Source organism: Clavelina lepadiformis, chromosome 1 (genome assembly GCF_947623445.1).
Source record: "Clavelina lepadiformis chromosome 1, kaClaLepa1.1, whole genome shotgun sequence".
In the NCBI taxonomy this organism is placed as follows: Eukaryota; Metazoa; Chordata; class Ascidiacea; order Aplousobranchia; family Clavelinidae; genus Clavelina; species Clavelina lepadiformis.
In genome coordinates, this window is record NC_135240.1 from 6,085,804 (window position 1) to 6,229,982 (window position 144,179).

A 144,179-nucleotide genomic window follows, 5' to 3' on the forward strand; every position below is an offset into this window, starting at 1 on the left:
TGTTTGCCCTATTGACCTTATTAATATTTCATAACATTAGGAGCGTTAGGAAAAATCATACAATGCTTGTTAACGTGGAGATCCTTCATTTTCATAAATTATTGATCGCTTTACAAGTGAATGAACAAAGCTAACGTAGCCAATTCCAACTATCACCCTGTCTATTAACTTGAATTATAAAAGCCCTGATGCGTTAACAACGCGTATAGCAAAATAACCGAGGTGCAAAACTATTGAAAAATTCAAAGATTTTCATGCTCACAGAATTCAGCTCTTCGCTCTGGTAATCTTCCAAGCCGTTGTTAGAGTAATTGCCAAAAGCAGATATGTCAGATAGGTTATAGACCGCTGGATCGGCAGTAGGTAGGTAGGTTGGTAGCTGATGCGGTATCTCGTCAAAACAGTTGTGGGATCCGGTACGATTGTTCCAGCCTTTGGAAGTTGCATTGCAGTGTAGAGCGATGTGCCCCAAATCAGCCGGATTTGCAACTACGAAAATGAATTTGCCCGAAATTACGTCGACATTGGCACACACACAAAAAAAAAACAAACAAAAAAGTTTATCTCACTTGCATTGGTGCTGGTTGCTACTGAGCACGGTATAAGTGTAGTCGAGTTGAACACAGAAGGCTTCCAGCAGTTGGCGAACGCCCACATTCTCGGGCAAGTCCCTGCAAAAATGTGACGTATGTACAATGTCTTTTTACAGAAAACTTTTCACATGGCCTTTGTTCCTAAAGCTTGGGTAAAAATAAAACAGCAGAAGATGCTTTAAAAATTCGAAGTTTTCGAGGCATGAATTTGTCTCAAAGTGAAGTGATTTCGAGGCCGGCCTTCGAGGTCTTCAATTTCAAGGTTTTGGACATAAATGAACAAGAACACCGATTGTGCACGTAACGAAGAGAATGTTTCTTTGCATTGAGTTCGCCCGATACAAAAGTTTCTTATTTTGCAGAAAGAAGTCTTCACAGTTTCTCATCAAAAATGAGAGAACTTTCCGATCGCACGACATTCCGCTGTAATGACGTAACATATCAAATGTACGACCTTCTCCATCATAAATTGCCTTTCTAAAAACGAAATACACGAGTTCCGCTCCAAGCCATATTTAAGTACTGTCCAAATACTGTACTGTCCATATTTAAGGTTTTGCCGATGGAGCAAACGTACTTCACCTCGTCCACCTATATATAAGATGTCAATGCTTTCCATCTCAAGATCAATGTTTCCAAGTGTTTGTGCACAATTGTTGGGGCAATATTCAACAGGATAAACTGTTTAAGCAATCGAATGAAATGCACCCGGAAATGTGTTTCAAAATCCAATTGATAACGATAACAATTCGATTATCGATTGTGACAAGAAGTGTAAAATACATAAAAAATAATAATTAACGAAACGAGATGGAATATGTAATTAAAATAAACACTGTTTCTTTTTTCTGCTTGACTTACAAGTGTCGGTAACGGTTTTTATCTACGCCTGCTGACTTGTTCAAACACTTGGGCCAGTTTTCATGTTGTAGCGTAAATAGCCATGACTGTTTTAAACTTGAATAAATATAATTCATATATTTACCCGCTTAAAACCATAGCTCCCGTTTGTCTCAAAAGTCAAGCATAAATTAAATTATCCGGTGTGTTTACACAAAACATTCCGTTACCATAATCCCCAGGAAACAAGAGCTAAAAATAAATAAGTTCAAATTCGAAATAAGAAATGGTTTCGTGCTGTCTCTCTTGCGGCCATTGTACAATGCACACTGTACAGTGTACATTATGACTACTACTGTACGCTTTTTACTTTACAAGTTGACCAGCCAGAAAAAGCGTCCAAATTTAAGTAAAAGTGCAAATATAGACAGTAGTGCATTACATGGCGTGTCTCGGCACAATTTCACTCGTAAACACCAAGATTCCGACGTTAAAAAGTGTTCGTGTTTAGGGGATTTGTTAAAAGGATTTCAAACAGAAGCAACGTTTAAACTGATTCCGACTGGCGCCGAACAAACCAGAACAAAGGAGAAGCTCGGACCGATGCCTATCAAGCCTTTGACTACGTTCGCGTGTTGTTTCGATGAGCTGGGAAGATACTACAGTCATTCAGCATCTGGCTTACTACTTGCACAATGATATGGAGTTGGTGAAGAAAATGTAAATCAAGGTCGGGTGACATCGACGTACGGTCTGCACCCGACCCATCCAAGCAAAAATTAAAGATTAATCCAACGATGTTGATTGCGTTGGCGGCCACTTCACCTACATTGGGACTGTTAGATGTGCACAGCTGTAACTTATCCATAACCTAAAAATGACATCGGTGCCGACCTTAACAGCGTTTTTATGTACATGACTAAAATCTGGATTACAGTTATGGCCGATTCCTGTAAAGAAAAAATTCAAAACCTGTAAATCAACCAGTAAATAGCTTAGTTCATAAAAAACATTTTTGGGTCGGACTAGAATCGCAGAAGAAAAAAATAAGTAATACGCAATGTGAGTGTAACCTCTATTTTGATACATTCTACACTTCCAGAATTATCGTAAAAAGTTACTGGACAACCGACGCCAATAAAGCAGTCGTAAAGCGCAGTGTAAGTGAAAAGGCGGAGTGATTCATCGCAAAACATAAAAAACGGAGACATAGGAAAATTACGTAACTGCCAATGTACTGTTGAAGTTAGTTTTCTAAGTTTGTTCCTGTCGTTTTATTCGTAGCAGCAAACAGGCGTAGTTTTTTACATTTAAAAAAAATTAAGATCAAGTGTTAATTGTTATATCGATTATGTCACGAGATAACGTTTTCAACTTCATCAAACTCAGAAAAAGGATTTGGGTAAGCCTTGTTTTATTTTATTTGAATTTCAAAACATTTACTTTTCAAAAGGGCCATAATTTATTGCACTGTTTATATAATAACCGCAGAGTGTAGACAGTTACTGGGAAACGTAAAACGGGAACATTGCTTTGAGAGCAAAGGGAAGTTATATCCGTCTTGAGCCAAACTTACCAGCAGTACTGGGTGTGGTGTACGGGTCGTGTTCTTGTAGACACGATATCGCTAGATCAACCACATTACACAGATAAGATTTCCATATTTCGCTGTCATGCTGCAAAACAAAAGCACAGTGTTAGGACAATCAATATGACAGCACGCAGAGCATTTTGAAGGGCCCTTCCAACTTTGTCTCAGTGTGAAACGGCAAACAAACGACATCACAGCACCGCTAATTACGTTATAAAGAACTTAGTGCTTGTGATGACCTCTTCAATTCTGATATGTACCGGCTTCTGGACACAAAATCATTATCGTCGAGTATTTGTGAAAAATTCGAAGTGAAAAATATTACCCTGCTTCAGCGAAACACTTAAAAGGGCAACGATGGATTTAGTGAACGAGTATTTCGTTTATTGGAGCGCTGGGATTCAATCGTTCGCTTCCAATCACATCAATTACAATTATACGGCCTTACTATCATTATAGCAATGACTAGAAAAACCACAGTATGAACCGAGGGACTGACTACTTTGTGGTAAAGGTGTTTTGTATTGCTTGCCGCGTAGTCTATAGCAAGCGGCTTACAATCAAACGTAATTTTACTTCATCGAGAAGTGTAAGGCAAGATGCCAATGGTGTACTATTACACTAACACTCCCTTTCGTTGGAATACAACACACTTTAGTACTTAAACGATAAATAACAATAGTGACGTAACAAAACGCGTATTTGTCTCCGAACACTTGTCTATTAAAACTTTATTCTCCATTAGAACAACAAAATTGGAACGCGGAGGCATATTCATAAACGGGAAATTGGCTTAAACAAGTGCAAAATACGCTTATATGTTTGGGCAAATATCCCCAGTTATAAATGTCACGTAACTCACCGGTGTTTCGCCTACTTCCAGTAATAACTTCAATAATCCTGCCATGATGGACAGTCAAAGGCGTAAAATCATAATATGCCTGTAAAAATATCGTTTTTAAAATTCTGAACAGAATTGCGAGTAAGTGGTCGTGTATTAGTTAGTGTTGATTTGAAATGCACATTCCAACCGCGATAACCCTCGAGCGTGAAGACAGCGTCGTCAATAAATTGCAGGATTTTGTAATAATTAATCGCGGAAACGTAACACCGAGAAGTTATGATGACACAATGATAAAGTTACAACAACAAAAAGATTCGTCAAAATACCTGATACGATCACGCCTTTTCAATCAGCCAATCACAATCAATTGTAGTTGGAATGTTCCTGGGATTTCAGGATTCAGCGATTGACCCTTTATGTTGACGTCACAAATTCTAGAAAAATGGCAAGTGCAGACACTGATGTCCAGCTAACTACTAACCTGTTAATATACAACCATCGGTCATTTTGATGAACAGGTGAAGGATAATTTCTGTAGGCGTTTGTAACCGTCGCCTCATAAAAATTTCAACGACGTTTGTACAAATAAAATTTCAAGAAGTGTGCGGCCTACACATCACAGTATCGTTTTTTGAGCCTAACTCCACTGATAGTTTCAACTAAATAACAACATGGCGCAATCACCTATTCGCTTGAATACGAGTTGAACATTGCTTCCGGTATTAGGCGGTCTTATCATACAGGGGTAGCAATGGATTGGTCTGAGTTGGCTTTTAACCAGCACTCTTAGAAGGGTAAGAATTTCACACAAAAATAACAGCATCTGATATTTCTGTATACCGAAACGTTTGCCAATCTATATGAAAAAGCAGATACTCCGTTTCCGCTTAAAAATGCACAGACAAAAACGTTTCTGTCGTAGGCCTACACCTACATGCATCAAACCTTAAATATCCGAAGACATTTTAATGCTAATGGCACTTTGCATGCTTAACTGGCTCTAAAAATGGTAACAATAGTTTAATAATTCTAAAGCTAAAATGTTTGTGAAGCAAAAAGTGCTTCTTGACATGCTGCGTGCTGACTTAAAAGATTTGACTGCGATAACCTATTCATGAGACAACAATAGGCGCATTGTTAATGTCCAGATACATCTTAACATAACAAGATCGTTATGTTTCTCATCCTCTCAAAATTACAAACGGCAGACTTATGGGCAATATATTCTCGCAAAAATACCGCAGTTCTATACATCTCTTTCACGATGGCAGCATACTTTCCGTACACAATAGCTATTGATGTCATAATTCTTCTGTTATCGAACAAACCATCTTTTGCTGACAATAAGTTTTCAAAACAGCAGAGTCTTGGTCATATAATAAAAAAAGCAAACGTGACTACACAATATCGGACAATAAGGTACCTGGGCAATTGACTTACGCACACGCAGTGCTTAATCCGAAAAGATAACAACTGATAGACGGATTAAGACAACAATCATACTGGACATGCCAGACTAGGGTCTCATGCTCCATAAATCGGAAGAAGAAGGCTGAGTAATAATAAGCAAACAATGGTCTTGTATCGGAATTCACGTGACTTGAGCCTTGTTTGTAGACGGGGAAAAGAACCAACAAACGGCGGAATCAGAATGGCTTTCAACCGGCGGAGCCTCTAATGTGCTTTCGTTCTCAACACTCAGATCTATGTTCGGATCTAATGGTTAACCAAATAAAAATAGGGGCATATTTAGAATCATAAATAAAATGTGACTTAACGAACATGAGCCTTACACTGGTCTATACCGTTTAATGTGAGCCAGTCAGTGATAAAATCCAAACCGCGCTTCTTGAAATCCAGTTAACATTAAAACGAGATCTATCTGCCAAGTATAAGTCATTTTACGAGTAATCTCTTTCTGGCTTGTCCGGGCGGAAGTAAAACTCAGGTTTCAAACAATGCGAACAACAGTGAATTTAGGACATCAAAATACCAGTTAAATTTCTTTACATCTTGCTAAATTCTCCTAAGATCTTGGCGTGCGGGCTAACAGTGCAATTAAAACGTAGACTGTAACACCAATTTTTCGACCATTTTTTGCTGTATGTGCAGAAACGAATCCGATAATTAGACACGAAATTCGTCACAACAAACCACATACGTACGACTAAGCCGTGCAATAGCGCTAGTAGTAGCACCTACATAACGGACAACCGCACGCGAATTGACAATTCCACAGAACCGTCATGAGGCAACAAAATGTTACGTTCGCTTACACGTGCAATATGCCGTGACAACAACTTGCCCATAGTGCAGGGCGATGTGTAAAAATAGAACTGACAGATTCATGACTAAAATAAAAGAAAGTCAGATTTGGGCAAAGCTTTTATGCTAAGCTCTGGCGTTTGCAAAAGGTATGAATCCTTGAAAGTATATGAAACGGCCTGACGCCAAAACATCTAAATCCCACTCAAGAGAATTAAAAGCCCCATTACCGTGGAGTAATAAATAACTTGTAACTCCACATCATCCTATACAGCTACATTTTCCTTTCTACCTTAAAAGCAGTCCTAATCTAGTTCGACTAAGATACATTGAATTAAAAGCGGGTACTAGAAAAACGCATTACGCAACCTTTATCGTACGTAGCTGTTTTTTGCCAGAGTCCATGATCTAAATATAGCCTTGTCGGCAATTGCACTCAAGATCTGTACTCAGCCGGTTAATTGTCCAAATGCTCTGTATAAAACATGCGCGCCTGTAAGCTTCGTGCAAACAATTCCACAAAATATCGTAGATCATCATTTTTCAGACCTGTATGACTTCATTCGGTTCATCGAGGTAAAAGAGAAAGCGTTTGATTGTTGACTGGCAAAAAATTCTTTTTCGTGCAACAACCACAACGGTTGGCAAAGTAATTTCGCCCCGCACAACTAATGTCGAAAAATAAACGACATGGCGATACGAATGCTACCGAGTTAGACCCATAATGCACCGGTATATAAATAGGTTCACACCCCTGTAACGCGGGACTCTCACGTAGAGAAAGATCATTAAAATGCCAGTGATAGAGGTTCGTTTGACAACAGGATCAAATAAGGGAAAATGATTGCACGGGTGATATCATTTGGCAAAGTTAAGGGAATAGTTCGCAAAGCCTTTGTAATCTTCTGATACTTTACCGGCTTATGGTTTGAAACCGAAGCTTTTGAAAACGGATTCTCTGTAATAGATTGCAAATTGCCGGGTTCGTTTGATGGTTTGCAAACAGAAAGCACGAAAGCTATACACTGTCCAATTTATGAAAACCAATATTTGAACAGGGATATTCCAAACTTGAGGTGGCAAAGAGTGCAACTAGCCTAATTATAGCACACAGCAGAGCTATTTTTTCTACATGAGAAAGAAAATCACTTCAATGCGAGCAAAGGTTAGCAAAACTCTGGTGAAAACTTGAAGTTTTAACGCCGATTAATTTGTAAGACCACCGTGGTCGTAACTCGATAGTTTGGTTCAACAAAATCCTCGCATCCTTTGAAATGAAAAATTGCGCGCATAAAATTGATCTGTGCATAGAAAACGAATTACCGTGTGGCTTTTTCCTTTCCAAAACGTTTTCAAAAGTCGAAAGTGAACTAAAGCAAGCAACATAAATGATGGAAGATTTATCACACCTGCGGTTTAGAAACACCTGTGGATATGTCATAGCAGATTACCCTAATTGCGTTTCGAACGTCCAATTTCTTCACATATGTCAATGATTAAGCCTTCAAAGGTGTGAATTCTAAGGCACCCAGCGCTTAGGCTCTGATCTGGATGCTTTCACAAATAGGATTAGGATGCTATAAACGGAAAGTGGACTTAATATGAGATATATAAAGCACATACTTTTATGTTAGCGGTGATAAATATAGTAACAAGTGTTTTCCACAACTTTGTGTTTGCGATTTCGTTTAATGATGAACTATTTTATACCAACCTGTGTCCCTGGGACCTTGTTTGAGTAAATAAAATTCTGTAAAAGCTGCCTTTGCTCCACACAAGGTCGTATCTCATTGACTGTGAATTTGCATATAAGATTGGCTCTAACGCAGCTACTTTGCTTAATTAAATGCGTTTTGTATATTCATTTAAAAATGGACAAAATTGCGCTAAATCTGTTCATCCGACTGTTGGTTGGTGGTCATTTGGTAAGACGTGACCGACAACTGTGACTGATAACGACAACTGCGGTTACAAATTCATATATTACACTTGAATTTGGATCCCTCAAAATCGTTTTATGTGGTATCTTTTCATCTTGAATTTCTACTTGTTTGAAAATATTTTTCAGTCTTTCACTTTGAAAATGCGTTTTGCATAAAGTCTGTCACACAGTGAAGGTGATCAGATTATAGCAACTGATATAGCTGCTATAGTTAGTTTGGCAAACATGGCAGTAGCAGAAATTAGTTTAGATTAATTATTCACCAGACGTTTACTGTACACTAAATAGATAATGGCTGCTGTGTTCAGGGCTTGTCAACTATAGGTGTACCGCCCCTCTTTAAGCTAACATAATTATGAGCAAACAATTTTGCAACACTTTCCGCCTGCACTATTATACAAACCAAAACATGAAAAAACATTAGTACACGAAACTTATATGCCGTAACGAAAAGCATAATTAATAGTAAGAAATGTAATCAGCCTATATATAGATTTATTTCAATCTTCTTTTCACGGGCCTGTCAGTAGCAGGCCATGTTTTTGCAAAGAGTATTGTTAGGCCTAAATGCATAGAAAAATGTGTTCTGTGTAGATCACCTATTCCTCCGTTTTTTTGGTTCTTGCAACCTTTTTTGCTCGTTACAGTGATTAAACAGTTCAAATTTCTAATCAAATATAACTCTGAGTTAGCGACCTTGTAGTACACGTGCGAGGCCAAACCATTTTTATTTCTATTATATGTATTACATGACGCGCTTTTTTGGGTTGTTGCCGTTGTTGTACTGAAACGTTTGCCATTTTAACGCGAATAACGAATGCTTGGACCAAGTTCGAATTACAACAATACAATGTTACAAATTTGTCAGGAACTGGCGAGTAAATACTTTTGAAAGAACTTACAATAACCGCATAAGGTAACTTTGTGTACTTTTGCTGTACCCAGCACTGTCGTTTGTGTATGCTTGTTGGACGGCGACCAAAATTTAGCAAGTAATGTCAAAACAAGCAGAGAGCAGACCACGAAAAGAGATCAGAAGCTTACCAGGGAACTCCACCTTGTATAATCGTGCTGGCTGCGCATTCCATAAATATCTTAGCCTAGTTTGCGCAGTAGAAAAGCTGTCTTCGTCTAATCTGTCTAATTTCGGGTTTGCTTTTCAAAGTTCGTTTTTAAATCGTAATAACCTCATAGGGTTGGATACCAGATTTTAGCAACAGCCTGAAAGGTGGTACGCCCAATGACCACTTTGTCTATAGATTATTATACAGTCAAATAGAGGCTATGCACGTATATACTGTGAAAGACAAGCTGTTTTACAAAAATTAAAACTCGACTCAAATGCTTTTCAGTTACCTCAAAACCCCTGTTTGAAAATTCAAAAATTGTCAACTCACTTCATAGGTCTATATAAATACTATAGTTTAAAAGCAACTGCAAATGAGCGCAAATTCAAAAACCGACCAATTTAAACGTTTTTCGGGAAGCGATCTTCTTATCGTCTCATCAGCTGCATTATACCACACGATGACAAGATAAATCTTTCAAAATCTCGCGAAGAACTTCGTCTGTTACTAAGCTTAACGCGTAAAGCGCTTTAAGTGTCTAAACATTTGCTCAAAGAACTTAAAGAAGCGCCGTAAACTAGAAAACTGCAAGTCAGTTAAGTGAACCATAGTGACATAACAATGCAACATTTACGATAACATTCAGTGCGCACCTGGCATAGACAGATGATCATATCAATGGCAAAGCTAATTTCCGAAATGTCTTTGGGGAATTAAGTACAAGTACGACCTTTTACGGGTACGAACCGACAAAAATCAAAGTTTACACAGGAAATTAATAAAATTATGATCATTCATTCGCTCAAAACTGTATGGTCATTGAGATGCACAAAACTGGTCCATACAGAAGGTTACGGCGTCTACAGCTTAGTTATTCTTGCTTTATACGGATTGTACAAAACAAGTGCCTGTAGTATAGCCTACGACCTGTAACCCGTAGGTCTAAATCGTGACACATAGGTCGTTGCCAGTTTTTCCTTCCAAGCTCAACCTTTTCCGGGTTTCACATCACCTGCAATTACAATTCTAATAATAGCACACCCAGCGCTGAAGACGACCGCAACGCCATTGTGCTGCAACATGATATTTAGTTAACGTTGACAATGAAATTTATTCCTTGATTCCATCCAAAATGTATCTTAGGTGTTCACCTAATTCATTTTATTCTCTTTTGTCATTGGTTGCATTGTTGTTTCTTTGGGATCCCGGCCGAATGTCTACCCTAGGGAACCGGGGAGAGTTAGCTTGCCCTTCACCGACATTGCGTAACATCACATTGTGGGGCATCACCCTGTAAAGACATTTGTAATCTCTAGGCGTTGATACGGCATCGAATAAACCACTAACCACTATAACGTATGGTCTTGGGCTAATTCTGTCGCTTACAAATTGTGAGCAATCGTCGCGTTTTATTTATATTAGTTATAAAGTTATAAACCTTGCCGTATAGTTGGAACCCCATTGCATTGATATAATGCTTGTACACTAGTATCGACTGAGACGTCTGTATACTAAATATTTTTTTCTGTTGTCTTGGTGACTCTAGTATTCGTTCTTCGTGTATGAGTCGTTGCTTCTAACACAATGCCGATATATTCTTCATTTTGAACTTATTGGCGTGTGTATTTCAGTCAAGAGCGCTAAATATGTTTTAATGTTTGAACCGTTTTAACAACACCTTGTTAGAATGATAAATGTTTCTTTGAACAGTAAATGTGTTGATGACATCTTACAACTTATTTAACGTCATTGATTACGTCACAATATAAGCTATTATGCCATTGGTTAAAGATTAACATTTTCTCCCTAAAACGTCAATTTTACCACAACGGTATCAAACAGTCAACAGTTATCATGCTACTGACGTCATTTCAAAACAAAGACCATTAGCAGTTAAACTTTTTACACGTCGTCGATTGGAAAAATCTCACCAAAGGAGAAAATACCTTAATACTTGCGCGTCAGTAGTAGGAAATAACGTCATGAAAGAAATAAACAGACAATTGAATTAAACCACAAATACCACATTGCAGGCTTTTGAATTAACCGTGATATGTGTTGATGGTGGACAGAACTCTTTTTATCAGTTGTAGCTTATTATCAGAAAACGGTCGCAGTGTACCCAGTTTCACGTGTGGAATATGAAACATGACTTCAAGGTTAAGCAACCCCCAAAAATATAGACTGGTAAGATGACTTTTGCTTGAAAAATTTTGATCCCGCGGAAAAGGAATCTTGCTATTGGGTCAGCATTGACCGTAATTTATTTAGGGAAATTTTATTGATTACGGTTGCAGCATGCGGCATTGATTTGGTTCGACGAGCAATTGGCGTAATTGCAATGCAATAAACGCACCTTGCAAACAGGGTAATTGACATCGATTGGAACGGATGCAAGAAGGCTGCTGCTCCTGATAAAAGGAAGACATCGCCAGTTTGGGACATTTCGAACGTTGAAGTTCAACCTTTGTAATTGATGCAACAAGATAAAAGTTATTTGGCTTCTCTGACATATGGACCTACTGCTGCTTGCTACTACAATGCCACTGCTTTCATGCTTTTGCTGTAATGAAATTACAGGTCGTGGTTTGTGTTCATGACATGGGTATTATATAACTCTATACCCTGCCCCTTGTGACGGCATTATTGAGTTGTTTATTTTGTTTTGCTAAAGATGAAAAGCACAACACAACACAAAATCTAGACTCAGACAAAGCGAAAAGGAACAAAAGCTCGCGTCCACTCCATAGTATGTATAATTCTAATGATGACCGTCATATGATGTTTTTAAAAATGCATTTTCAACCGACTCATTAAAATTGCTTGAGAGAGCCACCTGACGGAGAAATAAAACGGAGTAATAACCGCTTTTGATGTCCGAGAGCTATCGCACACTTTTCTTGATCGTAGCTTTAGTCGTAAAATTATGTTTCTGACACACAAAAAGTTTGTTCAAGCAACATATTCAACAAAGACTTTTCAACTTTGGTGTCTGCAGGACTTTTTTATCCCCAGAAAACCAAAGCCTGGTGAATATACAAAAGGAGTCACTTTGTAGAATTGTATGACAGGAGCGGACACAGCGAAGAGCATCAACCAAAAATTTTCTTTTCATCGTTGTACTGTAAGTAAAAAAATCAGGTAAGAAAAGTGAAGTTTCAATCAACAATTTCCAATTATTTTCAATTCAATTTTTCAGTTTTTGTTGTTTTCAAGCAATCGCTATTTTATGGAATCAGTATAAAAAAAAGACTTAAAAGTTTGTCATTCTGTTGTAGATTTTACAGCAGTGGTTCCCAAACTGGAAAAGAAAAGAAAAAAGGGCCATGGATAGAGAAAAGGGTTAAGATTTAAAAGTTTTTTAAAAAGTGATTCAAGCTCAGGAAAAAGTTAAGAAAAACTGTTTTGCCGTAGCCGAGACCAGTGACAAGCTCTAAAGCCGAAGACTCACCAGTGTGGGAATTGCGGTTCCATCTCCCGAAACACAGTCGAAACGAAAGCCAGGCTCATTTTCGTCACATTTGTACTCGGGAGGGCAAGGCTTGAGAGAACACATCCCATTATGTGTGATATTAGCTGCAAAAAGAGAGGTTTATGTTTTGGTACACTTTTTTTATCCAAAACATTCTTGTAATAAACAGCAGGGACCCCATCTCCAAAGCAAGAGACCTCCACGGTGTGGAGCCTATAGCGCGCGTTAAGGAACTTTTTTGTAAGTGATTTGCACACATATTGCTTTTGCTTGTTTCAAATGCGACATGGCATAAAATTGTGTGCCTTGTTAAGCGACCACATTGCTGCTGTCTTAGACTTTGAAGGTGACGTAAGCAGGCTCTTTATCAGTAAATTTTGCTTCAAGACAAATTTACGATTTAACAATAATATGCATTATTGTAACATTATAACAATAATAACATTATAGCTTTCACCTACCTTTGTTAATGCAAGTATCCACGCCCCTGATCATTCCCAGTTGATGACTTTCGGGACAATTGCAGAACACCTGCCCGCTGTTGCTCGCTTTGTCGCAAAACCGAGGGTCGTATGCGTCTTCCCACAACGGTTTTACTACAGATCGCAACAAATGTAATTCATAAAATTTTCCACATCACCTCCAATTGGCTTTAACTCACCATATCAATAGTTAAGTAATTTTGCTGATTAACGGCAAAGGTCAAAGGTTACAAAACTTAGCATCGGACGTCAGCATGAAATCATTATTCTACTTATAAATCCTAAAATACTTTAATTCTTGTGCTTCAACTCGCCGCAAAGCTGCCATCGTCTTACCACAAGCTGGCTCGTCGTTTTTATAGACCAACCACTCCCCAGCATCATTACATGTCTCGCTTTTTGGACCAATTCGTTTTTTAGACATTAACGAAATCAACGGCTTTTCGTCAGGAGCGAACACCGGATTATCTAAATTGAGCAGTTTCTTCAGAAGCTTGTCGAATCCACCTCTTGAAGGTGACGGCGCGGCCCAAGCGAGGTTTATCATCGTCAAAAACACGAGAAAGCAAATACATCCCGAGCAAACGAACTGATTTGTCATAATCATGATTCGATCTCGACACAGTCAGCAGCACAACAATGAAGTCGATTGAATTACAAAACTAACAACTGCAACAGTAGCAGCATATAGTAGAAACGTTTTCGGCATAAACAAAATAAAATAACACAAATTGCTGAAACCGGTCTGATATTCTGTATTCACCAGCCTTCGGCTTTGCCTTTCGGCTAATGATAATTCTTTATTATATTGCATATTACTTTTCTATCTCTATCAGCCTACAGTATATTACAAACCTTATATCTTACCGTAGTTTTATTTAATACTCAAAGTTAGTTACGTCATAGTAATGAGCAAGAACATGAGCGCTAGGGATAACACACAGGCAGAAAATTTGTGCGGTTAAATCAAAGTTTTAATCTCAATTATTTTTCTGCAAATCTGTAGCGTTATACCAGCACCGTTGTTGGTTTTAATAAAAAAAAAACTAGTTGACAGACATGTCTGATATGCTTACGTATACTCTATAGGTCTACCCTATTCGGTGGTGTAATTAGATGCGCCGATAATGACAACGCAAGACTTAAACTCTCACGCTTCTTGGTTATAGGAATGGTCCAATTGAGACAGTAGTTAACGGAAAACCCACTTAAAAAGGCGAACACTACCAGGAAAAAAGGTGGTACAATCCCCAAAAATTTCCTGTCATTATTTCAAAATCGATATCGGTCGGATTCGATCAAATAAATTTGATTCAGTTTATTTTAAACTTTTGATCCGATTAACTCCGTCGTTGTGCCAAAAGAAAGAAGTTTCTATCTCTTCTGAAAACTTATAAAAGTGAAAATAATTTGACAGAATATATCCAACGTCAGATAATTTTGACGTAAAGAAATATGACCGTTATAAAAACTGACATAATATTGAACGATGAGTCTACTCACAAAAAGATGGAATTCGATAATAATAATTAGATTACGTTCTTGTTGGTTATACGGCTGCAAAATAAGTTTTTTTTTTCAGATACCAGGATGCGTGTGCTGGCGTTTACTAGTGATAGATACATAAATAGTAATAAAAGTTGTCAAGATGAACATGGTCAGAAGATATGGTTTTAGCAAAATCAGTTCTACTTATAACGTGACGTAATTGCATAATTATTATGATTATAACTGCATAAACATGTGTAATGCATAATTTATAAATTTAGTGACGACAAATACTCTCGGATTGATAACAGCAATGACATTGTCTTTTAAATAAAAAAAATCTTCAGCCTTCATAGTTTATTCCGTGCGTTTTTCATGCCGGAGCGTTTGAGCCTTCTTTAATATTAACGTTAATCTCAATCAACTGACTTTCTATTCGACAAATTATTGATTAGCAACGACGATTTTAAAAGCACCAACGATTCAAGGAAGAACTACGATCTTCAGGATAAAAATGGTTCCATTTACGGCGTAAACGTCTGTGCCTACCTTGCTGACAGCGCTAACCTGCACTATAGAGCAGCAGGAAACTGATTTCGCGATGTGCTTCCGAACATTTATAACCGGTCTCTTGTTGACCGTTTGTTCTTTTTTCGTGCGAGCGCGGTTTGTGTTTTATGAAAAATGAATGTTTTGTCTGAATTTATAGACGTTTTGGACACGTCTATAAATACTGTATTATAATAATTGGAGCGAACTCGTTTGAACCGGTTTCATGAGTAAATTATCATCTAGAGCAGGTAACTGAGGTATCCGCCAGGCACACACCAACTGCGCCACGTTCGTGTTCACTGCCAGGGCGAACTAAACGCTATTTATGATGCAGTAATAGATGCCCTACGTGTTGGACTCCCAGCTGACGTCATTACAGATGTTTTCACTTATGACCTGCCAAGTAAAATTTATTACTAATTTCAACCGGTTGCGCAGAGCGCTTGACCGTCGGAAATTAACAGCCATCACAAATGAAACAACTGTCAAATATGATGTCCGTTGGGTTTTGGTTCTATTGTTTGCTCTGTGCTTCACATTTGGACTCACGTTGTAATACACTAATTTTTATATAAAATAATTGATAAGAAACTGCAAGGGCCTCTGTTCAGAAAGTAAAAAAGTTTTGCAGTGGCCCAACAAAAAAAAATTAAGAAACATTCGTTGTTTGTTTCTTCAGTTGGCTTCAAAATGCTACATTTGTATAATTGATGAACCGTGCCCTGTATATAATCAAACAGCAGCATGTATGGTTGTACTCTTGCAGGGTTTGAAAAATATGAGTGTTTATCGGACTTGGTTAAACGTACGAGGGGCCCTTTTCACTTCCCGAGTAGGCATATGCATTTGCGCATTCATGTAAAGGCCTGAATGGGAAGAAAGTCTGACGTAATAATACTCGTAACTACTGGATTCCGGCATGCTTGTAATTTTTTGAACTTTGTCCTCCAGCGCTATCGCAAAAACCGCAATAATCCTACGACACCAGAGATCGCAGAATAAGCAAAGAAAGATTCAAGAGCTTTCGGATAATTTCCTGTGTAGCGCCTCGCTTGTTGCTGCAATACAAGTATAATTGGAAGGAGGCTGGTTTGCTCGAAAACTTTGTGCGACATCTATTGGTAATTAGCTTTAATTGTTCAAAATCTGGAGGGGACTTGTATCCCCCTGAGACAAGGTCACTGGTATAATTGGCACGACGTTTGTTGCTAATAACTGTAACCACAAATGAGAAGTTATTTCCAAAGATTACTTGATAAACGCACGGCTGTTCAAGGCATGAACCATGTCTGCAACAAATATTTGGGATATTGAAGGATTTACTGGCAATTTTCACCGGGTTATTCCGCGGTTAAAATGAAGGCATGGACAAGTTCGCTTAACCCAAATCGTCCCAACACGACAAAGCGAGGTGCACGAAACCTTCTAGGCCGGATAAACTTGCCGTGAGATTTATTCACTTAAACCTTGAAAGTTTCTCGTTATCTGTCACCGGTGTAGAACAAAGTCGCATAAAAAGGTGCATTTGCCGCACATCATCGCGGCATAAATTTTACGCACAATGTTTATTGGTAAATAAGATAACGATGTTTCAAGAAATGGATTTCCACAATACAAAAATTATTATCAGCGTTGAACTGCTTGAAGAACCAGCGCACGAAACATTAAGACGCGATCTCCTGGAAATTTTTAAGTCTTAAGAGATTGGTTATTATTGACGCCATAGAGTATAGACAATGACGTAGCGTCATAATGACCGATATTGTGACGTTATAATCTTCTTGTGCCCCTTGGCGTAATGCTTGTTATGAGTAAGGAGCTAGGCCGACGAAGAAACGGGAATTTCGGGAAAAGCATTCTAAGCAACACTACAACATGGCATGCACTAGTGAAGAAAAAACAAGAGAATTCAATATTTCAATCAGGGCTTGATACAAGAAACTTCAGTTGATTTTCGGCTTGGTCCAATTATTTCACACCATCGCTGATTAGTCGTTGTCTGAAAAACAGCGAAAAATAAAAACTGTTGCGGAAGCAAAACATAAACAAAAATTCGCTCCGTTTTCACTGAACCACATTTCCCTGCTTTCTTAACAGCAAGCACAGAGCAAGGACCAGGTAAAATATACATCAAAGTTGAATTTATCTTGAAATCCGGGTCTCCTGTAACAGCCCCGTATTGCATTTTCAAGTAATGAATATTTCATGATTATTTTTTGGCTATTTGAAGCCGAAAACGCATCAAAGTTGGACATTAGACAGTGAAAAGGCATCCAATTTCTTAATCCGCGTATTTAGCAGAAACAAAACAACTCAAAGGTGGGTAGAATGGTAACATAATGACGTCATAAAGTAAACAGAGCCCCACAATTTCATCGGAAACCGACAAGAATGAGCTCTATACCTTCACAGTAAGCCCCATCAGCCAGCACGAGTTGTCTGATCCTCTGGTATAAAAGATCATGTTTCTCGCCCAACACCGCTCGAACTCGTCTCTCGCATTCCGCCATCTCCTCGTCTGCGTCCTCGTGGATCGCCTGCACAGATCGCGCGGTTTAATCGTGACGTCATAATGGTCATAGCAATGGTTTTCTAACACACTGTACACAAATTTTGCCGTGCCTATGACGTGATTGTGCAGGAAAACGGCGCGGTTCTTGAAATAAATATTCCGCTTGTTATGAAAAGCACATGCAGAAGGGAAAATGGAAGGAATTAAGAACTAAACCAACGATTCAAAGCGAGTAGCTATATCTGTTTTCTTTCAAACGATCACCTCTACGGCAGACAGATTCTTAAACTAAACCCCGTTAATCCACGAGGTTAAAAACATTAAACGCTGCAATTAATTCGTGCTGGAAGGTTACAAGGTTCCATTTAGAAGAGCGATCAAGTTAAAACCACACTCTAACACCTATGGGTATATCGCTTACGACCGCTAACACTGTATTTCTTTCTTTTTCGATCTTCTTAAGATCTTATGCTAATTTTCAACATCAACAAGAGGAACAAATTCAAAATCTACAATATTAATTGCAATTGCGCAATATTCTGCCTTTTCTGGCATCTCAATTCCAGTAACCTTTTATGAATGAAATTTTGAGCACATTCGTAAGTTCAGTTGCAATGCCGACCACTACAAATCAGCAAAACACACCTGCACGCAGCGATACGCTTCCAGAAACTTTTCGAGCCCCAAATCTCGTTCCAGTTGCTCGCGATTTCGTTCCAACCTGCAAAAGACGCTTCCCGTGTCGGAATCATCGCCGTTGTCGCTTCCGTCTTTATCGCAGTCGTCGGCGAATGAATCGCTATCTATGACACAACAATGGCAATTGTTTATACGTCATAATACCTTTGCGCTCAATTAAAAGCGGAATAAAAAATTAAAAACATTGAAATACGACCATTACCGAATAGAATGATACAACTGGCATATTCAGTTAAGTATGGAAATGATGCGAGAACCCAAAGCGTTTCGATGAAATTTTTTTGCTATTTCGCATTCTGCTGCTTTTCCCGGGGGCATATCGTCTATATGAAGTAACACCAACCAACCTGACTGCCACTCTTCGTTTATTACGTCAACACCTTCGTCACTATCGTCAACATCCTCCAGGAGCAAGGCTGCCTGATGTCCAGCGGAGTAGGGAGGCGACGCTGACCCTGGTGGAAGAAGGTTGGGTTAAAGAGGTGTTAAAAAAGCAAATGGACTTAAATGAGCTATGCACAGACGATCAGGTTTTCGACTTCGACTTCATATAAGAAGTTTTAAAAGACTGTGACTTTTAAAGACCGACTGCTAAATTTTTGCTGTAGCTGTAGAAGTATAAATTTTGAGAGACCGTTGGAGAACATGGAGAGACAGTTTCTTAAAAGTGCCAACAACAACAACAACAACAATTACTTCACGCGCGCATAAACCCGCTAAATAATTAGTACGTAGATAATAATCGACCCACCGACTACGAAACCTGATTACACCCGAGTATAAACATATTTATACAATCTAATTACCGTCGGGAGTATTCTGACAGTGTAATTATACCAATATGACATCACAATGCTTAATTATGTCGCAACAGCAGGCCCTATTAACCTCCATCGTCGTTGATGAGGAGCGCGTTTTCCAGATTCGCTCTCATGACGTCTAATTCCTCGTCGTCAGTGGCAACCGCATCATCGACCGTGCTCCCAAAATCAACTTCTTCATCTTCATCGAAGTTGGTGTCGTTCATGGATACAGCAACAAAGAGCTCCTGGGGATCGTTTTCAGCATCCTGCAGCTGCGAGGAGTGTTTTCTTTCCCGGAATCCAACCTCGTCTTCTTCTTCTTCCTCCTTGGATGCGGCTGATGTAAGATCAGGCAAGGAGCAAGTCCGAAGAAACTGGAGAAATCGCAAAAAAATTCTAACTTTTATGTTAACTCATTTATTTTACATTGACTGCTGCCATTAACCAGCAAATGCTCTTATTTCATTTGTTAATTTGCCAATAAATCCGTGGCCAGATTCGGCTCTTTTCAACAAAAAAATAACACGAAAAACATTGAATAAAAAATATTAAGCCGGGCAAATTTCACACGGATATGCTTAACTTGAACAAAGCCTATAGTTTGCACAGAAAATTGTAACGCAGCAGCTTACGCCGTCCAATAGTGATTTGCGCAAATACTTCATGGATAAAAAATTCTGTCGCCATGTGCAAAGCATACGGCCATTATCATCATCCTACTGATAACTAATACCAAAAAACTGACGTAAAACACAGAGCTGGGTGCGCTTGAAAGCGATGGTTTCCACGAAGGATTCTCAACACGTTAATCGTAAAGGCAATTGGAATAGATTGCGTATTATACAAAAAATTTTCATTATTTATCTATAAACAATTTCGTTTATATTTTACTTAATGGATAGCGGTTCAGATGTTTGTTAAAGCTTGTCATATTCAAAATCAGCGAATATGTTTTGCTGAAACAAACAATGCGTAAATAATCACATATATTTTGCATTTGTTCTCAAAGTTTCATTACTAGTCAGTCACTTTGGCCCGTCCATTTTAAAGTAGCTCAATAATAACCCAAAAAAGCTTCAACACCTCTGATATTGACTGACATTGATTTTCTAAAACCCCGTTGGTAAACAAGTAAATTAACACATTAGCTGTAAAGGCAATATTGCTTTGAATTTCAACTTGCAACTTCCTGCAGTTGAGCGACTTAAATCGAGTTGTTCCTCAATTTTCAACAAAAATCTCCTTATAATTGGAAGTTTAAAACTAGCGCTGTCCAAGATTAAATTGCACTTGACAAGAAATAAAGTTAAAAAATGACTGACTTTAGGGTTCGGCGAATCGAAGTGGCCCAAAGTTAACTTCATTAACATCTGATCGTTCGCTGTGCGGTAGAGGCTCTTGCTCAAGGGACTGGCACTCATTGGCGTGTCCTTCTGAAAACAACATAAACTTGTTATGATGACACCTGGTATGGCACAGTTGGTAAGATAAAATACATTTTTCGTTTTTGCAATCACGTAATTAATAATGCAATTAGCCACAATAAGGTCTAGTGCGTAGTGTAGTACTACGATTTTTTGAAACAAGTCGGACGGATAATTTTATTAATGGAATTAGAAAACGACCCACTGTCCAACGAGATGCGTATGTGGAACATCGTCGTGCGCCACCTAGCAGCAGCTAATTTTAAAGTTACTGCCCACCGGGGGTGGTATATCTCTCCAGTAGCTTTGACCAGGTATGCATTAAATTATTGTAAATGTAGCGTACTATGACCCACAGACTACCGCATGGATACTTTAGCATATAACATATATATATAACAAATAGCTTAGATCCAATGAACCGTAAGACGACACCTACCTGTTTGGGCAAAGGTGAGGTTGCAAGATTGTTGATTCTCGTCGCTCGATTTACTTTGCTAAAGAACGGACTTTCGGAGACCGGAGGCTGCAAAACATCACGTGATTGTGGGGACGTAGGAGATGATCTAAAGAAAAGGAAGACGCGGGATGATAGTCTTCTGATTTGAATGGATAGCATCTAGCCTGGAAGTGATATTTTAATCTGGAAATCTTGATTTTTTTCCAAACCTCTTTGAAGAATCTTTAGAATGAGATTTATGATCAGGCGACTCTGGATGAGGATCTGCTTCCTCTGAGGAAGACGGACTTTTCTTTGGTGAGTTTGGCAGCTGCGTGGGCCGGGGTGGTAAAGCCGGTTTCGTCGGAGATGGTTCTTGACTTGTCCACGCAGATGCTTGCTGGACTGGTTTATCGTCAAGAGAAGCAATGTTTTTGATTCCTTCTGTTAATTCCACCACTTCTATATCCTCCTCATCACTCTTCCCGGACTTTGGTGAACCTGTCTGGGATGCTGTGGTGTCTTCCATAGCTTTGGATTTTGGACTCTCCTTAGGTGAAGAACTTTTCTGAGATTTTGAGGATTCTTCAGGTGAAAGCTTATCAGTCTCTGCCTCATCCTGCATAGCTGGAACTTCCTCTTTCAAATCAAGCTTAGCTGGAGGATTTCTTTCTACAACATCAGCTTCCAAGGCATCATTGCTTTGCTTTTCAACTTCCAACGAATCCTTGACCTTAGCATCTGTGTTCTCACTCCCAACATCCACTGATTTGGTGACGATTTCCGGAGTTTCAATGTCTATGGACTTAATCACGTATGTGCCATTCTTCGGGACAGGTGTGAAATTGGCGGCAAGTTGCTTAGACGGAGCAGGGTTGTTGGGTTGAACGGCATCGACAGATTTTATCACAATAGTTGCGTTGTTGATGGAAGGTTTAGGCATGGGTAGCGGCCTGCCACCACCATACGCCTAGGATTAAAGACACGCAGTGAAATAATGGCAAGCGTTGTGCAGGTTTTATGTAAAATCTAGTCACACGTAAGTTTTAAGAAAGCTGAGAAATGTTCAGCAAGTTTACAGCTCGCAAACTTTCATAAAAAATACGAACTATCAGCTACATTACACTAATGGGCATATTATAAAATCAGCCTCAGTCAAACAATAATTGCGTCAAAGATCAAGTAGAATTCTTACATTATTTAAAGAATTTACAAATTATCAGACAAGTTATCGTTAAGCAATTTATCAAAAAGCACCACCTTTATCAAGGAGGAAACACTTTTGTGATCCTGTGCATTAGGCGGTTTATCTTCCTTTACACTTTGAAGATTTTGTTCATCCTTTTTCTTGTTGTTTGTGTCTGATTCTTTCACTGGCGAAGTTTCCAATCCGTCATCTTTAACAAAATTTTATTTGTATTTTCTTAAAAAAATGTAAATTAAAAACATTACACTTTTTAAGTATGTCGAAAGACTAATGTTCTTCTTTAACTTAAAATTACCATGTTTTATGAGTTTTTTTAAATACTAATTGGTATAGCAACTTCCGAACTTTTTGGCGAAGACAAGAATGAGTTCAATTTCAAATTACTACGCGTTAATCGATAGTTGTGAAAATTTTTAAACCAAAAATTTTAACAAAACTTGTTCAAAACACGATAAAAGTTTCTAAAACAATAACATGTCAACCCATTAACAAAGCCACAACTTTTATCCACTGTGTTTATTATATTACAAGGAATTAACATTTTTTGACTACTGGCAAAATGACATCATCATACCTTGAAGACAGCAACTGTGAGTTTACCAAAGTCTCAAGTCAACAAACTTCAAGTTAGCTTAAGATTTTTACATGCAATGTCAAAGCAGTTTACTGAAAACAGTCAAATTTCTTTGAGTTGTGCAAAATTTTCAGTTAATCGAACAACTCAAACTAAGGAGCGTCCACTATGCTCCTCACACAAGTATTGCTATCGCCTGATTAGTCTATATATATATGAAAACAAATACATAATATCTAACTTTGCTCTTTATCGCCATCTGAAGGCAGGGTCATGGTCGGAGCTTGTATGGTCATCTGGTTGAGACGCTGAACGAAGGTACCGCTAGGAACGTTCCATTGACGTTTGGGAAGTGCAGGTTTTTCATGGAGCGTTGGCGGTAAGACTGTTGCTAGAACGGTAAGAAATGTTTGTTGACAAATACTAATACTATCGAATAATACTACTACTGTACTGCTACTACTAATGTTAATACTGGTGAATAATATCAAAAAAAACCTTTAAACTCATTTAGTTGTAACCTTTTTTGGGATTGTAAGCATTTGCTGATAAAGATCAAAATAACTCATTAAAAGTTCACAGTTCTTTTACAAATTGGATATACATTTGTCGTTTAGACAAATTTGCAAAGGTTTCAGTAGCGTTTTTTATGTGACAGTGTGTAGTTATGCGCCTAAGAGAATATTGTTGGAGCAACCTTCCATCTGAGACGCCGTCTCCTGCAAGGGAAGACCAGCTATCTTCGCCCCAATATCACCACCGTCACCCCACTGCTTCCAAGCTGGCGGTTTGCTTGCCTGGATGATATGATATTACGACTTTTTGTAAATGAAACTTCTATGTCATGAAACCATGAACAACCGATGCAGTTTGACGCTTTACAAACGGAAACATGCTACAGCGCTTTACCTCTGTTTTCTCAGGCAACACAGGAAGAGGTCTTGCCCCAGGCTTTTCATCCCATGCTGGTTTAACTGCTGGTCTGATATCATGAAAACAAGCAAGAAGTAATTAGTATAATGGTGTTGGCGTGGCAATGCAGAAAAAGTGTCAATCATAATTTCAGAAATTGCAATATTTGGTGATTCAGCATTTAAATAGATGGGATAAGCTTTACATGGGCATTTGACATTACAATGACACGCAAGTCTGCGTAAGATATTTTAATATAGTTTAGCTGATTTCTATTTCTAAAAAATCACTTCTATAATTTCATATCAGGAAATTAATTTTACTTTTCTTTCCCGTCCTTCTGTTGGCTTGCAGCGTCGGCTTGTCTTGTTCTACTTTCTTCCACTTCCAACTTCCTGTCTTCTTCTTCGAAATCGATGCTGTATCGCTCATTTACTCTTTTTAGGATTTGTTTTCGAAGACTGGCGCCTTCGGGACGAGATGGACTCAACACCTGCCATGGAGTAAACATCGCTTTGGGTGAATTCTCAATGTTGAAACTTTTGAGTGTTATTGAGGTTCGAGGAATTTGTTGTTCACATCACAAGATATCCTCAATTGGACAGGATGGGATTTATTGTTTAAAGATAGTGCACATTGGTAAGTTGCTGACAAATTTATCACTACGTCTGTTTGTGCTGGCCGCCTTATCAGAAATAAATCTTAAGTTTTTTGCCTGTGCACCTCGTTAGTTGCCGAGACCTCATCTCCCTTGGCCTTCTCTTCATCTTTTGCCGCCTGCACAATGGGAGCACCAACAGCAAACAAAGCCTGTGTGATTCCGATCGGATTTGGGTTGTATTTGACCGGTCTCTCATCTGGTGGGATGATGCCCCGTGCACGTGCCTATACATTCACATGTTTTATCACATTGTTTACGAGGATAAGATTATCAGATGAATCAGATTATCGTCACCAGATTTTTTTATCACAATTGGTTAAAGAGAATTTGACGATTTTACCACAACATTATCGAGTTTTACTCAGTAAGTTTGCATTATCACTGATACAACATCAACATATCTTATCCAAAATTAAGATATTGCATCAAATATATTGGGAATTACAGTATGTCTGCTATCATAGATAAAGGTATTTTGGATTACATTAACCACGTTAATAGAAGGATCCTCTTTTTGGAAAATACAGTATTTTTATAATATTTTCGGTCAAAAAAATCTTCTTTTCACCAAGTTCTCGAGTTTCCTCTTTTCTTCCATCTCTTCCAAGTTCTTTCTCTCTTGTCTGGCATCCAAGATTTCTCTCCTCTTCATCATCTTCTCTTTCAACATCTTTGCTCGATCTTCCGCCTGCTGCTGCAGAGCCTCAATCTTCTTCTTCCGCTGCACAGCTTCAGACGTCAACTCATCGTCGGCCAAAGCAACCTGGTTGGTAAAATGACATCATTGTCATCTTATTTGTTCTGCTTTATACTAATTTGTCTATTACAAATGAACCGAAAATTTTTAATTCGTTTATTACAAACGAGTTAAAAACACCATGTTTGCATAATATTTGATTGACTAACTTCGACTTTTTTCAAAGAAATTATACACCAGAAGAGCAGTCTCTGCTATAAGCCAATCAAATAAAGAAGGAAGCGGGCTTTACAAAATAAGGTTTTAAGCGGGAATTGACTTAAGGATCAATTTCCATTAGCATAGGGTTAATCATCATTTAAAGTTTGATACTGAGGTTAGACCAACATCTAACAAAGTAAAAAGCTTGAAACAGATGACTCTTCGCTCTCAATATGAAGCAGCAACAGCAGTAACCAGAACAAACTGGACATGATGTTTGCTAAAGTCAGCTGTGAAGACAGTAAACATGACCAAAATACCAAGCGTTTCAAAAAGTCATGTTGTACCAAGTGCATAAGTTTGCAAAACAATGAGATCCAGCTTTATTTAGAATCAAAAATTAATAATTTGAAACTTAATACATCTAGAACCGTGAGCAGCTGCTGCATTTAACTTGGGCAGAAGCTGTAACAATTTATGCAACTCACTAGGGACGTGTCACGCGTGCGATTATTTGGATTCGTATGAAACCGAATATCATAAAGGTTGACTCAAACGAACCCCAAGTCTATTCATATCAGCACCAAATCATAAAATTTCATCAAAAAATTGTAAATGTATAAATTGTAACGTGACGTGATTGCTAAAAATTTAATCAAATGACGATTTGAAAAGCAAAATCCATAAATAAAATACCTTCAGTAAAAAATATTGACTCTGGTTTAACTCAGCTTAGCTAAGAAAGTACGTCATCATTTCTTACCAAAGGCAATAAATTTATAAGTAATATTGTATTCGGGTTCGCCATCGTTAGTATTTGTGTTTGCCCGAATCTTCCACACAGGCAATATTCAGTTAACTAATTTCGGTTTATATCGACCCGACCCAATAACACACACTGGTTGCAAATTTTCCAAGTTAATTCCACGGCAACACAATCTTTGCAGAATTGACATGGAACATTGACTCAGATATTAAGAAAATTCATGACACCGACCTTATATGCATTTTGATTGCCTTTGATTTTATTCTGAAGAGCTTTCCTATCGTTGTAGTTTTGTTGCCTGATCTGGTGCAGCCGGGAAAGATACTGCTTTTCATCGGGGTTACCAGCTGTATGGTGAAGTAGAACGTTGTGAAAAGAGAAATCTTGTTACGGTTTGCAAGACAAATAATGACTACTGACTACATATCACTTGATGCACTAATGTAGCTGTATAAGCACCTGTAATATTTAACTGACTTAGCACCAAACATAGCATCAGCAGTAACTAGTAAGCTAACATACAAAAATCCAGACTAACAGCTTGGTTCAAAAAGAAATTTTTCAAAAAGTGTTTAAATATGTTTGCAAAAATTAAAACTAAAACAACCTTTTGCTGATGCGGCAGAATAAGGCTGCAGCGCTGCGGCTACTCCAAGCTTGGGCTTCTTTGCAGCGTCGTTATTCTTTAACAAAAACATATGCATGTAAATAACTTTTAAATGTGACAACAGACGCTATGATTTATGCGTATGAAGATGGTACAAATAAAGCATTAATATAAAGTACGAATGGATTATAGAAAGTATGTGTGGGAATATATTACTGCACTGGTGTAAAATTACATTAACTGTGTCATAAAGCTTTTGTAACACTGCATGGAGACTGTATGAAATGACTGCTACGTCAGCTTTTCCACATACAATACAAAGTATACACGATTTTACAATTCATGACTAAATATATGGTAACAGCCAGAACTAGCACTTTCCAGACAACGAATGGTTATTTTAAGGCGTTAGTATAAATATTACCACAGGTATATGTACACAACAGGGGGAATTCCCCAGTTGTTGCCATAGCAAAAAAACAACACCTGTAAATACATTGCATCAAAAGACAGATCAGGCCTGCAAGTTTGAAAACATTTTTCAAGCGCGCCATAGGAATTAAATATAGCAAGGTCTGCATTATGTTTTGCATTCATGATAAGAAAGCTTAGACTTCTCTGTCAAGTGTTGCACAAACATTATCATAAAAATCATCAAGCACCCTGTATAATTCCAGGTTTCCCTTCTGTTTGTTCATTTGGGCTTCTTGCTTGCGTTGTAAGTATTCACTCACAATCTTGGCCTGGCCGGCAGCCTGCTCACCAACAAGTCTGTGATGTGAATAGTCGTGAAATGAGGAATAAACTCTGTGGTAACTCACACACATCAAAATTGCTCATATCAATGAACTAGGGTCAATGGGTCATTTATACGAGAATATTATAAGGGTTAAATATCGAATATTCTGCATTTTTCAATAATTCTTGCATGAACCTTGAAAAGTACCAGGAGGTAGATTATGACTGCAGCAGAGATATATCGAAAATATAAAAAATCCTTGAATTACAATATAATTAATATCATTAATAACACACAGAACCTATTAGCATGAGCAGCCAGGATGGCGTTTTGAGCCTTATTTCGTTCGTCCCAAGCGGCTTTTACTCTGTTCAGACCCGGTGCAGCAAATTCAGCAGCAGCTGGTCTGAAAATAAAGACAACACTTTGTGGAATCTTTATAGATAAAATCAGTTCCGAGAAAATAAACCTGAGAAAAATTTGATGAATTTTAGATACGAGTTGCAATGTTCACGATAATTAGCTGACAAAAAAGGTGATATTAGTTAGTAAAGTTCTGAATAAAGCTGATGTGACTTTGGCACTTCTAAGTAGGCTGTTGTGTCATTGTCAGGTAACTATGTACATTGTCATTAAACTATCATAAGCAAATAAAAAAATATTTACCCAAAAACAAAAGACATTTAGAAGCTTTACTAAAAGCCAAATTACAATTAGAAATAATTAACTAAAGACTTTGCACAAACACAACCACACACTTGTTCCCTTGCTCAAGATGGTTCAAGTATTCATGATATTTGTCGTAATCTCCCTTCTCTTTAGGAGCAGAGATTGGCCTTTCTCTACCAGCGTGTTGATGAAAGGATGGTTCCTTCTATAAAACATCGTTTGACGGTTGCAAGTTCGTGAGTGGCTACAATTTATACAGTTCATACATATAGTTCAAACTACAGCAGTGAACTACTAATTACTGAGAAACAAATCCTAAGGCTGCAAATAAGTTCAGGCATATTAGATTTATAAGCTGGCGTTGCGTTATAAAGAAATAGATCACAATAGAAATAGATCCCTTTAGAACAGGGGTGGGCAAACTTTTTGTACTGAGGGCCACATTTGAAAAAATGTTGCAGCCGGCGGGCCGCACATTCTCATTACAAAGTAGGAAAATTTACCCGGTGTGTAAATAAACGCATATTCATATTAAACACAATTTTTGTATTCCACACTCAGTTACGTTTAAATCTATGCAATCATCATCACAAAATTTAATGAGACTTGTGCAACTGTTCACAGTTTTACGGTTACGGTAGGCCTACGGTAGCCGCTACCGTAATTGTATTTTATGATCAAACAATTGAATCAAGCAATGCGTGAGAAGTGTATGTTGCAATACATGCGCGACTGACGTGTGTGTGTTTACGCACTGAAAGTGAAGAGAAAAACACACTCGTAAAGGGAATAATATTTTGTCAGGTAACCTGTTTAATTAAAACAATAAGTGATGAGTAGGAGTTTCTGCAAGTGCCGGCGAGCCGCATGCGGCCCGCGGGCCGTAGTTTGCCCACCCCTGCTTTAGAAGATGTAAGTGTTGATATAAAAGTTGAAAACCACTAAACTCTTCCTACACTGAGATAACTCCTGTCATCCTGTTTGGGATCCAAAAGGTCCGCAGATCTTTTTAAGTTCATCATCCTAGCCTCATCTCTAGCCCTCTTCATCTGTTCCTCCTTGACACGAAGGGCTCTGTCCCGCTGTCTCTTCTGGAGATCCTCCTGCATCAACGAGGAACAACAAATTCTAACGAAATGTTTGCTCAGTCACACGCAGGAGAAAAATAAAGATTAACGTGAAGATGAAAAGATGTACCAGTCTTTTCTTTTTTTCTTCGGCCAATTTCTCCTTCCTTTTCTTTTCTTCTTCAACTAACTGCTGTCTTTTCTACAATAGTTTCAACATCTTACACAAGCAATGTTTGCAAAAGAAAAATGTTGAATTGGTTTTTTAACAGTTACTGAGAACGCCATAAATTTTGCAAAAAAAAAACCTTTTCCAGAATATCATCCACTGCTCTTTGTGCATTCACTACTCGACCTGGGCGGGGAGCAGCGAGTTTGGGTTTTTTGACCGCCACAGAGGGCCCATAGGCCGCGGCAATCTGTTGATCACGACGATTGCGCACACCAACGGCAGATCCCTTCACTTCTATGTTCTGGAGTCGTTTTGCTGAAAAAAAGGATCAAAAACCTTTTTAAAAGGTTTAAAAAGATTTTAAACAAGCACGACTAATACGGTCAGTCCTGTGTTTGTCACAAAACTTTTACTTTTAAAAAATTGACATTTATTGATGACTACAAAACACTTTTAATAAGACCAGTTTGGTAAAACATAAATATTTTACCGGCTGGAGGTTGATATCTTGAAGGTTTTGCGCTGGACGGCCGTGGTCTACCTTTGTGTAAAACTGTGTGACTAAACTCATCCTCATACTGTTCAGGAGAGAGAAAACGCTCCGTTAGAGAAGAAAGGAACGGTTTTCGCAAGATGCTGTTGATGGAAGGACGCTCACGAGGATTCCGTCGAAACAACTGGGACACCAAACTGCGAAGATCGTACGAATAACGGCTTGGAACGGGCGGGTAAGATCCCCTGTAAATTCGCGTAGTTTAGACAAACCTCAATGTAGTGAGATGGTTGAGATGATTACGGTTTGCAACAAACAAATATACTTCAAATCAAGGCTTAAAAAACAAAGAAACAAACAATCAAAATAACAGCATCAATTTGAAAATACTAATAAAGGTAGGGAATATAATCACCTAATAATAAACTTACCTAATAATTTTAAGGACCAGGTTTTTCATATTCCCAGCTTCAAAAGCATGCTTTAAAGTCAAAGTCTCATACACAACGCAGCCAAGGGCCCAAACGTCACTTTTGTTATTGTATGGTTTGTTTTCGCAGATCTCAGGGCTTAGGTAATAAGGTGTTCCTAATTTGAAAAAAAACTTGTGGTACCAAACTGCTGGTAGGTGAGAAACACAACTTTACATCCAACTTATCGATTGTCGCTACCTATGCACGTTCTTGCCAATTCCATCGTGTTATTCAGGACTCTTGCAATTCCAAAATCGCCGAGCTTCAAGGACCCAGATTTTGTCAAAAAAATGTTCTGAAAATTAAATATGTATGAACTAAGACATCATTTCCTCAAAACATCATTGATAAAAGCAGTAAATAAACTTTAATAAGTCAAAAAAAATACCCATTTTTAATGAACTGAGTTCATTTGATAGCAAGAAAACTGAATTTCAAACTTACAGCCAGCAAGCTAAGAAACAAATTTAATAAAATTAAATATGTACAAGAGTGCACAAACTTCACACTCACTGATGTTTTAATATCTCTATGGAGGATCTTGCGATCGTGAACGTGCTTCAACGCAAGGCAAAGCTGAACAAACCAACTTAAGACCTGTTGCTCAGAAAAAAAGACTCCTTTCTGTTTGTTTATCAATGCATAAAGGTCCCCACCTTCACAATACTCCATGACAATGAAAAGGTGACCGTCCTCTGAAACAATTTATAAACAATATGAATACTTCAACAAAGTTACAATAACACTATTAACAATTGCATATCGGAATGCCGATTCAGTATGTAGAATAGGTTCATCTTTGAAACAGAAATAGCTATTTTGCCTAAATCATATTTTCAGTTCCTGTAAAAACAAGATGCTTTGCTGTAGAACACAAGATGGCAAGAATTGGAGCATGGAAAAGAAACTTAAATTCATTCCATCCTCTGGAATAGGAAAGAAATGTTTCTTCTAATCTAAACGTTTCAATTGAGTTACAGTAATGCTAACAAAAGTTAATATTGGAGTCAGTTTGTGGTCAGTTAGTCTTTCTTTGCAACCCTTGTGAGAATTGTAGAAACAACATTAAAAATAAACATCCAAAAAAAGTTTTTTTACAAAAGTCAAATTAGTAAATGTTTGTTTAAATTTCGTTGCTTGAGTTAAACGACAGATTAAGTTTAGTTTCGGGGTAACTTAAGCTACACTTTCTGAAATTCTATAAAAAATATCGTTTCACGATGGTTCAACTGACCCTGTTTTGCTGGAACACTAAATGCAATAAATTACCTCAAACCAAAATTCAGAGCAATAGAGCCAGGAAATTGTTAAAAAAATGAGATGCAAGTCCCTTCAGGTGTTCTATAACAGACCAGTGGTGATATTTGAAAACTTTCAAAATAAACGAACAAGTTTATTGTGGTGAAATTGCAGAAGATTGCATGAAATCTGTCGTTCTACTCTTCTTTATAAACTGCTACTTAATTTAGCATGTAATGAGCAATACGTTTGGAGTTTTGAGTAAATTTTTCGCAATATCCTGACATATCCATTACACGAATATAGGCTGCCTCATAGTTACAAAACTGATTAAAAATTTTTAGGTGTATAACTTAAGGATAAACTAGTTCAGTCTGAGTGGACATCCAAAATTTGAATATGGCCCCTCAGTGAAAAGTTGGTTATGCCTGGTTTACAGTAATATTGTAAAACAAGTTTAGACTTACATTTAGATCTAATGGCACAAAATATCACATTTAAGGTATGATAATTAGTTTATGGAAGCATTAAAGACTTCAACGACAAAAAACTTCCAGCAAATCATAAAAAATATCATGACAGTGACACAGTAAAAAAAGACAAAACATAAAACTACTAAAACTTATACACGAACCCTCAAATGATTCCGTATATTGTACGATGTTGGGATGACGCATTTTTGAGAGAACAGTCACTTCCTTTCTCGCTTCGTTTCTCTCTTTTGGCTTCATTTTTGAGATTCCAATTTCCTGCACAACAGTGATAGAGGAAATTTTTAGCTTTTCCAGATATTTTCGAATTTTAAACTAAAGGTATGCAGTATATAAACATGGTGTGACAGTAGCCCAATATAGAGGAATTTATGATACTGGTAACATTCAGGCCATTTATCACAACCGACACAATATGCTTTAAGAAGAAAAATATGGGGCTAGTTAAGAAACGCACAACCGCATGATGTATTTATATGCTAAGCCTGGCTGCTACCTAAGTTGTGACATTATTTGGTTGTGCACCAGACGCCAAAATGTAACATACCTTCACCACATACTGATGCCCTGTTTCTTTGTGCTTCACAAGAATTGCTTTTCCAAACGATCCCTCCCCAATCTTTTTAATTTTGGTGTATTTGTCCATTTTGGGTTTGAATTGGCAAAAACAGAAAAAACTTGATCCTGTAGCCCAGGCTTAGGCTACTTGGCTCACCAAAGGCTAAAAATTATCAAACTAATAAAATGCACCATCTGATGGTACCAACTGCTTTCCTGACTATGCTCTAATGCCCATATACTGTCCGACAAACGGTCATACGGGACGGCTGTACAGTTATACTGGTTGGTAGCCTATAAGTTTTGAAGTTAACTGTCAACTGTGGATCTATTAAAAAAAGATATTGAAATATAAGATGGTAAAAACGATTTAACTCATTATTTTATTATTTTCTTTCTCTACCGGCATAAATTGTAACAACACAAAACGTAAAATAATTTCAGAAATGCTTGGCAGAGTTTTCTGGCATCAACCAGTAACTTAGCGTCTTGTTACCAAAACTACGCGATTATAAATGAGCAAAAAATGCGCCTTGTGATGTATTTCGCACCTAGTGGTGAAGTAAGATGTCCATGAAAAAACTTTAAAATTTCTTGTAGATTTAAATAGCTGGAACTAGCCCTTTTTGTGAAACAAGTTTTTATTAAGCAAAAAGGCTTCTTCAACTCAAGCTTATTCGAAGCTCTTGCATCAGAAACTCATAATCGCAGAGTTGAAAAATGATATTCGACTGGTTATAAACAACACGCCTTCAGGGAGTGGAAGCGCAGTTAATGAAGGACCAAGTTTTATAAAATTCCATTTTTCTGAGTCTACTCTTAAAAATACCCAACCAAAGCAAATTAAAGGCCCAGGTTCGGTTTCGGTTCGATACTTTGCACGAAGTAAAAACCATGAAACAGTGCACGATGCGCCTCTACAGCAGGGCTTCTCAAAATATATATCGCGATTCGCGACCCAGTTTGGGGTCGTAAAATGTATTTTTGCGGGGTCGTGAAACAAATTTAACTTTTATAAAATGATGTCTGTTTTATCATATTTTTAATTCGCTTTACATTTGCATGATTTTGCCATAGACAAAAGTATCACTTGAGATTTGTGATGGGACGTTTATTGTTTTGATATTCTTTATGTGTAAGCTACACATCAAGGGGTTGCAGAACAAAAACGTTTGAGAAGCCCTGCTATGCTGCACCAGTTTGCATCGGGATATTACTATCTTGGTGGCCGCTCTAAACTTGTGGTGGTTGATTCCACACAGTCGTGCTAGTTTCAGCACAGCCCTCCGCATTCTTCGCATTTTTATACATAGTTACCATTAATTGCCTAAACTAGTGTATAGGTTTCTTGTGTAAACGTGTGTGTGTGTGAAGAGTTTGGTTCAGTTTATTTTATTCAATTCGTTTTACTTTGCTTCAATACAAGTTCTATCAACGATTCTCATTTTGCTGGCAACGTCGATTTATTTGCAGTGCTAGTCGAGAAGAGCAAGAGACGGTAACTGGGCTGGAGTCAGAACATCTCGGAGTCATGACATAGCTATGTTCTCTCTCTCTCTCTCTCTCTCTCTCTCTCTCTCTCTCTCTCTCTCTCCTACGGCTATAGGCGATACCCGTTTAGCGTTTTCCAACTCGATTCTCAGTTTGCACCTTACGCTTTCAGGAGCGTATCCAGAGGATGCCTCATAATGTTTATACCCGTCGTTCGCCATAGATTTAACGTTTTTCTCTGTTATCGTTTTATAATAATTGTATTTTGTAGTTCTTGAATCGCTATTGTTGTTGTTGCTTTATAATATGCTTTTTAGCAAAAAAACAAAAAAATCCAATCCTTCATATGCTTTGTAGCCTCCATCTTTTCTTGCATGAACTGCACAATTTGCTGTGATTTTAGAAAATCTAATTTTAGCTTAATCGTTAGCATTTTATTTTCGTTTTTTCACTTTCTTTGTCAAAAATGAACAATGCGAAGTGTTAAAATTTACAAATAGGACGATATTAAAAAAGGAATTTTTGTAAAACTTCCGCAAGCTGGCAACAAAGCAGTTGCAGGCCTAATGTGTTGGACTAGTGGTTTATTGCCACTATAGCTTTCATACAAAAGTAATGAAAAACCAAATGCAGAACCAATTTGCCATTTCCGTGATGTGGCTTTAAGGTTTGTTGTTAAGTCTTTGGTTAAAAAGAAAATTAATTTGAGAAGTAATTGAAATATGCAATTATAGCGAATAGCTCATTGACAATTAAGTTTTTCTTTTGAAAGTGTTGTAGGGTAGTTGCTGGTTATTATCTTCCCAACATCATCATGTAGCCATCTTGCCAAACAAGCAAATGTTTTCCTTCCAGTTGTTAAAATGGGCAATCATTACGGATAAACATAACCTACACATGGTTTAGTTAAAGTCAAAATTATGTTGTAACTTTTATCCAGAAGTTCAATGCATGATTGGTTGAACACCAAATCAGCGTCATGCTAAATATTGCCTTGGCAAGTTCATCATATTGTTGCAAGGGTGTGGTCGTCACATACTTTTTTTGAACAGAAGTGACTATTAAAGGGTGAGTTTGTACTGTACTCCAACATTCTCTGTTTTCTTGTCCTTATTTTCCCAGGAAATTTGCATTTAAAATATTGTCTTCATTCACTACCTCGCTTCTGCGAGGAACTTGCAAACGCGGCCTGACAAAAGCGGACCAAAAACCTATAAATAAAACATTCAAAAGATTAAAATAGTAATAAATAAGCATTGGGGCGATTTGACGTCATCATCGTTTGACATCATCTTAAGCTAAAACTTATCTTGAAACAAGGTGCTCGTTATAGATGACATACCAGATTTTTAACTAAATGGAAAAGTAAATCTCTATTAAAACCTTGTAGTTTAAGCTCAGCTCAGCCATAATGTAAATATAGCCATAGCCTAAAGCAAGTACAGCGTCGTTAAATCATAGCAACTACCGTAAGTATAATGCATTTCAATTTTCTATAAACAGGATTTCGACTTTCCTTAAGCAAACTGAAATAAGCTACATTGTAGTTTTACACAAGCAAAGGCACAACTTATAAAAACCACAACTTATAACCAATATAATAGGCTGACCTTTCGCCTTTAGAAGCTTCCAGATAAATTGAGACAGAGGAGACGACCCAGCATTAGGCCTACTAGCACTTACACAGAAGATAGCAGAAAGGACGCAAAATAAAATAAACTTGTTCATTTTTTGTCGCTACTTCTTTCACAGCTTCACAACGTCTTCACCTGAACCAGCAGAATTTAGTTTTGAGCGCTTGGGCCAGATGCAGTGATACTTTCATAAACCTGGTCAATCCCTCAGGCCATGCACAGGTCAATAGTTATGATACCTTTCAGGCTTTAACGACTGCCCATTGTTTGTCCATATGATGGCGAAAATCTGTTTCACTTCCTGGAAACAGCACATTAGACGGTTTGGGATCTTTTGATTAAAGGTCTCATGTTATCTAGTCTGCCAGCGAGCGCGTTGCATTAATTACTTTTTGCTATAGCGTCATATATGTTCGTTCAGATAGTCAAGATTCATAGCATGTAGCGTGTTATTTTTTGATGTTTTGTTGGAAACATATAGACCTGTATGTTGTGGTATTGAATTTGACTCAATACAACGCTTTCTGCTGAAGGAAAATTTTTTATAAAAGCTAATTTTTTCAAACATTTTATTAAGCAAAAATCAATCTTGAATTTTGTCTCAAAATCCTTCTTTCTACAAAGAAAATTTATTTGAGATTTAATTGAAATATGCAATTATAGCGAATAGCTCATTGACAATTAAGTTTTTATTTTGAAAGTGTTGTAGGGTAGTTGCTGGTTATTATCTTGCCAACATCATCATGTAGCCATCTTGCCAAACAAGCAAATGTTATCCTTCCAGTTGTTATAATGGGCAATCACTATGGCTAAAAATACCCGACACATGGTTTAGATAAACCCAAAATTACGTTGTAACTTTTACCCAGAAGTTCAATGCATAATTTGTTAAACACCAAATCAGCGTCACGCTAAATATTGCCTTGACCAGTTCATCATATTGTTGCAAGGGTGTGGTCGTCACATACTTTTTTTAAAAGCAGTTACTATTAAAGGGTGAGTTTGTACTGTACTCCAACATTCTCTGTTTTCTTGTCCTTATTTTCCCAGGAAATTTGCATTTAAAAGATTGTCTTCATTCACAACCTCGCTTCTGCCAGAAACCTGCAAAAGCGACCTTATAAAAGCGGACCAAAAACCTATAAATAAAACATTCAAAAGATTAAAATAGTAATAAACGAGCATTGGGGCGATTTGACGTCATCATCCTTTGACATCATTTTAAGTTAAGACTTATCTTGAAACAAGGTGCTCGTTATAGATGACACACCAGATTTTTAACTAAATGGAAAAGTAAATCTCTATTAAAACCTTAGCTCAGCCATAATGTAAATATAACCATAGCCTAAAGCAAGTATAGCGTCGTTAAATCATAGCAACTACCGTAAGTATAATGCATTTCAATTTTCTATAAACAGGATTTCGACTTTCCTTAAGCAAATTGAAACAAACTACAATGTAGTTTTAAACAAGCAAAAGCACAACTTATAAAAACCACAACTCATAACCAATACAATAGACCGACCTTTCGCCTTTAGAAGCTTCCAGATAAATTGAGACAGAGGGTACGACTCAGCATTACTAACCCTTACACAGAAGATAGCCGAAAGGACGCAAAATAAAATAAACTTGTTCATTTTTTGTCGCTACTTCTTTCACAGCTTCACGACGTCATCAGCACGTGAACCAGCAGATTTTAGTTTTGAGCGCTTGGGTCAGATGCAGTTAAACTTTCATAAACCTCGTCAATCTCTCAGGTCATGCACAGGTTAATAGTTATGATACATTTCAGGCTTTAACGACTGCCCAGCGTTTGTCCATATGATGGCAAAAATCTGATTCACTTCCTGGAAACAGCACAGCAGACGGTTCGTGATCTTTTGATTGAAGGTTTCATGTTATCTAGTCTGCCAGCGAGCGCGTTGCATTAATTACTTTTTGCTATAGCGTCATACATGTTGGTTCAGATAGTCATGATTCATAGCATGTAGCGTGTTATTTTTTGATGTTTTGTTGGAAACATATAGACCTGTATGTTGTGGTATTGAATTTGACTCAATACAACGCTTTCTGCTGAAGGAAAATTTTTTATAAAAGCTAATTTTTTCAAACATTTTATTAAGCAAAAATCACTCTTGAATTTTGTGTCAAAATCCTTCTTTCTACAAAGAAAATTTATTTGAGATGTAATTGAAATATGCAATTATAGCGAATAGCTCATTGACAATTAAGTTTTTCTTTTGAAAGTGTTGTAGGGTAGTTGCTGGTTATTATCTTGCCAACATCGTCATGTAGCCATCTTGCCAAACAAGCAAATGTTATGCTTCCAGTTGTTATAATGGGCAATCACTATGGCTAAAAATACCCGACACATGGTTTAGATAAACCCAAAATTATGTTGTAACTTTTACCCAGAAGTTCAATGCATAATTGGTTAAACACCAAATCAGCGTCACGCTAAATATTGCCTTGACCAGTTCATCATATTGTTGCAAGGGTGTGGTCGTCACATACTTTTTTAAAAAGCAGTTACTATTAAAGGGTTAGTTTGTACTGTACTTCAACAAGTTTTGTTTTCTTGTTCCTATTTTCCCAGGAAATTTGCATTTAAAAGATTGTCTTTTTTCACTACCTCGCTTCTGCCAGGAACCTGCAAACGCGACCTGATGAAAGCGGACCAAAAACCTATAAATAAAACATTCAAAAGATTAAAATAGTAATAAATAAGCATTGGGGCGATTTGATGTCATCATCGTTTGACATCATCTTAAGCTAAAACCTATCTTGAAACAAGGTGCTCGTTATAGATGACACACCAGATTTTTAACTAAATGGAAAATTAAATCTCTATTAAAATCTTGTAGTTTAAGCTTAGCTCAGCCATAATGTAAATATAACCATAGCCTAAAGCAAGTACAGCGTCGTTAAATCATAGCAACTACCGTAAGTATAATGCATTTCAATTTTCTATAAACAGGATTTCGACTTTCCTTAAGCAAATTGAAACAAGCTGCAATGTAGTTTTATACAAGCAAAAGCACAACTTATAAAACCACAACTCATAACCAATATAATAGACCGACCTTTCGCCTTTAGAAGCTTCCAGATAAATTGAGACAGAGGGGACGACTCAGCATTACTAACCCTTACACAGAAGATAGTTGAAAGGACGCAAAATAAAATAAACTTGTTCATTTTTTGTCGCTACTTCTTTCACAACTTCACGACGTCTTCACCTGAACCAGCAGAATTTAGTTTTGAGTGCTTGGGCCAGATGCAGTTAAACTTTCATAAACCTGGTCAATCCCTCAGGCCATGCACAGGTTAATAGTTATGATACCTTTCAGGCTTTAACGACTGCCCAGCGTTTGTCCATATGATGGCGAAAATCTGATTCACTTCCTGGAAACAGCACAGCAGACGGTTCGTGATCTTTTGACTAAAGGTTTCGTGTTATCTAGGCTGCCAGCGAGCGCGTTGCATTAATTACTTTCTGCTATAGCGTCATATATGTTCGATCAGGTAGTCATGATTCGTAGTAGGCTATGTAGCGTGTTATTTTTTGATATTTTGTTGCAAACATGTAGACCTGCATGTTGTGGTATTGAATTTTACGCAATACAGCGCTTTCTGCTGAAGGAAATATTTTTGCAAAAGACAATTTTTTCAAACGTTTTATTAAGCAAAAATCCCCCATGATATTTGTGTAAAAATCCTTCTTTCTTCTCATTTAGAAAATTTTCTTTTATTCTCTTTGTGAAAAAGCAAGAAGCAGTTCCGCTGTGCTAATTGTCTCCTGCAAACAACCAGTAATGCAATAGTAGAATAGTTGATAAACGACTCAAATAGCAAATAAAGTCTTTGCCCTATGGAAACCAATACGAGCAACATTAAAACCAGTATGGACCAGTATAAAAAAAACGGCATTTGGACAAACGCCACTGGTTATTATTGAAATAATTAGGGAATTAGGTTCAATAGTTAGTTAGTTCAAAATATTTTCCAGCTAAACATGCGTCATTGTTGGACAAAAAAGTCAACAACGACCAGTTTATCGAGGTTATCCGTAACTATCTAATTTCTTCAGATTACTGTCGTCTCGATGACCATATTCTTCATCTAAAATTGGTATGAAGAGTCAGACTCGTTCCGTTTCAAATAACAACATGATGATAAAATGTACGCAGCAACAAATAACTATACGTATAATGTATACAATGACTTCCTACTTATAATATAACTAGCAACGGTTATCAAGTTGCAGAAGCTACTTTTTGATTATACTGACTCTTGTTGATTTGACTTGAGACACCGGATGCGTCACTCTCCATCGCACCAGGTACTAGCGGGGTCATCAATTTCCGTCCAATCAAGTGCAGAATCTAAATTGAAATAAATGTGAACCTTTGCGTCAAACTCGGTTAACATTTAACCTTGAGTTTTGTGTTAAAATCCTTCTTTTCTTTTCATTTAGAAAATTTTCTTTTATCTCTTTTTGAAAAACCAAGAAGCATTTCCGCTGTGCTTTGTCTCCTGCAAACAACCATTAATGCAATAATTGATAAACGACTCAAATAACAAATGAAGTCCTTGCTCTATCAAAACCAATACGAGCAACATTAAAACCAGTATGGACAGTATATGGACCAGTATAAAAAAACGGCATTTGGACAAACGCCACTGGTTATTATTGAAATGATTAGGGAATCAAGTTCAATAGTTAGTTAGTTCAAAATATTTTCCAACTAAACATGCGTCATTGTTGGACAAAAAAGTCAACAACGACCAAGTTATCCGCGTTTTCCGTAAATATCTATCTTCTGATTACTCTGGTCTCGGTGACCGTATTCTTCGATCGATCAAGTGCAGAATCTAAATTGAAATAAATGTGAACCTTTGCGTCAAACTCAGTTGAAATTAACCTGGGCGTGTTTGTGTGGATGAAGCTTCTGGACAAGTTGTATCCACAACAGAAAACAGGCAATCATATCCATGCACTAAGGGTCATACAGGCTACAACTGGGGCAATACTATGGGCTTATGAAGCTCATGAATTTATAAGTGGGCCTAAAAGTCATACAGACCAGAAGAATATTTTTTTTTCTAAATCACAATTTATCAATTGATATTCCAGATATTTATTGTTTATACTTAACTTATACGGTACAACGCGGCGATTTTAGGGTTAGAATCATCATTTAGATTAGAACAACGAACGAAAGAGAAAGCCTATTTTTTTATTGCTGTGTGCGGCCAATAATATTTTATGATCCTTCTGCTGATATTCTGCATATCTGGTAATAACTTGCTAATGTCACCAACCATTTGAGACTCCTCTTGGTTCCCATTTTGTCGCTTGGTGTGGCTGCGTATATGTAAGAAGAAATAACATTAAAGTGTCTAGAATATACAAAAATTAAATAGACTATAAACTGAAAGAAAATCTCCTTGTGTTAGATCTTGTCTATGCGTGTAGAGAAAATCTTTGATTGATAAAAGAACACACAAAACACTTTAAAATATGACCTATACATGGGTGAAGACTTATGAAAAAGATTACACATTGAAACCAAAGCAACAATGTATTGTAATCAACCTATATTGTAAATGCATAAAATACAGCAAATCGGCTGTTAATGTTGCCCCAATAAACAAGATATCTTATTATGACGTGCCAATTACCTGACTTTAGCAACCATCTCCAGATATCCTGGCTCGCATAGTGGCTTGGATGGCCCGAAGTGTTGTTGGGATCACTGTTGCTTGCACCTGCCCTAAAAAGTCCACAGACGACGCAAAATAGAAGCAACTTGTCATCGTGGCTTGTCAATTTTGTGACATGTGGAACCTATGGCCGGAGTTGTACTGAGGCCATGTTATGTTAAAGCTTTTCAGGCTTTTTCAGTCGTCAGCTCAACCGCTTAACCAGCATAATGTCCCGCTCAACAACCATCCAATTAAAATCATCGCCAACAAACGACTTAAGTTTAAGTCAAAATTCTGGAACGCTTCCAATACGTTAAAGTGCAGGTTAAAATGCAATTCAAGATCACTTGCTTGATATCATGTGACCAAATCCCTCCGGCCAGCGCTTGGCATATTCTTTTAATTTCCTTTGTCTGCGCTTCCATATGAAGAATTTTTATTGCATGATTTTGATTGGGTAACGGCAGCACGTGATTTGTGAATGGATTTCCGTTCTCATCCATCCTAACTTATCTTGGTGAGTGGTTAGGGCCTCGAATGACACGTCATTTTTTGACCAGCTAATGCTGAAAATTTTGAAGCATTCGCTTATGAACTACGTGTTTTATGCATGACATTCAATACCCACAACCACATTTTCTGCACTTTTCCGACATTTGCTTAAACACCGTTTTCCACAAAATCAGCAAAAGATTTTTAAACTTGGTCGCAATCAAGAAAAACGTGCATTATAATTATATTTCTATGGTATACCGCATAAAACATTCGTCTTTTTGCTCATACATGTGTAACGTATCGGAGAGGTTTGATACGTGTGAAGCCGCAGTTGAATCTTTAGTAACTCCGATAAATCATGCCTCTTGAAGGGGCGTGCTCATCCCAGCTTCACAGGCGGCTGCAATACTAAACTGGTGCGATGCAGAAATGTGACTCAAATCAAACCGTCGTTTACTCGAAGATGCAAAAGTTTGTGTTCTGTAGAAACTCGGGTTCTTTTATGGAATCTGCGAGTACGAAAAACGCGCACACACGACAGTGATTACAGATGTTACGTAATTATTTACAAAACAAAAATGGCACCGCACGCCACACATGGAAAAGATGGCGCCATAGCAAGTAGACTACTTGGAGACACGCCGATGACGAATATCAGTTGTTTAAGTGGCCAGACGATTAGCAAGACGTCGCGCTACTTGACGTGACAACATTCAGTCACGTGACCTGGCTTGTCCAATGAAAGTTCTTTCTGGATGTCGTAATAACGACACGCTCGAGGAATTGAGTTTGAGATGTCGCATATCTTTGTAAGTTTCAAACTAGGAGAACGTTTTTTGTGGCTCAATTGTTATATGCAGCATGCACTGTTAGAAACAAGAGAACCTTAACACGAGACTAGTCTCTATGAACTGGTAAAAGTTTGTCCTATAAAATCGCGTCCTATATGTTGCAGATTGCGCAAAAGTCAATAAGATGAGGTCTTTAATAGCGCCCATCCTAGTATTGGTGTTAGCTATAAGTTTAGCAACCGTTGTTTTGAGTCAAAATGAACGCATATGCTTAGCTCTTGAACGTGAATCTTCAGCTTCCCCGCAAGTGGGCGCTCAAGGGACACCTGGCAAAAGGGGTGTCGCAGGACCCACTGGACCGCAAGGAATAAAAGGGGATCCAGGTCCACCTGGCCAGTGTCGGTGCGATTTAAGTGAAGTTGTTGAACTCAGGGAACGTCTGGACCAGCTTGCGAGTGAGCATATGCGTGTAAAACCATGGTAAAACTTTACCCCATGTATAGCCGATGTTTATAGCATAAACGTAGCAGGGAAGAAGACCGCTTTAGCCAAAGGCTTAATTATTGTTAATGACATTTTATGCTAATGAATATTTTTTCTTCTTTAGATAAAGCAGCGAGAAGCGCGCAAAAGCTTGACAGAGTGTTCAACCATTTCAAAGGTAAGATCGTTAAAAACGCAAGTGGCGTCTGCGGCGCCGCCCTGATGCGTACAGCGTCTTCATTGGCATCGCAACGGCTCCTTGTCCGCAAAAAATGAGACATGTGAGACAAAACTTAAGTAATATTGCTCTAAAAATAATTTATTAAAAGTTTGCTTATAATTATGCTAAGCTTAGTGCTGCAAAGCATTCAATATTTTTTCTGCCTTAATTTGCAGAGAAATTATGCTTGGTTGGTGTAAAGAGTGGTAAAGTACAGGATGAAGACATGACCGCGTCATCAATTTTCTCCTCCAGTTACGCCGCTCATCAAGGAAGATTGGATAACACTGGAACGAGCTGCTGGTTCCCATTGCATTCTAAAAGCCGTGAGGTTTTGAACATATTTACCAAACAATAGACCAGAGATCGGGAACCTATGGCTCGTGCGCAAGATGTGGTTCTTATGATGACGGCATCTGGCTCGCAGATAAATCTAAGCTAGCTGGCATTTCTTTGCACGATTGTGACGAATAAAACATTTTCTGTAATTTTTCGTAACGCCTTAACAGTAAGAAGCATGTTATTAAAGAGAAAATTCAGACATTTACTGTTGTCTGAAATTGTTTGTTTTGCTTAAAAATGCACACGTTAGTTAGATTTAGTGTTGAAAAATATAATCGGCTCTCGCGGAAATATGATTAAAAATATGTAGCTTTCATTGCTCCCTTAGCCAAAAAGGTTCCCGACCCCTGCAATAGGCTTTCAGAGTCAACAACGACTTTGAATTCATTTAGAAACACCCGGTGAATGGATTCAAGTTGACCTAAAAAAGCCAACCGTAGTAACTGGAGTAGTGACGCAGGGACGAAATGAAAGACCACACCGAGTCACAAGCTTCAAGATATCCTACGGGAACTCAACTGACCAGTTGCAAGTGATACAAAATGACGAAGGAAGTGATCATGTGAGTCTATGTGTTCTTATGAGTTTGTTTAAATGAAGGCCATACAGGGTGTGGCGTATAGTCTAATCATTAGACTATAAATACATAACAAAAGTTATCAACCCAATATACATTAGACTCTAATGTAGATTGGTTTCATAACTTTTGTTTAAAAGGCAAAGTACAGTTTCATACGTTTCGAAATACAATAAAAAAAACGATTTTTACGCCATTAAAATTGTACACATTTGCAGATATTTACAGGCAACACTGACAGCAACACACACTTGCAGAACATGTTCCCGAACCCAATTAAGGCCAGATACTTCAGACTTATCGTCGTAACCTTTCAAGACTACATCGCTTTACGCTTGGATTATCTGACTTGCTAAGCACACCACGCTGTGCTGACCCGTACAAATCACCCAAAGTCGACATGGACCGTCAATCTTATTTCGTAATTGTTCTGTTATTTTTGCTTATAACACAAACGTGTATTGTGAGTTATGTAATCATTCTTATAAATATCCCAGCAGTAAAAGAAAGAGTTGCTTTCACTATATGATGATAAACGTTTTAGTACACTGGTCAACTTAACCGAATTTCATTCTTGTAGGCTACAAAATTTTCCAACTTATACCATAATCAGTGCTGCTGTTGTGAAAATACAGTGAACCGCTCTTTTATTTATCATTGTAGGCTACGCAGCTTATATTCTTTTTGGCGTAGTTATAAAATGTTATGGTAAACTTGCTTCATTCTATTAAAATGTTGAAGATATACGAGTAGATTACCCGTGGTTCCGTCGTCCCTGATTGAGCGTGATTACAACTGCATACACACACATATATATGTACAAGTACACTTCAATACCTGTAAATTATGGGGTAACTATACTGGGGGCCGTGATTTTCATAAATCATAAGTTATCAAAAGATTGAGGAAAAAAGTTTGGACACTGCTGCCTATAATATATTCCGATCATGTATCGTACAAGGATGACGGGTTCATGTACACACAAAGCACTAATAAGCCGGAACCGCGGAACATTAACACCGTCAGAAATTCATTGTAACCCTTCTACTAACCTAATATTAGGCTTATACTATCAATCGAAGAATCTATCTTTGACGGCATAGGATTTTTTTCAGGTCTCAATTTTTCGCTGTTTAAGTCAGTCAAAGTTTGTTATTATGACATTTAATGTTGTAACTATAACATCCTGTAAATAATTCATCATGTCGTTATTAACCAGCTTTCTATAAAAGTAAGATTAGTATCGTTTGTGCTTATAGTGTTTTACATGATACTGACTTATTGTGGAATTATACTATTTTGAAAATGTTCGATTTCCTGCTTCAAACCTCTTCGTGGGGTGACGTCATTCTCGTCGAAAAAAAATAAATCGCGACCAAATTCGTCGGAGCGAGCTCTCTATCTAACTCTAACAGACGGATGAAGAAAAGTGAAATACAGCACCGAAATGTTTGTAAGATTTGACCTTAAATTGACCGGTGGGCTTCATATCTAAGCCACGGCCAGCCATGGCTTCATGGCTTTATATGTGTGGTACGTATGGTAAAGCGGAGCTGCGTCACGTACCTGAAAACAGTGACGCAATATACAGTTGACGTTATAAGTTTTTCACAGTGAATAGGTGAAAGGATCGTTCGTTGAATCTTCCCGGGGTTGAATCGACCTGGAACCCTAATATCGAACTTCAATTTGAAAACCTTCACGCTATTATGTCAATATCTGCTACTTACTTACACTAGCGCCAATAACTTATAATAATTTCCTGCTAGATGGACATTGTACTAACACTGACGTGATAACATTGTGATTCTCTAGTCTAAGGATTCACGCAGACTATTTGCAAGCGAGTGTTACATTTGTTTCGCTCATAACCAATTTGCTTACTGGACAGTGACTGGCTTGCACTCGGCCAGCGTTTTGATACTACGAAGGAAGTTTTTAAGTTTAAACCGACCCTATCTAGTACGCAGATCATTCGAGTTGTTTTATTGGGAATTGTAATTAAAATTTGGGCAGAGCTATGGGTAGAACTTTTATTGCAAAATTATTTTAATTGGAAAAAGACATAGCCAATTAAGTCTTTACGCAACAGCTTTAGTCTAAATGCTTTTTTCAGTTTTTCTTATCTTCAGACTCTAATCAAATTTCCGTTCGCCAAAGTGCAGGTTGTCGATCCTGCAAAATGATATATAGGCTACAAAATATGTCTATAGAGCAGTTTAGTCCAGCAAATGCACGCACAGACGGAGAAATAGAATATTGATATTAACCTATTTCTATTAATAGATTAATCAGAATATTTATATATTATAAACATTTATTAATATAGATTTGGGAATATATTTTTCAGGTTCCAACCGTCATTCTAATATTGCTGGCTTGTTTGTCCATTTTTTTGTGGTGGTACCGTTACCTTCCTTCGTCATCGCTTATGCCGTCATATTTTACATTCTCACACTGATTGGATATTATTTGTACGTCGTGAAGAAACTCAGACTTCCAGGCAGCCGCAGGACGACTATTTTCCTTCAAAAGCTTCTACAATGCGCCGAAGCGGATTAGGAACAAATTTGAAAAGGAAGAAAAATAACTTTGAAATTATACCAAATTCTCCTTAAGTTGTAAAACTTTAAAATTTATGTTGCGAACTTGATTGTTACTATGACTGTTATAGGATGCATATTACATATCTTTAAGAAGTTGTTCGGTTTATTTTTGGGTTTAAAGTTACATTACGATAAAATCTGCAGTGATAAAATTCAAAGATGTATTCATGTTTTTTGTTCATGATTGTAGTTTGTGAAATCTTTTGTTAACATTAAATCATGCGTTTTTTATTCATGTGGCTAAATCCAACTGGTACAGGACCATTGCAGTTAACAAACCATGGTAAGGTACCACACATAGAATCAACAATCTAGCGGCCTGGGAAAACAATTTAGCCTGGACCACATTTTTTGTGAAATGGTGATTTGATAACGCTTGCAACTTGTGTTCTCGTGTCAAGAAATTATTGCTATAGTTGTAAGTAACTGTTTAGTATAAATGACGATTAATCATTTCCAATGTACTTTTTATATGTCACAAATTCTTGATTGTAAACGGAAAAATACCCGGTTTGGGCTAACAATTTTTGATTGCAAGTGTCAATTTTATGTTTTATCTGCGTGTATAGGTGTCGTCAGATACGGAACTTGCTTACTATATACGATATTAAACAAGATTCCAAAATCAGTTCACGATCGAGTCCACGACACTTCTGATCCGAACAAATCACATAAAGTGGATGCGGACTGTCAGTCTGCTTGTCGTAATTGTTCTGTTATTTTTGCTTATAGCACAAAGGTGTATTGTGAGTTATGTAATCATTCTTATGATTATCTCAGCAACAAGATAAAGAGCTTGGTGGCTTTACAAAAATGTTGAAAAGCATTTTGTACATTCTGCTTTAGATATTCTGTTAAGCACATAAATTATATCTCTTCAAATCGTGCATACAGTCTTAAACACGTACACAGGAAACGTTTTATTTCCACTTTTTCTTGTGCAATTAATATCAGCTTTTGCTTATGAAGTTATATACCGTTTATAATGGTCCTACCCATTTCACCAAATGTTTTGAAAAAAATACGCTACACACTCATCTCAGGCAAAATAAACATGATGTAATTCTTTTTTGAAATGTTCTACCATTGTAAATGAGAAACAGAGCTGAAATCTATGGAACAGGTTCCTTTCAATTACAGTCAATTTCGCCGTTCTCGTACGTATGAGCCTCCGTCACGGTATTACCAAGTGAGTCGACGCACCAGCAATCCCCGCTCCGATCGTCACATTGCTTTGGGAACCAACTTCCGTCCTCGGTACAGTTAGGGAACCAAGGCTTGGGTTTGATGAAGGGGTTTTGCTCGAGAACTTCCGCCGCCTTGCGATGGCGGTCCAGGCAGCAGTCGAGGTCAATCGCGTCTTCAGTTCTCGTCAAAGTGCCCGGAACTGCTGTTCCATCCCTTTTACTGCACCAACAGGCACCAGTAACGCTGCGGCGCTGTATGGGGAGAAAATAACCATCTTCGTCACACTGCGGTGGTTCTGGACCATCCATGATACCTGGATGGTTCTTCATGAATTCGTCGATGTCACGCGATCGCTTTTCACAGGGTTTCAAATCATCTATACGAATCAAGTTCGGTTAATTTGGTTTAACTCGCTTCGGCAACCTGTATGATATGGTGAGAATTATAAAATTACAAGAATTGCCATTTACTGGGAAGCGCTAAGTTTACGTTCACTTACCGCCGTTTGCGTTGTACCATAGCACTGACCATACAAGTAACATGATGTGTATTGAACTCATACTTTTTTTCTATCTACGGTATATCCTGCGAATGAAGTTTGGAAATGTAAATTAACTCCGGTATCCGAAAGCGCATACGCTGTTGCAACTGTCTTAATAAAGAAAGTGAAAGAAAACAGGAAAATATATTACACGTTAAGCCACGTATTTCACCACTTCGACGTAGCTGCATGAATAAAGGATTATTTTAGCGTGTTTCCATGGCAACGAGTGCTGCAACGTTCCAACACAACGTTGATTGCTACAAACGTACGTGCAGCTTGCTTTCAGGACAATGGTAGTTGGTGAATCATTATCATTACAGTATCGGGTAAATCACTGATGATGGTTTGTTTGTCATGAATCAATCGTGTTTCCATTAACTGCAAAGCGGCGACACGTGATGCGGAACAGTCGGAAACAGTCGCCATTTGATATACGTTATTTTTTCGCTTAGAATACGGTGTGGAATAATTTGAGTAAACTTTTACAACTGCAACACTTGTTTTTCTTGTTTGCTTTAGTTATTTATGTACTACCTTTTTCGATGCCCTTTTGCGATGTGATTTGCGCTAACTGGTTTTCGTTTATCATGCGGAAAAGAGCAGCCCACGTGACATAGCTACAAACGTAAACCTTGCGGTTGCCACTATTTTACCGGAAAAAATCATGCGTTCAAAGCTATTTTTCATGGCTTCTTTTTACCCTATAACTTAAACGTTACAACAAAGTAACCTTAACCCTTAGACATAATTCTCCTTCTAACCTAAATCTAACTTTAATTAAACTCAATGTAGTTAAAATCAACTTTTACATACATATTCTTCTAACCTAACCGCCTATCTAACTACGGGCTGCGTGACCTACCTACGGTGAAGTAGTCACCTTGATACCTTGAATATCCTGGACTGCAAGGTTTGCAATTTATTTTGGCGCGTCTCACAAAAATTACTTCCAGACCAAGAGGAGTCTCGCTACCCAAACGGATCGTAAAAACTTAAAACGCAATGTAGTGCTTAAAAATTTTAAATATTGGAGATGCAAGTAAACTGATGCTGTGACATAAGCCCCTTCAAGCAAACACAAAAATAGCTGCCTGGTTAGGATTGTTACGTATTAAGACATCTTTTGCACTCGTACCAACAACTGACCAAACAGTAATACGCCTTGTGGCTGAACATCAACTGTACAGAATTACTGTGTCAAGAACGCTTATGACGTAACACCGGTACCATGCGTGCTTTAACTACTCTTTGTAAGTAAAAAATTCAATGAAATACTGGTTGTACTACCTCTGAACTAAAATGCAGGCTTTAATTTCCTATATGACATCATATAGGCCTATTACTGTACACTTTGACTCACGCAGTGCGAGAGGAATCACAACAATTGCAGGCTGCGTGCCACCCAGTCAGAAATTTATCTTTGGCCTTACTATGTGATATCTACCGCACATGTTAGGAACAAAGTTGGCCCAAGGTACGTCCGCCATTCAACAGCCAGAGATATATGTTAGAAAGAGGTCAGGAAATTTGACAATGGGCAATGCTTGGGCCAAGTATGGCGACCGATCATAAGCCTTATATAACCATGCAAGAGCCTGAGAAAAATTATCTTATATTTTTCTCTGGGCCTAGTCTTTACCTGACATAAAACCCTTTCAGTAACATTACTAATAGCTACGATCTTTTGCGGCTTAATGCAACGTATACGTTTTAAATGATATTTATTGAAAGTTTTACTTGACAAAAGCAAGAACGCAGGAAATTAGAAAATGAAACGAAGATAAAATAAGAATTCTTTATAGGTGAGTGTGTATTTCTTCCCCACTGCTGCAAGATTCGATCGTCCTCAGACAAAACGTGAGAAATGTGACACTTTAATGCGGCTCTTTTGGTCTTTAGGATATTGTCAAAGCTGCAGCCCTCTTTTCCCTCCCACCATCCCAATCTCCGACTCCACTAAATACAAACTGGTGTTAAACATTGACATTAGGTTTAACATAGACTAAAAAATTTCACATTTTCAAACATCTACAATAAACACACACGAACCAAGAATGAATGCCAGCAATTTTCAGCAATGATAACAGTAAATGGAAGAGTATTTACCTTTCATCATCAGTTCGTACAAGACTTGATAGTGATCTTGCATTTTGGTTACATTCCTCAGCATCTGGCTCACTGGTTGAGCACTGCTGCGTAGTATACGCTAATCGACAGCACTTTTCATACAAACCTAATAAAAATAATGGAACAGGTAAGTCTCGTTAATCTAAATGAGTTTACACAAAAAGGTTTGCTTCGGGTAAAATGATATTTCCGTGATGTTTTGTTTCTCCTGTTAGCGAATTACATGCTACAAGATTACAAAACCTCACAAAAATGTCTCAGTAATGCCAACTAAACAATATTTGTATTACCTGCGTATAGTCATACACAACAATTAATACTTAGGCCTACGTACTCACTTGACTGATAGGCTACAATACATTGCAGCTAAATAACTTCCAATTTTTTTTTCAACTTCTAATTCATACTAAATTGGCTGGGATTAAACTGATGCGCTAGGCTAACACAAAAGAACTAGGGTTTAACTAACAAGCACTATAAGAATAGCGCTAACTATCACTAGCAAACAAGTCACGGCCTCACGGGCTCATCAGATCTAAGGACAGGAATTCAAGACAAAGAATTCCCATGAGGCTAGATTTCGTAAAAAAAAGCGCGAAATAAATCAATGCCACGCGATTGGTCAAGGGAAAAACCTTATCGGTAGAACTATGGGTAGAGTGATGACGTAGAAACTCTTCGGCGTAAAGAGAACAACTTTTAAGGTTTGCGATTTGGTCGCCATGTTGAAAATGAATATTGTGTACGAGCTGTTGAAAGCGTGGCAGTGAGTTAGGTTTTATAACTACAAATGATTCCAAAAGGAACAATTTTGCGTTTTTACATAAAATTTTGAAAATGTACATTCCATCTTATAATAATAATTTATAATTAAGTTAACCGGTTAATTGTTCTACTTGCGCCTTGCATTTTATCGCCACTTATTGTAATATCGAACTACCACAATTATCATTACAATACAGTACCTACTGTGTGATCATTATCGTATTATACAATTTTCACACCTACAATGTTGGTAATCATCTATAGTCCATATACAATTAATTGTTTCCAATTACCTGGTAGGCTTTCAGTGACATGCAGAAATAACGTCTTTCAAGTTTGGTAAAAGGATACGTAAATAACAATCCAATATTTTTGATAAAACGTACATAAAAAATTTCGATTTTTATACCAACATTATGCAAGAAATTCTTACTTGAGGCAAGGTTTAGAAAGGTACCATGAACCATCGATGGGCTGTTTATGATAAACTAGGATATATGTAAGATTATGTAACTCTTTCTTACGAACAAACATATTACATACATAATCTGTTATAATCAGACATAAGTGATCAATTGGCCATACATAATCTGGTATAATTTCCGACTGGGCAGGCACATACATTAGTAAAGAGAAACTACGGTTTATTACGTTGAAAATCACTGAATAACATTGTCAATTGCCATCTGCATCCTTTGAATTATTCTTTTAAATGTATTAGGTGATAAAGATATAATTATGTATAAAGATATAGTGATACTGTATATTACACACAAATATGTTGTACCCAGATTAGACGCAAATATAATCAAAATTTTCTTAAAACATATTCCTAAACTTCAACGCTCTCCGATGCTACCACTGTTTCTCCAGTCGTTTCACCCATTGTTTTGCCGCCATTTTCATGTTCAAACCGGTCCCGTAGAAACACGGGGGCAGGATACAGGGGTCCACCTCCGCGTGAAGTGCCCTGTAATTTTCCTCGTGAAGTTGAATCCGTTTCATCAGTTTGTTTCGCCAAAAAGGCTTGAACAGTGCGAATATGGCCTCCATCACCAAGCCCTGGTTGAAGATGTAAACGTTGCGCATGCGCACTGGCATGGCGTCTTGCCAAACCGAGCTTAGTTTCTTGGCTCCAATCACCGAAACCTCTCCCATTCTTTCTTTGTTAAATTGCAGGAGGTCATCTACAGTGATGCCTCCGCAGATCTGAAACTCTTCATCTTCTAAAAGCTCCTCTACACACACCACGCCGTACGCCACCACCTGATAAAGGGAGACGTACTGGCTTAGATGGTTTGGCTGATAGATGATCACAGACTCGCCGCCTTTCGCCTTTCCGTCCACGACAAACATAAACCCAGTGTCCATGATCGGTTTCAAGCTGTGGGGGTGCTCAGCTAAAGAAAACACCTCCCGAAAATTTTTCCTGATCGTGTGATAGTTCTGTAAAACCATGAGCGCTTTTTCCAGGTTGAACTTTCTCGCTCTCAGAAAGCGGAGCAGAAAACCGTCATCAGATCTTATCAAAGACCCGTAGATGTTTGTGTCGAAACTTCCCCTCAAAGCATCGATCGCCTTCAATCGTTCTGCGTTGTCACGTGGTTCGTTCAATTCCCGAACCGCTTTTTCCAGAAGGTCTGGCCTCAATTTGCATTCGTAGCGAGGCATCCTGCAGAAAATTTCACTCTATCTGGATTGCCTACGTGTTGTTTAAAAGAACGGATTAGTATAAACTTAATATGATTCTTGTTGTTTCATGTTTTTGAAAATCGCTTATTTTTCCTTCAAATGAGAGACCAGCTGTTACAAAAGTAAAATCCATTAACTTGTTAGTTATCTAAACAAAATATCTGTGGTTTCTTCAGCGCTTATTCAATTTAACTACAATATAAACAGTTATATGAACAATAACTGCATATACAAATTACGCGGTTTTAAAATTAATGCAGCCAAGACGAAAATTAACAGAAGCTCTTGTTCTATTCGTATAAGGCAGCACAAACACAGAACATTAAGTTTGCTTTTTCGTCTTTGCTTAGGCTTGCTGACTGCACTGTTAGTTGAATTCTTAAAGCTACGTTTAAAATCAGCCGCAAAGTATGACAGCACAGCTACCCACATAAGCGTCTAAACTTTTTGTAAAAAACTTGTTTTAAAAACTTAATAATCACTTAACCAATCACAAAACCAATCAGATTTAGGGACTTTTACCCGACAGTTGTGGGCTTACGCGGTTAAATCGAATTGATTCTCGACAAAAATTAGAAAACTACGCGCCGTGTTTCCTGTTTTGGTCACGATAGATCGGTTACTCCTGAATCGTGATATATTGCAAACTATTTCCTTTACCAGCAAATCTGTGGTGGAAAATAATGAACCAAGACATCGTTTGTGTGAATAATAACTTGAGTATTCTTCGTAAGATGGTAGCCGAGAGCGATTACGTCATTCGATGAGCTTGGTATGAGCGTTGAGCTTGTGTGGATTAGATAGCGACTTATTGGTCGATACCTGCTTTAGCGTTCCACAAGTACAAGTGATTGAAATGTACACAAAATGATCAAATTCAAGAACGCTTACACTCATATGAAAAACTCTGCCAGATGTCTATGAAAAAGAGTTTGATTTCTATGAATGCTCTCTTTGCAAGAGATGGCTTTATGATTAGGCCTACTGGTTTCTTTTCTGTAGCGCAGAATGAGAAAATTTTTTTTTATAGGAAATACTCAGAGGGCATGGGAAAGGTTGTACGTCTCAACATTTCGATAAACAACGGCGGTTTTGCGATTTGAAACGAGTCCATCTTTCAGCGATAAGTGTTGTGGCCTTTGATTCAACGAACGTCCATCATTGCAGCCATTATTACGTGGGAGGTTTGCTCAAATAAAAGAGTATTTTAGAATTTAGGTTGACGCTTGCCAGATCCTACTGAAACCCGACTATTTTAGTGAAAAATTTGGTCTTTTTTAAGATTTTCTTTCAAGACCTAAACGTCGCAATGACTATTTGTTTGCGTTTTGAAGGCGTGTTGTCATAATGTTTACTGATGACGTGATGACAGGGATGACACGTTATGATCCGAAGTCATCAACGTGGATAAAGCCTGGTATGGCCGGGGCTTAACAATATCCCGTCGGGACCGAAAAGTCTTCAACAATTGTCGAACTCTTTAAACAAAGCCTTAAATGGGGACAAATTGGTGCAACATTGAAGACAACATTTGCAAAATATTATCTAAAAACCATAACAACGCTTTTTTTAAAACGAATTTGTTCCAAATTAGGAATTGGGCGTCGGTATGTATAAGACGATGTCTTAAAAATGTTTACTGCAGTGTGCTGATGTATATAAGGTTTTAAAATTTCAACCACAGCATGTCAAACCGTTCCACAAGACAGTTATAACTTTATTAAGAGCATACAAGAATTTGGTAAAAATAGTCTAATATGCGCAGAATTATTATTACAATGTTAAGAAGCAGCTTATAACTCACATATTTGTGACGCAGTCCTTTCTGGATAAAAATTTCCCTATTACGTTCAGTTCGACGTCATCACGCACGTCAGTTACCGTCTTTGTTTAAAAATCTCGTCATTTTTGTTAAAGCTCAAAGGTATCTCAAGGTGTCTCAGTAATGTTCATATTAAGATGGCTATATTAAAATATAGCTGAGCAATTTTCTTGATTCGAATAAAAACTGACAAGATGGCTTGCGTTCAACGACATGACGTCATCAGTGCTGGTGTAACTCGCTTCTTTTCATGAAATAGACATCGCCCGTTTCGAGGTGTAAAGGATTAGCCTGGCGCTTCCAGTATTTACAGTCGTACGCTCCAAAACGGAAAGCTATTTACGGAACCGTGGGCCTATTCACTTTAAAGGGAAATCCCCGATGTCAGTCAACGAGGCAATATCGAAGATACGAGTTTCAAAGAAGCCGAAAAGAACAATCCTGGTTTGTTTATTGGCAACGTGGACTAACCCTGCCAATTCCCACGCAGGTAGTTCTTATTAAATAAGGAGTTGTCCCGTCTCGAATTCATCTGCCAGCGTGGACGCATCAATGCAAATTTCAGTTCTAGACGTAGAAACCGCACGGAGCCGATTTGAATTGGTCAGAATATAATTTCCGAATTTCCGAAACACAAAGTGTTTTTTGTCATGATTTGACGGCGATAATTCGTATCAATTTCCCAGAACCTTAAAAGTGTTACAAATAGACCAGACGACAGATGAGATTATTCCGCATAGACGAGTACAATATAGGTGGAGGCCTTAAGTAACATGCCTCAACAGGCTATCGGCTGCCCAACAACAATTAGGTTTTGCCCGAAGTACTGGGACACACAGATTAGAAAATTACAACATATTGTTTTATGGAGCAAACAGTACAGGACTTTACTTTCCGTGGCCGTGCTTTAATCTACGGCGACTATTATGCGTTTTAAAATAAACCGCAAGGTATCGCTAGCGAGAAACAAGGTATGGTTTTTGGCGTTGACGTCACAGGCGTCACATGTTGAAGTTATTACCTGAAAATACAGCGCATTATTTTCCAATTTCCATCAAAATAAAGCGTTGTTAGTTAATTGAACAGATATAAAGTAGAGAGTCATGTAATTTATTGTTTATGGGCTAATCTCTGTATAAAGTCATTACAATAAACATTGTTTTATCTTTGTAACCGGCGGCGGTTTGCTCGGAGTTATTCTTTGTGTGATAAAATTTGACAACCTTGTTTTGGCGCGCATTTTAGGTGTGCAGATGGTGCAGGAGAGGTTTTGTTTAGAAAATTATAAAGTTATCAACGTTATAGCTGGAAGTTAATTGGCGAGATATATGATATGATATGATGATATATATATGATATATGATATAGGCTTATTATGAGTTTTCTGTCAGGTTAGCTTTAACAAAAAAATTCGTTATTGTTTTAATCTCATTAAAGTTTATATAAAGTTTTATACAGTACATAGACAGGTCCAACGAGTTTTTGTTTTGGCTTTGATTTGCAACGAAGTCAGTGACGAAGTATGGGATTTATGTTTGCAAATCGTTACAATAATACACCTTAAACAAAATAAACATATATTATTGTTAATGTAACAAGTTTTTTATAACGAATCGTATGTCTATCAATACCACAAACTGATATTTAACTACGCTTTTTGACACATCATTAATTTAGAAATTATTTTTGCAGGACCGGTAATATTTTAATTAAGATTTTTTATTTTATTTGTTTGTTTTCTTATAGATATAATCGATTATTGCAGTTTTTCGAAGACTATTATAACAAAACAATGATGGATTATGACAAATGAATGCAAAGGCAACTCGTTCAATCATTGCTCTTAGTAATTAACCGATTTGTCTAGGTTTGTAATCAAAACATTTTCAATTTTTGTAAACAAAACCTGTAAAGATTACGAGCAAACTTTACAACTTTATCCAATTTAATACGTTGAGGCGAAAAATGGCCGGGCTTTTGCGCCGTTTTTTTGTGATGTGTCAAATTCAGTTCGAAGAATGTTGCCGTTCGAGCGGATTGTAAGCTATCACCTTTAAACAACAAGCAAGCTGTACAATTTAAATCTTCGCTTTTCGACGCGCAAATAAGTTTGACTCATGTTATTGCTTTAAACAAGCCGTGGGCTTTCTTATTCTATTGTAAAGACGGTTTCCGTAGTTAAGCTTATCATAACTGCACGGTTTGTGTGATCAGGCGACATGAGAACCTGACAAGTGGGAAGAAACTGCTGCGTCTAATTGTTCGTGTCTACACAAAAACCAAAGCAACCTTGTGATGCTTAACTATTGTCTTAGGGTATTTTAAGTGACTCTCAAACTTAAATTATATTTTGAAAACACGCCCAAATCAAACAGAGTGGTTCTAGAGTTTTTAAACGATATTCAGTTGTAGCTTATGTAGTTGCATCCGTCTCACGCAACTACGAAAGTGTTCGTATTTTGTGGGTAATTATCATAAGAATTGGAAACGAAACTATGCAGACAATAGCAGTTGCAAGCGAAATTTTACCTACGTACACATCAATAATTGCAGACGAAATACAAACATTTTACTATCAATTTAATTACGAACGAAATTCAAACTGCACAGAGAAAACACAACCCAGGATCCAATACAAATTACCGTCAGTCAAGGAAATTGTTCCCAGGCTAAATGTTACAAATCAATCAAGAAATTTACTGTCCAATTCTACTCCTGCAAACCGCGTTACAGATAATGATCGGAAGGTTTAAATAATACGGCATTGTTACGAAACAATTAATGTTTTATTTGCATCCCATGAGAAATTAAGAAGTTGTCTTGAGCTATTATCGATACAGATTTGACATCAATTAAACGAAAGATAAACGATAACGTATTTTGACGAAAGTCTTAGATATCATGTTAAAACCGGGACATCGGACATTACCGATTTTTAAAATGACAAAGGCCGATAAATTACAAGTTAATAGAAAAAATTTAAAATTTTTCCGGTGACGTTTCTTTGCCTAAAATTGTCGCGTTCTATTTTATCACGGCGCACAATCTTCGCTTGCGGCAGTAGAGAGTTTTGTAGCGACAAAACTCGCCATTGTGTAACGTGGGTTAGAGTTAGACGATTGTCAGTTCAAGGAGGATTCTCTTCTGGCATGAATGGGGTCACTAAATAAGAGAAAATGCCTTTGTCGATATTTGACGCAAACAGAACAGAAGAACGCAAAAAGGAATTCGAGAGAGGCACGCGTGCGAGTAAAAATGTCGTTTTGTCCTCAATCCGAGTATCTACAGCTACTGGGTCGAGTGTCGTTCATTCAACGCGCTACCACAGCGCGAACCGGTTGGAAATCGCGTTCGGTAAAAACACGATTGCAGATGCAAAGTTTTCTGACGACTTTTTCGAGCAACGTCAAACGTCGAAGCCCTAATTTTAAAAACACTTTCGTTTTCACCTTGAAAGAGAACTTCTACTGTGGAGTTAGTGTTCGCTTTTAGAATGCAACAACTTGTAGACAGCTGTTTGTGCAACAAAACGCGTTGTAGCGTTGAAAGCGAAGCCGATCGCATTGGTTGTCTAAGCGGGTACTTAGCGAGTCGTCAAATTAGTCAATATAATGAAAGGGCAGTTGGCTATTATTTGCCAACTTACTTCTCACAGCACTTGAGAAAGACCCTGGCAGTCACGTCCCTGCCGGCTGCTATATGATGAATGTGTTTCACCTTCGAAGAATTTGCCGATTTTGAGTAACATCGGAGTCAGACTGATTGTCGTCGCTACACTGCTTATAAATACTAATCCCAGTTATACGCAGACTTATTTGGCGCACTTTATGAGAACTCGTAAATTTACCTGTTTTGCGTACATCTACGGTAAACTGTACGTAGTCTTGCCACGTACCACTGTCTAGCCGTGTCATTTAGGTCTATCTATGGGTGATAGCAAGGCATGCATAGTAAGGTACTCGATGATGGTCATATAGTAATTGCATGTTGATGGACAAATAACATGTGCACATTGCTGTTGCGGTGTTCAAATGGCTTTTAGCATGTAAACCATTTGTAACTAGATGTAAGCGGAGCAGTACGCAAAGTCTACGGCCAACCGAATAAATACAGAAAAGCAACTTGGTCACGGCTTTGAGTTGAGAATGTTGGTCGAAGAACGCGAATAATGTTCTAGTTCTAGTATAAGTAATTGTGACGTAATTCTGGGCAAACGTATAAAACCAGCCAGTCGCGTTTTAGCGTTTTAAAGAGGCTTAGTAGACCGGCTAAGGCAGTCGCCATGTTTAATTTGCCTTCGTGCGTGCGGTTCGACGTACACTGGGCTTAATTAAAGGGTTAAGAAACGCCCACCTACCAGGTATATATATATGGGTTGTTTGCTATCAGAGATAAGAGTCGCTGCTAGTCACACGTGGTTGTTCGACCTGTCAAACTTATGAGTACTTTTAAGGACTATTTAATTGGCGCGTAACCTGAGCATTCTGTATTATTTCAATAACTTATGACTGGTTTAAGCAAAGTTACACCAGGAAGTCTTTGCTTATTACAATTAACCTGTGTTCCGCGCATTACGTTTTACTTTATTTAAAATTCTACTTTCAAGGATAAGAGGAGACGGTTTTCACCGGAGTCCTACAACTGGGGTTTGTTTCATTGTAAAAATAAGCCATTTATTGAACAAATTTTGAAATCAAGCAAAATAGCCATGGTCTGCAGATGCCGATTAACATCGGCGTGGAAAATTTTGTTGGCCGGAATTGCATGCTTGATTTCCGGCAAATCCATGGCCCAACACCCACCCAGTCTCGAGCCACCCTCCGACATCGTTGAAACAGTGAGCAATGTAAAGGTGCCTTATGGCCGCTCAGTCTTCATCAATCCCGATGCCGATCTCCGTATAAACGTGGCCAAAGGCGACCACTGTTACGTTACAGTCATCCCAGGACCTCTAAATCAACAGCCGGGCTACTTGTCCCCGGGAAGATTTCCATGCGACTTCGGGCCCGAAGATGTGAAGTATTCCCATCTGGGAGCTCGTAGTCCAAGCGAGGATAACATCCGGCTTCAGGTCCGCTACGACACTCCTACCGAAACCTACATCATTCCTGTTCGCCTGACGGTCGAAGTCCTCTTCATCCAGCGCACGGTCATCACCAAATCCCTCTTCCTAACCGTTCCCGAGCTCTTAGGAACTTCTGACGCGATCACCGGCGAAATACTCGGTTTCACTTACGACGAGTCAAGCGAGCAATGTCAAGCGGCAACATTGCCTGGCTCAGCTGGTCTTCCACGGTATGGAAACCTCCTGAACGACTTATCCCAAGGCAGCATGATCCCGTGCAATGACTTCCTTAACGCCGGAATCAGGTACAAGCATACAGCAGAGTCCAGCTCGCCAAACCGCGACCAAATCCCGATGGTTGTGGAGCTTCTTGATTCTGAGGGAAATCTAATCAAGCAAGAGTACTTTCAGGTGAGGGAATTACCCAGACGTTGTGTCGTGTACAGAGACTTAAATTTACAGTAAAAAGAGTGGTGATGTTACCCTTGAGGAAACTACAGCTTTTACTGAGCCAACGCTAACAGGAAGTATAATGTAAACAAAACTATTTGAAAATGGAATATATAAAATGACTTCAATTCCAGAAATGTATTTTAGGTTACTGTTAAAATTCTGGAAGGAATCGAAAACACAGCCCCAAGGGTTGACTTTGCCTCTGTATTGATGATGGAAGTAAATCAATTTGTGATGACTGCCTTCACCAATCAAATGCTTCGTGCAACTGACGTCGAATCGGATCCGAACGACCTCATTTTTAACATCACATCGCCACTTCGATTCCAGCAGGGCGAAATCGTCAGCACCGACGATCGTAACATCGCTATTCGATCGTTTCGGCAGAGCGATGTTAACGAATACAGAATTGCTTACAAACCTCCAGCGGTCGATTCCAATCAACAACGGGTGTTCGAACTCGAAATGCAGATCGTGGACACGGAAGGAATGGTTTCCGAACCTTTCACCTTCATTATTATTGTCAACCCGATGAACACACTAGCACCGGTCGTGACCCGAAATACGGGACAACTGCTTTACCAGGTAAGCAGCTTTATATAAAGGAGAGTTTGTTCGCTGCTACACTTTACATGCACAAGCATTCACCTTGGGGCAATGCAGCATGTTTCAACAATAAACAAAACTCTGTTTATCAAAGATCGAAGTGTGTTTTCTCGTAGTTTTTGGGATAATTTACCTTTGGTCATGGCTTAAGATTATTTTAAGCTTTGTGAAAACCGCTTTAAACCATGCTTAGGTGAGCATAACGATTTGCCTATGTTGTATGGTTATGCGGTTAAAAAACTTATTGCACGTGTTTCTCTGGAGTAGACGGTAAACAAAAGAGTGCACAATTAACGTGTATGGTTTATACAAGATTTCGTAATCGAAGACTTAACCTATCTAATATGTACATGGGTTTTATAAGTTTTTAAGCCCTTTCTATTTTATATTGCATTATAAAATAAGATGTCTATATTGCTAAAAAGAAGACCATTTGGGCTAGGCCTGAATCTGAATAGCTTAGGTTTGTCCAGCATACGAAATGTTGGGTTATATACCGTTATAAGATAACCTAAAGAAGCATCACCGCAGAAATGAACGGTAAAGTAACCGATATCGATATGTTTCACTTAGGGACAATCTCGCGCGCTTTCAAGCGCGTACAACCTTGAAATATCAGACGAAGACAATCTTGAAGATGTGAAGGTGTCAGTTCTCAAAGGTGTCCAGCACGGTCAACTGGTCATTGCCTCAGGGAAGAAATTTTTTTCACCAGCTGAGTTAGATGCTGGCTTGGTGTCTTACCGCCATGATGGATCCAATTCGTACAGGTACGACAAACTTTGTGAATAAAACCCAGCTCAGTAGTCAGTAGCCTAGCCCATCAAAACCTTTGACCGCAAAGCCAATGCTGATAAATAAAACGTCACGTGTCACGTGCCTTTACCTGCTGCCTGTGTTGATCTTCATACAACGACGAAGTGAAGCGTTACTGTTTTGAAGTCGTTAAGTTGTTAAATTAGGTTTATTAGGCAAAGAATACGTTAGCTTGACCTGTCTGGTATCCACGAGGTGTCTTCACAACGTGATAACTGCTAACGGTACAAACGGTTGCTGAGTAAATCGGTTTATCTGTTTTGAAACTACTAAACCTCGCTCGATTTTCCCTGTTGTAAACTAACACATCAAAATCAAGATATACTGTTTGCAAAAAATATGTTATGGACAAGATTATACGAGTTAAGAGGAAAAGATTGAATGGCCGAATGCGATCTAAATGCTCTCCATCGAAACACCATTAACCGCAGTGCTTCACGCTCAATTAGAAAATTAAGATTATGTCAAGCATCGAGGTGCTTTAAAGTTTTCTCTGTGCTAAGCTTATCACTCTGCGTCAATCTTTGATTTATTCAGAAAATGAATGTGTCCATTTCTCTCTGCGAAGACTTAGTTGGTTTTTTGTTGTGCGATCGAGTCACTTATTACTTAAAGTTTACTGATTTGATAAATTTGATTTGGTCGAAAGAGCTCTTTGATTTACCGCTCACAGTTCACGCCAGTTCATCTTGACACGCTCTGGATGATATTATTTGGTTAACATAAATGCAAGCTGGCGTTATGATGGAGTACCGTGTAATCAACCGCCTTCGCCACAAGTTGCTGGAAACATACTTGTTTTTAAATTTCGTTGTTTTTATTCTGTTAATCCGTCACAGTCGGCGTTGCTAGGGAACGACTGTGTATTGCGCAGCTTATCAAGATAGCAATGAAAACAAACACTTTGTCTTAGCAAGTTGCGGTTCGTCTTTGAACAAAAGTTTTACCAGTTTTTTTCTCTACCTGGCTAACTGACCGATTCCCGGATAACACAAACCAAGATACAAAGTCACAACGTAACGAGCTTAAATTTTCCTGCTGAAAGCAAGTAGCCCACCCAGTACAAATTTTTTGCTGACACACGATTTAAATCGAGAAGTGTTTATAATTAACTGGAAAAAATTGCGCATTTAGACTGTTTTTTTAGCTTAGCTATTAACCTAATCTAAAATTTATAACATACTAAACTAAATGCAGCCTGACTTTAATCCGTCACTTAAATTTACTCAAACCTCAGTCTAACCGTTGTTAAAAAAATTCAGATGTTAACATGTCTTTTCTCCTAATCAAGCAATCTAGCCCAAACAAAGCAATCTGCCGTTGCAATTGTTACTCTGTAGTTAACATGCCATGCGAAGTTTGCCGTTAACAAGTGCTGTATTTGCGGTGTGTGCATTTGGAAAAAATTTGAACTGTTCAAGATTTGAATGGTCTATAGCTTGCGAACAACGTAAGTTATTTGAAGACATCTATTTTTCAGTGATAACATCATTTTCCGCATGACTGATGGCGAGAACAACGTTGAATTCCTTTTCCCGATCACGGTTGCTCCGCTCGACAACACAGCACCGGTAAACTTCAACTACGCTTGGTCCGGTGTGTTGAATAGCTCGCCTTTGTCGCCGATAAATCTGTCAAGTTTTTCATTCTCTTCAGACTGTTGATACCAACACTGGCTTGATTGTGAGCAAAGGCGACACCGAACTTGTCAGCAGTTGGGTGCTGAACGCCGTTGACATCGATTCCGACCAGGAGTCGATTAAATTCGTCTTGGAGGAGCCTTACTCGGACGTTGGTCAGTTTATTTTGATCAGAGAAGAGCCGCCCGAAGAAGATGTGGAATCGTACACGCTCGGAGAGAACGAAAGATGGGAAAAACCGGTCAAGGAATGGAACCTGACTGACATACAGGAAATGCACGTAAGTATCTGTTGTTGTTTTCCTGTTGCCTAATCGAGGAGCAACTTTAAAAGTACTGCCGGGATTTGTAGCTCTATTACCGGCACACTGGCCCACATTCCACCGATGTCGTGATGGACGTCCATCCATTTCGTGTTCAAGACAGCAGCGATCCTCCGAATCAGTCGGAAATTTACGAATTCACGGTCAAGGTTCTACCAGTTGACGACATCCCGCCCAAACGACACCCGGATGCAACTTTACGGGTAAACTTGGGTTTTACAACTTGCAACTTACTTTGTGTGTGCTTTCAAATAGCTTAGATGTGGTTATGTTGCTTATCTGCCATAACATATATCGTGTATAAAGTTAAATTTGTAATTAGTATGTTAAACTGAAATCTGATCTAAACCCAGATGAATGTGAAAGAATTCGAGTTGACCCCATTTAACAAGACCCATCTGAGATATACTGATGAAGATACCGACAACAAGGAACTAGTGTACACCGTAACCGGCCCTTTGAGTGAAGTAAATCCCCTTTCACCCCTCGCTAGCCCAGGTAGCTTTAGATTAGTTGAAAAAAGCTATATTTTCTGCTGTAATCTAGTTTTTTTAAACAAAATGCTGTGGAGGTTTTGCTTAACTTCGTTCTTAAGCTTTATGTAGGTCGCGCATTTACTGTGTTTTTAGTTTGACAGCACCGTATGGTATCATTAGCAAATTAAGTACTTTCTTTGCTGCATCCGCGAAGAAGTTTTGTTTTCTTTCACTATGCTCTGTGACGTTTAAATATAAGGATAATTGTTTATTTTGTGACGTTATCGGATTGAATTCAAACCTTCTGTCGCGTTACAGTAACTGCGATTTGATTGTGGAACGTGTTTGAAAACAAAAGCGTTTGATTACCATGGTAAATCGAATAGAGTTTAAAGGAAAAAAAACCGGCATTGCAAAATGCTTCTTCAAATTTCCTATTTCTCCTACAACAGTTATTTTGACGTTATTTTAAAATCTTAAAATAAAAATTTTCTGTTTGAACAAAACGTTTAAGCAAGCGGCGATTGTTACCCAAACTGTACGTGCATTTTCCAACCGATCACCGCCGATTTTACGTGGTACCCAGCAAACAGCAACCGGGTCCCAACGTTGACATTTGCTTAAGCTAGGCAGTGTTGTTTGCAAAAGCAGCGATCGTGTGTGTCCGATCGTGTCCTTTGTTGCCGTGTCACTGCAGCTTCTGCAGACTTGCTGCCACGACCATTGCAGACCTATCGCGCTTGATTGTACATTTGTACGACCAAGCCACTGCCAAATGAACATCAAATAGTCTGCGTTTTAGTTGAACGTACAGCGGGTGCATTGGTAGCTTTTGTTGAAAGCACATTTCTTACTTGTCAAACTCTCCGTTTTAAGGTAAAATTGTTCTCACCGAGAATCCGGAAGTCGAAGTTACGTCATTTACCCAAGCTCAAGTAAATCACCATAAGGTGGCGTACCAACCCCCGGAAACAGAGCTGGGAATTATCGCCCGCGCCATGCAGTTTACATTCAGCGTCAGTGACAATGCCGGAAACGAACTTCCCGATCAGGTGCGGTTTTTGCTTCACTAATTCGTAAGCAAAGGGCAGTACTTGATCTCGGCTCGGAAATTTTTGACGTTCTTCCGCAGGAATTCGCAATCTTCCTCCGGCCGGTGGACAACAAACCTCCGAGGATCGTCAACACCGGATTTACGGTTAGTGAGCGCGGAACTTTCATCATCACACCCGACATCCTTGACGCTACAGACGAAGATACTGACGATGACGTCATAACCTTCTCTCTTACGTCACAACCAAAACACGGCACCCTCCAATACGATACTTTCCAGATCAATCTAGGTAGACCTCATTGCGCCGCTGCTACGCACTGCATGCTGTCTGGCTTTGCAAATCTACGCTAAACGCAGTTCTAATCCATTGTCTTTAGGTGGGGCCGTCACCAAAGCGGATATCGCCGGAAATCACATCATCTACCTGCACGACGGAAGTGAGGTCACGTACGACGAATTTGAACTTGACGTGTCGGACAGGATGCACGTCATTCCTATCGTGGTCCGGGTCACAGTCCGCCCCATAGACGACGAACAACCCCTTTTGGCCCGACCCCATGATGGTACACTGGAATTCAACATCGAAGTCAATGAACGTGGACGCACTGTGATTACGTCAGAGGTAAACCCCCATACTTTCAATAACGTAATAAAGAAGATTAAAGATAAAACGAGATAGTAGGAGATGACAGGATCTGTATCAAAAATGATATAGAAATTGGTTTGGAAGCTTAAAAGACCGCATAAATATCTTACTACTCGGTGCCTAGGTGCTCTCTGCAACAGACTCGGACACGGATGACCTCGCCTTGACTTTCCTGGTCACCGACCCAGCCGGGAAGGGAATTATCCTAGTGGACGGCGAGGAGACAACCAGCTTCACGCAAAAGAACATCGACGACGGCGTCGTAGTCTACGAGCACGTCGCCGGCGAAATTGGACCTGACGCCGACCAGGACAGTTTCCGTTTGACGTTATCGGACATGTCGCACGAGTGGACGGTCGGCGGGAATCGAGTCGAACGGGTGGACATGATCGTGACCATAAACCCGGTGGACAGCGAAGCGCCCCGTGTCACCGTCGGGGAACAATTTTTCGTCAAAGAAGGTAACAAGAGCGTCATCGAACCCATCCACCTTGACGCCAATGACGTCGACACGAATGACGTTGATATTCTCTGCGTCGTCACCACGCAACCGAGCGAAGGGTTCGTCGAAAATATCTCCCCGGCTCCGGGATCGGAGAGATCTCGCGCTGGGACCCCGATAAGCTCCTTCACCGTCGGAGACGTCCGCGACGGCAACATCTTCTACGTGCAGAGTGTCCACAAGGAGCGGGAGCCGATAGAAGATCGCTTTTCTTTCATGTGTCAGGATGGAGTCCCTAACCTCTCTGATTCCCAGTTTTTCTCGATTGCAATCACTCCAGGTGAGTCGCATAGAGTTGATGTTGTGTATGTGATTGTACACTGTAGGAGGGACGGGCCGATAAGAACTCGAATAGATTCGCCGAATATCGCTTGTGTGGAAGATCCGAGAAATCACGAATACTAGCAACGACGTAGACACAACCCTATACTGTAGGCTGGCAATTTCCGTGATTGACAGACTGTTGTCTGGTGACATTGCAGTTGCGTGGCAACGTTGTTTTGCCTTCCATATGCTACGATGACGTAGTGAGGCCCAGTGTCGCCAACCACCATGGTCATATAGTTTGCTAAATTCAGCTTTCACAACGAAACCGTAAAAATAATGTTTTTTTGTAGTTTACTTTTGCGTAAAATTCCTTACATGTCATTCAAAACGTATACATCTAGATAAGTTATCCACAATATTAGCTATTTACTCACAATATTAGAAATATCTAGCGCTTATAGATCCTATAGACGTTAAAATCACCAGTTAACCAGTTATAACAAGACTTGGCATAAATGTGCTATCTCCTAAACTACAATTCGATTGTCATCCATCATTTGGGCCCTGGCCGTTGTTTACGCGACAGGGGTATGGGTCATTTAATACGTCACACCATCAAGAAGATGGACTGTTAACGATGTCATAGAGAAATTATGACGTATTCGTATTCGAATGGACAAATTGTACTGTCCTGACATTCGCCAATGCTATTAATGACAGATTGTTTAGTTGTATGGTTTGTAAACGAAGTGTGCGATTGTAATGAAGCGCTTAGTTCGTTCACCACCTGTGTCTGGTCCCTGTTTTAAACCTTTATCGACAATGCTTGTGAGATTGGGACCCTTTAGGAAAGAAAAGAGTCCACGCAGAACGCCGTCTTTGGGATCCATCCTTCGTCCACATTCTACCCAAATACAGCAACGTTGTTTTCGCTGTTCAAATTCCATCAGTAGATAGTTTGACGTCACGCTTATTTATCGTCAGAACCAACATTGTGACAAATATGCACTCGACCGCGCTCCGAGCTTTCAAGTAGGGTCCTGCCGGCTCAACGCCGGAGCTGAAAAGTCATCTTGTCTGTGAGCAAGTGTTTCGGTTGAAATTCCAGTCGCACTTCATATTGATCGTCAATTTAACTTTCTGGTTTCCTTTTCATCAAAGTGTCCACGCGGTAAAAAATTCAGGTCAAAGTCGTTTTGCAGAACCTTTTCCGTCAATATCGATTTTGTTTGTACGTTGTTTTTAACTTAACATTGCCTAATCTTCACCCAGTGTTCTTCGATCGCTTAAATTTTCCGGTTAATACGTTAAACTTTAAAACGTCTCTCTACTTACTTCTCCCATCGATAAATAAAACTGAACTCAGACATGGAACGAATATTTGCAAATTTTTAAAAAATTCAACCCACATGCCATGTTAATTCGTTCAAAGTTTTAGGCGATGTTTCGAAAACAAACAAGAACCCCTATATACCAACAGCAGCAAATGTTTTAAGTAGTGTAACTTGTGTAACGGTGAATATCAAGCTTAGGTCATTAAGTTGTAACGAAATACCGGGGAACGTTTAGTAAACTTTGCCATTGACACCAGTGTGTGTGTTTGGGTGTTGAACTTGCACTTTTATGGATAAACTTGGTTTTTGTTTGCTAACTTGCTGCAAACTCTAAATCTGATATCTTAATGTATTTCCACGCAGTTACGTGTCGGTGACGTGTGTTTATGGTAACCCTTGTCCGAAGCTTAACTTTCTTTGCTGTGCGAACAACCTAAGAATCGTGTATTACTGCTTTTTCGCATTTCTCATCGACTACGCTTGCCCGCAAAAACCTTCTTTATTTCTAATTGCTCCCGTAGGGCATAAGACTCATAAAACGATAATTGATAAAATAACACCGCAAACTGATTTGTGGTTAACACGAGCTGAAATATCATTTACTTGCTGGTAGCCATTCCGTACACACAGCGACCGCTTTAACTCGGTAAATGATGACGTATTTTCTGACGTGTGCATTTTGTTATAGTTAACGACGAGAAGCCAAAACTTTACCACACCGAGTTCGTGGTGGAGGAAGGCGGGGCATTGGTGATTGATCTTCCGCGGCTGAGCGCCGAAGACGTCGATGTTCCTGAGGATACCTTGGTATTCTTCATTACTGAACCTCCCAAGAACGGGAGATTCTACAGAGTGGTACGTAGACGTGTATGTGAGATGATTATATTTAGCGGATCTTGAACCTACGGAAGCGTTTCTTCCCTAGAGCGGAGAAGAACCGGAGGAGATTTCCTCCTTCACTCTGAGAGAAGTCGCATCCGGATCAGATATCATCTATCAGCACGACGATACGGAGACGACCGAGGATAAATTCGGGATTAAAGTAAGCGACGGAGTCCACGAAACCTCGGAAATTATCCCGATCGTGATCCTTCCCATGGATGATGAAACCCCACGAATGACGATAAATAACGGAATGGATGTGGAACTCGGAGAAACAAAAGTGATCGGAAATGACGCATTGAAGGTCGGTGGTTCCACTAAAAGTTGTATTTCTATTATTATCTACGACTCTGAAGCATCTTGTTATTAGAAGATTCTTTAAAAAGGTCTTGGTCTAAATTGTTTCTGTTGTGGTTGTGGGTTGGTAGACTACGCTTAGAATCATACAGCTGCATCCACATGACTCGTTTTGTTGATTATGGAAGGTTTGATACGATGCAGCCTAGATAGTTGTTTTATCAGATTTTACGCTGGGAACCACGTCCTTAACTAATGTCTATGAAAGTGCTTGCAATGATGCAAAAGCACTGACGCTAACACCTTGTTATTAGCATCGGATTAAGTAGAACTTGTCGTAATATTGCCGCTGGCGTGTGGATATTTTCCTACAAATTATGTCTTTAGCTTGAGATTATTTGTGTAAATTGTCAAAGTTGGACGTGGACGGCGGTAAACGATTCGGCGTGGGTACGCGTATGAACGACGCAACGTTTTAAATCGGGTCAAGCCGTGAAATTGATGGATTAATTTTTACAAGTTGTTTATGCGAAGATGTTTTACTTATTTTTTATCGCTATCGGTAACAACAGCTTCGAGCCCGCGATAATTCCCCGGCAACTTCACCGTTAAAGCGTTTTGCTTGCAGGGAAAGACAAATGTAACCTTGTAAGCTTTTTATTTTTTGAAAACCGCTGTTAGTTAAACTTGAAGTAAATCGCATTCCGCCGAACCTTTTCTCACACGAAATGCACCAGCAAACGGGCACAAAAATAAAGAGAAAATTCATCTACAAACCGCTAATAACAGATGCGATCACTGACAACGTGTCACCGAGCAATTTGCAAAGAAATTTTCATGTTTTTTTAATGCTTGGTCAGATCAAGTTGCGCGGAATTTCTTTATTTGTTGTTTCATGCGTTCGGTTTCCTCGCCGGAGTCGCCATCCGTCGCGAAAATTTATGACCTCCAACATCGGATAATTATATATCTGGGGACCCGTGGAATGTAGAAACCCATCTTCTTGGGGGGCGTGAAGTCGGCGGGTCCGTTTTGGGCCCGTTGTTACCAACCGTGACGTGTGGAATGTCTGCGCCTTTTGGGAAGCATTCCTGTTGCTTACATGTCTGCAAGCGGGCCGTTACCACCCTTCGCATCGTTTCCATGACACCGACGATTTGCGGCAACGAGTCATGCCACCTATCATCTGGCGTGGTTAATGCGCCGCGACAACTTACACGTCACCGTGTTATGTTAATCAAATCCATCAAAAGACTTTCGCTGAAAGATAAAATTAGAAAACAGAGTGAAAATAAGAAATTGATGACATGGTGCGGGTTAGCCCCAACTGCACGTCAAACCGCCCCGTGTTAAACGCACCCTTACAATCCCGGCCCCAAGAGTCAACCACAGAAGGCGAACATCGGTCATAATCTATTAGCACGTCAAAGACGTATAAGTGCGAGCGGCCTATTTTTAGAAGATAAATTCGCTGGTTTGGTCACGATTGTCCGCATTTCATGGCGCACAATGGATCGAGCCCCAAATGTTTCTGTTGCGCCCTGTTGGCCTGAACTATTTCATCCAACCACTGAAATTACTTTTCCTCACGCCAAGTATTTTCATCCGCGATGATTGACATTTGAACAGACAAAAGTCGAAAGCTCATCTGTCGCAAAAGCGTTTTGATTAAGCAGAAACCTCAAAAACAGTCAGTCTCGTGCCCTACGGACCGGTTATAATTGCCACCGGTTCATTTGTGATTTTATGCCCGGCTGCCCTCTATCTATGCCCGCGGAAGTCTGTCTACACTTCCCGGTCGTCGTCGTTGGGTTAAAATGGGTCGGGAGCAATTGCTACGTTTCTTAAATCCCTTATTGAATGCTGCTTGAACACAGGAAACGTTGGCATACCGCAGTCATTGTGAGAACGCGCGAAGTAGTTGGGATTATCGAACAACACAACGCCACTGTTACCAGGAAGATTGCAAAAGAAAGACTTTGGCCAAGCGTCTTGGGTTTTCCCCGATATTAAAAGCCGGATAGAAATTGATCGACCTGAAATTCTCTATAGTTTATCATTCATTGTTTGCGTCCTCGTTGTTTTGATGGGGGCGTGGATTTTCAATATTCAATGAAAGTTGGCATAGACACGTCACTGTGGAATTGTTACGTCATCAATATCGCGTGACTATAGCGCAAAAGTGGGAGAAATAGGCGCGGTCTGGTTCGGTTTTTCGCGTTATTTTGAACCCCTAAAGGGTGACGTTAAGATTAAATAAAAGAATCTCCCATTGTCACTAGATAGCTGCCGTTGACTTTGAACTTTATATCATTTGAGAAATGTTAGCAATAAAATTTTGTCTACACTTGACGTCATGCTTTATAAATTTGATGTTAGCTCGTTTTTTTTGTTCGTAATTTTAAATTCGCAAAATCGGCTTTCAATACGAATTCGGTAAAAACGACTATAGATGCGACTAAAAGCAACGCTGATGTATTTATAACGTATTTTGTGCGGTTTGGCTGAGCCTTCCAAATTGTTGTCTTAAAATCATCCCGGCATTGTTCGAATCTATTTCGATACCACGTTGAGTGAGATAACGTCACAGGTGCATACCGGTTGTAATGAACTTGCTTTGCTCATGTTATCTATGGTTTGTCGCTATGGCTCTCGTATTTGACCGCAATCAAAGTCTTTTCGGCCGCTTTTTCTTCTAAAAACCTTTCTCGGCCATTTAGCGCTTTTAGAGAACTATTTTTGTACGAACTTGTACAGCGCAATGAATAGACTGCGTATATTGACGACGATTATGACGTCATAATACCAAATCCGTTTCTAGGCAACCGATCTCGACTCAGAAGACAGCGAGCTACTCTACGTCATCACATTTCCGCCACAGCACGGGGTACTCCAGGTGCGAGACGAATTCGGAGGTGCCAGCAACCTGACCGCCGGGGGTAACTTCACCCAGGATGACGTCGACAATGATAGAATCTTCTACACCCACACAGGTAAGGTCACGTGACTTGTTATACGTTGTCGAGGCGAACATCTACAGCACGTTGCACGCGATAGGAATCACGTGACGCGTGCTGTCCTTGTTGCGGCGAATCACGACTCAGAATTTTTCTTCTATCGTCAGCATATTTCGTACGGATTTAAAGTCATGGCGATTTTGCAATATTTGTCCACAAAAACGCCCGGCAGCACTATAGATTACAGCTTTACCAGCGTCTCAGATTCAGTCAATACTTGCAGAAATAATCCCCCTTTGTAGTCTGGTTGCACACCTGCATCAAACCTTTCATAACCAGCTGGGTTATTGTTCCCCGCCTCTTTGTATAATGAGGCCACAACCTGGAACATCGGCGTCACTTTGATCTTATTATGTCCGATTAACGCATTAGCATCAATCTTACAGTAAGTTTAACGAGCGCTAATACGTTGTGTTAACCGTATTCGTTATGATAGATGGACTATCCTAATTGCTACACACGATTGGCTGCAGAAAAACGACGGATTTCTCCAATTATCCGCAAATCTTCTAGTGTTTGCTTGCTTTAGGGCGGCCATTTATAACTGAAGTTAGCTGTTTCAAAAAAAATAGAGTTTTTGGTCAAATATTAAATCGGTTTCAACGCTCATTAAGCCATTGTACTTTTGCCTTTAATAAGAAATTTCAATTAGAAAGGGGATTATCTACACACGTGTCAAGAAACGACTAGAAATTTAATGAATTAACGGACCTAAGCCGATTACTATGCGTTGATGTATGGGCGCATAATTACCGCAGTCACCGATGTCAATAACGTTTTTATGTTGCTGAATTCCAATTCGATCTGATAATATCTTTGAGGCGGTGTTTGCGTAGGAACAACATACGTCTTGCGCTACCACAGTTGGAAGCCTGCGATTGATTTTGAAAATATCACAGTATGCTGGAGGTTCGTCGTTATCACACTTTCACGTATAAACCACACCACGTATTAGTTGAAAGCTTGCTAAATTTCTCCAGCTTTCGCACCCGTTGGCTTAATGCGCAACAAAAGACACAATCTTGAAGAGGAGTTTGACCGACAAACTCTGATTGCAACAGTGACGTATCACCCATCTTTTGTTCACGCTTGGATTTGGTTGGATTATAAGGAAAATAGTTCAATTCCTGTTAAATACGGCGCTAAATCTCATAGCGCGTGTTTTCACGTCCAATCCAGCGTTACTGTTTGTTTTAACTTTTATTTGATGATAAACCAAAGCGACAAATTTCATTACACAAGATTTCAATTATTGAAAAGACTGGAATCGGAAAAAACTCTGTTCTTTGCAGCCTTAAGTCAGTGACTAACACGCCAGCTATTTTCTAATCTTTGACGTTTTTGATGTCAAAGTTGTTAAATGCGCTGCAAGGTCTCTAGACTGCTGACGTAGGTTAGATGGTATTTCCTCGTCGACCTGCAAGCTTGTTTTGAATCCATACTGACAATGACCACCTCACGGGAACAATAGCTTCCCTTCGATTTCCGCCGCGACTTGTATAAAACGTGTCCCCTCTGATCTTTATTGACTCGTTTATTGACCGGGTCACAAAAAAATTTCAAATAAAACCCGGCCCCAAACCTTGTTTCCGCACCCTGGGAACTCAAAACTTTCAACACCTCGAGGACTGACTCACAAGCGAGGCACACAGGACATGTTTTGTCAGGCTGCTAATCCTACAATTGTGTATTGACAGCTGCTAGGCCTAATATCCTTGATTGTCTAGCGCTCTGACGCTTCCAGTTGTTCAGATCGATCAATACCGGAAGGAAATTTCACGCGTCCGAGTCATTTCAATCATCTGGGCACTTTTTTTCGACCTTGTTTTTTTTTAATCAACACGAAATCTACGTCAACATATTGTTGTATATTTATTTAATTATCTGATGTCTATTTTCATGCATCTTTTATTTGGGTTATAGGTCAAGAAGGTGTGCGTGACCTCATCAAGTTTGACGTCACTGACGGCACTAATCCACTCATTGATCGATATTTCTACGTCAACGTTGCGTACATGGACATGCTCTTCCCTGACGTCATCAACAAGGGAGTTACCCTGAAAGAAGGCGGTCGCGTTACACTGACGACCGGTGAGTTCTGCGTGTTGTTATAGCAACATGGAAATAACGATGACGTAATTTCTTACACTTTTTAAACTGCATCGCGAAACCCGGTGACACTTCAAACATACCAATCAATATATATTCGACAAGTTTATAAAACACAACAATCGATTAAATCGACGTTGAAATCGATTCATCTTGACAACGATTTTGTCTGAAGATATTCTGAGCACGGCTGATCTGAATAGTCCGGACGAGAATCTTGTATTTTCGATCGCTCACGAGCCACAACGCGGGCACCTGGAATCGACCGACAGACCCGGTGTCCCTATCACTACCTTCACTCAACTCGACTTGGCAGGTATGTGCTCGGAACATATTTATCTTGGCGTGCGTGCATGCGCGTGGAAGGGGGGGGGGGGGGGGTTGTTATAGTGGAGGTAGGGTTGAAATCGATACGTCTTTTTAATCTGAAGAAACTAATTTGAGTTTATACTTTAGCGCTGTGCATCAATGGAAGCTAGAAACGTCTGAAATGTCGCTCAAATGTGTTGCTTACACGCTTTAAAGTAGCCTTTAGGTCTCTAAGTTTATCAAATCTTCTACAGAGTCACGAAACCTTATCTTTTGACTTTTAGGTAGCAAGGTCCAGTACGTCCACACCGGAGACGATGAGATTAAGATGGACAGCTTCGAATTTGAAGTGACCGATGGCTTCAATCCAGTCTACCGGACCTTCCGCGTCTCCATCTCTGACGTCGATAACAAGAAACCCGTGGTTACCATGACGACGCTTCGTTTGAAAGAGGGGTCTTCGAAGCTTCTTACCCCGTTTGAATTAAGAGGTAGGGTGCGTTGTGACCTTGTGCGGTCTTTTAGACCTCTTAACTGGGCACTGATTTAATCAGCCGTTGAATGTCATTGCTTCAGTTGAGGATCGGGACACCGAAGACAACCTTCTCCGGGTTCGGATCACTCAAGAGCCGGTGCACGGCAAGATTCTTCTCGATGAGAGGCGGCAAGTACGCGAGTTTACAATGGACGATTTGAACGAAAACCGCGTCACCTACGTCCACGACGGAAGCGAGACGGTCGCCGATTCTTTCTCGTTCACGGTCACGGACGGAACCCACGACGATTTCTACGTCTTCCCAAACACCGTCTTCACCACGGAGGAGCCCCAACGTATGGACATCGAAATAGTTCCGGTTGACAACGGGGTCCCGCAGATGTTGGTCAACAGGGGCGCCCCCACTATTTCCGACTTACCCAGCGGGGACCGGGGGTTCAGGATCACAAAGAAGACTCTCCGCGCCGACGACCGAGATTCTGACGTCAGCATGTTAAAATACGTCATCACGACGCCACCGGAACACGGAAATGTCGTCAACATTTTGGACGAGAACGAACCGGTTGAGGAGTTCACTCAAGGTAGGACGACTACGTCAGAGTAACAAGTTTTTGTCATAAATCGTGCAAATTACCTGCTTCCACTCACCTTGTTTGCGTTTGGGTCACACGTAGAGGTTGTTATTGTCGAATTAGCGTCGAAAATATTGACTTGGCGTGCTCCAATAATGGTGAATCGATGAACATTGACTTAAGACGCTTTTAACTGCTCATATTAGAGCTACTCAGTGTTTGATTTGGAACCCGAAAAGACGTTTTGCGAAGTTAACCCTCCCAGTGGTTGTTGTTCTAAAGATGTTTTATTGACATTATGAATATGGATAGTTGTCGATTATAACTTCGATCTTGAACGCTCTTATCTTAAATTAGATTATTACGTCACTCGACCTTGTTATTATTTCATGACGTCACCGCTTCTGAGGCATTTCGAACAAAACCGCTAGAGCTTGGAATGATGATTGGTTTTGATAAACGTCGATGCGCCGAGTAAGGACGTGTATTTTCGCTTTTAAGTCAAAGTGCTGGGCTTGGCCAAAACTTACAATTGCAAATCAGGTTAATAAAGAGTCCCGTATTAAAGACTCATCCTACAAGTCACGCCGAGTCATAGTCAAACAACGCTTTCAAGTTTTCTATGAAATTTCAACGTCGGAAAGCAATAAAACGATGTTACCGGATGCATTGGTCATACTGCGGCATACTATCGCTCTCTTTTCGACTGATTACGTCATTTCAACTTATCCAATAGCTAAAGAAGATGGCGGTGATGAAATGGCCATGTCACGTGACCTGTTTAATCTGCGCCTCTTTGTCCGGTGGGAATCGCGCTGACTTTAATCCATGCCGTGCACTTTATGTCGCGATTGATATTAGATAGTTGCCTGCTGATAACTTTTTCGGCTTTATGAGGCTTACAGCGTGGTCGTTCGTCGAATTCGTTCAATGTGGCCGTTACAATGAAAGGTTAGGCGTTGTATTTGAGATCAAAATTTCGAGTTTTCCTTCAAAACTGTCTTTGCTTGAAAAATGGATGGTAATACTTCATCATAAGCTCTAAGCTATTGATAATATTCGCGGTGACGTTTGGCAAATCGAAGCTATTCTATTTCTGGCGTTTTGCATTGTTCCGACGTGGTTCTACCGATAGCGATTTCGGATTTACAAACAATTATATCAAAGCAATAGAGGCACTTAAGGTTTCAATCGTAACTTTGATGGAACCACAGATTATGCGAATCCATCTTATGACTTATGCATGGATAATGTTGACCAAGTGGGCAAAACTGGAATATGTTTAATTGTAGAAATGGCGAGCACCTGTTTAACTAATGGCCGCAGGTTTAAAGCAAATTTATTGTTGCAATATTGTGGTGCCGATCCGGCGTAGGGCGAAAAGAATTACCCGGAACGGAAAAAATACCCGATGTTCCAAAGTACGGCATCGTCTCCAAACATTTCTTGTTTGACTTGGTTAATCAACGTACGAGTCAGATATGACTGATGCCGCGGAACTTCCGTATCACGGTTGACTCAGCGTAATATTTTCCCATCGCGTTCTACTGATCTTGACCTGGTGCGCCCTCCATCAATATTTGAATTTCGTGATTTTAAGCAAATCACTTGCGTGGTCGGCCTCGTAACACTTGTTTGTGGCTTTATCATTATCTTCTAGCCCTGGCTGTCAACATTGAACAAGTGTTTGCTGTCAGTCGGTAGCACTGTCAATGTCCGCCGTGATTAATTACGTTTGGTCGATAAACTTTAAACCCGGTCACTTCTATAAATATTGGTTGACCTTTTGGTTGGTAAAAATAAAGATAACTTCCACAGTTTTCTTGTCAGTTTAAGATCGCGTACAGTGGAAGAACTTGCCGAAGTATGGACATATTTTAACGCTATTTTTCATCGTATTTCGTTAAAAACGTTGATCAAACCTTTTAGTGGCTCTGTGACAGTTTATGTGTGAGTCAGTGTCCTAGGGCGTGTGTACCTCAGGTCGCCAAACATGCACGGGGCTTACCGGTACAATTTGTAAAGGCTTACTGGGATTTCTTGGCACAATAGCACACGTTTTCACAGCAAACATGTCGTTCACCGACCGGTTTAAAAGTGATCCGATGCTATCATTTGATGCCTCGCCATAGCGCATAACTTGAACGATATTTCGACGTTAACCGTTCATTGTTACGTCGTAATAGGATTCCAGTAATACTCCAGCCGCAATGTTGACTAAGAATAAAATAGGTTTTAGTTGAATTTGAACTCCTTACGGCGTTGTCAATGCTGGCGATTACGTGTTTGTGGAATACTTTTGCATCAGGCAAAGTCTCAAACCCTTGCGTGTAATCCGTCATGTTGACTGTGGGCTAACCGTACCGTTTCTTTTGCTCAAGCTGTTTGTCACGGGTGACCACATTTCTAGAAAAACAAAGGGTTTTGAGTCGTATTAATATACGTCGCTAACTTCCGTCTGGCTAAAAGTTTAAAGACATATTGCTAAGTTTTTTCCACATTTTTAGCGTTGTTTTAAGTGAAGTTTTTAAGTTAAAATTACTTTTTTTTAAGTTGTACTTCGCCTTGTTTGAATGTGCATCTATTTCAGTGACCTTGTACTTATTGCTCATGCATTCTGCATAGCAAGTCTCATATCCTGTCGTAAGTTGTTGACGTTTGAAGTCTTCACATGCGAGTACTCGAGTATCCTCTCAAAAATTATCATTTCAATGTACAGCACTTTCGCGTGATAACTGACGCCTCCTTGAGATCTTAAGTGCACTTGGGTTAAGATGACGATGAACTTCTTGATTTTAAAATGACACCAACGAAGTCACTTAATCTCTGTCTGCTGCTGTTGTGGCTACCACGCACATATCGAGTCGTTGATCAACGAGTGAGCCGCTTACTACGTGCTCAAAAAGTCACCGAATCTTGTTTTATTATGACTGCACGTACAAACAAACGCACTGTGCCATCGCTCAAGTGGACATCTTCACGAATAATTTCCACATTTTGCAAAAATTTGGTCCTCGCGGTTAATCTGAATGCCGAGTGTCGCTCAACGTATGACATCTCATGACGTCATAGTGGAAATTTTGGAAAGTTTCAAAAACACCGCTTGGTTGCATCTGCGTCGCGTTTTGGTTAAAATGCTCGTGTTTGCAATCATGTCAACTGGTTTCACATATAGAGATTAGTGTAATCCATCGTGTGATGTCAAAGTTTTGGACTTTCCACGCTTTTCCATCCGACTTCTTTGACATTTCCTTACCTCAAGCACTTCTGTATTTTACGCCCTTGCATTATATGTTGGTGTCTGCTATTGTTAAATACTTCATTTCCATATTGGTGATACGCCATTGCCCATGGAAGAACTTTCAGTGTAATGTATTAATTGTTGTATGGTAGCGATATATTTGAAAATGATATTGTGGTTATTCTTTGATCTGGTTCAAGTAACGAGCAAATGCAAACCGATTAAACCTCCCAAGGGAAACAGTTCCGCCGACATGTTTGATGTTATGACCCCATTACCCGCGTTAAGTGTGATATTTGAATAAAGACTTCCAAATCACGTGCCCGCCACATCCGATGCCATCCTTGCGCTGATGACGTCATGCTCGTCATCGTCATAACTTCATGAAACAGGTTCCTTTTATATCGGTCTTTAAACTATCGAGCGCCTTTGTTTTATTATTTTCCATAATGCACGGTACCCGCTGACGTCACCTTAGCGTTCTTAGGTCCAATTCACCAACCCACGCCCATATCAGGATAGATTATTACAGATTATGACGTAATAAGACTCGCACCCAACCAATCTTATTGGCGTTCAATTGTACACTCAGCTCTCAATCTGCTTGTAATATCGCGGACTTGAAAAGTTCGAATTTTCATTCTGTTTTTATTTGCAGGGAACGTTGATGAGATGGCCATCTTCTATATATTGGACCCTGACACCAATGCGACCAGCGACAGTTTCATGTTCACAGTTCGTGACGAAGGTCAGTTCATCACTTTATCATGCCTCTATCGTTACGTCCTGTTTCAACTTTTAGTTTTAACGATTAAACAATCTAGACTTCCTCCAATAAGATTTCATCGTATCCAATAACTCCCTTAGATTGAAATTGCCTTATCCCGTGTATGTGGCTTTAAAACCGCATTTGTATGATATATGCCAACGTTTAGTGGTTATGGACGAATAGGACCTAGGGTGGAGACAACATGGCTGTTTTCATAAGTCACGGCGTCCAATCTTTCAATATTTACTGTGTGTGGCCGTCTGAGTCCGATATTCCGTGCACAGGCTCCTTACAACATGATTGGATGTTTATGGCCATTAGTAAGCGCATGACCAGTCTTGTTAGTACCCAGTTGAAACTTCCTGTCCATCTGTAAACAGTAGATTGTTTGTCGCCATACTGCCCACTGTTCTAACTTGGTCTCTTCGATATTGATAGATCGTTTAAACGCGCTTGATAAGGCCGCTATATAGTGGGCAGTGTGCAGCGGCAGCGGAACTAATTTCCAAGCTTCGAGTATGAAAAGTATGAAAGTGTGTAGTTTACTCATTTGTACAGTCTAGTTTTTTCTAATTGCGTTGTATACGTTATCAGCAGCCCAATTCCTGCCTGTTTACACATAATTATTGCCCAGCTATAGCCATGCATCAAAAGTATGAGCTATATGCATTCCCAGCTTAACAAATCTACACATACACATGTTGGTTCAATCAGCATCCAGTGAACAACGTAAACTAACAAACTTGGGGTTGAAATGAGCTAATGTGCAAACAGAAACCTGGTTTATCTGTGTTATTGATACTGTGGTGTTGTCCTTTCTTTTAGTTTTAGTTTGTTATCAGCGAAGGGCGCCACAGGCCCAGGGCAGGGGCACTTATGCCTGTCAATAACTCGGGTGCCCGTCCACGTTGGATGTCAGTCAACAACACCAGTGCGGTAAATTAAATGAGTTCTCGATACAAGTGTGGTCTCGACTGGATTTGACGATGTGTGCCGAAACCACGTCCGTGTGTGCCACGAAACTTTGATTTGATGCCACGTACAACCACAGACTTATTGTTTTTGCAGCATCAGCTGTGGAAAGGTTATAGCTTCGTGCGATTAAATCTTAGTGTTTGACGTGTTTTGATGTTGTAGGTGTTGACATTTGTACAGCAATTATCGCGCGCTGTGAGCGGGTTGCGATAATGCGGAATGAATTGAGAAGCCGTGTATGAATTGTCCAAATAAGGTTAAACTGATGCAAGGCAGATCTCCGAATGCGAACAGCGACTATTTACAAGAAAAGCTGATATCGATATCTGCGAGCAAAATCGGCCTCGCTAAACATCGCGTCAGGAAGCGCGAAGTCGTAAAAAGTTTTTATTGTTACAATATTGGTTTGTGGGACGTGGTGCGGTATTTCTTATCTTTCACTTTTATTACTACACCTGTGTCAAAGCTCTTTGATTTGCTTATTACGTCATAAAAGTAAACTTTTGCTTCCGCTTTGATCAGACAAATGGGAGGCGATTAAAGTAGGGCGTGGGAAAAAAGGAAATTTACTACCGGTTTTGCTTATTGTTACTCAAAACCGAACTTTGTCTTTGGAAAGGCATTAAACCGTTCACGATCGATATCACATCGTTGATACCTTGTTAGTACTTTTCTCACAGTTCGCGGCAAGGGTATAAAAAGCGCTTTGATGCGGTCAAACGCTTTAAAATCACGGTTCTTTGAAACTTGTATTTTTCGTGAACTTTTACGAGATTCCCTGAAAATGACGTCATTGTTTGAGCTCAATGAGCAGGGTAAATTCAAGATCCGATATCGTGCTAGTTAAAGTTTAGGATCCGTCGTATTTTGTGCGCTACCGTTGTTTTTAACTTAAACGAGGTTGTGCGCTGAAACTATAGGTCCGCAACTTGTGCGCTAAGTTTAGATTTGTAATAAAATAAACGTCGTTCTACTTCGAGCAAATAAAACCATCTGTGATTATTAAACATCAAATCTTGACATTCTTCAATCACAAACACAAATAAAAAAGCTTCGTATGGGCGCCACGACGCCCACGGAATCGTGGCTTTGACGCCATCAGTTGACGATAGAAGACAAGACAACTAAAGCTTTAATTATGATACTGTACGCCGCAACATATTCTATTGTTGCCTGAGATAGTTCCAACACCGACCATATACGGGCAGGGTTTTATTAAAGTTTCCCATTAAAGCCACAATCTTGCCGCGATCCTTGCGATAATCTTTTGAAAGTTATTTACGATGAACCGCTTCCCGCCGCACAATGAAGTTGTTTGAAAGTTCCAGCTACCGCCGATCATAATAGCTTGCCGATGAAGGTTACTTTAAAGAGCTGCAATGCAATGTGCTTTTGGTGCAAGCCAACTAACACAAGGCGTATTATAATTGTAAGGTCGCGTTACTTCATACTTACAGTATGGTCGACTAAACGTGCCGTGACCTCTCGTTTAAACAAGGTAGAGGTGTTTTTTATCGGGATTTATCTCCGAGAAAATAAGTTTATGTCGATACGCAATAAGTATTTCTATTACACCCATCTCAATGCTGCAGCGGATATCAATTACTGTTGTGTCAATGTGAGAACTGCTGCATATTTTTTGTCACTACCAAGAAAAGTAACTTCCTGGCTTTGGTTTGTCATTATTCGTCGTTTTCGTTCTCGCTTTTCTCACACGGACGAGAGGTCCAACATTGAAGTACGTGCGCCATCTAGCGGTGTGATGAAAGATCTTTTTCAGATGCAAAAATCGCCTTGAGAAAGACAAACTTTGCCGCTCTTGTCTGTTTTTATGTATCAAGCCCTACTAACCTATTCGTTTGATCTATTTGATATATAAAGTCACGTATGGATATCCCATAAGCCCACTAATGGTTGTTTACTTGGGTGGCTGGGTCGTTATAGATATTTTTGCGTCATAATGATCCATTGTGACCTATCCAGAACGTGGCCAACAGACCGTGAAGCAATGTCGATCATGAGTCCTGCGGTCTATGCAGTCACCTACTGCAAATTATTCGAGTTTCTTCACTGAACTAGAATGGACAGCGCGGTATAACGGTGTAACAACGGACATTTGTAAGGTGATTTTCACACCGGTCAGTTAACTTAATTTGAATCAAAATTTACAGCCCGGTATTAAACTGCCATTAACAGTCCAGTTTGTAGCTTTGGACGATTGTTCCTGATATAATCGTGTTTAAAATTTTATTGAATTACTCACTACCGCTTTGCTGCTCTACATAGCGGAGAGAGGGATAAACCTCATGCCATGAACGAGCTGAAATTACTTTCGGCGGTGCTTGAGTTTTTTAACCTTTGGCAGTTGAAGGGTTCTCGCTGAGATTTCGCCGCATAAGACCACGCGAAACTCAACGCTCAAGAAGGCTCGCAGATTTTTAGAGCATGACCATTTTCAACCGCAATTCATAGATTTTTAACAAACCAACGCTCCATCTTTTTGTGATTTGACTTGGCTCAATTATTACTCTGCGCACCTTTGTGACGAGTTTTTGTAGAAGATGACATTTAACAATTGTAAGGTAAGTCTTAGTTGATGTGTAAATTGCCGGTTTTTATATCTACGCAGTTCTCCCCTTTCCTGTCGTCTCACCATGGTATGTAAGGTAAAAGTCCCATTTTGATATCAAGTTACCAGATCCGCCCTTGAAATACGAATAACATCAGGGTTAAGCGGATATTACTACCATTAACCACGTGACTTGGTTATGCATGATTGAATATGGCATGAAAAGATTTTTTGGCTATAATGACATTCTTCTTATAAGTCAGAAGTGACTTTTATGGATGCAAGCAAATAAGGGCTGTATGTAAAGAAAATCGGTTAAGTTCACTGCAGGCGATGAAACTCAAGAACTTCAAAACTAAGTGAAAACCCGCAGCGGTTTCAGCATATTGCTTTCCAGATATTTGGATACTTGAAAATTTGCTGACCCGTACATCATTCGTAATTCGGCGCAAACAAAAGGTGTCATCGTGCTTCTAAGTTTTCAAAAACATCCCAGTTATGATACTTTCACGATAGTCTAACTTTGTATTATTTCATCTTTAGTAGTTGTTACGAATTCGCCTCTTGTGACAAGGTGCTGCGACAAAGAATGTACTTAAAAGTAGGGAATGTCTAGTTTTCTCAAGTACCAAAACAAACCCCGATTTTAGGTTTTGCAAACACCCAACTACCGGTTATTAGCGACGTTAACCCTGTTTAGCTTCCCCTGGTAGATAAACAGCTTATCAGTAAATATACTAACCAGTGGCTATAGTGTCCACTTGTCGCGTATTTAAAGCGGACCCATTTCGCCAGTGTTTGCTGGCTCAGCTCGGATTACTCTGTGATTGATAGCAACCTGTTTTCAAAATATAAAGCGGTAACTGAATGGGAATGGTGTCAGTTTTGTAGGTCTTTGATTCATGCGCTGCTGATTGATTTGTGATTTTTTTCTCGCCGAAACGTTCCCATTTCGGTGTCGGTAACAATAGTTAACATACATTCTTGCTAACCAGTAGAACGTTTGACGTTTTTGTGTAATCAGTTTTGGTGCTGATTTAAAGTTTTTTATTTTGTTTATTTTTTTATCGAAATCGCATTGACTCCAATGAAAATATTTTAATGAAATGTTTTGTTGCCTTCTGGCTACTGACATATCTTAAACGTCAAAGCTAGGGACACGTCACAATCACCGATTTATCACGTGACCTCATCTATGACCTTTGGCTATAATTTTCTAGTTATAATGTTTCTATGCCGTTATCCAGTGCAAAATCTTTTGAAATGTTATACGCGGTTGCGTTTAAGTTGTTGTAATAGGAATGTAATAAAGCAATTGACTCTGGCTACAGGCAATCTTGATAAAGGAGAAAAACGCAAATTCCCATCTTATTTTAACTGACGTAAACCGTTTTACTTCTCACATTGCATCCAACTTGGTTTTCGGACTAATTTTGTTATTTTCAAACTTTCTGCTCAATCTTTCACGCAAGTAATTGGCCAGTTTGGCAAATCATATTTTTCTTGATATTACCGGTAGTAACTGGAACTAACGTACGAAAAACAATAAACGTGATTTTTGACATAAGTGAAAAGGTTGTAATGTTGTTCAAGAACGGCAATGGCATTACCACTGTATAACAATCGCTATAACACGCCAAGTTATTGGCTCACTTACTCCAGACGTATGCAACGATGTTATTACTTTTAGCAATTAGCAACTACTTCTTCTACCGTTGGACCTCCCTAACCTTTAAGTCGGTATCCTTGGCCAGATCGACAAAGGTTGCAGCACATTTATCAGTCTACATTACCTTTAGATGAAAGACTTGATCTAATTTAGGGGTTTCTTCCACCTTTTCTTGTGTTGACCACCGTTTCGTGTAACAATTATCTGACGCTCAGCCGTCTGTGAACTTTGCCTTCAAGAGCAAGAGGCGATTTATTTTCTAAACAAAATTCTTGTAAATTGTGTTTCCCCCGAAATTTTAGTCTGTTTTGTTTTACGAATACGGCAAACGAGCCTCGATTAGGTAGATATGCCATAAACAAGACCAGGGAAGTAAAAATGTTAAACAAACCACAATTACACACGTCTAAATGAGCAGGTATATCGCTGAGCTATTTTTCAAAACATTCTATGTCATAATATGCATTGTGACTCACAAATAACCGAGCTGGATCCGCCCAATAGAGCTGCGCGGTTTCCCAAATCAACCAACCAAAAAGAGCCATGTCGCCTCAGCTTTGCTCTCCAATGCACTACCACGTGTAATAAGACGAAATTTCAGTACATTGCGGCCAGTTTTTTAGTGCAGTTGCAGAGGTGTAAGTTCTGAAAGACCGTTGGAGAAATTTAAGACACAGTTTCGCTCCCCCAAAACACCTTAAAAACACTGACTGGGAGACCTGACTTGATTAAGCTGACTCTGGTGGACTCTTGCGTCATTGTGACTCTTGTTCAAACGTTTAAAGTTGAATTGTTTTACCTCATTATGCGTTCTGTCTGAATTGCTCCATTAGCCTAATTCATTTCGACGTAACTGTTAATTTGGAACACAATTTTATGGGATTTCGGTTATTTACCATTATATGGCGTCGAAGCCACGCTTGTGAATCTCTTGGGAATCTTGCCACGCCACCTGGTGAGCTAGTTATCGTTTGTCATATCGAAATGCTTTGATGTGCCGCGTAACAAACGAGGAAATGGCAATCGCTTGGTACGATTTTCCAGCTTTTCTTTTATCTCGATGTGATCCATCTAATGCCCGCGATCAAGACTCGAACTTTGATGCGTCATATTCGGTCATTTTGCACTTTCACGCGCCAGACGAAACCACTTTGAACCTGTTCTACGTTTCCATCAGGCGACAGTTGCGATTTGGTGGGATTAGACCAAATATAAGACAGAAACAGGTTAAAACGTCCGGGTGTCGTCCCAACATGCGGAATGGATTACTTTGGGGACGCGTTATCCCGCTAAATGGCTCCCGTATCTTGCTATTTCTGTCCTAAGTCGCACGGGCATCTAAATGCGGCCAATACTTTGTCAACCGCTTTGAATTTCGATAAAAAGAACTTGTTGGTTTGTCTGTTTGAAATCTCTTTCGTGTGTAATCATGATGACGATGATGTAATTACGACAACCCCGTGCCAACGCAGGCCACTGACGGCGTCATTACAAGTGGCGCATTCCTCGTGCCAAGCATGAATAGCGCGTTTAATCTGCCACCTTTCAGTGTGGATTAGGAATCCCGGCGATTTGCATTCAAACGGCCGAGTTCATCTTGGTGGCAGGCCCGCCGGAATCGGATGGGGATTTCCAGTCTAGTCTTTGCGACGTCGCTGTATTTCCAGTGGTGTCAAGAGGACTTAAAAGTACTTGAGCCAACGTCACACCACCCAACTTGCAACCAGTGCGGGAAAACCGTACGTGTTATCACCAACGATGTTTCTGTAGGGATTTTGTGATACATATGTGATTGTCAAACTGCATTGATCTTGGCCAAGTTATAGAAGCAATGAGTTTGCTATCGGTGGGCCACGCAACGCGACAATGCGGTATCGAATTTTGGTGATATACCGCAAAATTATGCCGAATATAGACGGTTTAACGCAGGGTCTGCTGCCTTGCCAGGATGACGAATCGTCTGCTAACGCACTTCTCCAGTCTTGTTTTCCCCCGGTCTGTGTCCGTGGACGCTTTTTGGGCTTACTGCTGCTTACTTAATCAGTGCGGTAGAATTTTATGAAGATTTGATACCAACAAAAGTAGCCTGGAGTAATTCACACGCCATTATTTGTTAGGCTTGGCCCACCCGATTTCAATTGAGTCTGCTGAGTAGTTGTCAGCTGGTACAACAAATATGTCTGGATTTTTGACTAAGCTCTTTTAAAAATACTGTTTATTCTGCGCAACGAAGCGAGTGACGCTGGTTATGATTGGCGACCTGCAGAGGTCAAGGGTGAAATAAAAGTTGATGAACCAATCACATTGTCAATCACAAACGACGTGGTCGTCACGTGTAGATTGTAGGGCTCATTAACGTCATCTATGCAGGGTTTTCTTTTTGTGTGGTGTCTGTGAACACAAATAAGTTCTCTTTTGGATTCATTTCAGCGGTTTCGGCTTGAATTGGGGCGAGGGTTCGTGCGAGTTCTGACTTTGTTCCAGCTGCGAACTGTTGTCTTACAATTGGCGGGATTTGTACGTTGGGAATCCGGCGATTACCCGAAAAATCTGTCGTTCCTGACATGACGGTATCGATCCGAGGTCACGCACTTCTCAATGCCGTTGATATAACTGGTTGATTGGTATCGAGCGTGGATTAATGTGACGTAACAGAGTAATGTTTGTTGCGTGTTTGTGAAGATTTTCAAAGGGTTTATTCAACTTTTCGGAAACCGACCGAACTTAGTTATTTTTGCAAAAAGTTTATTCTGAAACTATCAAACAACGATTTATCACCGCACTTTTATCTCGGGGATAAATCATTCAGTTCCAGGCGCACTTACACCCGATTAAACCCCGTTTCAAAAGTTTCTGAACATCCCAGCGATGTCATTCGTCTTTGTCCTTAAATACCACGTCATAAAGCAGTGTTAGTTGTTTTTTCGTGAGATCAAGCATCATCATGACTTGTACACCTTTTCTACTTTACTTTGATTTCGTTGGATTAAATTGCTTTGAAGGGTGCTTTATGAGTGACGTCATACCTACGCAGCTATATGTTGAGGGTTTACTAATATGTTAGACGTCGGAAATCGAAAAATGGATTTTATGGTACTTTCTAGCGACACTCAAGCACAAATCAATGGGTTATGAATAAGCGCGGAAATTTACCGAATGTCCCCGTACATACTTGAATGGGTTAATAGCGTGTTACTATCTGGCATTCTTTTCCATCGATATGTATCATCGGAGAGATATGGACATCGGTTATACCACCGCGTCTTTATAAACTTTAAATACACAGCACACGCGTTTATTGTGTCTTGACCGTGTGAAAACGTTCCCTCACACGTCAACGGCATAGCTTGTTATTGAGGATCAACCCCATGGTGCTTGTAATAACAGTGTCTGGGTGGGGCCCCACATTTAGGGATAATCCAAGCAGGCCACACGCCAACTGGAATATTTTACCCTTTTTTTCCACCTTTTTTACTTTATTGAGTTTTTTGTGAAAAAAATGTCCGCAGCAGTTGTTCCATAAATTAATATTAAAATAATATCAGCTTGCGGCAAACGTCACGTCGTCTGTTAGCGTTACAACCTACTTGACCGATGTAATCGATAATATACTATGCGATTGGTCGATTAAGTTAAAACTTGTTTTTCAGGAGATAATGAGTTGGCTGGACAAATATTCCGCTTAAACTGGGCCTTCATATCGTTCGACAGCGCCACCTACCAGATAACCGAAGAAGACAAACACATCCAGGTCAATTTGAAGAGGCGGGGCTATCTGGGGGAAACGTCATTTGTCAGTAAGTTCACTTTTGACCTTGAAAAACTAGGTTTAAATTCCGAGCTACAGTGAGTTGTAATACGTCCCAAATTACATGATAAACTTAATTAAAGTTGGTTTGTTTCATTTTCCGTCCTTAATTGTTCTTGTCATCCTCTCACCATAAGGATAAGGCTAAGGTTACAAAAATAAAGTCTTATAGCGTCATCTGAAAGCCTTTGGGGTTGAGATGTCTTTTAACTGGAATTGTTGACGTGACTGCCAGCAGACCGACATTAATCCTTTAAACTCTACAAACTGTGAGCATAGGGTTTAAGTATGGAGACAGATATGATATCATAACTTAAGTAGTTCGCTCTTAACCTGTGTAGACATGCAATCATAACAAAGCTGTCCTCTGTCTCGTATAGTTGTTATGTTTAAGGCTTTGCGGATAATGTAAAAGATTGTGCTAATGTGCATAAAAACTGTGTGTTTTGAATCCACTTTCCAACAACTGGTTTCTTTTTTGGTACTGGTTTTGAGAATAAGCTGCTTACGTATCGCTGAAATATTGCAACAAAGTTTTGGATTTTAACGTTTTTTTTTTAACTTTTCAACATTTTTTTCCTCCAAGCGATCGGAACTCGGGACGGAACGGCAAAAAGCGGAGAAGATTTCCGCGGAAAATCGGCGCGCCAAGTCCAGTTTAATCCCGGTCAGACCGAGGCTACTTGGAAAGTAAAGATCTTACAGGTAACCTTGCATCTCTCTCTGTTCTGTTTCCTCTATCAAACCGGGGACCATTTACATATAAAACTATACACGGAGTATACGTTAATCACAGACAACTAAAATATCAAATAACAAATAACGAAAATGAATAATAAAATAAATAATAACTCAACAGAAATAACTGAACACTCGGCAATAGATCTCTGGAAGTAAATGAACTTAACAAAACCGTTTTAAACTTCTTTCCTTCTTCCACTGCAGGATGCGGAGTACGAAGAGTCGGAGCAATTTTTCATCGACTTATCGGAGCCAGTGATGTCGATCCTGGAGGAGCCAAGGAACACCACCGTCACCATCACCGACCAAGAAGACGGTGAGTGTTCGACTTGGCTCTTTGGGCATCCACCTGTGTCCGACTACGTGTGGTTTATAATCTTAGATCATTTAAAGTCTACCGTTAGAGCGGCGAGACTCTTCGGCAAATTTGAAATCGGTTGTGCTCCAGTTTCGTGTTTAGATCTCACAAATACGTTTTAATCTTCCTCACAGAGTCCACAGTTTTTATCCCGTCCTCCAAGTACGTCGTGGAGGAAGACACCGGAGAACTACTCATCCCAATACGAAGATCGGGAGATCTCACCAACGAGCTCATGGTCATCTGTTACACCCAGCCAGGCAAGACCAAACCTTAGGAACGTCATATTAATGATGACGTCATGATTGACAAATCTTTCTTTTACTTTAATAGTAGTTAATTGTGCCGTCATGTGACGTGACGTTTTGTTGTTTGAGGTATCTGGTTGCAAATAGTCTTGAGGAAAGCGTAAAATGTATTTTAGAAATATTTTTGCAGCGCAAAGTTGTTGCTTGAGAATTGCTACGTTTTAACAGACGTTCAGCCAGCATTTCGCAGGCATTAAAGTATTAAACGAACGGGGAAGATTTAACAATTAACACCTTATTGACCGTAATCACGCGACGCTTCGATATCTGAAAATCTTTGAACGGTCGGCTTAAAAACTGAACACGATGCCAAGGTTGTTACCAAAGTTGCAAATAATTCCTTTTAATGTTCAAATAACGTTTTAATTTGTAACCGAAAGACATGCGGTCAATTTCTAACAGACTTAAACTGGTTAGTTTTTTATCAAAATAAGCTTCAAGGTTTCCTTTCTGCACAAATGGCGAAAAGGTGTTGGTTTTTCGGAGTTATCGTCTGCTGAAAAAACACCGCACAAGACCACGCGTTAAACCACAAAATATCACACAACCACATCATATTGCCTGATGTCACGCATGGCGTTGTTATAATCAAATATAAGTTATGATTTCCTACTATAAAGCTGTTGACATTCCGCGGTTACGTCATTTGTCTACGAGATATTAGATAGATATATTGATATAACAGCGTATTTGTTACTAAATATGCACTGTTAAGAAGCTAGGTTGACATTAGTGTCTTGCATGGGCATGCAGTCTGAAGCCTTCATTGAATATGGCAGAACTGCGCTGATACTGGCTCAAACGGTTTTTTTGTTTGTTGTTTTTGCACAATCTTATCTTTTTCAGTCGAATTTCAACTAAACTTCTAAAATGAAAAACGAACGCGCAATTTTGTGGTCAATGTGATTAAAATGCGAAATGACGAAAAACACTGCGCAGTTTAAGATGGAAATGATATATGGCAAAACAAACAATGGCTGGACATTTTCCGGCAAAAAATTTTTTTTTGCGAGGAAAATATGTCGGAGTAATTGAAAATCCGTCTGTTTCGTCTTAAAAAGTAATTTCAAAACCACACCGAAGTGTTCGCGGTCTTAGACGAGTCCTTGATATCTTACCAGGGCGATTACTAATGTATCAGTGCACACATATCTAATCTCACATCGCTTATAATTGTTTATATGTTTACCACTGATAGAGCCGGTAGGCTTGTCGATGCGTCGCAAAGTGTCGGTGTTTGAATGAGTAAGAAATTATATCGGTCCATTTATTTGGATTGTTCGAGCAACACGCCAAACTTTTTCTCCAGTTTACCAGAATTGAAAGACAGATGTTATGCAACATTCGTTAAGAATTTCGGTTTCCACAGCAAAATCTTTCGATCACGGAGCGCAGTTGAATTTAGACCAAATTCGGTTTGTTTCGCTGAATCTTGTGAAAATATGCGGAAAATGATTCAGTTCACGAAAGACTTGTTGCCGATGCGGTTTCTTGTATTTATTGTTGTTGCTCGAAACGATCTTGTCTATATGGACGCACACATCCAATCGCTTCGGCTTCGGGCAGTCACGTGATAGTCTGCTTGGTGCAAGAGGTTTCCGTTGGTTGGTCAAATTGCTAGAATTATAGTTGTAATAACTCACTCACCAGATAAAAAAGAAACAAAGTTGTTAATTCGCCATCGCATATTCTTCGGTTGTTGGGGTCACCAGTGCACAGACTGATGTCTACGTCGTCTTGAATACGCGTGAATTTGATCGCTTTGTGGAGATTAATGCCGCACAGAAATTATTCACCCGCGGAATTTTAGGTTTGTTTAAGTTACCGATCCGGCGAGATTAAACGAACTTAAAAATATTTTCCGAGATATCTCTATGTTGTCCAGCGTAAGCGTAGCTTCACTTTATAAACCTTTTCTCCCAAATCTGACTGTCTCATTGTTATTATCACATTGTTATTGTAATAATATCATTGTTATTGTTGTTAAGCTAGATTTGTGAAATGCTTCATCCAAAACCTGCTTCCTCATCAAACACCATAAAGCATTTTCATTCGAGTATTTGCTTCGAGCACATAGCTTCGGCAATTTTCCACCCAAATTACTCAGCACAAGAATGTTCTCTGCATTTCAAAGTGGCCCCGCAAGCCACGCGCATTGGAGGAAAGTTTTGGAAACTTACAGAAATCTCGGGATTAGATCTAGCTTTGAACTTTTTGTGGTCCGATCACCGCGTTCGTAAAGCGTGTCGCCCTGGCTTAAACCAGAGATCCTTTACACTTAACTGTACCGATGTAAGTGAGAAGCATCGCGCAAAGTTTTAACTGTTGCCGATTTTATTTCGGTCTCGACAGAATCTTTTTCTATGAGCCTCAGTCACGCATTGGGCTTATGCGGGGAGGAGTTACCTATGCGGTCCATTGCTTTCAGTCGCATAAACGTATATGTGCTGGCTAAGATAGGACTGAACATGTATTAGCTAAGATCTGACTTTATTTCTTGTAATCTTCACAGGCAAAGCTAGAGGGACAACGCCATCTACCGTCCTTTCTTTCTCAGACTACATCAGCAGACCTGAAGATCACACCAGCCGCATCACGTGAGTAGAAAATCAACATTGTAATGTTTTATTACGTCATCATGAGAGAACTATTCCTTACAAGTTTCTTATTCGCTCGTAGTTTTGGTCGTGACGAAGCTGAAAAAACTTGTCCCGTCGTCATCATCGATGACTCTCTCTATGAACCTGATGAAAACTTCAACGTCACTCTGACGTCACCGATGGGTGGTCGCCTGGGCAACTTCTCGACGTCTGAAGTGGTGATATCTGCAGACTCGGACGACGGTGTGTATCTAGCCCGATGAATTGTTTTAATATCTTTCAATCGTGGACATTTTTAAAATTCTTCAACGAAACATTTGAACGCTTGGCGGCGCCGTGTGGAAAACATTGCACGGTCTGGTAGGCCGGGTCTTGCCAAGCTCAAATCTTTTGCTTTTTGCCCCGGACTAACGGTATAGCAATAATAACCACCAAATACGTCTGTCACTATCTTATCCCGGACTCCCTGCCTTGCTCTGTGACGTCATAAGATATGATGACGCCGTCTTGACAGTCGTCACAATGGGTTCATGCCGTTGGAATGAAATGCTTTACGTCACAAATCAAGGTTTCGTGGCTGCGTCGAGTTCCTTTGAATCCATGGTCTCGTCTGTTTGGCGACAGATTCTAGATTATTTTCAAGTTCAATGTCAAACATTGACCTTAGCAATGGACTCTGCCACGCTAAGGAACCGTTTTTAGTTTCTTTGAAATCACCTGTTTTGTTTTGGTGCAAAATATTTTATTTTTACGTAACATTGCCTCTCAAATTATCAGGAAAAACTTTGGTTACACATCAATTAACGCAATTTTTAAAGATTGACAGCTATAGCGCGCGGTAATAATTAGCATGAGACAATAAGTACTTATACCGCTAACAAATCGCAGAATCAAAAACTGAAAATAAATCATACTATCGTGCAGAACCACTCTTCTACTTCGACAACGATTCATACGAGGTTGACGAAAGCGATGGTCACGTGGTGGTGCGTGTGTGGCGAACCGGAACCGACTTGACCCAGACCGCCTCCGTCACCGTCCAATCAAGAAAAAGCGAACCGGAATCCGCCAGAGGTATGTTATTTTGACGTCATCATACTTATTCGCGTATAATCGTTAAAATGTAATGTTTGTGTCATGATGTGCGATGGTGGGCTTTTTCTGAATGAATTAAATTACTTATCGACGAAAATTTAATGTGGTTATGATTTGGTCGGACAATCATGGTCTTTGTTTCATCACAGAAATATTACTATATCATGCGCACCTCTGGCGTCCGCTAGCGGTCGTAATGTGTAAGGTACCCGTAAATTCTGATACTGTTTGTGAGAATGTTTTCGCGTTTTTCAGTGAAATATTTCTAGTCTTTCTCCATAAGCACTGCCTTTAGTCGCAGGTCAATTGTATCAATGTCGTTTTACCACCTTTTGACTGTTTTTAAACCCACAATCGCAGCAGAACGTTTAAGCCGTGTCAAGTACAATTGACTTATCATTCTCTAATTTGTAGAATTTTAATTTCATTTCCGAAGCGTAACCTGTAACCATTGTGATATCACAAACGCTTTTATTACGTTGTGTCAATCGGTGTCATGTTGGGCACTGATCCTATTGGTTGCGAATAACACGCCTTGATTAGTGTCAATTATGCCGTTACTTTTCGGCTTTAATGCGCTATTTTAAGCTATTTTTCGCTTTTGATAATGACTTTAGCATTTGTTAGGGTGTTTTCAATCAATCAGTCAAGCCGAGAATTAAAAAAGCGATTAAATTATACAGTAAGATTTTTAAACAAACTTTTCCCGTTGGTTGCTCATTTAAACACAGGCTACTGCCGGCTTTGCTGCGATGATAATGTTTACAACAATAACTTGTTAACGGTTAATTAACTTATGACGTGAGCGTTCTCCCAGCAGAATTAGATTAAAACTGTTTGTCTGATTTTTTTCTGTATGCCATGCGGACAACGCTAAAGTATTACGCGATATTGAACGCTTAAACGTTGCGAATTATGGCGTAAAAAATGCTGCAAATGTTCCTGCTGCGCAAATATGCATAATATTCTTTCCACTCAGTCCTCCATTACCACTGTCTGTTTATTGCTTTAAATTAACCAAGAATGCGCGCCGAGTAATTATAAAGCGTAAATTTTACTTGCGGTATGCTCGTTGTCGGTCGGCCTAAACAATTAGATCCTATTACGCACCGAGCGGCTCGGTTTCCGTATAACCAGAGGCCCACACCGATTTTAGACGTATAAGGTAACTATTTCTGAAGGAACGCTGATAATGCTAAAAACATAACACCTGCTTTTTGCCGAAGACACTCAAATTGTTGCGAAAACTTGTCAATTTGACATTCGGAATCACGGGCACTGCCTATTTAAAATGAAAAATGTCGTATTTATTTACAATAACCTAAATTCCTGGAATTTTGGGGCTGAAAATAGCAGTACGGGTTAATCTGGGCTCACACGGGAACCTGTTGCCGGATAGGCAGATTTGTGGAGTTGTCAGAGAATTCACTGTGAGATCTGACGTGTCTGCATAACACGCAGATGTTGTGGTTTTTGATGGTGTTAAATACCTCTTTGCCACAGCGCACCAAAAAGCTGACGAGCAACGCTTGTCTTTATCAAATTGAAGTTAGAAACATTTTTTCGGCGCCATGTTAGCAGCCTAAATGTAGCCGCGAAGAAATCGCAAAACCCATGATGTTATGTTTTTAAGGCTTCATCTTTGTTATGCGTACACCCCAATAATATCTTGTGTGACATTAGCAGACAATTTCTTCGCATTAAACCGAATGATGCACAATCGCTGTAATAAATCAACAGCTCTTATACAAATATACAAACTCATTCAATAATGTTTTAATTATATCAATCAGTGTGCTAAGCGCAAGCTCTAAGTCGCTGGATCATGCAAGTTACGTCTTCCAAAGACACCTCGAAGCAGTGACACCCTGAGATTCTAGCCACGAAATTTTCCTCTCAAAGATTAATTTTCCCTTCTCGTGCACGCCTTGTTAATATCGGTTTAAGCAAGCAAAGACGTGTATTGATGGACATGGATAAGCGCGGTATTGTCAACAAAGCTATTGCATTGTACCGGGTTGGATGATTATTATCGGTGTTATTTGCGCATCGTCAGAATCTTGGTTAAACTCCCTTAAGCAGCTGCACGTGTTCGCTTCTTGTCCGGACAGATGTACCATGTTGCTCTGACAGTTCGGGCTCAACTCTGCGCCGCATTTTGTGAAACCTGATCTCCGAGCTCCCATATCTCAATATCTTGGTATCGCGTTTACCATCGAATTTTTGTTTGAAAATTCACTGTTTATTTTGGGTGTACCTTTTTATGTGTGTTATAGCTCAGCGGGTGGCGGGTACTTGGTATTTCAGGTGATAGTTCCGGTATCGCTGGGGTGGGAGAAGGTTATGCGGGAATCTCGGGCGAATTCAAGGTGACGAAGTTATCTGGACAGGTTTTGACAACTTTGCGATATTTTTAACGCGCTTCAGGAATCTACGTTTCACACTTGAACTGCGCCCTATCGAAGAACAATTTTTTTGCGTTTTACTTCCCAAGAAAATATTAAACTGCGTGACTTGAATGATTCTAGTTGCAGTGATGATGGTTGGGGTTCCTGCTTCAACAAATTTTTAACTCTAACGTTAAATAAAACCGAAACTTCTCTGATAAAAAAATTAATTTCTTCATCATTTTATCGTCTTCAGCGAATGAAGATTACGTTGGAATCAGCCGGACTCTGGAGTTTGCTCCCGGGATCACGATGCAGGATCTTAACGTAGTCATCTTGGACGATCTTGGAAACCCGGTTCTGGAAGGTCTGGAGACATTTGACTTGGTCCTACGGATGCCGATCCAAGCCATACTCGGCGAACCGAACAAGGCTCAAATTGTGATCAATGACACCGTTTCCGACCGTGAGTTGTTTTGCGCGCTGTGCAAAGTCATTTTTGGTTCAATTTGAAAGCCCTTTGGTCATTTTGTATTGAGATTTATGACGTGTTTTGCGGCAGGAAAGCTTCTTTCTTTCCACCAGAAAACTCTGTAGCTCAGTCTGCATAAATATACGGCAACCGATTGTGACAACCGTAACCATAAATTTGATAAATCGAGTATTTACCGGAATTACTTGGGTTTTAGATCTGACTCATAACGTTTTATTGTCATAAATTTTCTCCCGCTTTTTATCATGGGTTGTGCAACAAACGATAAATCATATTATCCATTTTCCAGTGCCTATGATGCAGTTCTCCGAGCCAACAATCGAAGTGAACGAAGCGAACGGTACGTTGTCGGCTACAATTGTGCGCAGTGGCGACCTCTCGCAATCTTCTGCGGTGCGCTGTTACACCCGCCAGGCGACGGCAGAAGTTATGATGGATTATGCGGAAAGACCGAATACTGATTCCTCCATTGTGAGATTTAAGCCAGGTTAGTCAGTTTAAATAATTAAAACAACAACCGCCCCTGAGTTATTATGATATATGTGCTGGTGGAACTATTGCATTGGTATTCTTAGAATGTGAAAAATCTAAAAATTTCTAAAAAAGGGTTTGCTACAGAACTTCGAAATAAAATAATGTTACAACGTTTATTTCTGTCCATTTAGTCATTTATCATTGCAACATTCTTGTAAACTGTTCTCTTCTCAACCGTGCTCAATAATTAGCTACGTTGAATTAAACAACGAATCTTCCCTTTGATCGTGCGGTTATGTAGACATAGTAATTAGCTGAAGTTATGTGGCTAATCGTCTATAGCAAAATGCATTGATAAAAATTATCAATAACTTTGTGTTTATTTTAAAGGATTAAGGCAGTGGTGTTTGGATAAAGTCTAAATATTCGTAACGGTTCTGTTTTTCTTTACGTTTAAGCCATTAATCTTCTTCCAAGTTTTCGTTAACCAAGTTGCCTTCAGTTGTTTTAGCGAGCTGAATTCCACTAACGAACTGTCGAAAGAATTTGATCGCATTTTCATCGATACTCGTGGAATAATTTGTCTACTGTAACTGGCCACGCCCGCTGCTTAAATAGTTGTTTATTTTGTTAGTTTGACCTGTGCGGTTCATTGCATTCTGTCCGCCAGTTGGCCAAAGTACCTTTTCCAACTGTCAGAGTCTTGTAATCCTACAGCACTGGACATGTCTATCAACGGAGAAAAAAACGATTTATCTAAACCACGTCTGACAGAGTTCCGTGTCCATTTTGCATTCACTCTCAGGCTATCAGTGGTCAGTCGTCCACCCACTGCGATCGCGCGGTCCACTTACTCAGTATAGGCCTGCAATTGACTGTGCGACAACCTTGGCTTGAATTTTCCGTCAAACGCATTTTTATGTCCAATCAGTTTTAATCAGGAAAGAGACCTGAAAAATTAAGCCAAAAACCTACAGCACTACTCACAATATTCCCGAGCACTTACGGCAATTATTGCGTCATAAATCCCTATGGTTACGCGACTTTTCTTTACTATAGCCGTTACGTCACAAGTTATAGATTTTAGCGGTTTTGGTGTTGGTCAATTTTTCAACATTTTATCACCGAGATGATAGGAAATTTGCCTCATTTAAGTGAAGTCCTTTTCATCGCAGACGGTTTCACAACCACGTATGAGACATTGATCCATCGCTAAATCATCATAAAAGGCCGCTGTTTACCTGATATTGTGGTAAACCAGGACACTTATAACTTGTACCCTGCCGCTAACCGTCTCTTGGCATATGCTTGGCTTGCCAATCGTGAAATTATATGGGTTTAAATCGACTAATTTGGCGCAAGAGATGGCTTTATTTGCGGTAAATGTTTTTGTAAACACAAAAAGTCTGAAGTAACTAATAAACATGTCGAATTAAATTTAACTCGCAATGATCGATCGGCGATAACTGGCGCAATCTGCGGCATTATCAAAGCCTCATTGCTGGTGAGAAATTGAAAATTAATCCGATCGTTTCGCTTGGCTAACGTTAATACCCATTTTATAGGATAATTTGGACACAGCAGTAATCTCCATTACACTGGTTACATCAGTGTCGCCTCCGGGTGTTTGGAAGCTCAGATACAACCGAATAATTGTTGATTTATCGATTTACTTTCGCTTACCGCGAACATTTAGCAGAAAACTGTCGGATTTCTGTTGCAAAAGCTCGGCCATATTGCCTATTGTCCATTGTGCCCACTGTACATTATGTTGCTAGTTGCTACTAAAGAACCCAACTTACCCGCTACGTTTTTAATTTCCAATCAAACAGGTCAATCAGAGGCACAGTGTGTGGTTGAAATTGAAGACGACCGACTTCACGAGAAACCTGAAGAGTTTAGGCTCGTGCTTGGCACGCCCACTAGCGAGAGCGCTGGCAAAGCCAGGCTGGGAAACCAGGACGAAATCTTAGTGACCATTAACGACGATGCTGATCGTAAGTATTGCTCTGATCCTCCAGCGAATTGATTTTTTAAGGAGTTTTAAGATGAACGAATGGAACTTCCAAAAGTGTTAAATTTTATTCTCGCCTGCGGGTTCTCCATCGATTTGTCGCGTTTTTCTGGAAACTTTTCGTTGTTTTCTCGTTCCCGAAAAATTCGTATAAGCGGATGAACTGTGTCAGTAGAATACTGGGAGGTTGTTTTCAAGGAACGAAACCAAGGAATAATCTGAAAAGTAATACCCCTAATCACAAGCGGGACCCAAACCAGACTTGTTTAATCTCCCACAGGAAAAGGGGTAACTCACGTTCACACGGGTTATCAGTCACGTGTCTAAAACCTGTCACGGTTCAATGACATTAGCCAGAACAGGCAATGGGCTGTAGCGAAAGCCTTTTAATTAAGATTGTCAGAGACTTTGTCAGAGCTTCATTTCAAATGTCTGGCATTGTCGGAGAAAGTTTGTGTGCTGGCGAAAGCGTCAAAGTTCTTGGATGTTTAGTCATTTTGAAAACACGAGCGTTACCTTGTAAATTCGATCAGGAGAGAAACCGCGCGTGTAATCCACTTCTGATTATCCACGCCCGATTGATGGCGATAAATTTTGTCTCGAAACTCTTACAACTAAGCAACTGTTAATCCTGGAAAATTTCTCTATTTTTAACTGTGACCGTGAGAAAAAAATCTCTTAAAATTCCTTGTATGGTATTTAATGGATTATTTACTTAGCATATCCCGCGGGTTTGTTAAGTTCGTTTTTGCTCATTTTAAAACCTGGTTTGTGACTCACAAGTTGTGTAGAGTATCACCGAACTCCCAATTACTAATACAAGACACCCCGAAGTATAGAATTCTCTTCCCACACATATGCATTAGCTTCTTTTGCACTTCCATTACTTGTCTACTTTTCAGGGCCTATAATTGGCTTCGGCAATACCGCCTTTGACGTCACAGAACCACCCACGGAAGATGACGTAGCAACTGTACGCATCCCGGTCTTGCGTCGCGGTGACCTGTCCCAGCCGTCGATGGTGAGGGTTTACACCAAGGATGGAAATGCTGAGTCCGGCAAAGACTATAATCCCGTCAGCAAAGGTGGGAAGCTTTTTGGTCTCTTAAAATTTACAAAATAGTAGTTGATAAAGTGACCGAGCTTCTATTAAGTAATAATCATTAAAATAAAAATGGTTACGCTAAGTTTTACTATAAAATGACCGAAGTTTTATTGCCTGAATTAACAATGACATGATGACGTAATAATTGTCTTCCTCCAGAGCTTGAATTCGATGAAGATGTTGAGGAGATCATCGTTGAGATCGAGATTCTTTTTGATGAGGAGAAAGAAATTCGAGAATCGTTCACAGTTTGGCTTGAACCAGACGAGAATATGGTCGCCGAACTCGGAGTGAGTATGACGTCATAAATAACCATATATGAAGATTCCTAACTTTTTAACTTCGTAACGTTGTTTTTTGGGCTTGTAACCGCGCGGGTTGTTCATTATGACGTAGAATTCAGGTTTGGCTTTACGCGTATTCTGTGAGTGAAGATATTGGTTGAACATCTCACAGTGAAAATAGGATTTTGGAAAATTCCAATTAACAGAAAATGTAAATTTTTTTCTAATTTTTACGAAATTTCCAGGAAAAACGAGCGATCATCCACATCAACCAACAACGCATCCTTGCTGACGTCACGTTTCCATCGAAACCAAGCATCGTGTCATTACTTGATTATGACGACATGGCAAAAGCGAAAGATCCATCACCCGGCTATCCAGTCATTTGCGTTTCGGTGAGTGTCGTAATAATAAAACCTTTGTGACGTCAAGTACAAGCGAAGTATTGGCTACTTTTATGCCAAACATTACTTTCAATATTGCTATATCTCATATCGTATTCAACGTTCCAGCCTTGCAACCCCAAACACAGCAGCTACGAGCAAGTGTCAAGCATTTGCGATAGCGAGGGACTTGACGACAGCGCAACCCAGTTCAGGTGGGTCAAATCGCTACAGCGAATTGAGTGACACTAACCGATAAAAACCGTCGAAAAAGTTAAATGACAAATTGTTGCGTAATCTGTGGGTGGATTGACGAATGGTGGGTTGCAGTTTTGCGCCGTTAAAAGCGGTTTAGTTTGATAAGAGAGAAGGCTGCTCACGGTTTGTTTCAATCAGTAATATTGATTTACGAGAAAGTGATTTTTAACCTATATATAGCATTTTAGCGTATAGCGTGTATAGCATATAGCATCTATATATAGCGTTTTGATGGAAAGAGGGCGCTCTTTGCAACTGCATATTTGTATAATGTCTAAATCCTAACGAATAGAAACGCCCCAAGATTTTTTAAATAGTTTACCAATCTACACGGTTGCTTTCAAACTTTGATCGATAACGCTTAACTGTTATAGCATTAGCACGCTGCAAATCTGTACAAGCGTTTCGTAAAAACTCTGAAATTTCTCAGGCAAATATTTTCAGATCAACATCTTATTTAGATGGCTCGTGGCTGCCCCAAGTGGCAGTGATGGCGTGACAAGTCCCTTACGCGAGGTGGCGCAGCGCACCTTCTTCACCGACACAAACAAGATCACACTGGACAGTATTTACTTCAAATCGGGAAGTAGAATCTCATGCGCCGCTAGGGCTGTCACCCAAGATGGCGACGTCGGCTTGGAGTCCCTATCGGAACCTGTTACAGGTTAGTGGGAACCCATAGGTGCAATTTCCTGCATAGCATAGTTTATACAACAAAAATATTTCACTGTTTATCGTTCTAGTTACTCCCTGATTAATGATTAATTGTTATCTAACATTGTAGTGAGTGAAGAAAGCGACATATGCCCGCCACGAATCGCCGGTTCCGTCGGCGCGGAGCCGTTTTCCGCAAAGATCCGCTACACAGGTCCGGCGGATAAAGCCCATCCCAATTTAATACGTGTGTCGGTGTCCATGCCGCATATTGACGGAATGCTGCCGGTGATCAGCACAAGACAGCTGAGTAACTTCGAGATTACTCTGAGCAAGGACGGGACTCGTGTGGGGAATCACCGGTGAGAAGACAAAGATTATAAATTTAATTGAAGATAAATAAATATTGTTGTTTGAGAATCTCCATGGATTCGGCGTTCTTGAGACTTAACCAATTCATACCTGTTTTTAACTTTTATTTTACTTTTTTTTATTTTCAAATAAAAATGATCAACTTCGAACACATAAAGATTTACTTTTTCTCGCCAGATGCTCCAACATCATAAATTTCGACGAGAAGTCAACACAGTACGGCTTCTTGTCCGAAGCTACGAGAAACCCAAATGTTATTGGAGAGACATATCCTTACCAATACGACCCTGATATACGTGGAAACAACACCCTGAGGTTTTACAGGTGAGCCCAGTATTTGAACGATATTTAGTTTTAACTAGAGGGTTCGATAATAATAGATCCAATGTTTTTGGGAACCGGTCGAAACGGTCTCTCAAAATTTATACTTCTGCAACCGCAGCAGAAAATTAGTAGTTATTCTTTATAATTCGCGATCTCTCAAAAGTTATTTGCCGAAACCTGACCTTTTTAAAAAACCTGTACATGGGTTAACTAATGAACTCAATTTGGTAGCAACAAGCTATTTGTACTAAAATTTGTTTCCCATTTGCAAATCGCCGCAGAGGCAGAAAGCATTCCCTGCAAAAACGACCTATCTTTGTTTTCCCCGCATAGGTTGGTGATGATTCTTGCAATCCTTTGTTCGTATTTATAGTCATCACAATGATAAATTATTACGTCATAATGATACATTCTTGTAGGAACTTGAACCTGGAAGCTTGCTTGTGGGAATTCACGACTTTCTTTGACATGTCCGAACTTCTTAGCGAATGCGGAGGCAACATTGGCACGGATGGCCAGGTCAGTTGAACGTTGTTTAGACAGACATTGGGCCTATATACGCCCCTGGGTTACATAATGGAAGGAGCAATTGTTTAAAAAACATTTCCAGCAAGGCTTTGGTTTAACAACTGGTATTTTTACTCACCGATTGATTCAATTAAGATTCGTTGCTACAACGTGAGACTCTCGCGAGACTACGCTCTTGTTTACGCCCTAAGGCTAACTGATTACCCCAGACCAGTGTAACCATTAAGTTATATCACCATAATCTTTTCTACAAGGACCATCTTGTTGTTGTGCTCGATGTCGGACCGATATAATAAATCTGATTATTATTGGTTGGAATTTTCAAACAACCCGATGCTCAGTTCGTTGGTCTTATTAAACTCCTGTTTTGGTGTTTGTTTATTTTGGTGACCCCGACTTTTTTTGAGAAACGCGTGGCAATCGGAAACCTTAAGTTATGTCGGCATTTCATCTGGTGGCGCTAATTCTTGCAAATCTCGTCTGACTTTTCTTAATCTTATAAACTCGAACGAGTTTTAATGTTAACATTTCTTGACTCACCTCATATATTTTGAACCGTTTTAATCCTGTTCATTATGACATGACTTATATATTTAGTAGATTTTGGCGCTCGCTTTCTGCCGTATAAGGCGCTACATGCAGATTCTCGCTATACTTTGATGCCATAAGACATCACAAAAAAGCATCTTTATGAAAAGAATCCTGTTAATTTTGGCAACCATAGCTTGTAGGGATTATCTGATCAAAGTATTTGCATCAAACGTTATAAGTTCGTTGACCGAGATTAAGTTAAAACACGAATAATTCTTACAGAAAAATCCCATGTTTGACAAGGCGTAAAACAAGTGTTACGTTGTAACGTGCCACTGTCACTCATAGTCCTTTGTTGTGCAAACAGCGCTTCCTTAATCCTTTTAACAACTTTCTAAAAATAACCGGTAACGCTCATGTTTTTCTGCAGGTTCTTGACGCAGTTCAGTCCTACGTCTCTCTGAGCATCCCTCTGTACGTCTCCTACATCTTCCACTCCCCGGTAGGAACAGGATGGCAACATTTCGACCAAGAAACACAACTTCGTCTCACTTTCGTGTACGACACCGCCATTTTGTGGGAGCAAGGCATAGGGACTCCCCCCGAAGCGGAACTGCAAGGTGAATCTTGTATGATGTCGATGGATTCTAATAGTTGCCGTCTTCATCTGAATAATGGTATTCGTACTTTTGCTTTATCCGAGACCACTCAACGTGTCTTCAAATCCGCAGGAAATCTTTACCCGACCAGCATGCGGATCCGAGAGGACGGAAGGTTGGTTGTTAACTTCCGCACGGAGGCGCGCTTCCGCGGACAGTTCGTCGCCGAACATGCCGGCACTGACAACGTTGCCATGGTGATGAGTTCGTCACATCCGGAGTTGCAAATGACGCTGAATCTAATTAGGAGTGAAGCGACCTTTAATAACCCGGAACAAAAGTGGTCGTTCGTGTCAGATTACGCCGTAAGTGGTCTCGATGATGGAAGAGCCATTTACCCACCATTCAGAATACTAAAGAGAAAATTTGAATGGTTATGATAATAATGGTTTTTCCACCATTCTGAAATAGAGACCCTCTCTTTCGTATTCTGAATGGTGAGCATAAAGCTCCACCTTCTATGAATCACCATATACAATGCATGTGCATTGAACAATGCTGCTTCGACTTGTTTAAGTCGCAAAAACTGCTCTGTTGCATTATTCGAACAACTACAGACTCAAAGTAATCTAGTTTTGTATTTTCATATCATTGGTATGTTTTGATGCAAATCCTTTGGTCATTCACAGGTACGCGATTATTCCGGCACCTATACGATCAAGCTTATACCTTGCACGACCCCGGTCGGCCAAGCTTACGATCTTCCTATCGTGTGCAATCCTAGGGAACCAATATCCTTCGATATGGACATTAGGTTCCAGCAGGTCAGTTTGAGTAGTTTTAATTCTGTACCCACTGGTGTGCGGCGATAATAAGCTGAGTTAGTGCAGTAATTAGGTCTCTAACCTTCCAATTTGAAGTACGGTATTGCAAATTTAAAATTCCTCATAACTATTGGTTTGCGTGATGCAGTAGCGTTTCATTATGACCTCATTATTACGTCACAGGTGAGCGACCCAGTGGCAGCGGAGTTCAGCTTGAACACGAATTTCTTCCTCCTGAGTAAGAAGTCTCTCTACCTCAGCGATGGATCCATGGGATTCGGTGAAGACAGCGACGTAGCGTTTGCTGAAGGTGATTTTTGGGCAGATCCAGATTGACAATTGATTGATTGATTGATTGACAGACACACAAACAACAAAATGTTGCTTAAATGCATTTATGCAGACATCCATGAATTAGTTAATATGTTGCTTTTGCAACATTATGCAGCTATTACCCTAGGGTACAATGCAATGTACATCACCAGTACAGGTTTCACAACTTGGCTCCTGCTTGTGTTAAGGTTCCGAGATTTTCGGTAGAGTGCTAGTCGACCCAGTCCAAAACCTGGGCAGCTCGTTTGACGCAAGTATTGAGAAGGTCTTCCTGTGCAGTGGAAGGGACGGATACGTTCCGAAGTACAACCCCGAGAACAACGAATACGGCTGCCTCGCCGATACCCCCAGTCTCAGGCAGAGATTTGTCGTTTTGGTGAGTTTGTGGATTCTCATCATCCTGGTTATTGATTTGGTTTTACATGAACTCACCGAATTGAATGCACTGGATCGACTTAATTTTGTTGAATTTAATCGAAGCATTAATGAGATGGATTCAACTTAAAGTAACACAAAGATTCCATTACTCCGGTGCAGTTTGTAATTTGCTAAAGTCCGGTAAAATAAATGAATTTAGCAAAAAACAAATTACCATAAAAACATTAAAATGAATTAACAAAGCTTAAAACCAAAGGTTAGACGGTCTGTTTCTTTAAGCACTAATTGTTGCGAGTTTTCAGGATAAGGAACAGCCGGATACACAGGACATGGCCGCTAACAACGTCCCCTTCAACGCCAAACTTGCTATTGACGATCTCGAGGCTCTCGATATTGTCCGGCAACCTGGAACCGACGGATTTAGGATGGAGTCCACTCCGCTGTTTACGGTGAGAATCCGTCGAATTAACTTTTCCGTTGCAATATTTGCTATGAGCGGAGTGGTCAGCTGTATATTAAGTTTTCTGTCATGTTCGATTTGGAAAAAAAAAACATTTTCCAAAAATTCTCTGCAGATAAACTTTCCCCAAACAGTGTTAAGATCTCTTTGTCGTCAGAAAATTGCAAGAATTGGGCTTTTGGCACAGTTTTAAGTTCCAAATACCTCGTAATGTTAACAAAACAAAGACGACTCATAGTAACTGACCCACTGGCCACAAACAACTTTAGCTGCGGCCTGTATTTACCAACATCAAATCATTTCGTATTTTAATGAGATGGACACTTAAATTCAAATCGTAAAACCTCTAACACCTTAGACACAATAACTTCCATATTTGGAATGTTGATCTATAAACGGAAATTATTTTACTTCAAACAACGAGACAGAGAATACGATGACCTTTGCCGTTTATAGAACGTTTGTTGAAGAAATGAAACCGGCAGTGGCGGTTTAAAACATTCTGTATTTTCACGCAGGTCACGGTGGGAAGGGAATGGTACATGCACACAGTCTACACTGTGAAGTCGACGGACCAACGCAAGCGAAGGTCGGCTGTCTACACCCGGCATTCAGTCGTGCAATCCGCGGAACATCGCCGCTCCAGGAGATCCGCGGAGTTGGCTTCCACCATAGGGAAGGATTTCAACCGCGGAACACAAATGATGCATATTAAGCTCAATTCGCAGGGCGTCGAATCCGACGGATCTATAGTTCTTGGAGAAAACCGGAATGTTGTTCCCGCGGTAAGCGTAGAAGGAGAATCGGAGGTCCCGCTAATGACTATCGTCATCGGCCTTGTCGCCGCCGTCGTTGTAATCGTCATAATTGTCGCCGCTGTCCTCTTGCGACGGCGCCGACAGAACCCGCCACCGGCAGACGACAAAGCTCGTTACAGCGGCGGAAAGCACATTGTCGTGGCTAGTAAGCGAGGTGGCGGTGCCACGAGCGCAGTGGCGACACGAAGCAGTAGTGGATACAGTAGCTCAGATGCTTCCGAAGTCTGACGTGTTCACGGTACGGAAGGCGTGTGACGCGAGCGTTTTACCTGGACTTAAAAGTCAACAGAATTTCTCCATAAAGTAAAACAGTCACTAAGCACGACTGCTCTCAGTAGAATGATTGCATTAAATGAGCTATCTAAGCTTCATAGTTTATGTAACACGCAAAAACTTTCACCCTTGCATGTTGTTGTCTCCAACTGGACATTATAAATGGCTATTTATAAATAATGTCCACTGATTCGTGGAACGCTGATATAATCCATGCAACGTAAAAACCATCAACCTCTGTAAAAACGTTTCGGCGATTGCCCTTTTTTGAGTTTGTCCACTTTTGCACTACGATGCTCCCAAAACGCTGTGTCATACCTTAGTCAGCATATTATGAATTTTGCCGATGTCGTCATTTATAAGCCCTGGTGGTTTAATCACGACGTTCTAATTCTTACAAATTAAACCGAAATGCCTTGAAATTTTTTGGGTTTTTATACGCCGTCGTTGTTATTTATATGCCCTTTTATAGGTAAAGTTTTGTCACCCGCCCGCTACACATAACCGCTCTTGTCCTAACTAACCGATCTTTGCTCTAACCTCTAGTGACCTTTTACGTAAGCTTACGTCACAGATATTGAATCTGTTTTACCTTTTGAGCAGGCTGGAAGTAAAAATAGTTCGAATTTACATTTTTTTTAATACAGTTTGTTAATGGAAGTGATGCAATAAAAAATGTTTCTTATTGACCGACCGCTCGTTCATCGATAAACCACTGATGTAATCTTTTAACAAATTCCTTCTATATTCTGTCCGTGGTTCAAATTTGGAGGCCGCACAACAGAGAAAGTCATATTTAGCATGCTATTAATCATTAATCAGTGTCAATAAATCATGACGTTTCTGTGGCTTTGGTCCAAGCCACGATTAATGTGATCTTCCAAATTTTTGGCAACCTGTCTAGTCGTGTGGATGGCGTTTTAAGCTTATTACCATATATACAGCATATCGTTCTTTTCTCGTTTTACTGTTTTTCGTCAATACTGTTCGCCTATTTTTGCATTTTACTGTATTTTGCTACTTTCCGCACTCTATTATCCGCCGCTTAAACACGTCAATTTTTACACCTGCGAAACCGGACTGTAACGATTTCTTTCTCGCACTTGTTGCCAATTTTGCTGATACCGTAGTTTCTGGATTGATACTTTACCACACTCTCAATACCAGTTTTGCAATTGAATTAAAGCATTATTACATCACAATCATGCATGTGTTTTTACAATTTTAGAAATACAGTACTTTCAGATTTTAGGTTTAGGTATTCAGATTTCAAAATATCCGGGTTATAAAAGAAGATTTCAAATCCAAAATTTAGATAATTACGTCCATTATTCTTGAGTCGAAATTCCGAATACAATTAAAATTTAATATTTCGGCCAAGTGGGTGATTTTCACGTTACAGTGGGTGATGATTCGCGCAATTTTCATTGCGATTTTCCACATGTCTTTTGTTTTTTGACATTAACTGTGCGGAATGTGCAGCATCAGGACATGTAAGGCAAACGCAGCATCAGAGTAAAGGCAAGATTAATTGTGTGTTTTTTGCCAATGTGATAAAATTGCTTTGTGGACGCATGGTCATCTCGACGGTCCAGAGTCTTGCATGACATGTATGTCTGTGACCAGCGTCCCGAATTAAGCATTGGTAGATTTTTTATCTTCTCTTTGGACTAATTCCTTTAAAGGTACACGGCGCTTACGTATCTTGCTCTACGTATGAGCTCCTAGGAAGATGAGGGGACGCGTACATCATGTGAAGAATTGTTTTTGATTTTGATGTGGGGAAGCTCATGGAAAGTTGGTCGTCAATTTCGTGTTTTAAAGTCTTAAGCCCTAAGTCAGAGGTGCCGAAAGTTTTAAGTGTATGGACCTCATTGCAATAGCCTTGCGCCTTGACAATTATGTTCAAATATTGCATCTCAAAAAAAGTTTCTGATTAAAAGCTTTGACTTATCAGTCAATGGCTTACCAAATCTGCAGGGGTGGGCAAACTACGGCCCGCGGGCCGCACGCGGCCCGCCGGCACTTGCAGAAACTCCTACTCATCACTTATTGTTTTAATTAAACAGGTTACATGACAAAATATTATTCCCTTTGCGAGTGTGTTTTTCTCTTCACTTTCAGTGCGTAAACACACACACGTCAGTCGCGCATGTATTGCAACATACACTTCTCACGCATTGTTATATTCAATTGTTTGATCATAAAATACAAATACGGTAGCGGCTACCGTAGGCCTACCAGTACTTCTACTTTCCTCCAAATAGCTTTTCATTGTTATTTGAGACGCACAGTTTAATGTTTTCTACTTCAACAGGATTTTTGTTAAAAAATAAAGATTTATATTTTTACTCTGTTAAAATAATGAGTGCTGTTAAGAAGCGAAAGATTGAAGACGAAAGTCGTGTTTTCAATAAGGAATGGACTGTTAAATACTATTTTATCGAAATTGGGAATAAAGCAGTTTGCTTGTTGTGCCGTGAGTCCGTGGCTGTTTTCAAGGAGTACAATTTAAAAAGACACAACCAAACCAAGCACGCAAACTATGAATAATATAATATGAATATGATTATGATAATTATGAATATAATATGAATATGATTATGATAATTATGAATATAATATGAATATGATTATAATATGTTTAATATGAATATGCGTTTATTTACACACCGGGTAAATTTTCCTACTTTGTAATGAGAGTGTGCGGCCCCCCGGCTGCAACATTTTTTCAAATGTGGCCCTCAGTACAAAAAGTTTGCCCACCCCTGTGCTATAATATCTATTTCCTCGCTTTTTGGCCGTTCGAACTGGTAAACCTGATTGAAACACCATGTGCATTACCCTGGGTTATTTCATAAGAAAAAGATTGGCTAGGGGAATTTAGAGGTATTAACTTTTAAGGCTGAGTAAATATCACTCGAGGAATTCCCGGTTAGGTAAGGTAACCTGCTGTATAGGTGGTGTGGCCAATTGTGTTGCTTCTAATCATCTCAATACAGGATTTTAGCTCGTAGCGAGAAGGCTCGTTACAGTTGTGCAGTTTGCATCAGCCTAAAAAGTCAATTTCAACTACCGCTATGCAGTGTGTGATATTATCGTTTTGTCTGATGTCTTATTTATGTTTTACCTCAGCAACTGGCGCTGGCGCAAAGTATGTGAAATGATAAAATTAACTAATTTGATAAAAGTAGCTCCATCCGAATACAATACAGCAGTGTTTGATGTTATTTAACTTATTATGCATGGTGGCAACTGTAGCATTTTTAATCATGTTTGTTTATCTATTAGCGAAAGAAGAACTTTACGTTTGCGAAAAGCAGCAGAGCAAGTTTTATCAGATCATTTTCAATCCGATGCATTCAAAGCTTCTATTCTTCAAATCGTTGCGGTAAGTTATGTGCTGGTTGCATTGAAGCTTCTAGCAGTGAAGACTTAATTCTAATTAGTGACTTTACCTGAACGTGAAGGAGCGCTTACGATAAGAAGTCATGCGTGTTTTTTGCGATAACTTTCTGGGTTTTTAAAGGATCCAGTTCAAGCCGATGTCTTGTGCCAAGTTAAGTTCGGACCGTTCTATTACTTCAGCTACACCGGAAAGTGTGAAAGTTGTTCAGTCCACTGCAGTTCCCCTACAGATGGAATGAAAAAAGAATGTTTGGTACACTGCAAAGATTTTATGACCAACCAGGCTTTGAAAGATGAACAGATGGTTTTAAAGTCCAATATAAAGGTTGGTGCCAAACCTTATTTTAAACATTGCAAGCAACATGTGAAATAACATGTCGGAGTTGCGCAAACGATCTATTTACTAAAGGATTACGTCACACCTATTATCTTCTGTCAATAATTAATTGCTGCTGTGATAGCCGTTAACAAACAATTACTTCATGTATATAGCCTTTGATAAACGCACTTTCATGTAGAGGTGAAGGCACCAGCGTTTCAATAGGCCTTGACGAGCAACGGAAATAAAAATCAAAACACTGACGAAACGCTTTTTAACTTTGACTTACCCACAGCTGGTACAACTGCCTAGTAACTATCAAAATCTTAAAGCAAATACGTTTTAACTGAGAGCCCTGGCGTGTGTACAACACATTTTACAGAAACTTCCCACAAATGAATTTACAGTAACTAAAAAATTCGACGTAATGTCTCGATTATAAATCGATAAAATTGTACCTACAGCAAATACCATAGATGGTCGGGAAGAGTTATATACGATTAAAATCTAATAGAACCAACTTTCAACCTAAGCATTTAAGCTGTTGCAACGAAGCTCCTTTGCCTCAGGTTGCGTTTAGCAATATTATATGGATAGTGGCTATAGACTACTTACTACTACATAGAAATGGAGATAGTGGTTCTTTTTTGAGGAGCTGCTACTCTAATTGATCTGTTTCAACTTATATAATCTTCAGAAACTTGAAGATGATCTTGAAACAACAAACGAGAGACTGGATAAAGCAGAAGAAGATTTTATAGGAAAGTTCTATGGACTCCTGTCAGGATTTGTATTTGTGGTTTTGGTTATTGTCGTCATCTTTTTACTTTTTGGTCGTCACGTGAAGCAAAAGTGAGTTGTCTCATTGTCAACGATGTCATGTTGGCTGACTCTAAGAACTAATCATAAAACTTTTCTAAACCTTAGTCAATGAAACATCAGTAAGATAAGATTGTGCTTGTGCGTGATAACTACCAACGCGGTTGAAATTTTCATACTTTTCCAAGTTTCTGTAATTTTGCAGGTATGCCAGGCGCCCTCCACGTGACGTTAATCCAACCGGCGACAACGATGAAGGAACAGGTTTGAATCCGGGATCTCAATGCTCTGGAGATTCTGGCTTGGGAAATCAAAATGTGTAGAGGAGTCTACATGTCTACAGTTGCAACACTTCCGTCGTTACACTGCTTAAACCTTGACAACTGTACACTTGCTTATGATGGTTTTCTTCTAGCTGAAGTCATGTAAACTACGTGTAAACGTGTGTTAAGGTTTTCTGAAGATTCCGGAATATTGAATATTGCTTTGTTTCAATTTCCTGGCTTTACAGAAAAAACTGTGTAGATTTAAGCACTATATTTATTGCAATAAACTTATTTTACTTGTACACTTAAATAAGCACAATAAGTATATGAGCTTGTGCACTCGAAGAGGCTCAAGACATAGACTCCAACGAAGCTCCGGACGAATTTCCCTGGCACGTGGCGAGAACCCAAGAACTTGAGACTATGAGACTAGTTATAATAACGGACGAAGACACGAAAAAACAAAGTGTGTTCGTCCTTTACCAAAACAAACGAATGAAAAACTAGCACATTTGTCGTCACCCTGGGAAGCCTGCAGATATATAAAGGTTCACCTCAATCGCTCACCGTTTATCACAATACCGTTAACTAAGTAGATTCACCAGTTCACTCACTTTGCTTTTAAAATCACACACCTCACTTTCAACATGCTTGTTTTAATTATCCGGCAACTTTAAATGTTGACTTACAGCCGATGAAATTTTTGTTTTCTCAGTGCCTGTATAAAGTGTAAATTTTCCTGGCTTTACTGAACAAACTGCATTGGTATATGCACTAAGTTTATGGCAATAAACCTATTTTACCTGTACACTTAAATAAGTATATACAGTGTACGTTACGTGAGCAAGCGAAATTTTACAAAATGCGTCTTAATTCCACACAAACCGAGCAAGAACCGGAGAAACCGAACCGAGAACCTAGAAACGAGAAAAATTATAAATCGTGTTGAGCTGTCCAATGCAATGTGTAATGGCTTGCTACGTCATTGAAGAAATGACTTAATATACCTACGCAATAATCCTTCACTTCTCAAACGTCATAGCATAAACAGACGGTCGAATTCGCAACAAATAAGTTCGTCATGTATTTGGCTGAAAAACATTTGCTATAAGCTAATTATCCTGGTGACATTTTTGTTGCTTCCACAGTGAAACAATAGGAGTTGTTATAAGATAGCAACATCGACATCTTATAAATACTTTTCGCAAAATTTTGAAAAAAGCAAATATAATTCAGTGTATCACGTGATAATCTGTATCACATGATATCACATGACGTTGGTTACATAATGCATCATTATGCAACCAATCAGAGGCTCAAGACTGATCACGTGTCATGCCAAACCAGGTTATATAAACCGAGCGCTACGTTCGAAGATCAGCTTCATTCAGTGTTCTGGTAGAAGCCGGTTCGAATTATCGTTTCAAAGAAGATAAATTTATGAAGAAAAAGCCGACCGCCCTAAAGAAATGTTTCGCAAGCCAACCAGATTTTTGTTCTGTATGTTCTGGTAAGTAGTATGCGACGCATCATTGGAAGAGCATTTTCAAAAACCTAAAAACGTAAACAAAATTGCAACTACCGGTCGGTGATCGCGGCTATAGTTGCGTTGAAGAGGCAGTCTACCACGCATTCACTGTATGCTAACCTACAAGCAAGTAGCATTTAACTTAAGTTCCTGGAAATGGATGAAGTAGACTTCCATACCATATTCGACCAATACTTGAGCACTCGATAGACTCCAACGAAGTTCCGGACGAATTTCCCTGGCACGTGAAGAGAACCCAAGCACTGAAGACTATAAGTGTTAGTTTTGGTAACGGATGAAGACACGCAAAAAAAGTGTGTTCGTTCTTTACCAAAACAAATGAATGAAAAAATAGCACATTTGTCGTCACCCTGGGAAGCCAGCAGATACAAAAACGTTTACCTCAATCGCCCACCGTTTATCACAATAACGGTAACTAGATAGATTCACCAGTCCACTTACTTTGCTTTTAACCTCACACACCTCACTTTCAACATCGGTACAGTCAATATTGACTTACCAGTAAATTCTTCTCACAGTCGAGGAACCAATATCATGTTTGTTCCGAGTTTATACCATGACTGTGCACTTCACTCGTAGTGCTACACATGATACAAGACGAAAAGTCGATGAAGCAATCCTGGTCTCAACCATGCCGGTAAGAATTGTGCTTGACACTGTAAAACGTTTCAGTTAAGAAAAAGTTACATGAACGTTAATTTAAGATTTGTTTATTTATACAATATTTTGTCAGTAAATAATAATTAATATAGCTGTTACGTCATTTCATTGAAACTTTGAATTACATGTTATTCATCTATTGCTTTTTTAGCTTTGGTTTTAAAGCTTTATGAAAACATTGGGCGAATTTTGACTTGTTGCTGACCAACCATCAGCATAAACTGTCAGATGTATACCGAGCTTTAAACAGACGTATATAACCATTAACTGCAGTCCTCAGCACGAGGATTGGTTGAACAAATTTATCAGAAAATGCGACGCGAAATCTGATTGTTTAAAGACAACGATCACTGATAATAATTGCTATAGGTTTAAAAAAACATTTTTCCTAAATAAAATATTCTCATTAGTTACCGTTGGTTAGTATCATTCAATTAATATAAAGCTTTGTCCAGCAGCATGTACTTAACAATAAATACCACGTTGCTGTGTAATACCATGATCCACGTTGCTGGGTGAAGGCAGTCTGATTCTTAACAAGTCTGATTCTTTCTATAAATACGTAAATTAAATTTCAGTTTTTATAATACAACATGTTGTTTTCAAAAACGTGAATTTAAAAGAACTATACATCTGTTTGAACCAAGTATAAATGAACGAAACAAAACAAGATTTTATGACAAATTTAGATGAAGTTTGGGAAAGATATGTAGTTGTTGATTTTATGCTTGTATTGTTTGCAGTTTCATTGTGCGTGAAAGTAATATGAGGTTTCTAAGTAATTGTTGCAATTAGAGCATATTTTACACTTTGTGCGCATAAGCATTTGTGGAAAAAAGTAATTAGTAACCTGCAGTTTAATGCCATATAACACCTGTTATAAAGAAACAAATGTCCTAACAAGCTATAGAAACAGTGGCTCTCAACCTTCTGATCTTGGCGGACCCCTTTTGCTGCTGTCAAAGCAGTGGCGGACCCCTGAAGTTTAAGCAAACTAAGGGTTCTGAGACTGCACTTAAATGTTTCTTTGCTTAGTTTTACTTAATAGTCTTAGTGCACAACTGCGCTATTCATTCAAAATAACATCAAACTATGCGGATATTTATACTTAAAATAACTGTATCCAGCTGTCTTCTCATATAATCCACAATCTAGTGCATCACAATAGGCCTTCCCTGCTGGTGATAAATCTCAATAAGCTTTTGTATTGTCCCATCACAATAGGCAATTAAGCAAATGTTCAAGCCTATTTCAAAAAGCAATGATAAACAGCAAAAATTTTTTAAAAACTCGTACTTTATGATGCAAATTTCGAAGTTCTCACGGACCAACTGAAAACGTTTCGCGGACCCCCAGGGGTCCGCGGACCACCGGTTGAGAACCACTGCTATAGAAGAATTAATGCCCAATTTCCATTTTAATTTAGATTTTAGGTAAATTATATTTGGTGTAAAATTTTACTTAAAAATGAATTTCATAAAAACTCTGCAAGCAATGTTGGTCATCGGTTTTTTCGTCAGTTGGAACGCTTTCATCGTTGATTCCAAGTCAATTAGGTAAGAATAATTCAGGTAAAACTTTGATAAACCTGCAATTTGAGAAAATATCAGCTTAAATATCTGCTTAATACCTAAACTTGCATGTGATGAATTATCACATCTCATTCAAACATTGTATCGTGTTTAAAATTTTTTATGATTTTCAGTGCCGAGATCGAGAAATTACGCGAAAGTGCAGGAGAACAAACTTTGAAGAAAGATTTTAGCAAGGCCGACACTTTTTATAAAGATGTTTTTAAAATTTTAATTTTTTTTATAAAAACCTTTTTTCCCAACAATGTGATATTAAAAGAACTATGCTTCTATTTGAACCAAGTGGAAACGAACGAAACAAAACAAGATTTTATTGAATATTTAGATGAAGTTTGGAAAGGATATCTAGTTATTGGTTTTATGCTTGTAATGTTTTGTTATTACATAATGCGTCAAGTGAAGCGAGCTTATAAGTAATTTTTTGATTATGATACATTTTTCTATTGTTGATGGGCCCAACATTATGGAAAAATGTATTTATCAAGGCGTAGTTTTTACGCCGTATAGCACCTGTCATAAGGAATAGATCTTTTTAGCCGACTGTGTGACTTTTTACATCCGAAACTCATTTTCATCTTATTTTTCAGAAAAATACTGTTTAGGGCAAAAATTTACCTAAAGAGGGATTTTATAAGAAGTCTTCAAGTTCTATTGATCATTAATGATGTCGTCAGTTGGAATGCTCTGGTCGATACCAAGTCATTTAGGTAAAAGTAGATTAGCTTAAATAATGCAGTAATGCAGTCTTTACTAGAGTGATGGACTTACTAATAACTGGACCGTCCCTAACCAATGCTATAGTGCTTAATGCTTCTACAAAAAATGTCAAATCAGCTTCCACGGCTTTTTGGGAAGCCTTGACAATGTCAACATATAATGCGATGAATGCGGTCACGAATACTTCAAACTTTTCTCCGATCAAATATCGAGGTGGAATCAAGACCATACGAAAGTCATAATAATTCGGGTTTGATCCTGGCGCGATCGCGACTTCTGCAACAAGAAAATCTGCTTGTCTTTACCAAATTTTGACAAAGGGAAAGCTGTCGCAACAGCCAGGCTTAAACGGATTTAGTTACGGAAATATAAGCTTGTATTTGGTCAGGCGCGTTGGTAGAAATAGAAGCTTTAGCTACTTAAACGCACTTTAATTGACTGGGATGACCAATTTGTACCCATTCACTATATGCTAATCTGCAAGCAAGCAGCATTTAACTTAAGTTCCTGGAAATGGATGAAGTAGACTTCCAGACCACTTTTGATCAATACTTGAGCACTCGATAGACTCCAACGAAGCTCCGGACGAATTTCCCTGGCACGTGGCGAGAATCCAAGAACTTAAGACTATAAGTGTTAGTTTTGGTAAAGGACGAAGACACGCAAAAACAAAGTGTGTTCGTTCTTTTCAAAAAAAAATGAATGAAAAAATAGCACATTTGTCGTCACCCCGGGAAGCCTGCAGATACAAAAACGTTTACCTCAATCGCTCGCAGTTTATCACAATACCGGTAACTAGGTAGGTTCACCGGTCCACTTACTTTGCTTTTAACCTCACACACCTCACTTTCAACATCGGTACAGTCAATATTGACTTGCCTGTAAATTCTTCTCACAGTCGAGGAACCAATTTCATGTTTGTTCCGAGTTTATGCCATGACTGTGCACTTCACTCGTAGTGCTACACATGATACTAGGCGAAAAGCCGATGACGCAATCCTGGTCTTAACCATCCCGTTAAGAATTGTGCTGAATTGGAACAAAACAAAACAAGATTTTATAGAAAATTTAGATGAAGTTTGGGAAAGATATCTAGTTGTTGGTTTTATGCTTGCATTATTTTGTTGTTACATCGAGCGTCAAGTGAAGCGAGCTCATAAGTAATCTTTTGATTATGATACATTTTTCTATTGTTGATGGACGCAACATTTATGGAAAAATGTAATTAGCAACCAATAGTTTTAACGCCGTATAGCACCTGTCATAAGGAATAGATTTTTTAAGCCGACTGTGAAGTTTTTAAACCCGAAACTCATTTTCATCTCGTATTTCAGAAAAATATTGTTTAGGGCAAAATTTTACTTGAAATGGATTTTATAAGAAGTCTTCAAGTTCTATTGATCATTGATGCTGTCGTCAGTTGGAATGCTCTGGTTGATACCAAGTCATTTAAGTAAAAGTAGATTAGCTTTAATAATGCAGTAATGCAGTCTTTACTAGAGTGATCGACTTACTAATAACTGGACCGTCCCTAACAAATGTTATAGCGTTTGATGCTTCTACGAGAGGTTTCACATGAGGTAAGCGGATACATTTCTGGAACACGAAATAGTCAAATGCTCCGTCACCAAAAGCTTTGCCAGGTCTGTAGGAGAGTTCTGTGTTTGATTGTCTAACCCACATATCAAGATAATTTCGAAAGCGCACAACGAACTATCCTTGGCTTTCGTCAATTTCACGATTTCCTTCCGGAAACCTCAGCTGATACCCGTGCTCGGTGATGTTGTACCGTCTCAGCAGCGCCACCTTCAGACAATCGTAATCCAGAGGCCTCTATCGAGAACCTCAATTAGACATCCAGGGCTTGCTTTTCCAGAAAGCAGTGCGCTGAAGTGGTTCGCCCACGTTGTTTCCGCCATTGCGTCACAGCGGCGAAACTTTCGAGCCTGAGTACTGAGTTTGTCCTTGTCATCGACAAGAGCAGGTAGCTCAGGACACTTCGAGCGAGGGCGGACGGCCGGGACATTCTCGTCACTCGTCTCGCTCATCGTTTGTTCTTGGGCTTCAATCTTCTTCTTTTCTATTCTTGTTATTAGCAGTTCGAGTTTGCGTTTAGCTTTTTGCTCGACAGCTTTCTCTTTCATCTCGCTTGGCATTGTCATCTCTCTCTTCGGTTTCTCATTTAAGTTGGGTTTCTTTTTCTTCGGCATCTGTTTGGCCTCAACCTGTGCAAACCGTAATTTCTCTCTCGTATCAAGCAACTTTCGCTATTCCTCCATTCAAAACTTAGTCTTTTCTTTATCATCTAACTCTTTCTGTTCAGCAAACTCTTTCAGTTTCTTTAAATTGTTTATTTTCCTCAGCCTCAACCTTGGACGCCATATTGGTCAATCGACCTCACTGATAACGAGTGACGTCAGCATAAAAATATTTCCCGGACGAGCCCCATAATGCAACAAGTAAAAACTGGTAATAACTGTTTATTCACTGACGTCTAAACGGGGACGCATTCAGTACAACCGCAAAGCTAGAATGAGGCTACAGCGACCAGAAAATCACCGCGTACGGCTTAATCAACACTCGAAGCGTGGTTTTTCACCAACCGGCTGTGCTTCAAGCAAAAAAACAAAAGGCTGTCACTGTTTCAATGGAAACAAAATCGTACGTTCACGTTCCAAGTTATTTTTCACAGTTTATTGTTTACTTATAACTTAAATGTAATAACATGGTGACTGAAATCTAATCTAAATCTAACTTTCAATCTAATTTTAACTCCAATTAAACTCTAAATCAACGTTTTGCTCATTCTCCCACCCAAGCCGCCTATCTTCAACTATGGGCTGCGCGGCCTACTTAGGGCGAAATAGTCGCTCTGAAAACAGAATGAGCTCGCCAATGAAAACGATTCAGAAATTAAGCGACAAAATTTGCAAAACACCTTGGAGCTTATTTCCTTACGTTGGTAACACATTGATTGAGACAATTTTGAATATTTTAAAAAATAAAATATTCGATTAGCAAAATTTTATGACATAATAATACAAATACCGTAAAAAGCTGACCTTTGATCACGACAGGTGTTCCCGCCCAGTGCGTAAATGTTTGTTTCAACAGAATTCGAAGCATTTAACATTGAACAGAACTTAATATTTGAAAATACGTTTATCACCACCAGTTTATAGCCAGTTGAATTGTAGATGATTTACCCGCAAGTACGAAATGATAATACTGTACTTTAAGGTTTATCAAACTTTTCATGGGGAAGGCGGATGTGAAACTTATATGACAAACCAAATATAAGCAATCGAAAAGCTACCAATCATCACAATACATAAACTATAATACCAAGGCCCTATTTGCAAAGCTCCCATTATAAACGTTGTGAAGGCAGGGTGTACAAAGACTGTTTCACCCTTGTAGTTGTTATTTGCGATGTGAGGTGATAGTGAAAGTAATCTTTCTCATAAAACTGGTCACGAGTTGCTAGGTAGGTAGAGCCAGGTAGAGGCAGGTAGAGCCAGGTAGAGCCAGGTAGAGCCAGGTAGAACCAGGTAGAGCCAGGTAGAGGCAGGTAGAGGCAGGTAGAGCCAGGTAGAGCCAGGTAGAGCCAGGTAAAGGCAGGTAGAGGCAGGTAGAGCCAGTTAGAGGCAGGTAGAGCCAGGTAGAGCCAGGTAGAGCCAGGTAGAGCCAGGTAGAGCCAGGTAGAGCCAGGTAGAGCCAGGTAGAGCCAGGTAGAGCCAGGTAGAGCCAGGTAGAGCCAGGTAGAGCCAGGTAGAGCCAGGTAGAGGCAGGTAGAGGCAGGTAGCGGCAGGTAGAGGCAGGTCACGAGTCACAGGTCACGATTTACTGCTGGATCACATGACGTGATTACCCAATCAGCTTCCGTGCTATATGTAGGTATATAGGTATATGTATATATAGGTAGGTACAGAAACAATAAATAGCAAGGTAACTGCATAGGTAGGTACGTATGTAGGTAGGTAGGTAGAGGTAGGTAGAGGTGGGTAGAGGTGGGTAGAGGGGGGTAGAGGTGGGTAGAGGTGGGTAGAGGAGGGTAGAGGAGGGTAGAGTTGGGTAGAGGTGGGTAGAGGTGGGTAGAGGTGGGTAGAGGTGGGTAGAGGTGGGTAGAGGTGGGTAGAGGTGGGTAGAGGTGGGTAGAGGTGGGTAGAGGTGGGTAGAGGTGGGTAGAGGTGGGTAGGCTTCATAGATTAAATCTATGTAAACCGAAGAAGGATCTCCTAATTTACAATGAGAACCGAAATGTTGACGAAAAAGCTATAAGTTGTACAAGGCAAAAAGCAAAACAAGAAATTAGATGAAATGAACGTAGATGCCAAGTAGATCAAAATAGTTTGTTTGTAGACTTTTAAATGTAGTGAAAATCGTGCTTTGTAATGGAGATGAAACACAAAATTAACTACATTTAAACATTAAACTTAATTTCTTTACAGAAAAAAAAAATTATTTCAAATTAATGTCGACTTTAGCCTCGACTTTTACTTTAATGTTGGTTGTATGCTTGCATTGTTTGCGGTTTCATTGTGCGTGAAAGTAACATAAGGATATAAGTAATTGTTGCAATTAGAGCAACTTTTACACTTTGTGCGCAGAACCATATTTTAGCTTTGGTTTTCCAGCTTTTTGAAAACATTTGGCGAATTTTGACTTGATGCTGACCAACCATCAGCATAAACTGTCAGATGTATACCGAGCTTTAAACAGACGTATATAACCATTAACTGCAGTACTCAGCACGAGGATTGGTTGAACAAATTTATCAGAAAATGCTATGCAAAATCTGATTGTTTAAAGACAAAGATCACTGATAATTGCTTGAGGTTTAAAAAAATATTTTTCCTAAATAAAATATTCTCATTAGTTACCATTGGTTAGTATCATTCAATTAATATAAAGCTTTGTCCAGCAACATATAATTTTCAATAAATGTCACGTTGCCGTGTAATCACATGATCCACGTTGCTGGGTGATCCCTGTACAAGATATTAACAAGTCTGATTACTTTTATAAATATGTTAATTAAATTTCAGCTTTCATTATACAACATGTTGTTTTCAAAAACATGAATTTAAAAGAACTATACATCTGTTTGAACCAAATATAAATGAACGAAACAAAACAAGATTTATGGGAAAATTAGATGAAGTTTGGGAAAGATATGTAGTTGTTGGTATTATGCTTGCATTGTTTGCGGTTTCATTGTGCGTGAAAGTAATATGAGGTTATTAGTAATTGTTGCAATTCGAGCATATTTTACACTCTGTGCGCATAACCATTTGTGGAAAAAAGTAATTAGTAACCTGCAGTTTAATGCCATATAACACCTGTTATAAAGAAACAAATGTTCTAACCAGGTATAGAAGACTTAATGCCCAATTTCCATTTTTAATTTAGATTTTAGGAAAAAAAATATTTGGTGTAAAATTTTACTTAAAAATGAATTTCATAAAAACTCTGCAAGAAATTGTGGTCATCGGTTTTTTCGTCAGTTGGAACGCTTTCATCGTTGATTCCAAGTCAATTAGGTAAGAATAATTCAGGTAAAACTTTAATAAACCTGCAATTTGAGAAAATATCAGCTTAAATATCTGTTTAATACCTAAACTTGCATGTGATGAAGTATCACATCTCATTGAAACATTAGATCATGTTTAACATTTTTTATGATTTTCAGTGCCGAGATCGAGAAATTACACGAAAGTGCAGGAGAACAAACTTTGAAGGAAGATTTGAGCAAGGCCGACACTTTTTATAAAGATGTTTTTAGAATTTTAATTTTTTTTATAAAAACCGTTTTTCCCACTAATATGATATTAAAAGAATTATGCATCTATTTGAACCAAGTGGAAACGAACGAAACAAAACAAGATTTTATTGAAAATTTAGATGAAGCTTCGAAAGGATATCTAGTTATTGGTTTCATGCTTGTATTGTTTTGTTGTTGCATCGTGCGTCAAGTGAAGAGAGCTTATAAGTAATCTATTGATTATGATACATTTTTCTATTGTCGATAGACCCAACATTATGGGAAAATGTGATTATCAAGGCGTAGTTTTAACGCCGTATAGCACCTGTCATAAGGAACAGATCTTTTTAGCCGGCTGTGTGACTTTTTACATCCGAAACTCATTTTCATCTTGTTTTTCAGAAAAATACTGTTTAGGGTAAAAATATACTTAAAGGGGGGGTTTATGAGAAGTCTTTAAGATCTATTGATCATTGATGCTGTCGTCAGTTAGAATGCTCTGGTCGATACCAAGTCATTTAGGTAAAAGTCAATTAGCTTAAATAATGCAGTAATGCAGTCTTTACTAGAGTGATCGACTTACTAATAACTGGACCGTCCCTAACAAATGCTATGGTGCTTGATGCTTCTACAAAACGTGTCAAATCAGCTTCCACGGCTTTTTGGGAAGCCTTGACAATATCAACATATAATCCGATGACTGCGGTCACGAATACTTCAAACTTTTCTCCGATCAAATATCGAGGTGGAATCAGGACCATACGAAAGTCATAATAATTCGGGTTTGATCCTGGCGCGATCGCGAATTCTGCAACAAGAAAATCTGCTTGTCTCTACCAATCTTTGACAAAGGTAAGACTATCGCAACAGCCAGGTTTAAACAGATATAGTTACGGAACTATAAGCTTGCATTTGGTCAGGCGCGTTGGTAGAAATAGAAGCTTTAGGCTACTTAAACGCACTTTAATTGACTGGGATGACCAATTTGTACGCATTTACTATATGCTAATCTGCAAGCAAGCAGCATTTAACTTAAGTTCCTGGAAATGGATCAAGTAGACTTCCAGACCAGTTTCGACCAATACTTGAGCACTCGATAGACTCCAACGAAGCTCCGGACGAATTTCCCTGGCACGTGGCGAGAACCCAAAAACTTAAGACCATAAGTGTTAGTTTTGGTAAAGGACGGAGACACGCAAAAACAAAGTGTGTTCGTTCTTTACAAAAACAAATGAATGAAAAAATACCATATTTGTCGTCACCCCGGAAAGCTAGCAGATACAAAAACATTTACCTCAATCGCCCACCGTTTATCACAATACCGTTAACTAATTAGATTCACCAGTCCACTTACTTTGCTATTAACCTCACACACCTCACTTTCAGCATCGGTACAGCCAATATTGACTTACCAGTAAGATCTTCTCACAGTCGAGAAACCAATATCATGTTTGTTCCGAGCTTATACCATGACTGTGCACTTCACTCGTAGTGCTACACATGATACTAGGCGAAAAGTCGATGACGCAATCCTGGTCTTAACCATCCCGGTAAGAATTGTGCTTGACACTGTAAAACGTTTGAGTTAAAAAAAAGTTACGTGAACGTTAATTTAAGATTTGTTTATTTATACAATTTTTTGTCAGTAAATAATAATTAATATAGCTGTTACGTCATTTCATTGATACTTTGAATTACATGTTATTCATCTATTGCTTTTTTAGCTTTGGTTTTAAAGCTTTTTGAAAACATTTGGCGAATTTTGACTTGTTGCTGACCAACCATCAGCATAAACTGTCAGATGTATACCGAGCTTTAAACAGACGTATATAACTTTTAACTGCAGTACTCAGCACGAGGATTGGTTGAACAAATTTATCAGAAAATGCGACGCGAAATCTGATTGTTTAAAGACAACGATCACTGATAATTGCTATAGGTTTAAAAAAATATTTTTCCTAAATAAAATATTCTCATTAGTTACCATTGGTTAGTATCATTCAATTAATATAAAGCTTTGTCCAGCAACATGTACTAAACAATAAATGCCACGTTGCTGTGTAATCGTATGATCCACGTTGCTGGGTGATCCCTGTACAAGATATTAACAAGTCTGATTCTTTCTATAAATACGTTAATTAAATTTCAGTTTTTATAATACAACATGTTGTTTTCAAAAACGTGAATTTAAAAGAACTATACATCTGTTTGAACCAAGTATAAATGAACGAAACAAAACAAGATTTTATGACAAATTTAGATGAAGTTTGGGAAAGATATGTAGTTGTTGGTTTTATGCTTGCATTGTTTGGAGTTTCGTTGTGCGTGAAAGAAATATGAGGTTATTAGTAATTGTTGCAATTAGAGCATATTTTACACTTTGTGCGCATAACCATTTGTTGAAAAAAGTAATTAGTAACCTGCAGTTTAATGCCATATAACAGCTGTTATAAAGAAACAAATGTCCTAACAAGCTATAGAAGAATTAATGCCCAATTTCCATTTTTAATTTAGATTTTAGGTAAAATATATTTGGTGTAGAGTTTTACTTTAAAATGAATTTCATAAAAACTCTTCAAGCAATGTTGGTCATCGGTTTTTTCGTCAGTTGAAACGCTTTCATCGTTGATTCCAAGTCAATTAGGTAAGAATAATTCAGGTAAAACTTTAATAAACCTGCGATTTGAGAAATATCAGCTTAAATATCTGCTTAATACCTAAACTTGCATGTGATGAATTATGGCTATGGCAAGAATTAAAAGTAGTAGGACATTCGTAACAGCAAAAATGAAAACCATAAGATCTCGTAGCGATCCATTCGCTTCTTGTAATGTTTTTTCTATTCTTCCCAGCTTTATTTTCACTCCCATTTGAAATAAAGATTCATTCATGCTGGTATTACAAACATCAAAGAGCGGTTCCACCTCTTCTTGCAGGCTTCGTCTTGTCCTCCCCATCAAGTGGAGTAGATATATCCCGCAATCGAAGGGGCTACGCCAAAGGCACCGCCGCGCTGTAATAGCCTGATGGTGGCGGGAGAAGATAAGGAAGATGAACCTTCAACGTCGGGGGTACAAACGAGACAACAGTATAAAAGAAACGTGGGACAGGCGATACTAGACGCTCTACAAGAAATGCACGATGAAGAGGATAAAGAAGAAGAAGAACAAAAACGAAAACTTGACGCATTACTGAAGCAATACTCGCAGGAAGAAGAGAGTAAGGACATTCGGCGACAAACAAGTGAAAGACCGCTACGAATAGACGAGTATCGAATGATGTTCCCGGATCCGCGGAATAGGAATCTTTCACAATGGTTGAAGACGGCGATAGAATGGGCAAGACCTGAAACAAGACCTCAATTGGAACAACGTCTTGTCTTAGGAATCCTAATTGGAAAGCTACAAAAGGCCGAAAAGGACGACGCCACAAACAATCGAAGATAATGCCGAGAACATTGACTGGCCGAACGTATTACATACGTTCGAGGAAATGTTCATGGCGGAAAGAGGGACAAATGCGGACGAAGTGCGAAAAATAATTTCCACTTATGATTGGTATGGAAAAAGAATGCCAAGTGTAATGCTGCTCAAGGCGTTGCAGAAGTTGGGGATAAAACCAGGAGAAGCTGTAGAGGGTGAGCTGGGACAATTAGTCTATCGGGTGCTGAAGGCGAGAATACCCGGTGACTATCGTCTTGCATTGCCGAAGCCAAGGAAGTCGACATGGCAAGAAGTAATTGACTACCTTATGCAACACTGGCAAGAAGAAAAGGAAGATGCCCGAGCAGTAACAAATCTTCAAACACAATTGGACCTCATGTTGCATCGACGGGACGAATATGATGGAACGCGAAAGGAACGCCGAGGGAATTGGCAACAAACGCCAATGCGACCTCCGAGTAAAAGCAAAGAAACACCAATAATGGAGATGCCTGTGAATGCAATAACGGAAAATGATGGCTATAGGGGAGACTATGCTCTGCCGCCGTCAGAAAAAGGACCATCTTGGTGGAACAAGGACCCGTGGGAAGAGCTGGGATTATGGATCACACGCAAAACTAAGGATCGGTGTTATCATTGTTTTGCCCCGGGACATATGAACTGGCAATGTCCGTCAAGGAATACGGCATTGCTACAAGGAATGGTCCTAAGAAAAAATGAAGGAAGCCAAAGGGAAGAATGGACAAGGCGAATAAAAGAACCGACGGAACTTCAGAAACAACAAGCCCACCAACAAACCAGAGGATTGTTGGAGAAGGGAATACACTCTGTTCAGGACATCGACGATTATCTACGCTCCAAGGGATCGCCTACCATAATACAGAGGAGACAATGGGTGCATCAGCGGTTTGGGCGACGACCGAAAAGAAGTTATAACACACTGGATAAAGAAAATAATGCAAGACAAAGACGTGGAGGAAATGGATACCTAGCGCGAGGCCGAAGACGAGGCGACGCAAGACGTCAAACTCGTCCAGCCTGGACTGGTTCTGGTGGACGGCCGGAACTACAACGAGCGGAAAAGTACTAAGGAGATTGGAACAACCAGTAATCCAATCTCCGGGGGGTTCGTTACAAAAGGGATACGTTAATTCGATAGAAGACTTACCACTGTTTGGGGAAACGTTGCCACATTTGGCTACGGACCATGCGTCTATACATGTATATGATAAACACTGGAAATTTGAACAATCCTTCTCAGGAAGATTGATGTACATAACGCACGAAGAAACAAATGTGTCCTTTTTAGCTGATACTGGCAGCATCTTGAACTTAATGAAGAAAGAAACTGCGCAGCAATATTACCCGCGTGAATGGCGGACGAAGAAAAGGCGTGGTACCTCAGTGAAAGGAGTCGCGGGAAAGTTGGAAATTCCGTTCCTGTTGCAGATTCAAGTGAGACATACACAAATTCCCTTTTGTGTAGGGAACGGTGTTCCCTTGAATATCATAGGCAACGACTGGATACAAGCGGCGTTGGAGCAACCTCAGATGACAATGGTCCTAATGGAACCGGAACGTTACCAGTTGCTCGCGACGGCCGCGCACCACGCTACGAAAACCTTGCTTCATCAGCGAGGTCATAGCCGAACCAACAGTACTCTCGGTAGTCCACGACTGACTGATCACCGGTGGGGGACTCCTGGTGAGAGTACGACAGGACAGGACGTCTCGGGGAAAGGAGACCGTCTTCAAAATGCTATGCAAGAAATGAATTACCAGTTACGAAAAGGTGAAGGACAAGAAGTCATTGAAGAGTTAAGAAAAGAATTGCGTAAACCCTGGAAATGGCAACGACAGATCCTCCTGAGTTCGATACTGAACAATCAACTAATACGTTGATAACGCGAAGAGAATGGCAACCACTGTATGCACGGTATAAAGACAAACTTGAAGACTTAAAACGGAATTTGAGTCAAGAACAAAAATTACCTTATCCGTGTGAGATAAGAGTAAAAGAAGAATGGAAGGATGCGTCGCCGGTAGTGGCGTCGCCGTATCATGTACGCTCAAAAGAGTTACGACAGGCTGTATACAAGATACCCTGAAGAAATTCGAAGACCTTCGGGTAATCGAAGAAGGATATCGGCCACCGAAGTGGAAACACGGCATATTTTCGGTACAGCAGAAGCTCAATGCAAGACAAAGATTGGATCCGTCAACGGAAGCTAAGGTCCGTATCGTACAGGACTTACGACAACTCAATCGACGAATAGAAACTATCGCAGTACCACCACCATTGGTAGAAGATATCATGACGGCCCTCGAAGGACAAGAGTACCTGTCTTCGCTTGATATCAAATCCGCGTATTACCACATACAAGTACCCGAAGAAATGAGGGACTTGGTGGGAATTGCGGTAGAAGGACGAAATCTCCGATGGAGAGGCATGCCAATGGGTATAGCGACGGGAGTAGGATGGTGGCAACAAAATATGCAACAGGCCATCCTAATTCCGCTGAGGGATGCTTATAGAGAACGAATGAGTCTACTGAATCGGCAGGATGAATTGGATGCGGAACCTGTCATGATATATGTTGACGACATCTTTGTCGCAACAAAAACAAAAGAGGACCATCTATGGCTATTGGAACAAGTTTGGAAAAATTTTTTTGAATATTCTATTACACTATCCCCTAACAAATGCTATTATGGAAAAAAAAGTATTAATGTTTTGGGATCTGTGGTGTCGGGATATGAACGCAAGGTACAACCAAAACGAATCCATGCCCTGTCGATACAAATACCACTGTCGACCATAGCTCAAGTGCGAGCGTGGGCGGGGCGGCGCGGTATGTGATGCAACATGTTCCCCAATTGGCCATACGTTTTGAACGATGGGACAAGTTAGTGGGCAATACTAACAAATCTGACTGCAGCCGCGTTCCAGTTGAATGGAATGCAACTTTTACAAGACTACAGGACAATACAAGCCAAGCTCAGCGATCCTGCGGTACTGTGGCATGTTCGTATGGAACTCTCCTTATGGGTAGAGACGGACGCGAGCAATGTAGGGTATGGTGGACTTCTCTTCCAAACGGAAAGGGAGGCGAACCCACTCGACACTGCAACAACACGCTACCCGATAGCGTATGTCAGTGGACGATGGCAGACGGTAACGCAAAGGACGGATGCGGCGGAAATAAAGGAATTGAATGCCCTCCGCCTTACCATCAAAAGAAGAAGCAAGAAGGTATCAAGAAGAAAGATGGAAAGGGAAATCATTCACAACAAACGACTTCGTCTGTTGCGTACTCCTGGTGGACTACGTGTTCGCGCTCTCTATGGACATACGGTACCAATAAATGGGGAACCAGGTGTTGTTAATGATAGCCTTCAATGGGGTTACCATGCGACAACGAAGTCAGCGTTACCCTGTATAATGCAAAAAAGACTTTCACCGATGAAAAGATTGTATGTCCAATTGTCGCCAAAACATATTAAGCTACCAGGAAAAGACTATATCCTAAGGGTAGATCTTGAAAGGGCAAGGCGCAATGGCATGAAACTATGGGAGGCTACCGCAGACGTACTGTTGATGGAGGGAGTAATTCCTTCAAGATACATTACGGTCTACGCGAAACTTTAACACAAATAGGAAGTTGTATTTAACTGCGCTAGCTCATGTCTATTGTGTCTATTCACAGTGAAAAGACAAAGTGGCTCCAGTTAACAACGGCTAGGGTACGAATACTTCTGTTATACTGTAACTACTGTGGGATATTGACGATAAAGCGACGAAGACAGCGGATGAAAATACAAGACTACTATGTGTGTATGGAATGTCGACGTTCGAGGACAAAGGAAACTTACCACCTGTCGAAGTGACATCCTTCGTGACAATGATGATAGCGGGACTCTCTCTTATAGCAAGGGCAATTGTACGGGTGATAGACGAAAAACGGAGGAAACAACGACAAGCGAAGAATTATCGGCCCGTCCGTTACATTATTTACTGACGAATGGAGGCAGAAGACTATACAACGACTAATGGCTATATCTCTGATCATACTTCTGTTCCAAGCTAAGCGGACGGCAGCGGCGTGCATTACTCCTCGGTACCTGGGCCACGGTAATAGTCGCCAAGGGAGAGCGGAAAATGCTGTCATTGAAGGTAACTGGGTTCCTTCAACGACATATGATGCCACGTGGGATTGCTATGCGGTTGATGCGGGAACGAGTGTGTTTCAAAGATTGGATGCGATAATTTATAATGTTATGTGGGAAGGACATCTTGCAGAAGAAGTTTTCACGTCGGGACGATCTCTCCTGTTTGCAGCCCGTCAAGATATTTGGGATGCGCAACAAGCAATAGAAGGATTAGCGGATCGTCAATGGACGGAAGAATTTCATAAAGAAAAACAACAAGAATTGATCCTACATCAGTCCCAATTGGTAACGTTGCTAGACGAACTGCGAGGGATTGATATTCCTTCGTTAAAAAATCGTTTGGAGCAACTCACTCGGGAAACACATGGAAACATAACGACATCAATTGAAGAAAGTGGAACGCTACTTTACCAAGTTCGCGACGCTCTGGGGATCGATATATCGGAGTCAGTCCTTGAACAGAATTGGACGTCTCACCAGATCCTAGAGGCACAACAGGAACATAGGGATCACCTGCAAGATAAAGTAACAACTGTATCGGAACAGATTCAACATGATTTGTTCTAGTATAACCACACTACGACGATGGTGTTGGGGGAGCAAGAAACGTTATTGAATAATGTAAAGACTACAGTACTGGGATTATCTTTCAATACCTCGTATCATTTCCAACAACAATTTCTGGAATTAGAGGACATTGAAAGTATGATCCAGGAGGTAGAATTGCATTTGGACGAAACGTTACCAGAACGACTGGAAACTCATGTTTCCAAAGTCATAGTGGTAGGAGTCGATCGAATGATAGCAGGGATTGAGCCTCGACTTCAGCAGATACAAATGACACTGGAAGAAGTCGAAATAAATACTACACTCTTAAAGGACCATCTTCAGGCAATACGACAAGAACAACTCCTGGCGCGTGAGGAACGGCAAGAACTTCATAATTTTTCGACCCGTGTACTGTTTAATATTACTGAAACCAACTCGTTGGCAACGGCCATTGAAGAAGTGTCTGAAGTCGCTTATCAGTTATTAACTGAATTACCAGTGGTGAAAAACAATTTGGACGGTAATGGAACGACTATGGATCGTCAGATACTCCACTTGATGGGGAGGACACGACGAAGCCTGCAAGAAGAGGTGGAGCCGCTCTTTGATGTTTGTAATACCAGCATGAATCAATCTTTATTTCAAATGGGAGTGAAAATAAAGCTGGGAAGAATAGAAAAAACATTACAAGAAGCGAATGGATCGCTACGAGATCTTATGGTTTTCATTCTTGCTGTTACGAATGTCCTACTACTTTTAATTCTTGTCCTTGGCTATTGGCCATGGCAAGAAAAAAGACACCGACAACATGCTCGGTTGTTTAAGAAAAGGGTGGTGCGTACAGGAATAACGCTAGCAATGTTACAATCATTAAGGAAAACGAATGCGGAACCAACATCGTTGGATAAAATGAGCATTGGCCCAGTTCCGGTTCGCAGTCCCAGTCCAGTTCGCGTAGCGGGATATACGAAAGTACCTGATGCAGGATGGAAGATGATACATCTTTCCGAAATATGGAACCAATCAAGTGAGATCGTGTGGGAAAATCCTTCGCTATATTGGTCTGATGTATTTGGACAAGTGGTAGCTGAAAAGAAAACTTTGCGAGAAATTCACTATCCCGATGGACAGTATTGGGAACGTCCTGATGAGATGGAAAGAAAATGTCTCTGTGAAAGGAATGAAGCTGAATTACGTCCTTACCTGCATCCAGACGCGCTGTTGGGAGAAGTAACTTATGTTCGACCAACAGGGACGCGAGTGAGGAATGTATGGCGTCACCAAGCAGTGGATGAAAGAGCAAAAAAGACTATGAAGGCCTATGTAAACTTGGCTTTAACTAAGTTTCAAGACTATGGCTCGGTGACTATGCGATGTATAGTAAACACTACTGTTCAATCGGTGGGAACGCAATTAGTGCCACAATTTGGGGAAGGATATGCTCCGGCGGAGTTGGAATATGAGAATGATACGATGATCCTAAAAGAAATCTATGTTAGTAAAGCAACTAAAGTGGATCCTATAGTGACGAAGAATCCGGACAGAACGTACGTGATTAGCCCTTTAGGAGGCTATAGTTGGACGGAAAAGAGAAGGGATTGTGGGATTGCCTTTGAATCAGTCCCTGTTTTCCATGAAGTAACGACCGATCCGATGTTGGTATTGTGGAATCAACTAGATGCGGATAATCCGATTGAGTTCCAAGCTGAAGTACCAGAGATCGTCACACCAGTACGATTGCCTATAAAAACGAAACAACCCTGTCCTAATAATGCTGGTAATCGGTGTTATGGATAATAGGATATTGGAAGTTTATGGTAAATACTACGTGCACGGCAATTGGAGAAGGATTCGCTTTTGAAGTAACATTAACGGATATAGTGATACAAGAGCAAAAACCTCATCCTTCTACTGGAGGGAATGAAGATGAATGGGTGTGGAGGCTGAAAATGAGGCCAATGCTGAAATTGCCTGAAAGAATAAAATGGATTGCTATGCGAACTGTGGAAGGAGATTTTCGTGATGGTGAACCACAACGAATTCAACCAAACCGAGAAGATTTTGCTACTTACCAGTCCATGTTAACCAAAGATAAATACTGCCAGAAACGGATCGCAACAACGGCTGGTTGTAGGGTGCTTGTGACAGGAACGTCGGGTGCTCTTGCTTTTGACAAGAAAGTACTGTATGACCCTGCTCATAATGCATCTGTATACCCGGCTGGACCGGTGCGATTACGAAAGGCGACAAGAAAGAAACGTCAAGTGTCGGTAGGAGTTTTCGCGGTGAGCATGTTCGTACAAGCGGTTTTGCTTGGAACAATGGAAGCGGGTTTATACATTGCCCTAAGGGATGATATGAATAATCGTTTTCGGTTATTGGAAGCGCAAGAGAACATTCATTTTCAAAAGGAGGAGCAAGATATCTTGAAGCTTGGCAATGCAATAAATAAAGAAGCTGCAACTAACGTTGTTCAAGATCAAGCTTGGTTCATCTAGCTCAATCAATGATTAAAGATTTTGAACTACAACAACAACAAGAAATCTTGCTACAATCGCAGATTGACAATAATGTGAAACTCTTATTACAATCGATGCGACGGTATCTGAAGCAAGTGCAAACCATATCGTCTCTAAATCTTGCACAACTGGAATTGGATAAAGTGGTTTTTAAAGCTTTGCAAAATGCTTCAGGAAAAAAGATGTTTTCGGATGCTAAAGTATATATGGCGAAAATAGTAGAAGGACGAATGATTTTACAAGATTATGCGGTAAAAACGGAACGACTTCTCAACCAAACATCCTATCTACAAACGCTGCAAGACGAAGCGGCTGAGGAAACTCGGAGAATGCAAGAGGAACAACTGAATTATACAAAACATCGTCTGCAACGATTTGCGGCGGTATGAAATCATACGGTTTGGGTAAATGTATCAACATTTATACATCCGAACATCAGTATTGATTTGAACCAAAGCGATGCAATTCGAGATGTTTTGGATAAATTGGGAAATGTAGTGACGGATGTGGCTGGAGGAGTAGCGGGTGGAATTGGCGAATTATTAGAAGATGCATTGACTCCTCTAGAATCAGTATTATTACCGGTGGTGGTGATACTCTTGATTCTGGTAATAGCCTATTGCATTTTTGCACATCATCCGAAATGTAGAAAGAATCGGCAAAGAGCGGTGGAGAGAATAATTCGACAGCGCAATTAAAGAACGAAATGAAAATTCTTTGATGTACATAACCTATAGTTACCTATATGACCAGAAGAAACCTAACAATGAACTTCAGTACACCCTGCAGCAAGATTTTGCGCAAACAGGAAGTGATGACATCACAATTCAGGTGAAGAAAAAGGCAATTCATGTGAAGAAAAAGGCAATTCATGTGAAGAAAAAGGCAATTCATGTGAAGAAAAAGGCAATTAATGTGAAGAAAAAGGCAATTCATGTGAAGAAAAAGGCAATTCATGTGAAGAAAAAGGCAATTCATGTGAAGAAAAAGGCAATTTATGTGAAGAAAAAGGTGAAATGCCTATAAAACCTGTGGTAAGGTTTAAGGCATTCATCAATTGAAGAAAATCTTCTAAAGAATTCAAGAATAGGGCAAGACAAGTAGAAAAGAATGAAGGAGATCTTTCAATAACGATTAATGAGGAATAACGATCATATCGGACGAAAGCTCTGCTGAAGAAGAAATCAAGGTCGAGGAAGTGAAACAAACTAGAAACAGAAAGGTGCCTAAAGTGAAGTCTCAAGTTAAACGAAAGGCCGTGAGTCGACTAAAATCGGTGGTAAAGATCCAAAGGGTTGCTTGTAAAGATGAAATTTTTGCAAGAAGAGAAAAATCGCTGGAAAAAAAAGATAAAGACATTGATAGCCGAAAGGTTGTCATGGGAAGGGCTTCGCCTTATGTGAGGAAGGCGGGTATAACTTCAGATACGGAGAAACACCGTCTAGAAGTAACTAACAAAGGATCTTGGCATACTGATGTTGGACAGTTGATTGAAGAAACATTGAGAGAAAGAAGATCTACTTCACAATTGGGATTGTTAGCAATCAAGAGCTATTTAGAAGATAAAAAGAATGAACAATGGAACGAGTTACAGAAATTAATGAAACAAGGAATCAGTAAAAGCACCTATTGTGACAAGTTGAGAGAATTCCCAAGATTGACTCTAGATTTATGTGAAGTTAATAGAAAACTCGGTGCTTTTAAAAGGGTATGATTTTCAGTGCCGAGATCGAGAAATTAAACGAAAGTGTAAGAGAAAAAACTTTAAAGGAAGATTTGAGCAAGGCCGACACTTTTTATAAAGATGTTTTTAGAATTTTAATTTTTTTTGTGAAAACTCTTTTTATCAAGAAGGTGAATTTAAAAGAACTATGCATCTGTTTGAATGAAGTGGAAATGAACGAAACAAAACAAGACAAGTTACAAGTTACAAGTTAAAAAAACAAGTTACATGTACTTTATTTTAAGATTTTCTTCTTTATATAGTTTTTTGTCAGTAAATAATAATTAATATAGCTGTTACATCATTTCATTAAAACTTTGAATTACATGTTATCCATTTATTGCAATTTTAACTTTGGTTTTCCAGCTTTTTGAAAACATATGGCGAATTTTGACTTGATGCTGACCAACTATCAGCATGAACTGTTAGATGTATACCGAGCTTTAAACAGATGTTCATAACCATCAACTGCAGTACTCAGCACGAGGATTGGTTAAAAAAAAATTCTCAGAAAAAGCTACGCAAAATCTGATTGTTTAAAGACAACGATCACGGATAATTGCTATAGGTTTAAAAAAATATTTTTCCTAAATAAAATATTCTCATTAGTTACCGTTGGTTAGTATCATTCAATTAATATAAAGCGTCGTCCAGCAACATATAGTTTACAATAAATGCCACATTGCTGTGTAATCCCATGATCCACATTGCTGTGTAATACCATGATCCACGTTGCGGGGTGATCCCATGATCCACGTTTCTGGGTGATCCCATGATCCACGTTGCTGGGTGATCGCAGTACAAGATATTTACAAGTCTGATTTTTTCTATAAATATGTTAATTAAATTTCAGTTTTTTTTTATACATCATGTTGTTTTCAAAAACGTGAATTTAAAAAAGCTATGCATTTGTTTGAACCAAGTGGAAATGTACGAAACAGAACTACATTTTATAGAAAATTTAGATGAAGTTTGGGAAAGATATCTAGTTGTTGATTTTATGCTTGCATTGTTTGCGGTTTCATTGTGCGTGAAAGTAATATGAGATTATAAGTAATTGTTGCAATTAGAGCACCTTTTACACTTTGTGCGCATAACCATTTGTGGAAAAAAGTAATTAGTAACCTTCAGTTTAATGCCATATAACAGCTGTTATAACCAGCTATAGAAGACTTTATGCCAAATTTCCATTTTTAATTTAGATTTTAGGAAAAAAATCTTTTGTCTAAAACTTTACTTAAAAATGAATTTCATAAAAACTCTTCAAGCAATGTTGGTCATCGGTTTTTTCGTCAATTGGAACGCTTTCATCGTTGATTCCAAGTCAATTAGGTAAGAATTATTCAGGTAAAACTTTAATATACCTGCGATTTGAGAAAATATCAGCTTAAATATCTGCTTAATACCTAAACTTGCATGTGATGAAGTATCACATCTCATTCAAACATTAGATCATGTTTAACATTTTTTATGATTTTCAGTGCCGAGATCGAGAAATTACACGAAAGTGCAGGAGAACAAACTTTGAAGGAAGATTTTAGCAAGGCCGACACTTTTTATAAAGATGTTTTTAGAATTTTAATTTTTTTTATAAAAACCTTTTTTCCCAACAATGTGATATTAAAAGAACTATGCATCTATTTGAACCAAGTGGAAACGAACGAAACAAAACAAGATTTTATTGAAAATTTAGATGAAGCTTCGAAAAGATATCTATTTCATGGTTTTATGCTTGTATTGTTTTGTTGTTGCATCGTGCGTCAAGTAAGGCGAGCTTATAAGTAATCTATTGATTATGATGCATTTGTCTATTGTTGATGGACCCAACATTATGGAAAAATGTGATTAACAAAGCGTAGTTTTTACGCCGTATAGCACCTGTCATAAGGAACAGATCTTTTTAGCCGGCTGTGTGACTTTTTACATCCGAAACTCATTTTCATTTTGTTTTTCAGAAAAATACTGTTTAGGGCAAAATTTTACTTAAAGATTACTTTTACTATTAGCTTTAACAGTGCAGTCTTTACTAGAGTGATGGATTTACTAATAACTGGACCAATCTCAATGACGCAATCCTGGTCTTAACCATCCCGGTAAGAATTGTGCTTGACACTGTAATAAGTTTGAGTTCAGAAAAAGTTACATGTACGTTAATTTAAGATTTTTTTCTTTATATAGTTTTTTGTCAGTAAATAATAATTAATATAGCTGTTACATCATTTCATTAAAACTTTGAATTACATGTTATCCATTTATTGCAATTTTAACTTTGGTTTTCCAGCTTTTTGAAAACATATGGCGAATTTTGACTTGATGCTGACCAACTATCAGCATGAACTGTTAGATGTATACCGAGCTTTAAACAGATGTTCATAACCATCAACTGCAGTACTTAGTACGAGGATTGGTTAAAAAAAAATTCTCAGAAAAAGCTACGCAAAATCTGATTGTTTAAAGACAACGATCACGGATAATTGCTATAGGTTTAAAAAAATATTTTTCCTAAATAAAATATTCTCATTAGTTACCATTGGTTAGTATCATTCAATTAATATAAAGCTTTGTCCAGCAACAGCATGTAATTTACAGTAAATACCACGTTGCTGTGTAATCGTATGATCCACGTTGCTGTGTGACCCCATGATCCACGTTGCTGTGTGATCCCATGATCCACGTTTCTGGGTTATCCCATGATCCTCGTTGCTGGGTGATCGCAGTACTAGATATTAACAAGTCTGATTCTTTTTATAAAAAAGTTATCGGGACGTGTGGGAAGTACCGTCGTGCAACCAATCAGCGGGTCAAGACTGATCACGTGTCGTGCCAAAACAGGTTATATAAACTGAGCGCAACGTTCGAAGATCAGCTTCATTCAATGCTTTGGAAGAAGCCGATTCGGATTGTTGTTTCAAAAAAGTTGAAGTTATGAAGAAAAAACCGACCGTCTAAAAGAATTTTTTCCCAAGTTAACAAGATTTTTGCGGTGTATGTTCTGGTCAGTAGTATGTGACGCAATATTGGAAGAGCATTCTCAAAAACCTGAAAACGTAAACAAAACTGCAACTACCAATCTATGAACGCGGCAATAGCTGCGTTGAAGAGACAGTCCACCACGCATTCATTGTATGCTAATCTGCAAGCAAACAGCATTTAACTTAAGTTCCTGGAAATGGATGAAGTAGACTTCCAGACCAGTTTCGACCAATACTTGTGCACTCGATGGACTCCAACGAAGCTCCAGATGAATTTCCCTGGCACATGGCGAGAACCCAAGAACTGAAGACTATAAGTGTTAGTTTTGGTAACGGATGAAGCCACGCAAAAAAAAGTGTGTTCGTATTTACCAAAACAATTGAATGAAAAATTAGCACATTTGTCGTCACCCTGGAAAGCTAGCAGATATAAAAACGTCTACCTCAATCACTCGCCGTTTATCACAATACCGGTAACTAAGTAGATTCACCGGCCAACTCACTTTGCTTTTAACCTCACACACCTCACTTTCAACATAGGTACAGCCAATATTGACTTGCCTGTAAATTCTTCTAACAATCAAAGAACCAATATCATGTTTGGTGGTTAATCCGAGTTTATACCATGACTGTGTACTTCACTCGTAGTACTACACATGATACAAGACGACAAGTTGATGACGCAATCCTGGTCTCAACCATCCTGGTAAAAATTGTGCTTGACACTGTAAAACGTTTGAGTTAAAAAAAAGTTACGTGAACGTTAATTTAAGATTTGTTTATTTACATAGTTTTTTGTCAGTAAATAATATTTAATATAGCTGTTACATGTTTTCGTTAAAACTTTGAATTACATGTTATTCATCTATTGCTTTTTAGCTTTGGTTTTCCAACTTTTTGAAAACATATGTCGAATTTTTACTTTATGCGGACCAACTATCAGCATAAACTGTCAGATGTTTATCGAGTTTTAAACAGACGTATATAACCATCAACTGCAGTACTCAGCACGAGGATTGGTTGAACAAATTTATCAGAAAATGCTATGCAAAATCTGATTGTTTAAAGACAAAGATCACTGATAATTGCTATTGGTTTAAAAAAATATTTTTCCTAAATAAAATATTCTCATTAGTTACCATTGGTTAGTATCATTCAATTAATATAAAGCTTTGTCCAGCAACAGCATGTAATTTACAGTAAATACCACGTTGCTGTGTAATCGTATGATCCACGTTGCTGGGTGATCGCAGTACAAAATACTAACAAGTCTGATTCTTTCTATAAATACGTTAATTAAATTTCAGTTTTTTTTATCCAACATGTTGTTTTCAAAAACGTGAATTTAAAAGAACTATACATCTGTTTGAACCAAGTATAAATGAACGAAACAAAACAAGATTTTATGGGAAATTTCGATGAAGTTTGGGAAAGATATGTAGTTGTTGATTTTATGCTTGTATTGTTTGCGGTTTCATTGTGCGTGAAAGTAATATGAGTTTGTAAGTAATTGTTGCAATTAGAGCACCTTTTACACTTTGTGCGCATAACCATTTGTGGAAAAAAGTAATTAGTAACCTTCAGTTTAATGCCATATAACAGCTGTTATAAAGAAACGAATGTTATAACCAGCTATAGAAGACTTTATGCCAAATTTCCATTTTTAATTTAGATTTTAGGAAAAAAAATATTTTGTGTAAAATTTTGCTTAAAAATGAATTTCATAAAAACTCTTCAAGCACTGTTGGTCATCGGTTGTTTCGTCAGTTGGAACGCTTTCATCGTTGATTCCAAGTCAATTAGGTAAGAATAGTTCAGGTAAAACTTTAGGCCTAATAAACCTGCAATTTGAGAAAATATCAGCTTAAATATCTGCTTAATACCTAAACTTGCATGTGATGAAGTATCACATCTCATTCAAACATTAGATCATGTTTAACATTTTTTATGATTTTCAGTGCCGAGATCGAGAAATTACACGAAAGTGCAGGAGAACAAACTTTGAAGGAAGATTTTAGCAAGGCCGACACTTTTTATAAAGATGTTTTTAGAATTTTAATTTTTCTTATAAAAACCTTTTTTCCCAACAATGTGATATTAAAAGAACTATGCATCTATTTGAACCAAGTGGAAACGAACGAAACAAAACAAGATTTTATTGAAAATTTAGATGAAGCTTCGAAAGGATATCTATTTATTGGTTTTATGCTTGTATTGTTTTGTTGTTGCATCGTGCGTCAAGTGAAGCGAGCTTATATGTAATCTATTGATTATGATGCATTTGTCTATTGTTGATGGACCCAACATTATGGAAAAATGTGATTAACAAAGCGTAGTTTTAACGCCGTATAGCACCTGTCATAAGGAACAGATCTTTTTAGCCGGCTGTGTGACTTTTTACATCCGAAACTCGTTTTCATCTTGTTTTTCAGAAAAATACTGTTTAGGGCAAGATTTTACTTAAAGATGGATTTTATAAGAAGTCTTCAAGTTCTATTGATCATCAATGATGTCGCCAGTTGGAATGCTCTGGTCGATACCAAGTCATTTAGGTAAAAGTAGATTAGTTTAAATAATGCAGTAATGCAGTCGTTACTAGAGTGATGGACTTACTAATAACTGGACCGTCCCTAACCAATGTTATAGTGCTTAATGCTTCTACAAAAGGTGTCACATCAGCTTCCACGGCTTTTTGGGAAGCCTTGACAATATCAACATATAATGCGATGAATACGGTCACGAATACTTCAAACTTTTCTCCGATCAAATATCGAGGTGGAATCAGGACCATACGAAAGTCATAATAATCCGGTTTTAATCATGGCGCGATCGCGACTTCTGCAACAAGAAAATCTGCTTGTCTCTACCAAATTTTGACAAAGGGAAAGCTGTCGCAACAGCCAGGCTTACACAGATTTAGTTACGGAAATATAAGCTTGCATTTGGTCAGGCGCGTTGGTAGAAATAGAAGCTTTTAGCTACTTAAAAGCACTTTAACTGACTGGGATGGCTAAATTTGTACGCATTCATTATATGCTAATCCGCAAGCAAGCAGCATTTAACTTAAGTTCCTGGAAATGGATGAAGCAGACTTCCAGACCACTTTTGACCAATACATGAGCACTCGATAGACTCCAACGAAGCTCCGGACGAATTTCCCTGGCACGTGGTGAGAACCCAAGAATTGAAGACTATATGTGTTAGTTTTGGTAACGGATGAAGACACGCAAATAAAGTTTGTTCGTTCTTTACCAAAACAAATGAATGAAAAAATAGCACATTTGTCGTCACCCTGGGAAGCCAACAGATATAAAAACGTCTACCTCACTCACTCGCCGTTTATCACAATACCGGTAACTAGGTAGGTTCACCGGCCCACTCACTTTGCTTTTAACCTCACACACCTCACTTTCAACATCGGTACAGCCAATATTGACTTACCAGTAAATCCTTCTCACAGTCGAGACACAAATATCACGTTTGTTTCGAGATTATGCCTTGACTGTGCATTTCACTCGTAGTACAACACATGATACAAGACGAAAAGCCGATGACGCAATCCTGGTCTTAACCATCCTGGTAAGAATTGTGCTTGACACTGTAAAACGTTTGAGTTAAGAAAAAATTAAATGTACGTTAATTTAAGAATTGTTTATTTACATATTTTTTTGTCAGTAAATAATATTTCATATTAGCTGTTACGTCATTTCATTCTTGCTTAGAATTAGATGTTATTCATCTAATGCTTTTTTAGCTTTGGTTTTCCAGCTTTTCGAAAACATTTTGCGACCTTTGACTTGATGCTGACCAACCATCAGCATAAACTGTCAGATGTATATCGAGTTTTAAACAGACGTATATAACCATTAACTGCAGTACTCAGCACGAGGATTGGTTGAACAAATTTATCAGAAAATGCTATGCAAAATCTGATTGTTTAAAGACAACGATCACGGATAATTGCTATAGGTTTAAAAAAATATTTTTCCTAAATAAAATATTCTCATTAGTCACCGTTAGTTAGTATCATTCAATTAATATAAAGCGTCGTCAAGCAACATATAGTTTACAATAAATGCCACGTTGCTGTGTAATCCCATGACCCACGTTGCTGGGTGATCCCATGATCCACGTTGCTGGGTGATCGCAGTACAAGATATTTACAAGTCTAATTTTTTTATAAATTGGTAATTAAATTTCGGTTTTTTTATACAACATGTTATTTTAAAAAACGTGAATTTAAAAAAGCTATACATTTGTTTGAACCAAGTGGAAATGAACGAAACAGAACTACATTTTATAGAAAATTTCGATGAAGTTTGGGAAAGATATGTAGTTGTTGGTTTTATGCTTGCATTGTTTGGAGTTTCATTGTGCGTGAAAGAAACATGAGAATTTAAGTAATTCTTGCAATTAGAGCATATTTTACACTTTATGCGCATAACCATTTGTGGAAGAAGTAATTAGTAACCTTCAGTTTAATGCCATATAACACCTGTTATAAAGAAACAAATGTTCTAACCAGTTCTAGAAGACTTTATGCCAAGTTTCCAATTTTAATTTAAATTTTAGGAAAAAAATCTTTTGTGTAAAAGTTTACTTAAAAATGAATTTCATAAAAACTCCGAAAGCAATGTTGGTCATCGGTTTTTTTGTCAATTGGAACGCTCTCATCGTTGATTCCAAGTCAATTAGGTAAGAATAATTCATGTAAAACTTTAATAAACCTGCAATTTGAGGAAATATCAACTTAAATATCTGCTTAATACCTTAACTTGCATGTGATGAATTATCACATCTCATTCAAACATTGTATCGTGTTTAACATTTTTTATGATTTTCAGTGCCGAGATCGAGAAATTAAACGAAACTGCAGGAGAACAAACTTTGAAGGAAGATTTTAGCAAGGCCGACACTTTTTATAAAGATGTTTTTAGAATTTTAAGTTTTACTATAAAAAACTTTTTTCCCAACATTGTGATATTAAAAGAACTACGCATCTATTTGAACCAAGTGGAAACGAACGAAATAAAACAAGATTTTATTGAAAATTTAGCTTAGGTTTGGGAAAGATACCTAGTTATTGGTTTTATGCTTGCATTGTTTTGTTATTGCATCGTGCATCAAGTGAAGCGAGCTTATAAGTAATTCATTGATTATGATACATTTTTCTGTTGTTAATGGACGAAACATTATGGAAAAATGTGATTATCAAGTCGTAGTTTTAACGCCGTATAGCACCTGTCATATGGAACAGATTTTTTTAGCCGGCTGTGTAACTTTTTACGTACGAAATTCATTTTCATCTTGTATTTCAGAAAAATACTGTTTAGGGCAAAATATTACTTAAATATTACTTTTACTATTAGCTTTAACAATGCAGTCTTTACTAGAGTGATGGAGTTACTAATAACTGGACCAATCTCAATGACGCAATCCTGGTCTTAACCATCCTGGTAAGAATTGTGCTTGACACTGTAAAACGTTTGAGTTCAGAAAAAGTTACATGTACGTTAATTTAAGATTTTTTTCTTTATATAGTTTTTTGTCAGTAAAATAATTAATATAGCTGTTACATCATTTCATTAAAACTTTGAATTACATGTTATCCATTTATTGCAATTTTAGCTTTGGTTTTCCCGCTTTTTGAAAACATATGGCGAATTTTGACTTGATGCTTACCAACTATCAGCATGAACTGTCAGATGTATACCGAGCTTTAAACAGATGTTCATAACCATCAACTGCAGTAATTAGTACGAGGATTGGTTGAACAAATTTATCTGAAAATGCTACGCAAAATCTGATTGTTTAAAGACAACGGCGACTGATTAATGTTATAGGCTTAAAAAATATTTTTCCTAAATAAAATGTTCTCATTAGTTACCGTTGGTTAGTATCATTCAATTAATATAAAGCTTCGTCAAGCAATTTGTATTTTACAGTAAATGCCATGTTGCTGTATGATCCCTTGATCCACGTTGCTGTGTGATCCCATGATCCACGTTGCTGGGTGACCCCATGATCCACGTTTCTGTGTGATCCCATGATCCACGTTGCTGTGTGATCCCATGATCCACGTTTCTGGGTGATCCCATGATCCACGTTGTTGTGTGATCCAATGATCCACGTTGCTGGGTGATCGCATGATCCACGTTGCTGGGTGATCGCATTACTAGATATTAACAATTTTGATTGT

The 144,179-nt window shown here is 39.1% G+C and overlaps 8 protein-coding genes and 2 long non-coding RNA genes across 13 annotated transcripts in view; 3 read left to right on the forward strand and 7 right to left on the reverse strand.

Moving 5' to 3' along the window:
* The window catches only part of LOC143455243 (vasoactive intestinal polypeptide receptor 1-like), a 16,561-nt gene extending 12,066 nt beyond the window's left edge, over positions 1-4,495 (reverse strand). The window contains exons 1-6 of one of the 2 annotated variants that reach the window (XM_076955075.1): positions 4,350-4,495; positions 4,195-4,280; positions 3,887-3,965; positions 3,010-3,109; positions 570-671; positions 263-489 (exon numbers count right to left, since the gene is read on the reverse strand). In XM_076955075.1, the coding sequence (XP_076811190.1) occupies positions 263-489; positions 570-671; positions 3,010-3,109; positions 3,887-3,931 (474 nt within the window). In that variant the 5' untranslated portion in view covers positions 3,932-3,965; positions 4,195-4,280; positions 4,350-4,495. Of the gene's footprint in view, positions 1-262; positions 490-569; positions 672-3,009; positions 3,110-3,886; positions 3,966-4,194 lie in introns of both variants that reach the window. The other variant, XM_076955074.1, reaches the window with a different exon arrangement.
* Positions 4,496-11,774: 7,279 nt separating this feature from the next.
* Positions 11,775-13,757, reverse strand: LOC143461114 (uncharacterized). The gene is made up of 4 exons (XM_076958904.1): positions 13,433-13,757; positions 13,076-13,210; positions 12,594-12,718; positions 11,775-12,264 (listed from the first exon to the last, which is right to left on the reverse strand). The coding sequence occupies exons 1-4, from the start codon at positions 13,701-13,703 to the stop codon at positions 12,235-12,237; spliced, it is 561 nt and encodes a 186-aa protein (XP_076815019.1). The 5' UTR covers positions 13,704-13,757; the 3' UTR covers positions 11,775-12,234.
* A 2,891-nt stretch (positions 13,758-16,648) lies between these two features.
* LOC143459974 (serine/threonine-protein kinase Nek1-like) lies at positions 16,649-33,099 on the reverse strand. Of its 3 annotated transcripts, none has more exons than XM_076957311.1 (29): positions 32,529-33,099; positions 32,125-32,239; positions 30,765-30,946; positions 30,450-30,546; positions 30,210-30,366; positions 29,776-30,023; positions 29,422-29,600; positions 29,244-29,315; positions 28,994-29,149; positions 28,136-28,251; positions 27,679-27,783; positions 27,301-27,409; positions 26,639-26,714; positions 26,263-26,378; positions 24,936-25,130; positions 24,430-24,591; positions 24,030-24,199; positions 23,704-23,776; positions 23,492-23,591; positions 23,036-23,185; positions 22,274-22,410; positions 21,244-21,983; positions 21,014-21,140; positions 20,473-20,580; positions 19,236-19,524; positions 18,695-18,802; positions 18,294-18,451; positions 17,541-17,673; positions 16,649-17,135 (listed from the first exon to the last, which is right to left on the reverse strand). In XM_076957311.1, exons 1-29 carry the CDS (start codon positions 32,625-32,627, stop codon positions 17,125-17,127), a joined length of 4,488 nt encoding a protein of 1,495 aa, XP_076813426.1. In that variant the 5' UTR covers positions 32,628-33,099; the 3' UTR covers positions 16,649-17,124. The 3 variants fall into 3 exon arrangements, with proteins under 3 accessions (XP_076813426.1, XP_076813419.1, XP_076813434.1); XM_076957304.1 differs by having other exon boundaries at positions 20,473-20,583; positions 32,529-33,098; XM_076957319.1 differs by having other exon boundaries at positions 20,473-20,583; positions 29,003-29,149; positions 32,529-33,096.
* Positions 33,100-34,442: 1,343 nt separating this feature from the next.
* LOC143469703 (uncharacterized) lies at positions 34,443-39,164 on the reverse strand. Its single transcript, XR_013119187.1, has 3 exons — positions 38,748-39,164; positions 35,641-38,349; positions 34,443-35,241 (listed from the first exon to the last, which is right to left on the reverse strand). It is a non-coding gene; the product is annotated as an uncharacterized LOC143469703 (long non-coding RNA).
* Positions 39,165-42,740: 3,576 nt separating this feature from the next.
* On the forward strand, positions 42,741-45,060 carry LOC143459068 (retinoschisin-like). The gene is made up of 5 exons (XM_076956035.1): positions 42,741-43,111; positions 43,264-43,317; positions 43,536-43,685; positions 44,094-44,263; positions 44,497-45,060. The coding sequence occupies exons 1-5, from the start codon at positions 42,841-42,843 to the stop codon at positions 44,632-44,634; spliced, it is 783 nt and encodes a 260-aa protein (XP_076812150.1). The 5' UTR covers positions 42,741-42,840; the 3' UTR covers positions 44,635-45,060.
* A 2,729-nt stretch (positions 45,061-47,789) lies between these two features.
* On the reverse strand, positions 47,790-48,856 carry LOC143458850 (equistatin-like). Its single transcript, XM_076955731.1, has 2 exons — positions 48,572-48,856; positions 47,790-48,448 (listed from the first exon to the last, which is right to left on the reverse strand). Exons 1-2 carry the CDS (start codon positions 48,630-48,632, stop codon positions 48,015-48,017), a joined length of 495 nt encoding a protein of 164 aa, XP_076811846.1. The 5' UTR covers positions 48,633-48,856; the 3' UTR covers positions 47,790-48,014.
* A 1,464-nt stretch (positions 48,857-50,320) lies between these two features.
* LOC143460266 (uncharacterized) lies at positions 50,321-51,130 on the reverse strand. Its single transcript, XR_013117855.1, has 3 exons — positions 51,082-51,130; positions 50,723-50,849; positions 50,321-50,572 (listed from the first exon to the last, which is right to left on the reverse strand). It is a non-coding gene; the product is annotated as an uncharacterized LOC143460266 (long non-coding RNA).
* Positions 51,131-52,139: 1,009 nt separating this feature from the next.
* LOC143456657 (alpha-tocopherol transfer protein-like) lies at positions 52,140-53,660 on the reverse strand. The gene has a single exon (XM_076955184.1). The coding sequence runs from the start codon at positions 53,177-53,179 to the stop codon at positions 52,364-52,366; it is 816 nt and encodes a 271-aa protein (XP_076811299.1). The 5' UTR covers positions 53,180-53,660; the 3' UTR covers positions 52,140-52,363.
* A 5,971-nt stretch (positions 53,661-59,631) lies between these two features.
* LOC143470770 (FRAS1-related extracellular matrix protein 2-like) lies at positions 59,632-108,719 on the forward strand. Its single transcript, XM_076969073.1, has 44 exons — positions 59,632-60,498; positions 60,685-61,125; positions 61,720-61,916; positions 63,443-63,533; positions 63,619-63,882; positions 63,954-64,127; positions 64,278-64,422; positions 65,277-65,452; positions 65,533-65,743; positions 65,832-66,076; positions 66,225-66,882; positions 68,892-69,058; positions 69,129-69,389; positions 72,204-72,375; positions 74,323-74,490; positions 74,684-74,824; positions 75,102-75,308; positions 75,394-75,894; positions 79,785-79,874; positions 88,759-88,905; positions 89,503-89,621; positions 89,862-89,973; positions 90,150-90,275; positions 92,836-92,920; positions 93,003-93,166; positions 93,848-93,997; positions 96,662-96,871; positions 97,188-97,385; positions 99,205-99,369; positions 100,289-100,471; positions 100,651-100,781; positions 101,021-101,170; positions 101,288-101,373; positions 101,878-102,080; positions 102,201-102,432; positions 102,620-102,766; positions 103,186-103,285; positions 104,256-104,445; positions 104,557-104,789; positions 105,114-105,248; positions 105,432-105,558; positions 105,770-105,957; positions 106,262-106,408; positions 106,938-108,719. Exons 1-44 carry the CDS (start codon positions 59,731-59,733, stop codon positions 107,463-107,465), a joined length of 9,333 nt encoding a protein of 3,110 aa, XP_076825188.1. The 5' UTR covers positions 59,632-59,730; the 3' UTR covers positions 107,466-108,719.
* A 1,096-nt stretch (positions 108,720-109,815) lies between these two features.
* LOC143462232 (uncharacterized) lies at positions 109,816-112,837 on the forward strand. Its single transcript, XM_076960307.1, has 5 exons — positions 109,816-110,664; positions 110,802-110,901; positions 111,040-111,243; positions 111,935-112,089; positions 112,262-112,837. Exons 1-5 carry the CDS (start codon positions 110,591-110,593, stop codon positions 112,377-112,379), a joined length of 651 nt encoding a protein of 216 aa, XP_076816422.1. The 5' UTR covers positions 109,816-110,590; the 3' UTR covers positions 112,380-112,837.
* The last annotated feature ends 31,342 nt before the right edge of the window (positions 112,838-144,179 follow it).

Excerpts from the sequence above, each read along its gene's own strand:
- LOC143461114 (XM_076958904.1), bottom strand. The coding sequence starts at position 13,703 with ATGATTATGACAAATCAGTTCGTTTGCTCGGGATGTATTTGCTTTCTC. Across the intron at positions 12,719-13,075 it reads GGATACTTGCATTAACAAAG|CTAATATCACACATAATGGG; the intron begins GTAGGTGAAAGC and ends CTCTTTTTGCAG. Across the intron at positions 12,265-12,593 it reads GAACCGCAATTCCCACACTG|TACAACGATGAAAAGAAAAT; the intron begins GTGAGTCTTCGG and ends TTTTACTTACAG.
- LOC143459974 (XM_076957304.1), bottom strand. The coding sequence starts at position 32,627 with ATGGACAAATACACCAAAATTAAAAAGATTGGGGAGGGATCGTTTGGA. Across the intron at positions 24,200-24,429 it reads AGGTCTCGGCAACTAACGAG|GTGTTGAGTCCATCTCGTCC; the intron begins GTGCACAGGCAA and ends ACTCCATGGCAG. Across the intron at positions 23,186-23,491 it reads GACGGCGTCTCAGATGGAAG|CAACAGTCTTACCGCCAACG; the intron begins GTTGCTCCAACA and ends TTACCGTTCTAG.
- LOC143459068 (XM_076956035.1), top strand. The coding sequence starts at position 42,841 with ATGAGGTCTTTAATAGCGCCCATCCTAGTATTGGTGTTAGCTATAAGT. Across the intron at positions 43,112-43,263 it reads ACGTCTGGACCAGCTTGCGA|ATAAAGCAGCGAGAAGCGCG; the intron begins GTGAGCATATGC and ends TTTCTTCTTTAG. Across the intron at positions 44,264-44,496 it reads ATGACGAAGGAAGTGATCAT|ATATTTACAGGCAACACTGA; the intron begins GTGAGTCTATGT and ends ACACATTTGCAG.
- LOC143458850 (XM_076955731.1), bottom strand. The coding sequence starts at position 48,632 with ATGAGTTCAATACACATCATGTTACTTGTATGGTCAGTGCTATGGTAC. Across the intron at positions 48,449-48,571 it reads ATGGTACAACGCAAACGGCG|ATGATTTGAAACCCTGTGAA; the intron begins GTAAGTGAACGT and ends TGATTCGTATAG.
- LOC143456657 (XM_076955184.1), bottom strand. The coding sequence starts at position 53,179 with ATGCCTCGCTACGAATGCAAATTGAGGCCAGACCTTCTGGAAAAAGCG.
- LOC143470770 (XM_076969073.1), top strand. The coding sequence starts at position 59,731 with ATGGTCTGCAGATGCCGATTAACATCGGCGTGGAAAATTTTGTTGGCC. Across the intron at positions 65,453-65,532 it reads GAAACGAACTTCCCGATCAG|GAATTCGCAATCTTCCTCCG; the intron begins GTGCGGTTTTTG and ends GTTCTTCCGCAG. Across the intron at positions 106,409-106,937 it reads AGTCCACTCCGCTGTTTACG|GTCACGGTGGGAAGGGAATG; the intron begins GTGAGAATCCGT and ends ATTTTCACGCAG.
- LOC143462232 (XM_076960307.1), top strand. The coding sequence starts at position 110,591 with ATGCAGTGTGTGATATTATCGTTTTGTCTGATGTCTTATTTATGTTTT. Across the intron at positions 110,665-110,801 it reads GCAACTGGCGCTGGCGCAAA|CGAAAGAAGAACTTTACGTT; the intron begins GTATGTGAAATG and ends TTTATCTATTAG. Across the intron at positions 111,244-111,934 it reads TTTTAAAGTCCAATATAAAG|AAACTTGAAGATGATCTTGA; the intron begins GTTGGTGCCAAA and ends TATAATCTTCAG.